The sequence below is a fragment of the Tympanuchus pallidicinctus genome, unplaced genomic scaffold (genome assembly GCF_026119805.1).
Source record: "Tympanuchus pallidicinctus isolate F22 unplaced genomic scaffold, pur_lepc_1.0 scaffold3, whole genome shotgun sequence".
NCBI lineage: Eukaryota > Metazoa > Chordata > Aves > Galliformes > Phasianidae > Tympanuchus > Tympanuchus pallidicinctus.
Window position 1 is genome coordinate 65,185,914 of NW_026294747.1, and position 110,144 is coordinate 65,296,057.

The window sequence follows — 110,144 nt, forward strand, 5'->3', positions numbered from 1 at the left end:
TATACTCAAATTCCCAGGTGCTGGACTGCACTAACTAACTAAGGGCCATTAAGAGGCCACCCCTCATGAAGAACTGGCACAGGGTTTCAGATAACAGCCTATGAAAGCACAGGAACAGTGGGTACTTGCAAAGAATTTAAATGATGGCTTCGCTGCCCAATCTGTTGGTTATACTGTCAGTTTCATGTGTATTGGTCAGGTCAGAGCCTGCACTAAATCATGTACATAAAATCCTCCAATTTCATTTCTACTAATTTCAATAGAAATCTATTGAAAGCTCTCCACTTCAGTAGGCGCTGAATCAGGCACTGTGGAATTGCTTCTGGTTTTATATACTCTAGTTTTACAGATGTCATTTCACTGACTTCAGTTATGTTACTAGTGATTACGAAGTGCAGAACAAATTCCTCATGAGATCTCTGCATGGAAATGAAGGATGTTTCTGACTGGCAAATCATTTTTTAAGGACACTTCCCTCCTCTGTACAGATTTCAAGTCCACATTCACTCCACAATAGTGGTAGCACTCACCATCCTCTTTGGAGGACTGTCTTTACCACAGTCATTTGCGAGGCTTATTCAATCTTACCCACCTGGCAGATTCCCTTCAAGAGGAATACTGAAGTGGCTTGTGTCCTAAAGCCCAAAAGCAAGATGTTGTCATCCTGATAAAACTTTTCATTAACAACAGATTAACCAGTTCTTTCGTGCTGTATCTGATTCTTATCACTCTTACAGATAAGTACATTTTATTGATTAAAAACAATCAAGGGTAAATTAATTCCTACTCAAACAATGCCTAAGTGGAAAAAAAATAAGAGCCAAGCCTTGCACTTCTTAGCACTATCCAGCAAGAAGGAAAAATTATTTTACAATCAAGAATAAATCAAATTAAGGTAGTTTACAAGTGGAAAAAATATCCAATCATTTTTAGATCTTATTTGAACTTGGAACGTCTCCATGAGTTCCTCCATGCAAGTGGTTTTTGTCTGTTGCAAGAACAAATAAATGTAAGTGGCTGGAGCCATTGTAACTCCATGGGCTGGAAACACTGAGAAACAGCTCATATAGAAAATATACTTACAGAGCAGTACCATAAAGATGAGCTCTGTTTATCAGTAACTGGAATTTAAGACATTCAAAAATCAAGGAAACTGCAGTGAATTTCCAAAATCCTCTCAAGGCCTATTTGTGGAGGCAGTTTACTTCCCTCTCGTCCACTTCTCATGGACAGTATTATAACGTTAATATCACAGAATGATAAAATCGTATGAGTTGGAAGGGAGCCTTAAAGGCCATATGGTCCAATTCCCCTGCAGCAAACAAGGACACCCACAGCAGCATAAGGTGCTCAGAGCCCCATCCAGCCTGACCTTGGCTACCTCCAAGACTAAAACTACCATTTTGTTTGTCATTCTGATTTAAGAAACCCTGTAACCAAGAAGAAAGGGAAACAGGAAGGAAAGATGGCAGGGTTCATTTGTTTGCGATGTCTAAAATGTAAATAACTTCACTTTCTTCTTTGACTTGCCTCTGCACATTGTCACTCACAAGAGGGCATCTGAGGAGTTCTCAGTGGGCAACCAAAACAAAACCACAAAATGAACAGCAAATCCTGACCTTACGTTTTGGATGCTGACTGTTCAAACAGAGAGAGAGAGATTCCAGTCCTACTCATGCAGACAACCAACAGAGTAAAGACAGCTAACAGTGCAAAGCTTGGCATTTTAAATTACTTTCCATAGCAGTTAACGTTCCAAAGGAAAGTTAATTAATCCTCAGCACCAATAGAGTGAAGTCAGAAGAACAGAGGTTTTTAAATGCTGCTTATGCCGGGCACAAAAAAAATACCCCACATGCAGGACATCTGCTGCATTTAACCCCTCACCATCACTGCAGTTTAATTTAATGTAGGTGAATCCATCTGAGCCAGGCTCTGATTCACTTGATCGAGCTGTAGGAGTCCCTGTTCACTGCAGGGGAGTTGGACCAGATAACCTTTAAAGGTCTCTTTCTACTCAAATGATTCGGTGATTCTATGAATCCAGTGATTTTGACCCTACTGCCTTTATCACCCACAAAAAGCAACCAAAAACCAAAACCCACAGTGACTGTGCAAAGGAATGGCATAGCACCAAGGTTTCAACACATGCAAAACCAGATATGAGAAGCAAAAGGTCAGCAGATAAAAGAAACATCTCGAGACCATTCTGAAATCTTGCACCATGGGCTTCTTCATGCCACTCTCATGATGTGCACAGAACACCAAAAAATGATCTTGCATCATTAGAGAGTGCTGTGCTCTGACTACTTAACCGGTCCCTAACTGCAGTGTGCCTGAAAGCTGTGCTCTGAGTAACAGAAAGATATGCGCTCTTGTAAAAAACCTCATTAAAAAGTAAATGATTACTATTGATTCTGCTAATATTGTCTGGAGCACCAATAAGGGCAGCTACCCTGTTTCCATGTTTCTTATTTGTTACTAAATTTTCTAACAATCTAATAGTTTCCAACAATTCAAACTATGTGTAAGTAATACATGTATGTCTATAGAAAGCTACAGAAGGGGGATTATCATAGAATTACAGAATCACAGAATGGCCTGGGTTGAAAAGGACCACAATGCTCATCAGTTCCAACCCCCACTATGTGCAAGGTCACCAACCAGCAGACCAGGCTGCCCAGAGCCACATCCAGCCTGGCCTTGAATGCCTGCAGGCATGGGGCATCCACAGCCTCCTTGGGCAACCTGTGCCAGTGCCTCACCACCCTCTGGGGGAAAAACTTCCTCCTAAAATGAAAAACCTAATAAAACCTAAACCTCCCCTGTCTTAGTTTAAAACCATTCCCCATTGTCCTATCATTATCCACCCTCGTAATCATCTAGATTAAATCTAGATATCTGTATTCTGTCTTTGTACCCCTCACAAACAGGCCACGTGCCTGTAATTCCCCACATGAGCAATGTGAATAACCATATATGCCTCCAGCCCCAGGTGTGCCATAAAACCCAGGGCTGCAGGAATTGCATTCAGTCATAGTTAACTGTTCTGAGCGTTTTTTTTTAAATTATCTTTAAATCAACAGTGATTCCTACAAGATCCTTCAAACATTTTTAGAATTAAAAATGATTTACTACTTACAAATTAATTAGTATGTGATAAAATTAGTTGCATCTTTTTAAATGAGATTTTGCAACCAAGGTCAATGGCAGTACGCATCTACGTCAAGTTCTGAAAACCATTGCTTTTGGACTGTAGTATACTCCCAAATTTATTTTGCCTCAAGGAAATGAAAAATTGCTTCCATTGTGTGATGGATGAACAGACTTAAGAGAAAATATAGCACTTCAGACTTCAGTGGATAATGAAATTGAAATCACTCATAGATGATTTTAAGAGTTTGTTCAATTAAAGACAAGGCTATTTTTTTTTTTTTAATTTTCTTTCAGAAACCTAATCATGACACTGAGTTTTCAGTACTGTTAAGAAATGCACGTAGCAATGCTAAAAAGCGGCTTGGCTGCTCGTATTCCTCAGAAACACGCAAAGGAAATTTGGGCCTCTGATGTTTTAGGACTAAGGCGAGCCTACAGTCACATCACTCCAATAGTGCCATCTGCTGCATATTTCAAAAGCACACAGCGGTCTGCAGATCTGAGTACCTCCATTTAAAGAGTGAGTGATGACTGGCTTAAACACAAATCATCATTTCCATTTTGTATGTATCAAAGACAGATTTTTTTTTTTTTCCTTTTACCTAAACAGGCTGGAGTACAAAGGAAGGTGTTCCACTGCAGTACAAGAACAGAAGCCTCAGGTAAGCAATTTGCAAGCTTATGTCAGTGGCGTAACAAAAATTAGTTGCATCAGCTCACTATACATCAAAATCACAACCCCATTTTCTCTGTGATCCCCAGGATATTGGATCTGCACCTCATTTTATGAATCATATCCTGACAGCAACTTATTCACAAAACACACGTATGTATGTGTATATACACGCCTTGATAGCAAGCAAAGTAAGCAGTGCCAAATGCATGCATGCACACAAACACACTCCACCTGAGGCAGAATCAGGATGCCATGCTCACAGCCGTTCCCTGTAAAGGAAACAAACCCAGTGTGTAAGGGATGGGCTGAGCAACACAAAAGCTAATCCTGTTCCTGGTTCCCCTGACCTGTTGTACCACCTGCACTCACTATTTCACTGGGCAGCTCTTTTCTTCCGTTCTGTTTCTGTTATTTACCCATGCAACTGTCTGGAAAGAGGCTGCCTTGTATAGCGCACGTGCAACTGAGCGTGATGGCTTTCCATGAGCCTGAGGCAATGCTACAGTACAAGCGATCAAAAATCATAACACTTCCTGATCAGATAAAAACTCCTACTTTCAATGCCCTTCTAATGGGAAGAGAGGTGGACATCTTTTAAGACAGAGTGTACATTCACGTTAAGGGATGGGATCACGGTAATTCTGTCTGCAGCACACGCTCAGGGTGTACAAGTCACTTTCTCAGGAGGTCAGAGAGCCACACAGCGTGACTGGAATTTTAAGAAGGTTGGGGAACTTTTATGGCCATTAATAATGTTTGTATTGAATACCAGCTCAAGCTGCAATGAGATTAATTAAATCTCCTGCCCCCAATGCAGAAACCCACTGCCTGAAGGTCCAAAGGAGGACTCCGTGTGCCAACAACTCAGAACAGCAGAAAAACAAGGCAGCCTTCTGCAGAGCACTAGTGTTTGTCACTACTGAAGGCAGAATATCAAAGCAGATACTCCAAAGCCATAGCACATCAGAACAACTCTTAACACAACACATACTTTTTCAGGGCTCAGGAGGGAGAAGATGACTTGACAAATAGTCAGCGTCTGATCAACTGTTGTGCTTACTTTTCTTTCTGGTAGGGCAGAATGGGACTGCAGCTGAGCTGGGGAACATGATTTGCAAGACACATGCATAATAGAAAGGCAAAAGCAATTAAGTGAATAAGTGAATTAAAGCAGATTTACACCTGTGAGCCAATTGAGCCTTACCAGAACCGTATGCATGTAACTCTGTAGCAAGACTTGTCACCATGTACACACAACTTCCAAACAGATTCCTAAGATCTGCATGTTTTTGAACCTGATTCAGTAAATCATTTAGAACGCAAATGAGAGCATAATTTCTCCCAGTAAGTGGAAAAATACAGCATGCAGGCATTCCTTCCACACACTGCCCTTTCACACTGTTTCTGTGCAATGCTTCTCACTGCAAGGAACCGAGCAGATGAACAATTAGATTGACACTGAACAGTGTTTCAGGCACACAACTCTCTTGGATCCTTGTAATAGCATCAAAAGGACCTGTTTCAGGGACAGAAATGTGCAGCTTATCATTCAGACACTCTCATACTTTAACTCATAGAAGAAAAAGACGTGTTTGGGTTGGTTTTTTTTTAATCTTTCCCTCACTGTTACATAAAGCTCTGTTTTGACTTTGCACCCAGGAATATCTTTACCAAGGTTATAAAGATTGTCAGTTCAGTCTTCACCCTACTGCCCAAGAGGCTGCAATAAGAATGACACTGGGTGAAAGTCAAGGAAGGAGAATGGGAAGGAAAAGACAAAAAAAAAAACAACTGAAAAGAAACCTGAAGATCTCCCTGATGGAATTACTGTCTTGGTCAGGTCACCATGACAGCACCCCTTTAAGAGTTAGCCTTGCTACATAAACCAGTATTATCCAGCCCTTTGAGCACCTGACCGTGTTCAATGAGGTTTTGAATTTCACTGTTTTTTTTGGCAAAGCCTCATGTGTTCACAACCTTAAGTCAACATTAAATCCAATCATAAATCCTGCTATCACCATGAAATCTGTATGCAGGAGCTCAAAGTGTGCTGCAGGAGAACAAGCTGCTTGAAATCCACAGCTTCAGAACAGACACTTCTGAAAGAAGTAACTTAGAAAAGAGAATTATTTCATCATTTAGGAAGATTTCAGATACTCTGATGTGCTTTTTTTGCCAACACAATGAAGGAAATGTCCTGCTTCTGCATGACTTTTTCTTCCTTGTGGGAACAGATGGTAAAGGCTTACAAATGCACGACTGGTATTTTTTCAGTGACTCATACCTCAGAGCTACGAGATTCAGATCATCATAAGCAGCCAACCAAGATGGATGTAAGCTTACTTGAGGAGCAGTATGACCACATAAAACAGAAGCAAAAGCTGCAATCACACATTATTGTATTTAAAACAGGTATGCCTGGATTTATAGGAAACGATGTAAATGTAGATGTAAAAACTTTATATACTGAATAACTTCTATCTTTGTTCTTTTAATGCTTGGCTTCAAGAGAGGGACAAAGTGTCTACTTTTCTGTCAGTTTAGGGTTTTTATTCATTTCACTAACAGGCAGTCTTTTGGCTCTATCAGTAAGTTTCACAGCGGAAAAACATCAATTTGAAATAGATGAATGCATTTGATTAAAGGTTTTACAGGTTTTAAGTTAGGAAAGTAAAATTCTTAACCTTGCTGTTTATTCTTACAGGAGCCATATACTTCACATCTATCATCAATCTATTTGTGAAATGTACTTTGTCAAATTCTTCCATCAGAACAATCAGTCGTGGATCTTCTGTCTCTTTTTCTCTTTATCTATGTAAAGAAATGCATCCTACAACACTATAGGAGGCAAAACCAAATAGCAAGCAAAAGTTGGGCATCTGCTTAGAAAATAACTTCTACTAAGTAACAGTGGATATCTAAGATATAATCTTGGAACAAAAGGTCCCTTTCTGAAAACATTTTCATTGCACAGTGCTTGGAAAATAGAAGAAGTGACAGTGTATCAATCATCTTTCTGCTATGCCAGACAGCTTTTATAAAACAAACATTCAACTGTTTTGAAGTTTTCAGTTAAACTACTGCTTGCAATACTGCACCGACATATTTCCAGTTACTTTCTAAGTTAAAGTGATACTGAGAATACTAAATCAATTAATGAAATTGTCTTTGAATGCAATACCAATATGCAAAAGGTGCTTAATTCACCTCTGGTGTTAGTAGTTAGCTGAACAAATAGAGAACTTAGGCTATCTTGTTCTTTACATTTTTCTCTACATTTTTCAGCAGTTCTGGATTTTGGCTGTATCTGACTAGGAGGGTCATCGAAACAATAGACAAAACACCTTATTATGAAGCAGAAAATATACCAGCTTCCTCAATATCATTTCACCCAAATGGCAAGAAATTCTAATGTTAAACAAACAACCAAAAAAGCTTATTTAAGGAAGAAAGGGATGTGAATGTGCGAGCTTATTTTATCAGGTATGGAAAGACAACTAACTTGAAGGCAAAGGAACAATATTAGCCAGTTAAAGAAAAGAAGCAGAGGTGTGTATTCTAATGAAATTCAGATGAAACTTCAAATGTAATACACATAATCAGAGCAATTTTTTTTTTCTTTTTGGCCAGGACACTAATTGAAGATTAAAGAAAAGACAAAGTAGGACCATACAGCTCTGAGAATTTAAAAATTTAGTAGGGCTGGAAGTTGATATGCATGTTTTCATATGCATGCACATAGCCCAAAACATTAACAAAAACACAGAACCTATGGCAATGAACTTCTGCCTTTAATCACCTTGTGTGGAAGGGGTTCATGTTGCTGTGAGAAACTGCTGAGTTCTCAGCACCACTAAAGCTAACCTTAAACATTCATGTGGTTTGGAAGTTGGAAAAACCTATTACGTAGCTCAGCACTTAGAAGCTGTTACGTGCATCAGTTTCCAAGAGGATGTCAGGATGCAATAACCACCACTATAATGAGATAGCATTGCTACTCCCCTTGAGTTACAAGCCTGAGCTATCCAGAAATTCCAGCTCATTCCACAAAGCAGTGTGCACTGCTTTTCTGTACTGACAGTTATCATTTCCTTGTACTGCCACCGTACTCAGAGGGTAAAATTGTTGCTGAAGGGCAACGACAACAATAAGACTACAGATGCACACAAACCTCCAAGGTCAGAGACATGACATTCCATGGTAGAAGGATGCCTTCATTCCTTCCATGGTCCCAAAAATTCCTGCAAAAATTTCTAACTAGGAAAACCTTGAATTGCTTCCTGCAGATAGGCCATCTGTCTTTCCGTGGTGCCACAGTGGTTTTGAGCATTGCAGGTTTACAGCACTGCAGTTGGAATGGTAACTTCAAGATTCCATAAGGACTTCCAGCTCTGCATCTCATTATCTGCCTGGTTTGCCAGAGAATGGAATTGTAAACCTTTAAACAGAATTTCAGACTCTTTAACTTTTCTAGGTTTTTGACTGGTGAGCTACTAAATGATAAGTCACCTTAAAACAACTTGCCTCTGGTTTGTCCCCAATACACACAGCCACATTCATATTTCTGCCAGTTCCTGATTCTTTGAGAAAAGGGATGACATGATTTGAAGATCTCCAGGTAGGGGATAACACGATAGTGTGTCTATTATTCATTGGCTAAGAAGAAGAAAAGCAGTATTTACTTTAGGAATTAAAATAGCATTCAGAGCATGCAGTAACAATGGAATTAACACTGGATCTCTGACTGCAGAAATCTCTTCCAAGACTTCAAAGATCAACTTCTGTTAATTCAGAATCTATGATGACAGCATATGAAAAAGGCCAAATGGTAGACAACCTTACTGCAAGGCTATTATGTGCAATTCAAAAGACCTGTCTTTTCTAAAAGAAAAAAAAGCTTGATCTTAATCAAGCTTTCTTCAGAAGTTCAGGGAGTGCTGAATGTGCATTAGCTCAACAGAGCATGGCTCAGGGCTCCAACATTTCTATTACAGCTCATTGCTCAACTTTGTGTGTTGCATTTGTAGCCAAGGAATCAAATCAAACCTGAACTGAAAACCAGTTTGGATTATTTGACTTGGACTGATGCATTACACTGAACTCTCTGATCAGCTCAAACCAGGCTGTAATTCTTCTGAAGACCAGTTCAGATGATTCGAGATAAAACCTGACATTACCTATAAACACAAGTTCATCTAAAAGTGCAGTGATATCTACAAGAATATGCAAAGCTGCACCCCTGAGAGTCTCTCAGTTCCTCCTTTCTCTTGTCTTTTCTCTCACATGTGAAGAACAAACCCTCCTTTGTAGCCTGGTGCTGTTGTGCTGACCATTGCTGTGCAAATGGACTTTCCTAGAAAAAGTCTGACCATAAGACTGGCCATAACTTTGATTCTCACTGTTTCATGATACAAAATTGTGCGTTCTCATCTCTAAGAATGGCTTCACACTAGGAAATTCTTCTAGTATATTTCACTGTATAGACATATGCACAGACACATGCTCTAAGCTTAGCGTGTGCTTTTGTCTCCTCTCTCCTGATAACACTGCACAAAAGCAGAAGATGCACGCGACTCTCACTTCCCAGCTCTTATCAGATCAACCTTCTGTGGCCAACTGAGGGGCAGAGAAAATTCTATGATACTGTACAGGTGTTGTTGCTTTAGTAGTGGGAGCCAAAGACAGCAGCAAAAGCCTGTCCTTAACTCAAGCCCCATTGTACAGGTTCATTTGCTGCCAGTAAATCAGCTGCATCTGATATCTTCAGATCGTTTCTCATAACAATGATATGAAAGACTGTTAAAAGGATTTTTGCATTAGCTTCTTTTTTATGGCAACATCCTACTCCAATTAGTTTCAGTTCAAATTCAAGGTTAGAATTCTCTTAAGTGGCTATTCAGATTTTGTGTTTCAAAATATAATCAACTCTCTATGTCTGTTCTTTTTCACATCAATATACTTCATCATTTGTACTGAAAAAAATTCAGTTCCCTTAACTCAACCCCATAAATAAGGTCAGCATTCTGCACAAGCTCCACTTTAAGCAATATTTATAGTAACTAAAGTGCATTTAATTAGTGCTTACAATGTCAACAGCACTGTTTGTTTATCTTTAGTACAATGGCTCAGATTCTATTCATTTTCAAGGCACAGAAGGCCAGTCATGTTCAGTAATTTAATAGCTGCTACATCTAATTAAGGTAGCATTAGCATTTCTATTTCTAATATCCTATGCATTTCCAGCAGTAACTTTCATAACACATTAGAAATTAAGCCACAGAGATGGGAAAAAATAATTAAGTAATAAATTCAAGCCTATACGTTAATGATTCTGCGTTGGAAAAAAGAGGAAAGAAATTCAGAATATTTTTGGGTTGTGAATACAAGCTTCAAACAGTATCATCTCGAACATCTGTGTCTCAAGTCCCAGTACCAGTCGACACAATAAGCAGGCCCCTGTTCACCTTAAGAATTTTTGCTTACAAGCAGTTAATTACTGAAAGTCAATTCTCAATCTGTGTTGTTAATGAGTCTTAGAGCAGCGCTTAGATCAATATTGACTTGATAAATTTCCATTATCGTTGAACTGACTCTGTGGTAGCATTCATGTCTTCAAATTGCAAAACTGAGTGAGGGATACTTCTCTGTAATCTGGGATCAAAAGAGTTTGAACTACTCTTGGTCACAGATGGAAGGAGTACAGGCACCACTCATCTGTTAAAGCTCTTCAGCTGAAGCAGACCCTTAATTTCTGCCATCCTACTCAAGTGCATACATGTGTTTCTCTTACAGGTGAGCATGAATCCGTTCTCCCGGAATCAATGGTCAATGCTGTTTTAATTAATAAAAAAGTTAAAAATTCAAAGTCATTTACGGAACGTGTCCCTGTCAGAAAGGTCAGGCTGGAGGTAACCAGCAACGGCACTGCACACGACAGCTCACCCTGGCGTACTCACCTGGGAATTCACCGCCTGGCACAAACTCCTTGTAAGAAAGCTCCCTGGGATCTTTCCCACTGCAGGAATGAATCGTGCAGTTCTGACAATCAGAGACTGGTTTCAAAGGAAGATGGCACACTGCAACACAAGGAATTAGAAGAAGCGAGTGAACTATCTGTGCTCAGTTCAACATTGAGCAGTTTCAGCAAAGAGAGTGGCAGCACCATCTCAGGAACTTGCCAAATGCCTGCTCTGAAGTCAGACACTTCAGCAGTCGGGACGCATCAGCACATTTCCTCTACAAAATATATGCCAGCTTGCCACAAGTTAGACTTTTATCCTTTCCCTAATAAAAAAGGACCCAGAATTTCAGAAGCAGCAAGGAGGCTTGGATTATATGTCTCACAGTGAAGACACTCAGCAGTAAATAAAGTTCACTCAAAAATTTGAGTAAAACTTAAAGCAGCAAAATAGCATTCCTAGTTACTGTGATCAACCTGCTGAAGGTCTCCTATTAGCCAAGGAAGATCTTCACAAAATAAATTGTTGCTGTACAGTACAATCCAAAGAGAGTTGTAAGGAAAATGTTGGACTGAAACAGAAGCTCACTTTTGTTATTCTAGATACTGGAGCAATTTTTCTGGGCTGTTTCCCCCCTATTTTCAGGTTACTTATTTAGGAAAAAGACTGCATCATAACAACATTTGAAATATCTGAGAGCTATAGCAAACATTAGCAAAACTGGTGATGAAGCAACAAGGCTGAACTTCAGTATGGTACGATTTGACTAGAAAATTAAAAAAAATGAGCAATGAAACAGTACTGAAGGTGATTCATACACTTAATATGATTTCATAAAAGCCTCTTCTCAAAAAAAAAAGATATTCATTATAATTTTAATGTATTTTTAAAAGCAATTAATAAAATCTTTGCTCATATCTGTTGTTGTTTTGATGGGACGCAGTAAATGGTACATTTTTCTTATATATAAATCCTGTAAAAATACATTCACAGAATCACAGAATTGTAGGGGTCGGAAGGGACCTCCAGAGATCATCGAGTCCAACCCCCCTGCCAAAGCAGGTTCCCTACAGCAGGTCGCACAGGTAGGCATCCAGGCAGGCCTTGAACATCTCCAGAGCAGGAGACTCCACCACCTCCCTGGGCAGCCTGTTCCAGTGCTCGTCACCTCACCATAAAGAAGTTCTTGCGCACATTTGTGCAGAACTTCCTATGCTGCAGCTGATGTCCATTTCCCCTTGTCCTGTCTCCATGTACCACTGAGAAGAGACTGGCCTCACCACTATGGCTGCTACACTTCAGATACTTATAAACCTGGATCAGGTCCCCTCTCAGTCTTCTTTTCTCAAGGCTGAACAGACCCAGTTCACTCAGCCTTTCTTCATAGAAGAGATGCTCCAGGCCCTTTACCATCTTTGTGGCCCTCTGCTGAACTTTTTCCAAGAGATCCCTGTCTTTTTTGTACTGGGGAGCCCAGAACTGGACGCAGTGCTCCAGATGAAGCCTCACCAGGGCAGAGTAGAGGGGGAGGATCGCCTCCCTCGACCTGCTGGCCACTCTCTTTTTAATGCACCCCAGGATGCCATTGGCCCTCTTGGCCACGAGGGCACACTGCTGGCTCATGGCCAACCTGTCGTTCACCAGGACACCCAGGTCCCTCTCTGCAGAGCTCCTCTCCAGCCTGTACTGGTGCATGCAATTATTCCTCCCTAGGTGTAAGACTCTACACTTGCTTTTGTAAGTACATTTGTGTACACTGTTGACTCCCTTCTACAGACTTCTATAGACACAGCTTAACCTCACATGATTGGCCTCAGCACAGACATCCAGCTTATCCAGATCCTTCTGTAGGGCCTTTCTACCCTCAGGCAAAGCAATGCTTCCTCCCAGCTTGGTGTCATCTGCAAACTTACTGAGTGTGCACTCAATCTCTCTGTCCAGATCATCAATAAAGATATTAAACAGGGCCAGCCCCAGCACTGCTGCCTGGAGAACACCGCTCCTGACCACTCCATTCACCACCATTCTCTGGACGTGGCCATAGGAGCCAATTCTTTCACAGGAGATTCACAGTGTTAGCGTTGAATCACAGAATGGTTTGGGTTGGAAGGGACCTTAAAGCCCACTCAGTTCCATGGGCAGGGACACCTCTCACCAGACCAGGAGCCCAAAGCCCCATCCAGCCCTGCACAGATGGGGCATCCACAGCTTCTCTGGGCCTCACCACCCTCTGAATAAAGAATGTCTTCTCTTTGTCCAATCTACTTTCTTTTTGTTTAAAACCATTACCTGCCCTTGTCCTATCTCTAAACAGCTTGGTAAAGAGTCCACAGCCAGTTTTTTTTTGCAAATCTCCTATGAAAGGCAACAATAATTTCACCCCGGAGCCTTTTCCAGACTGAACATCAACTCCCTCAGTCTTCCTTCATAACAGAGGTCCTCCAGCCCTTTGATCAGCTTTGTGGTCTCCTCTCCACCTGCTCAGGGCTCCAAGACAAATGCAGTGCTCCAGGTAGGAATATCATGTTACCATGGCACAGTATTTTGTAAGACCACAGAAAAGGAAAAACCACCATGGAATACAATGCTATTCTACTCCTCCTTGCCAAGTGCCATCTCCTCTGTGCCACTCAAAGTAGTTCCTAAATTCCATACTGTCACACAGTGACCCAGCCAGCACCAATAGACTGGCAGGCACTTCTCTTCTGTAAGTAACCATCCATAACCACAGAATGGCCAGGGATGGAAGGGACCTCAAGGATGATGAATCTCCAACCCCCTGCCACACGCAGGGCCGCCAATGTCCCCATTCAATACCAGACCAGGCTGCCCAGGGCCCCATCCAACCTGGCCTAGAACACCTCCAGGGACGGGGCATCCACAGCCTCTCTGGGCAGCTGTTCCAGCACCTCACCACTCTCTCTGTAAAGAATTTCCCCCTGACATCCAACCTTAATCTTCCCTCCCTCTACTTAAAACCATTTAAAACCATTGCACTTGATCACTTGCTGTGATTTTTCAATGTTTTCCTTTTATTTTTTTTTTTAATGTTTTCAATTAATTGATTCCTATTTCTGGATAGGCATGAAAAACTAATAAGCAATCACAACTAACTTATAAAAACAAACAGAACTTAAAACAACAACAAAAGAAATAAAATACAAACCAAAACCAAAAACACAGTACTAAGAGTACTAAAAAAAAGAACTGAAAAAAAGATAAATTACAATTATGGATAATAGGTAAAGGTATAATAGGGATAAAATACCAGATAACAACCAGCTACATGAAACAAGAAAGTACCTGGAGAGAAATATCAAAGGACAATGAGTTTTTTGAACTCTGTGGTGCACATTAGCTTTCTGTTTTCCTGTCATGCTGATTACAGAGTTTATTGATTTGTACTCCAGCCTTTCATTATACCAGAGTGTTGTTTTTGTTGTATCTACAAGTCTGGAGACCATAACAGAATCACATCAAGATAAAGGAACAACTGAAATTAAAAAAAAGTCATGTTGGCAAGGAGCCACTATAAAAAAAACTATTAAAAATTAAATTCAGGATCACTTTGACATGATAGTTGCAATGAAACACTTGAAAACATTTCAGTGAATGCAACTTAAATTTTTAAATCAGTATCACAGAAATTCTAAAATCTTATCTACCTTCTCTGTACACCCATTTGACTAAATTAGTGATATTATTTTCTGCAAATACTTCTAAATTGATTTTAAAGGGCTTTGAATTAGTTATCTTAACTAAACACAGACTTGAATACCTTGATTTAAAAGTCAGTGAAAGTTTATACACATACTAAATAGCTAAATCTTTGCAGGCACTTTCATAGAACCACTTTGTCCTTTCCTGAGGCTTCTCTAGCATGCTAGTGTGCTTTGTATGACGAGCTTAATCAGGAAGGGCGTTTTGCCTTTGGAAAAGTCCTATAGTTTAAATCCCAAGGACATAAGAGAAGGAACATTTCAGTACGTTTTCATCTGTTAATGGAGTATTGCTAATTATGAGAAAAGTGGCTGAATCTGCATTTCAAGAGATTAAAATATTATACAGGTGCATTGCCTGAAAATTATTATTTTTTCCCTAAAGCAGCCTTAGAAAAAGCAATGAAAAAGGGAACAATTTCATGAGAAAAATGGAAAACTTCAAATATTGTGAAGTCACAGTTCTCAAACTTACCTGATTTTCAAAGCACTTTGCTGTTTGCTGTTCATGTTTGGAACTCATGGGGAGTAACTGTCATTACTGGATTACTGTAGCTTTAGCAAAGCTTCAAGCACAGAATTCAAGAGTATCAGAAAAGTAAACTGAGTAACAATAACCTTATTTTAACAGTGGGCAAATGTGACTGATTTATGCACACAGCAGAGTTTGGAATCCTGAAATTCTAGTTCAGAGTTTGTGAGCAAGACACACAATACCTGCGGGGCCACATAACCGCCTAAGGAATATGCTTTACATGATGACTGACCTGCAGGGCCATCTAGTCCAAAATAAACAACATCCTTGGACAATGCTTTCCCTCACAATATCAGGGCAATTTGAACAAAAGTTTAGTCAGGCATTGGAACAGGCTGCATGGTGGTGGGGTCATCATTCCTGGAAGCGTTCAAGAAAGGTGTCCAGAAATGTGGTGCTGAGGGACATGGTTCACTGGGCATGGTGGCAATGGGTTGAAAGTTAGACTAGATGATTTCAGAGGTCTTTTCCAACATTGCTGATACCATAAAAATCCTTAGCTGCCTGGACAGTTTTGGGAGTACGTGGGACCTTTGGGGGTCCTACATACAAATATAACATCAAGTGTCTACTTTGTGCAGCCTACTGAGTCTCACCCCATTCCCAGCAGTGGGCCATTATGGGCACTGGAGCAGAAGGTATAATATATATTGTAAGGGAAATGGGGCTAAACCATCTGAGTACGGGAGGTCCGTACATTGCCCTGAAAGGCAGTTGTACCAAAGGTGGGCATTGGCCTCTTCCCCCAGGTAACAGCAGTAAGATGAGAAGCAATGGCCTGAAGCTGCACTATGGGAGATTCAGGTTGGATTTTATGAAAAAAAATTTCAGAAAGACAGGTGATGAAGTGGCACAGGGTGGTGGAGTCACCATCCCTGGAGATGCTCCAGAACTGTGGAGATGTGGCACTGAGGGACAGGGTCAATGGGCATGCTGGGACAGGTAGAGACTAGACCTTCGTTAGACCTTTTCCAACCTTAATGATTCTGTGAGTTATCCCCATGTACAGTGCCACACGTAATAGTTTTCCAGCCCAGCCTCTGAGTTCAGGTTAGTTTTGACACCCTTACAACAAACACAAACTTGTTCTCTAACCCCAGGCCCACACAGACACGCTTACCCTGCACACAGCAACCATCACACCCGGCTCTTCCCCGGCACCTCTCAGCCCTTGGAAAGGGCCCCCAGCACTGACAGGAACCTCTGCCCTTTTTGCTTCACAAGCAGAAAGGTTGCGGGTGAAAGGGTCTGACAGGTGAAAGGATAAAAAGGAGAAGCAGGTACCTAAGCACCAGCACCTCTCAAGGTGCAAAACAGACAAACGAAGAGCAGAATGCACAGCATGCCACCGAGCGACCAAACACCGCGCGAGAACACACACAAGTGAGGGCAAAGCCCTAAAATGGCGGGCGGGGCTTGGCTTCACCACGTGACCTCCCACTTCCCGTCTCAGCGCAGGAATCTCCCGGAAGCCGGCAGCAGCACGGGGCGTTACAGAACCCCGCCCCATTAACTGCCCTCCCTAAGGCCGCTGCCAGCGGGTGAGCTGCCGCCCAGCTGCCCCTCAGAGCGGGCTCTGGGTCCGTGGTGGGCTGGGACAGCTGTTGGTAGGGCTCGCTGTCCCCATCAGCCTGAGCGCCGAGGCCCGCGTTCGAGCGTAGGGCTCAGGTGGGTGCCTCCCCTCACGCTGAGGTACCGTACGGCCTCCCCGGGCCTCGCCCTTCTGTCAGCGTGGTGCTTTGGAGGCACCCAGCAGTGACAGCGCTGGGAATCGCCCCCTGCGGCATGGGGGTGGGGGTGTCGGTGCTGTCAGGGCAGGGGTGAGCCGGGTGTGTGCTGAGGGTGGCCCGGGGTTGCTGCTGGCTGCCCGTTCTGGCGCTTAGCTTCTCTATCGTCCCTGGAACCGTCAGTGAGCATTAAATCGGTGCTGTAGGGAGCCTTGCTTATGTTCTTTATCCAGTCTGTTTTATTACTAGGCTGCTCAGAATCCTTCCCTCAACAATTTGGCTTTCAAACCTGTGTTTGTTTTCCTGAGCCCAGCTGGCTCAAGTGACATCTGTGTGGCAAAAAGCTCAGTCTGGTATTCAGAGCAGCCTTTGGTAAATCCTCATCGGTTGTTTTGAGTTTTTGGAGAGTCCCTTTAAGCTCAGTGAAAGTGAAACCATCTCAGGGATGCTTGTGGGGATGTCACTCAGAAGTTCTTTATAAGGATTCTCTTGCCATTTACTTAAGGTGAAATGGTAATTCATTATGAATGTTAAAGTTTTTTAACAGCTATATCTGTGTTATTATTTGTGGAAAGGAAAATGTTCTTTTTATGGAGGCTTGATAAGGGTAAGTTTAATTGGAGACTTTGGTGTTGCTTCCTGGTTCTATAGATGAGCAGATTTACAAAACTGTGAAGTACCAATCTGATAAGAAGGTGAATGACCAGCTTCCAAGTGTCACCTGTATAATTTGTGGACTTAAAGTGTCTAGATGCCTTAAAATAAAGGATATTCTTTTGTTTCTGAAGTTATCGTTAAGTGGAAATATAGTGATGGTTTGGTTGTTCAGCACATCCTGAAAATTGCAAAAAAATGATTGTATTTCAGCCTGGAGAAAAGAAGGCTGCAAGGTGACCTCATTGCTGCCTTTCAGTACCTAAAGGGAGCCTACAAACAGGAGGGGAGTCAGCTCTTTGAAAGGGTAGATAACTGCAGGACAAGGGAAATGGTTTTAAGTTGAGGGAGGGGAGATTAGGTTGGATGTCGGGGGAGTTTCTTTACCGTGAGAATGGTGAGGTGCTGGAACAGCTGCCCAGAGAGGTTGTGGATGTCTCATCCCTAGAGGTGTTCAAGGCCAGGTGGGATGTGGCCCTGAGCAGCCTGGGCTGGTATTGAATGGGGACATTGGCAGCCCTGCCTGTGGAGTGGAGGGGTTGGGGGTTGAGGGGGGAAGGGTTGGAGCTTCATGATCCTTGAGGTCCCTTCCAACCCAGGTCATTCTGTGATATGGGGTTTATGTGATGTGTTTTGGGAAAAAAAATAGGAAAACTGCACTTGAATACCGTCTTTTGGAAACTGGATATGTTTGTTCCTTTCTGCTTGCAAATGCATGTTTTGTTTTGGCCCTGAAGTAATAACAGCATCTCAGTGAGAAGAAGAATGTGTGTTTTCCCACCTGGTTTGATCAGACACTATGTGAACTACAGGAAACAAACTGGAAGGGTTTTTGAAGCACCTGCTGCTCAGCTGTCCTGGCCTTTTGCTAGAAGAGTCTTTATGGCATTCAGAGATTCTTTGTATCTCACCAAAACTGCAGTTGAGATAAGATTAATTGATATGTTTAACTGACTTTTTTTTTTTAACCTACATTTTTTTGCTCATTAAGTGTGCCCTTCTGAACAAGGAACAGGCTTTGAATCTGGACACAAGGGCAGTGGTTTCTGATTCTTCTCTTTTTTCCCCCCATTTTCTTGAGAGCTCTGTGCTGATAAACAAGAACAAGAAAAAATGAACCCACTGTTAAAGAAAAGTGACAGTTTCATCAGTTTTCAATGCCCGCAACTTAAATGTCTTTCTATATAAATTAACAGACATCTCCCATATGATTCCTAGTGTGCAAGAGCCAAGTCATAAGTAAATAGATTTTCTTTGTGGTGTGTTTTTTTGTTTTTTTTTTTCCTTCCAAGATCATCTTATCCTCCTTTCCTTACCCTCTCTCTGCCTTCTCTATTCCTTGTCATAGAATCATAGAGGTTGGAATAGGTCCCTAAGGTCATTCAGTCCAATCAACCACATATCACCAGTATTTCCCACCAAACCACATCCCTCAGTACGACATCTAAACATTTCTTGAACACCATTTTTTATAATGGACTTTTTTTCATGGAAATGCTGATTTACTCGGAGGTAACTGCTTTTTCTCAACTGAATGTAACTTGTGATGAGTTCAGCCTAAATTGTCACCTGTGAGCCAGGGAATTGCTCTTTTCAGCACACTGCCAACTTGTCCCTAGTGATGGGTGCTTCATTGCCTGCTGCAGATCTACCGTGCACATCACATTTAATCTCAGTCTCTGTACTTTATGTTGCTTGTGCTCTTTGTGCTTTTTCTGCAGTGGGAGTGGGAAGAACGTATCGTGGACTATGGAAAGTGTGACAAGCTGCTATTTCATCACTGTGATAGCAAATGATTGAGATCTGAGAGGGGAGGCATGGATCTTGGCGCTGATTTCATTTGCTGGAGGGATGAGGACATTGTGTTATGGTCTTCTCATAGGGAACCTTGTGGGACTGAGATGTTTCTTCTTGACACCTCTTTTCTGTCTTCCAAAAGAGTCATAACTTGTGTTCAACCAGTGGCTGGTGGAGAAAAGCAGGAAGGCAGAGGCATAGCACAGACACGTTTTGCAGAGGGATTAGAATGAGCAGCTCTTTCCAGGGCAGGAAAGAATAGTTTTGTCATGGATTTTGAAGAATCAATGTGTTCTGCAATTGTAGCTTATAGGAGAGGTTAGGAAGAGATTTCCTGCCACAAAATACTAAATTGGGGGGGTTCCTGAATTGTCTGTGTTCCAATTTTTGATAGTAGTTTTGTTGTTAGGTTCCCTTCCCCACCAAAATGCGTTTCATACTCAATGGTATTTTTTGCTTGTTTGCTTTTCTTTAAAAGAATGGCACAAAAGAAGTATTTGATAGCAAAGCTGACAAGCTGCTTAAGAGAAGACAAAATTCAGCTGTGGAAACCACCGTATACAAATGATAAAAAAGAAGCTGGTGAAGAGATGAAGGTAAATATTCCATCTGAGCTGGTGTCATGTGTCCTCCAGTCGTATTACTGGTGCATTTCGCCAGATTTTTCTTGCTGTTTTCTTAGGAGCTTGTCCAAAAATATTCATCCAAGCTGAAAATCAATCAGAATGATGCAGAGAATATGCTGGAAGAAATACGGTGTAAAGCAATTGAGCGTGGAACAGGAAATGAAAATTATAAAATGACTGGGATTGCAAGACTTGATATACATCTGCCTCGGAGGAAAGTAAGCGATGTTGGAGAAAAGCTGGGAGAAGTAACTTTGCTTTATGGCCTTCTGAGTTCTAGTTATACAACCAGTGCAAACGTGTTCTTCCTCAACTTCTTTGGGTGCTTTGCATGATGAATCTGTGTTTGATATTAAAAAAATAATAATGCTGGAGGTGGGGAGGGAGAAGAAGTTATGTAGATAGTTTTAGTTCCTCAGATATATGGGAATATCATGAAGAGGGGATATAGTGTTGGGTGACTAGTAATTGTCTTCCTTGTAGGATTTAATGAGAAATGATCTTTCAATTAAGAAAAGTAAATTAGATTTGAGTCTGTCTAGTTCAATTTAATTTCTTCTGACTTAACTGTTCATGTTAGTAATAAAGAGCAGATATTTTTTTTCAGTTGTAAAATACCTAAAGTTGCATTAGCAAATGAATATCACTTTATTACCACAGCTCTTGTTTCAATGACAGCTTTAATTTTTTAAGAAGTCCCCTTTCTTTTTAATTGCAATGACCAAATTGAATGCTCTGTCATCTTAAGTGGTGTATGGCTGACAATATAAAATAGTCCTCCTGTAGCTTTTAACCATGGCACGTGGCAGTGCTCTTACAGTGATTTATATTTAACTGTTCTAGACCTGGCAGCTAACTAAACCTCCAGTGTCTGAACTTGGAAAGGTGTTTCCAAGGATTTTCTGTTATAATGGTACTCATCTATTTTAAGTGAGGTTCCAAACAATTTGCCCCTTGCATCCAGGCTTCAGCCTTTAGTTTCCTTCATAAAACATACAGGAATGTTTTTTAGTTTCCTGCATAAAACATACCACAGTAATGAAATTGGTGTCGCTCTGATTGCTGTGCTGGATTCTGAGGCTGCATCTACCCTGCTCAGCTAAACTTTAGTCAGCTAAAGCCCACTGGCTGTTCCACAGTCACAGTTGTTTGCATCCTTTCTGAAGCAGCTCTGCCCAGTCCACCTGCTGTTCTGCCAAGCAATGGTCAGGCACAAGGTGAGGGACTGATCTCCATCAGTGGTTTGGATACAGCTGTGCTGTTCTGATGGCTGAGAGCATTCAGTTCTATGGATGTGAGCTGCTTTACAGGACAGAGAACAGTTCTTGGTTAGGTTCTTAGTAGTACAGACAAAGCCAGTGTCTGGCAAACACAATTGCCATCTCAGATCACTTTCTAGTTTTGGTTCTGCTGAGTGGGAGTAGCATCTTCCCCAAAGCTGTGTATCTTGATCTGCTCAGATAACAGTAGAATTTCTTTGCTTAGGGACACTTAAAGGTAGCATTCATCTTTGCAGCAGCAGCAGTGAGTGGTGACTGTGGAAAAGAATAATATTTTTCTGCTGAAGATGGTGATCTTCAGAGATAACCTGTACTTCAGAAGGTTTCTTTTTCCACTGAACGCTTGAAAAAACACAATCATAGTAGTTCTCTCTCCTGCAGTGAAAATTAATTAGCAGGGAATGTGACAGGCTAAAGGCAGCAGTTGTTAAGTATTTGCCATGCAGTTAAAACAAACAAATAGTCTGCTAATTCCTTTCTTCTATGCTGCTGGGCACGAGGGAATTAATTCATTTAAAATCCTAGTTTATCTAATCTGGGAACAGGCACAGTAATAGGAATTAATCATAACTTCACCAGTCACAGGTGAGTGGCATAATTCCAGAGCAGAGTTAAGATTGGAAGCACATAATTAAATTAGTTTAAATTGTTTGGGTCTGAATTTGGATTTATCTAACTATCAATCTTGTGCAGTAGTAATGCTTATTTTTAGCAGTGGATAGCAGTGTATGCTCCCTGCCTGGAAATTAATAGTATGTATGCCAAGTAGTAACCCTGTTAACATGATTCTTATTTGAAAAAGAAACTGCAGTTGTTAGAAAACAGTTAATTTTAAAAAATGCCCCAAGTGCTATGATACATTCTTTTCCTTTCTTCCTCCATTCTTCCATCCAATATAATTACTACAGAGCAGAAAAGTCCCGCTGGAAACTAGCCTGTTCATCACTGGCAAGGAGCTCAGATCACAGTAAGTGTAATCACCTTTGGTTCTTGTCTCAGTACTGTATGACAGTGTGCTATTCACAGAAATGCAGGCAGTGCACTACTGTTGGGTTCTCTTAAGTTTTTCTTACTGTTTGTTGTGTCTGAGTAGGCTGTACAGCATTCCTGGATAGGGCAGTTCTTCATTTAAAAAGTGGCAGCTCAACACATCAAAAAGGAAAGTTAGTAGTGGAAATGACTCCTTTGTAAGTCATCAGCAAGTACCAGAGGAGGCAGCAGTGATCAACACTGTTTGTAGTGAGGCAGGTCCTCTAAATAGTGAACCAGCTTCTCTTTTGTGGTTTGGTGTGTTGTTTGTTTCTTTGTTTGTTTTTAACCCAACTAAAATCAGATTCTTTTCTGCCTATTTTGCTTTTCCCTTTCTGTATCCCATCTTTTTCCTGTATGGCATAGAAAGCTTTCTGATGATGTTATTTTAACTTTTAGCAGCCTTTCATAGTCAAATGTTAAGCCAGTTATTAACATAGTTGTTTTCAAGTTTTACCACTGTTCTATTAGAAATGCAGTTTGTCCTTGTAAGTTTGTATTCATAAATGCAATGATTTATTTCACAGGATAGCACAAGAGCATGCATTACAAGAAAATGCTATCAAAATAATCATAAATAAGAAGCAGCTCGACCTGGGTATGTATTTCTAGTCAAGTAAACTGTCTCCACTTGAGTGTACTTCTGTGTTTGTTTTTCAGTTTATTGCTTCTCAGAAGCAAACTTGTTTGCAATTTTTTTTTAATGTGAAAAATCTCCAAGGAATTGCAGTTCTGTTTGCCAGTCTCTGCTCTAAGGTGAAGGTAATAAATAGTAATGATCAAAGTACTCAGAACTATTGATTATAGGAATCCCTTAATAAATGCTGAAAACCTATTTTCTGAAGCGTTGAAATACCCAGAATGGATTTTAACAAAAATAAATAAATTTCCCCAAACCACACTACATAGCTGCACATTCAGAAATTTGTTTGTAATGTGTTACACATGCCAATTCCCACAATGTGTTTGAAACACTGAACAACAACTACTTTCTTTTTTTGTTGATTACCTGAGCAGCTGACATATTTCTTCCCTTGGAAGAAGTCAGAGCTACTTAGAGCCATGAAATTGATAAGAACTTGGATTTAATTTCCATTTCCTCTGTCCTGGTATTGTGATGTGTGATTCTGGATGCCTTGTTTAACCCCACATTATTCTAGTTTTTGCCTGGAGATCAAATAATTTAAATAGAAACACTTGTGTTTCTTGAGTGCTTAGGGGAAAAACCCATACCAGTCATTTTAAAAGCATTTCTTAAATGCAAATGTGCTTCTGATTTGAGTTTCTGTGGAAGATGTCAGTAATTTACAATGATCATGACTGAATACTTGCATCTGGTACTGATTGTAGTTCACCAGTATAATGCAAGCAAGGTAAGAGGCTGTTGAGATTGTTGTTTTGTTTTTTTTTTTCCAGTAGCACTCCAATGTAAAATGGTTTCTTCACAAATAAAGTATGAGAAATGTGATCCTAATACTGTGTTTTGCAGGAAAAACCCTTGAAGATCAAGGTGTAACACACAATGCAAAAGTGATGGTACTTCAACTGGAACAGAGTGATGAGGAAACTAAAAGAAAAGTTCACGAAGAAGAACTTCAGCGCAAGAAAGAAAAAGACATCAGTGAGAAGATGCAAAGAACTAAGAAGGGTTTGGAAATCCTAGCAGAGAGAGGTAGGGCAGGGTTGGTGTGGGAGTGGGGAGCTGGGCATCTTGCAGATCATCTCTGTAGCATTTCAGCATGCAGAATGCCTGCACTGTCACTTCAGTTTATACTCTTGTAGCCAACTTGAAAACTGAGTTGATTAAGACTTCCTCTTCTAATTATTACACAAGTGGAATGCTAAAAAATATTTTACACTTGCTGAAGGATATAATATGAATCAATTATTATGTAATTGGCACTTGACAGCTAAGGAACTGACAACTCTGAGAGCAGGCTTTAAACTTATTGTTCACATAAGCACAGTGGAATAATGTATGATATGTCTTACACACTTTTTTGTAGTTTACCTCAGATATGACTACGTGTAACCATAGTTACATTGTGCAGAACAGCTCACTTGTCATTCTAATCTATAGTGTGGTTGTTCTCATTGTGTCTGATGTCAGCTGCCTGCAACTGTGGATTAAGTCAAAGGGATATGGTCAATTTAACAGTAATTTTTCAAAATGAGATTAAGCGTGTCTGTGAATTGCACTGCTAGATGATGAACTTAAATCACTTCTATTTTACTGTTTCAAAAATCCACAAACAAGAAACTGAGTATGCAATGAATTCCTGCCAAATGCATAAATAGTATGTGAACAAAGCTGCTTTCAGCCTACTGTAATACCAGATTTTGAACAAATAAAGGAAGTGAGTCTTTTTATTGACTTAAGGGGTAATTTAGACCCCAGCCTTTGAATCCTGCATAGGGCCTCTTTAAGATACTACTAGCTGTCATTTATAGCAAAATGCCAGAGTATGACAGAGTCTTTATATAGTGTCCTCAAAGGCTCGAGGCTCTGTGTGAAGCAACATGAAATACAGAAAGAATCTACCAAACCTTTTGTTTCACCTGAAGAAAATTGCAGGGCAGAAGCTTTTAGCCTCTGTAAACTCCTTCTTAATTGTCTTTTGTTTGTAAGAAAAGCATCCTTTTTAAATCTAATTTAAGTGAAAACAAAAAATTAATAGAACAGTCATAAACTTCAAAGACATTGGGAAAGGATAGAATCATAGAATCACTGAGGTTGGAAAAGACCTCCAAGGTCATCTTGTCCAACCATGCACTTATCACCAGTATGTCCCCACTAAACTGTGTCCTGAGTACCTCCAGGGATGGTGACTCCATCTCCCTGGGCAGCCTCTGCCAGTGCCTGACCACTCTCTTAAAGAAGAAATTTTTCTTAATGCCCAGCCTGAATCTCCTGTGGAGATTCAAAAAAATGGGCCCTAAAATGCTTCATGCTTGGCCAGCTGAGGCTGGTGGTGGTAGGTCTGTCTAAAAACAGACTTCATGTAATAGTATCATAGAATAGCTTAGAGTGGAAGGGACCTTGAAGGTCATCCAGTTCAGCCCCTGCCATGGACAGGGCTGCTGGGGCCCCATCCTACCTGGCCTTGAGCAACTCCTGGGACGGGCTGTCTGCAGCCTCCCTGGGCAGCAGTGCCAGTGCATCCCCACTCTCTGAGTACAAAATTTCTTCCTATCATCTGAGCTAAATTTCCCCTTTCAGTTTAAAGCCATTCCCCCTTGTTCTATCACTCCCAGACCATGTAAAAAGTTGGTCCCCTTCCTGCTTGTAAGCTCTCAGCAAGTTCTGGAAGGCTGCAAGGCGATCTCCCCGGAGCTTTCTCTTCTCCAGGCTGAACCAACTCCCTCAGCCTTTCTTCATGGGTGAGGTGCTCCAGCCCTTTTGTAATTCACGTTTTTTGTTGTTGTTTGCTTTGTTGTTTGACTGTGTACTTAATGACATAATCTTATGGCAACAACGGTGTTCTTTTAGGAGGTGGTACTTACAACTAAGACTTGCTTTTTCTTATGTTTCAGAGGAGTACTTGGATGCAGATACTGCTCCATATCTAGATATAGCTAATCAGACTGGGAGGTCAATCGAGATTCCTCCTCAAGCCAAAAAAGTAGGTAAAATTTATCTTACTGAGCTAATAAGACACTTGACAAATCAGGCTTTAAGAAGCTATTTCAAATATAGCATTGAAATACACTAGGGCTTTCTGGGAATGTTAGCTAGATATTTGCTTAATAAAAATGATTTTGAAATGGAAATGAAGTATAACTCTGCAGTTGAGATACTTTAGCCATCTGAAGACGGCCCCCTAACTGCTGATCTAATTGCAGATTTAATCTTGCATAGGCTCCAGTGTTGTCAATGTCTTTTTTTTTTTTCTTCAGTTTGTTTTTAAGATGGGTTTTAACTTTGTTTCCTAGCACCTGAATTTTGATTGCTGTAGGACCACATGGAATGAACTTGTTCATTAGGCTCAGTCAACTTTAGCTGGAGGCAAAATGAATCTTGCAAAGTCAGACTTCTTAAAAAGTAGTTTTGAGATCTTCTGCACTGTGACCCATCTCAGATTTAAATTTGCTCCCTGTTCAAACCTCACGTTCCCAACTGAAAGTCTTTGGCCAGGTGCATGCAGTCATTACAGTAGGAGTGACACACCTGATGTTGGCTGCTGAAGCAGAAGAATGGCTGTAACTGTCTTTTTGAAGATAAGAAATGTTTACAAATGTAACAATAGAAAAAAAATATAGGGGAGGGGAAGCAACAAGCAGACCCCCAACACATTAACTGCTGCTCTCGCATCTGCTGAGGCACACTGTTTTCTGACTCATCTGGAGTTTCTGGATGATTGGAAAAAAATAGCCGTCCTTTCTCAGAATGCAGATTGTTCTGATGAGAGCTAAAGAGCCTAAAAGTTAAAGCATCAGATGTATGGAACTTGGGTGAGAAGAACTATTGCAGGTTGTGACTGTCATTATTGCAGTTGCCATCCTGCAGGAACTAGAGAGTTTTCCTGCCACGATCAAGATATAATTATCAGTTCTGAGGCTTTACAGGAAGTGAATCACAAGAGTTATACAAGATATTTCTAATAGTAAAGCAAAACAAGCTTGGTACTGTTAGAATGTGTGGGACTTGCAAAATGCTTAGCTTGTTATCTCTTGTTACTGAGAATCAATCTGTGGTTTTAGTTTTAGAATAAATTTGGTGCTTCACTTCATGTGTCAGTAACATTTGTTGCTTTTTTTTCCTAGACAATATATTATTAAATGAGATAAAAATATCAAGCAGTGTGAAATGATGACTCTTACTGAACTGATACAACAGTATTTTTCTAGGAAGAACAAGGAGTCTAATGGATTACCTACATCATTATTTTTAGTCATAAAAGAGAGCTGAGGGGAGTACAGAAATGACTTGATATATCTTTTTCTAGGCACTTCTGCTGGCAATGGGTTATCATGAAAAGGGCAGAGCATTAATGAAAAAGAAGGAATATGAAATAGCTCTGCCATATTTGTTGGATGCTGATAAACATTTCTGGTAAGAACCTTTTGAAGTATTTATATCTGGCTTTCCTGTACTGTCAGCCAAATATAGGAACACCATTAGACCTGGCTACGTGTGTAAATCAGGGCCTCTTTTGCTCAGGATTACTTCTCACCCTCTCTGCAGTTGGAAAATAGCAGGAGAAGCCTCTGACTTTTGGTGACAGGTGGCTTCGTGTAGAACAGCTGAAACAGATACAGCCACTGGGCCATTTAGTCTGTCATATTACATAAACAGAAACTGTCATTAATGTACGAGGCTATAAATTGCTGTAGCTTGAGAGGCAGATGCACGTACTCTTTTGCAATCACTCCTGTAAGGAATAATTTCCGAGCAGAACACAGAGGTCAGTAACCATATTGGAGTTTCTGCTGGTAATCTAATTTGCTGTCAGCAGTCAGAACCCTAAGGTGCTAATGTTGAGGAACCCCCTCCCCAAAGTAATGCCCCTTTCTGCTTCTTGTCTGCACTCACAAATAAGGAGACTCACACAGATCCTAGTGTATTCACTTGCAGTGAAGCAGATGATTGATCTCTGTGGTCTTAAAGGTTATAGAGTGCTTAATTCTATCCTGCTTTTATATGGATGCTGTCTTTAAATAGTTTTAAAAAAAAATATTGTGGCTATCATAGTTTTTTGGGAAGAAGTGTTATCAAGAATGTCCTACGTATTAATGAAAGTGATGGACATCAGTGTTCTCTTAAAGTGCCACTGGCTTCAGTTTGCTGCCTCAAATATGAAGCACATGCTTCCTCAATGAATTGAGTGTATGTGAGTGTATGCATTTGAGTACATATGAGTATGTGTACTCCTAGCCTGTTATTTTGTTAGTGTTAAAAGGCAAACAACCACTCCCCTAAAAAAACCAAATGTTTTGTTTTCCCAGTGAGTGCAGCACGGAGCTGCTGAACACAGTTGATAACTATGCAGTCCTGCAGCTGGATATAGTGTGGTGCTACTTCCGCCTGGAGCAGCTGGATTGCCTGGATGATGCAGAGAAAAAGCTGACCACAGCCCACAGGTGCTTCCAGAGGTGCTATGGGGAGAACCATGAAAGACTTATTGATATCAAGGTATGCTGCTGGTTCTATTAAACTAGGGTGGTTTTGTTGTGGTGTTTTGGTTTATTTCTTGCATTGCTTCACTTACTGTTCAAATATTCCAAGGCTCTCTTCTAGTTTAAAGCTTTCTTGTGCTTCCTTAGCTGGTTATGTCATTGTGAAAGCAATGGGTTTGACAACAAGGTCACAGCAAATATGTTTATATGTGTAGATTTTGCTGTGGCACTTCATTTACATACTGAGCTTTGCATATTAGTGACTAAAATTTCATTAAAGATGTATAATGTTCTGTTGATAATGAATGGGTGTTCTAACATATGCTTATCCCCCTGTCCCCTTTTTAACAATCCTTTAGGGAAGCTATGGCCGTGAGAAGGTTTTATTTCTACGGCTTTACCTTCTTCAGGGAATAGGACACTATCACAGTGGCAGAGAAAAGGAGGCTGCTGAGTACATCCAGAAGGTGAGGCACCATTAGGGAGAGCTTTCAAGTTGTTTGCACTAGGAACTTACTGAAGGAAATATGTTCCTGTGTTTGGACTGTGCCTTCTGCCTGTTCACTGCTTACTCAGGAAAATGGGGAGATTTTGTTTTCCATTTGTATGTTAGCAACAGTGTTAGTGATGTCACGTTGTTCACTTTACACACAGGCATCTCATTTGTATGAAGAACTGTACATAGATCCAGAAAAGGTTTATCAACTGTCATTCCTGGGCTTTTCTGAACAGGAAGCTCGCCTTGCCCTGCGAGCGTGCCATGGGAATGTGGAGCATGCTGCCAACCTTATTACCAACAGGAGAGAGGTATGGGGCAGTAAAAGCATTAAACCAAGGATTCTGTTTGTTGGGGTGTCCCTAAGATCATGTTTTGCATAACTAGTACATCATAATGCTAAATTAAGGACTTAAATTATCATGCTTTGGCACTGTTAGTGTGACTAACAGCTTGACATCTGCTGCCACAAGTTTGAAGCCACAACTTAATAGAAGTGTTTGGACTTGGAAAATTCAAGAGGGGAGAAGGCTGTGTTGTGCTGAAGTATAAGTAGCCAACAGTGTTGGCCATACTTGAAGTGCCTGAAATTACATTTGGTAAGTAGAGGTGGTATTTTAAGACTTCAGACAGTGAAATGTGGATAGAAAAGTCAAATGGCTGTGAGATCTTGTTGGCTACATGCCCAGCCCTGACTGTGTGTCCTTGGCAGGTCTTGTCCACAGACCCATCTGCCAAGCTGGTTTATCGCTTACTACAAGGGCCTATAATAGCTGTGATAGTGTAGGATTAGATCTGCTGAGACTTCAGAACAGAAGCATGGCTGCAGTGCTTGCTCATGGGAATACAAATCACTTTAGTGATCACTGTCTGGCAGTGAAATCTGTATTTAAAATACTAAGTTCTTTTTCCTCAAGAAATCCAAGTTCAAAAGAAGTAAATCCAAGAAACCCCTCATGTGCAGGGGAAGGTGGAAGCAATCCCATGCACAGTTAGCTTTGTAATGGCTGTGTTCTTGCAGGAAAAGGCACAGATAAGGAGGGAGGAGAGAGCTAAAAGAAGGCAGCGACTGGAAGACATAAACACCTTGAAAAGTATGGGCTACTCAGAGCGAGCTGCTCAAGTAGCCCTTCATCATGCACAAGGAAACCTGGACCAAGCTTTTAAGGTAAGATTTCCAGGAGTAGTGCTTTTATACAAAAAAAAAGTATTCTTTTAGAATTGCTTAGCAGATTCTTATTTTCTGTTTTCTGTATTGGTGAGTTTGTACCCTTCTTTTGAACTGTAATGACCAAACTTCTACTTCCTGACCCGGTGAATCAGACACTAAGATGGTTGAGGTTTTGTATGCACTTCTCCACATTGAGGACTAATGTAACTGTGTTGCTCTGTTCTGATCCCTCTCCATTTTGCTACAGTTTATTCTGGACAATCCAGAGTTACTGTTGGAAAACGATGATGATGATTCTGCAGCCTCAGACCAGTTTCAGGTTTCCCAAGAAAGTATTGACCAAGTAAGTCAAATCTTTTTCTTTCTGAGGAGTTGGTAGCCTTGTTTCTGAATTACACCTTCAACCACGCTGGATCTTAAGCAGAGCTGTGGAAATTGTCTTTGTCCCATGTGCCTCATATGCTGTCACATTTCCATCGTCTTGCATCTGCTCTTCACAGCGAAGTCACACTTGGGCTGAAGTAGTAATTCCTGTCTACTTCCTGCCCTTCACACCAATGTGTGGTGCACAGGTTCTGAAGGAAGTACAGGCATTCTAGTGCTCTTACTCTAAAAAAGACATCAGAGAAGAAATGTATTCAAGTATTTAAACATATTGCAGTGCACTTGGGAAAGAGTTGGCATCTGTCTTTCTCATCATGGGCCATCTGAAAAGCTCTTCAGTAGCTAGTGTGGCTCGATAGTTTAATGTCAGGCAGGAAAACTGCATTGCATAGAAAAGATAAATAATAAATGCACACTCCTGGAATGCTGGAGTGCTTTGAAGTTCCCTTTGAAAACTGAAGAGCTGGCCTGATGTTAAACAAGAGGCTCTTGATTTTGCTCAGCGTTCCCATTCCTGTAATAGGTCACTGCCCTGTTGTTAGCTATTCCAGTAAACCACACTCAGTGTCCTGGAATTCCTGGTATGCAATGCTTTCCACTGTGCAAGGGGAATGACTGTCAGATTCCTGTCAGTCACTGATGCTGACTGAGCTTGAATTTCTTTATTTCTGCCCCTTGTAGCTGATGTACATGGGATTCAGCCAGGAGTCAGCAAAGCAAGCTTTAAAGGTCTTTAAAGGCAACATCCACTTAGCTTCCCAGACGCTGGCTCATTATGGGGGAGTTCTGCCAGATTCACTTCAGCTATCTCCAGAGGGGTCCAGTCTGTCAGAGGAATCAACTTCATCTAAAGACTCACCCACAGAGTCTGCAAGTAAGAAATGCTGCATGCAACAACTAAGAGAGACCAGGAGGCTATTCTGCTTTTTGTACAAATGGATGATCTGATTTCTGCTTACGCTGTTTGTAGAGGGCTTTGAGTCAGGCCTCAGACTGATTTCCTTGGTACTGTAGTTACTGACAAGGCAGACATTAGCCCCAGATAAGCTACAGTCCCTACAATCAGTCCTGGCCATTTATGATCTATAAGGGGTGTAGTGTCAGCTGAAGGCACACAAGACAGATGTAGCCCAGGAGGAAAGGATAACCTTCAGAGGCGTCCTGGGAGAAGCTGAAAGGAGTGGCTGCTGACTTAGCCATGCCTTTAGCATGCACGGCTGGAGGCCTTGGGTATCTCCATCATATCACTGAGGAGGAACACACTGCCCTTTGTAGCCCACAGATAATTCTAGCTTTTCCCATCTAACTGAATTCACTCATACTAATTAAGTCTAAAAATGAATCAGCCTCTCCCTGCATGTAGTCTCAGAGAGTCTTAAGATTCTCTGGCTTCCTGGACTTAGTGCTGAAAATTTTTGGCTTGTTAATGCCTGATTTTTTTATTTTTTTATTTTTTATTGCCAAGAAATTTTATTCCAAATGTGTGATACAGAAGCTGATCTGACCACATGCCCTTTATCTTGATAGAGCTGTAACTGATACTTGCATTAGCAAAGAGGAAACTCATACTTTGTCTCGTATTAGCTGCCAGAGCTCAAGCAATCCCTGTTGTACAACTAAGGGCTTTCCTGCAGCTTTAAGTAGAGGGAAAATTGGCCATCCTGCAATAACTGGTAGAGCAATTTTAAAATAAGAGGTAGTTTGTAGTAATTGGCTCTTGCAGAGAAATTCATGCTGCTGAAAGAGGGGAAGTATAAACTTCTTTCAGCAATGAAACCACTGCTGACTTTATTTCTTTTCTAATTGAAGGTTCTTCTAGTTCACCAACAGATGAAGACATGGAGACTGATGCAGTCAATGAAATCCTGGAGGATATTCCTGAACATGAGGAGGATTATCTGGATTTAACACTGGAGGAGGAGGAACAGATCATTCATGAATACTTATCCTACATAGAAGTACCACAGCATTAAATCTCATTATCTTGACTTCAGTTACACATTTTTTCCCTTGACAAATTGAGTTTGGATTCTAAATGCATCTTCAGCTTATTTCTTACTAAACGCCTTGAAGTCAGTTAAGCTGTAGGTGAAACACATAATTCCTGCTTATTTATAAATCTGCTTAAAGCCTACATCTGTGGTACACTGTAATTTATTGTCCTAGCAAAAAGATAGAAACATTTATTTTCAGAAGAAAATTTAATAGAACTTAACTATATTTTTATTGTGAAAAAGTGATTCACTTAGTATACAGGCAAATAAGCATTTCTGCATCACTTAAAGATGTCAACTTTGATGCAATCTGTGTAAAGGAGAGACCTGGCTAATGAGGTTAGAGAGGTATCCACCTATGTACTGGTTTTTTTTCCATCTGGAAGATTGCTGAGAGTCATTTATGTGTCTGTTATGCATGGATTTATACTGCATTCTGCTTCTTGCTTCATGCAGATGTTACACAGGCAATAAAGATAACCATGTGCTGCTTCAGCTTTTAGTAAGAAGTCTTCTGTCCTTTGCTCTTAAAAAGCAGTAGGAACTGCCACATCCCATAGCGTTCTGGAGAAATACCTGTGTGGAAATAGCCGGTGCAACATCCAGCTTCCTGCGACAAGAGACTCCTCTCTGCCTGGCATGTGAGTTTCACCCGGCGTTGTTTTTCCATTTGCATTCAATACCTTCAGACTCACGGTAGAGGGAGCTCAAGCCCTACCTGCTGCAGGGCCGGGGGGAAGGCAGCAGGGAGCGGGGATCTTTGCTGCTGGTGGCCCTGACAGGAGCTGCTCTGGAACGAGCCGTGTATGCGGTGACCATTTCTTCTTACCCAGCATTTATCGGGGGAAATGAAGGCTTGCACTTCTGCAGTACTGGGAGAATACACAATACTGGAAGTAGGACTATAGCCTGCAAAGTGACTGCAATAATCCTAAAGCTAATAGTTGGTAAGTGTTGGTGTGGTTTTTACTCTGGCTACCTTAGCCTGGGGCAGCAAAAGACAGGGAATAATTATATATATCACTAATGAGTTACTTGCTGTTTATTTCATGCTTGTGTGTCAAGACAAGCATTACAAAAACAGGGTATTTTAGAAATATGTTGGTCAATGGGGATAAAGCTAGAACTGCAAACTTGAGGCAAAAAGAAACCCAGCAACTGCTCTATCCCCACTGTCTCTCTGCAGGAGAGCACAGAGCACTGAACAACAGACAAACCAAAAAATAGCTAGACAATGGAAACAACCAACCAAGCCAGAAGCTGTACATAGCTTTAACAAGGAGTAGGTGGGACTGCAGTGGCATTACCTTGGGGTAGTGCATGAGCATGCACAGAAGGCAGCAGCTCTCTGCTTTGGCACAGTTTACATAGCCAAGTAGCAGTGACGACTCAAAAAGTCAACTCCTCAGGGTTTGTAAAATTAGCATCTTGACATGCAAAGCTTATAGGAGAAGCTGTTCCTCTGTGATGTAATTCTGCCAGTACTGCCCCCAGGAACTGTGTGTGCAGTTTTAAGTGATCAGCAGGGTGGGAGGATTTGCTGAAGGATTTAGTTAATTTCGGAACATGCATTTGAAGACGCTGATATCTTTAGCGACAGGCACAAACAGTAATGACTCATTAATTCCCCTCTATGAGCTCTGTCCCTCTGAAATCCATTTGCAAACTTCAGGTGCAGCTGCCCTGTGCTGAGCTCTCACTCATTGTGGGCCGTTAGTCCAGAGTTTTAACCCAGCAGTCTCCTATGCTGCCTGTAACAACTCTTCCATCTCTGCTGCTGGCTTCCTACAGGCATTGCCATCGTATGCAAAACACAGCAGTAGAGGAAAGGGGCACACAGAACCAACACCAGCAGCAAGGCAAATAGTTCCCAAAGTGTGTATATTGTTTTTCCCTATTCCATTCATCCTCTGCTGCTATGCACCTGCAGGCAAATTCCCTCTACCTGATAAGTAGATAAAAGCAAGACAGGCAGTTGTAGATGCCACATGTTTATTGGTCCATTCTAAGAAAGAATTACAGCGTTGCTATCTTGCTGTAGTACAGAATAAATAAAGCCATAAAAATAAAAACATGTGGTTAGATATTTTCGTACTGGTTCTACAAAGGGTTATATCTGCAAATAGAAAAATAGAAGAACCTTCATTTACTCAGGGCTCAGTGGTTATCAGAAAGGGATGAACCTGGAAAAAGATGGGGAGAAATACTCTTGAATTCAACTGCTTAGCCATTGCTGCTAGCAAGCCAAGGCCAGGCATAACCACATAAGGAAGAGACAACACCTTTCCAGCAACTCTTCCCCTATAATTTACACCCACCCCCTCTGAAGCACAACTGGAACTCCCACATGGATACAAGGACCAGGCAGAACCGAGCACTGAGCCCAGAGGCATTGCATAGCCACTATCCCAGATGTGGTGCCACAGCCTCCTTGCTGCTGCCACGCTCAGGCATTCAACCAAACTCAGGGCCTGTGAGAGGGCAGTGGGGATAGGCAGAAACAGTCCTTGTCAGATTCCAGCCAAGTACAAGTGTGCAACACCTTGATGCCAGGGAGAACTGAAAAAAAGCAGCTGTAAATGAAGTTCTTAATGACAGCCACACCACTGATACATCACCCCAGCACACTCAGTCCCTCCTGCCCCCAGTATGGCTCAGCTGAGTCATCCTGAGCAGCAACATGACTGGAGTCCATCTTACTGCCACAGAGAGCTTGGGCTCTTTAAACAGAGTTTCAAGCGAAGCCATCTCCCATTTCTTTCCAAGTTCTGGCTTGCATGAAGACAGTGGTGCAGAAAACAGAAGGTTCAGCTTTGGTCACTCACAGAAAGCCTGTTGTGGTCAGTCACATTAGTTCAACAGTCTCATGTTCCCCATTTTCTTGCTGTACCATACAGCCGACCTTATTGTTGAAGAGACGAGACAGACTTCCCTTCTGAGAGCTCCTGCCCTGCACACACCTCTCCTTCTTCAAACGCCGCTTATTTCTCTTGCATATTCCCCGGATGTCCCAAATCCTCAGTGTTCCATCGTGGGAGGCTGTGTACAGCAGCTCGTTGTGGATCTGGAACAACAGGGTCACACAATGCCAAGCCACAGCTCAGAACGTGCATAATCAAACTCCAGAATCAGAGCAAACACAGCTTGGATCGACACCTAGGACCTGATAGCGCATACCAAAAGCTGCTATAAATTATCACAAAAGCTGCTCAAGTGTGATGAGACGTTCCAAAGTCAGGCCTCATTTCTTAGCCATTTCACGGAGCCATAAAATATACACAGCAAGGGTTATTTATAATTTACATCCACCAGAAAAGCAATGGGGAACTAATTCCTAAGTGTCATAGCAGGCTGTAGCCAGGCATTTCTGTGCCAGCTTCAGACTCCTGGTTTTGAAGACAAAGACTGAGGCACCGTCAAAATGTGTATCACTGAGCAGTGGATGGGGACAGGAATGCTCTCCTTACCCCTTCCCTTCCCTTTCTCCCTTTTTAGCATTAAACATCAGTGCCCATTGAGTCAAGACAATGAACAAGTCCTTTTTAAGGACCTGGATTAGTTTTCAGAAAAATGTTAACCCTGTAGCAGAGACTCTTCCATTTGTCTGGTGGGAGGTACAGCAGACAGCAAGATAGAGCTTCTCTGGCATCGTTACAGCTACAGAAAAAATTGTATGCTGGAGGCAACACTTCATAGAGTAGTTTAAATAAAGGGTAGAACATGGTAATCAGCATTAGCACCTCACTAAGATTGGAAAGGACAGTAAACAGTTGCTAGACTCTCTGTGAAGGGATGCCATATCTGGGGGACAGGGGCTGAATGCTGTATTTGTTCTGTTTGGATAAGGAAGAAACTTGCATTCTGCACAAAGTACTGCAAATCCTTGCATCGTGAAGCCTCCTGCTGGAAGGGCTCTCTGAGTCCATCCCCTGCCCCTACATGTCTCTGTCATTGCATTTCTTATGAATGCTTGTCTAATGTGACCTGAAAAGCCTCCCCTCGCTGACACAGGACTGCCTCTGGGGGTTCATTCTGTGGCTTTGCTTACCCTTCTCAGTGGGGATACTTGCATCTATTACATTTCATCTTATCCCACAACAGCACTCAACTGCTGTACGGTTCCCATGAAACACAAGAGAGCGAGCACAAGTGACAAATTCCCCACCTGGATGCAATTGATGATGAACTTGTGTCCTCGGAAGATCTTCTGCAGGACACCACTCCTGGAATTGAAGGCTCGTGCGCAGGCATCACCACTCCCAGTGAACACTGCAAGACAAGCACACAGCTCAGCACGCAGCCTGACAGGAGCAGCCACAAAAGAACAGCTCATGCCAAGTCAGAAACACGCCAAGAATGGTCTTAAACTGAGACAGGAGAGGTTTAGGTTGGATATTAGGAGGAAGTTTTTCACTCAGAGGGTGGTGAGGCACTGGAACAGGTTGCCCAAGGAGGCTGTGGATGCCCCATGCCTGCAGGCATTCAAGGCACATAGCAGGGGGATTAAAACTAGATGAGCACTGTGATCCTTTTCAATCCAGGCCATTCTATGACTCTCCCCTATGATTCAGGCCATACCTTTGCAGTGTTCCCCCAAAGGGGAACAGCCGTGTTCTTTAAGGGTTAGAAACTGCTTCCAGGAACACCCACTTTCTTTCACGTGCCTCAAATTCCTCAAGTTTATCTACAGATAAAAATGTCAGAACAGCACAAAGCATTCACTGCTTCGTATTTACTGCTCTCTGCACTTCATGTCTTTGCAGAAAGGCAGCTACAAAACTGCAGTGCCTGAAAACAACAGATCCCTCATCTTCTGGGAGAAACAGGGCACTGGATTCCTGAACAGATGTAAAGAAAAGTACACAGTAGCAAATGGAGGGCTACAAGAAGAGACAAGAACAGGCTGCCTTCTGCTACCAGCTTTCCATCCCCAAGTTAAAGAGCAGGAGGCTGGCTGCCTCCTGGGTACACCTTTAAGGAACACCTGGATATGGACAAACCAGACTCATTTTACATGGGCCTGCATGCACTCTGTGGCCAACACAATTCTGAAAAAGCACTCGTCCCATTCTGCAGACCAGTACCAATAACACAAAGCACAGCACAGTCTTTTCCAGTTAACAGAAGTACCTTCCTATATCACACGCATGCAGAGAATAAGCAATTAAGAGCTGCTTTCACCATGCTGCCGTCAGTTCATTCCAGCTATCAGGATTTTGCTCTTGACAGACATCTCCTCCACCTTTTGAACTGTCACTCCAGATTTAGGAAGCCCCCCTGCAGCCCTGAGTTGTAAGGGAGAGCTGCTGACATAACCCAGATTCAGCATTTAGATTATATAGACACCTCTCTGAAGCAAACAAGCAAATATGTCAGCAATTCTTTTTATTATTATTATTATTTTATTTTTTTTTTTTTACTTAAATTTCACAGCATCTTGGCAGAGTGGGCTGGTTTGGAATGTTCCCTTGGAGATTTGGAACAGGAAAAAAAATATATATATATGTGCTAAATGAGCATTGTGGTCCTTTTCAACCCAGGCCGTTCTGATGATTCTATGACCAACATGTAACACCAAATGAATGGTTGCTATTGGGGCCTTAACATCTCTTGTGGTAGATGATGGGTATAATGGTGATAAATGGCTGACAAATGTGGGATAACACTCATTAGAAAGATACAAAACCAAACATTGTCATCAAGCAAGATGACATAAATATATTAAATATATATAAATATATTAAATATAAACTAAATTAAATGACCACGTATGTATAGGAGGAGAGAAATAACCATGATAAGACCATTAAGTAAATGGAACTGAGAACAGCTGTAACATTCCCCATGCTTGTAGTTACACACACATACTGAGCAAGGCCAACAGAAACACATTCTGATCATTTGATGGCTCAGTTAGAATCAGAATATATCTAAATTATGTTCAGACACATCCCTAGCATTCTTCCATGACATGTATCCTACTCTTTAAGTGCAATAAATTCTCCTTGTTTGACACACTTAGCATTTTTGCTTTAGATTGAAAAGTGAGATCTTAAATAACACCATGAGCACTTCTATCACACTATCAGGATGTTGCAGATCTGACTAAATGCAGTAATACTAAATGCATTTTAAGAAAGAGAACTATGAAAAAGTAATGCATCTGCATGGCAGAGACATTGCAGAGGGATGAAGGGGAGGGAAATGGCGTCAAATAATGAAACTTCTGTTTGAGCCTAACCTTCTTCACAGTGATTTTAGAGACTCTGGTCAAGCCTGTACAAACAGCCTGAAAAGAAGCTCTGAGCATCTCATTAATGAAGGACGCAGCCTGCTGTCTGCTCAGCACAGATTCCTCACTGGATCAGGCCAGCATTTGCTTAGCACAGTCATCTTGCTTGATGACAATGTTTGGTTTTGTATCTTTCTAATGAGTGTTATCCCACATTTGTCAGCCATTTATCACCATTATACCCATCATCTACCACAAGAGATGTTAAGGCCCAGTAGCAACCATTCATTTGGTGTTACATGTTGGTCATAGAATCATCAGAACGGCCTGGGTTGAAAAGGACCACAATGCTCATCCAGTTCCAACCCCCTGCTGTGTGCAGGGTCACCAACCAGCTGACCAGGCTGCCCAGAGCCACATCCAGCCTGGCCTTGAATGCCTGCAGGGATGGGGCATCCACAGCCTCCTTGGGCAACCTGTTCCAGTGCCTCACCACCCAGCCAAAAGTACAGAAACTGAGATCAGAAAAGCGCTGCAGCTTTCTAGATTAGTTTAAGACTATCCACCCCAGTTACCCAGAGGAGAGAAATACTTGGTTGGGAAGTGAATGAAGGCACATCGAGTCTAACAATAGTGTCAGAATGAGACAGAGTTGATGCACTGAGAGGTTTGGACTGACTAAAGCAGAGATGCAGCCTTGCAACCCAAATGTGGAAGAGCAGAGATTGACATGTGGAAGGAAAGCCAGCCAAGAGGGGGATTTAAAAAGCAGTTCCTTGGCTGAAATATGTTATGTCAACAAGAGAGAGCTATGCAAAGATAACTCTATTAATAGGAGTATTGGCAGCAGTGAAGCTGAGTCCCAAGCTTTTGTAAGTAATGCTCAGCCGCAGCAGAAAGGTGGTTTTGGGAACAACTAGATGCAGAAAGACAGAAAAAAGGAAAAGAATTTGTGCAAAATGAGTCTTTGAGACAGTCAGAGTCCAAACAGAAACCCCGTTGGAAAGAGCAGCGAGGATTTGAGAAGTGATTCTGGTTTGGGACAGTCTGTTAACAGTACAGACAAGGCAGCAGAGGGTGGCACGGGGCAGCATATCGAGCAGCAGCACTTGCTGTCAGCAAGAGCAGCAGGCTGACAGACATTAGGCTGTTGAGGCTAAACCATGTCTGTGCAAACAACGCACAGACAGCTCTGGATTTCAGCCACTTCCCCTCGTAACATAAATAAAGCAAGTAATACAAAGCTAGAAGAAGGAGGTCAAAATGGAGGAAAGATCTGAGCTTCTCACACAGAACAGTGCAGCAAATTTGATACTGAACATAAAAAAAAAAGCTGGAGCTGAATAAAGTGACACGTTTTCAAGCCTTGTAATTACAGCATTCTCTATTACCAATCTTCGATCAGAGACAAACATCCAAAAGGAGACAAGGTATTGCTGAACATAGGAAAGGCAACTCACAGATCCCAGCGTGGTATTTCAAAGTGCTAACGCTGTGTTTGTGAGCCTTGTACGTTTGGATTCGCTCCCCAGTGTCCACTAACCAGCACTTCACTGTCCTGTCCGCGCTTCCTGAATACAAGTGCCGATTCACCAGCTGAAGGGAAGAGAAAAAAAAGCATTAGCAACAGTCTCTTAGGCGTGTTGGTGTGAGCTCTGCACTGAGCTGACTCATCTGAAGTCGCAGTTTCTGTCTGAACGGCCTCAAAAAAGCCCAACAAGTGGTAGCTCTGCGAGGTACAGACTGGGTTTTAACCAGTGGTTGGAACTCCGCTGTGGCAGAGGGTTGGAACCTGATGATCCTTGAGGTCCCTTCCAACCCAAGCCATTCTGTGATAAGCAGAGTATTACTCTGCTTGAGGTCACTATGTGGAAACACTAGCTCTTCATCAATGGTAGAGGGGGGTTTTTCTTTCCACACAGACACAGCGAAGAATTGCAAAGGGAATGATTGCAGAAGGGAAAGAGAGACAGGGAGAATGTAACAGACCTGCGTAGTACTATAAAACTTGCCAGGATACAGCAATAGACTATCTGAAGTGCACAAAGCCTGGCAGCTTTGCAGGGGAAACCCTCCACAGTGCAAAGAAATCCTGCATTCATGCTCATCTAGGGCAAGCAATTATGGTCTCTGAGCAGGCACCATTCTGCACTGCTCTGTATACTTCTCCAAGCAGAGAGCTGGCCTGGCAGATGCCATTTGAAGGCAGTATGATGTCAGCCAGTGAAGCGCACACCCTCACAGCAATCATGAATCAGCTGGACCTGGGCATTGCTCTTGGGTCACTTTCAGGGGACACCTTGCACTATAAACCCCCAATCCCTCCTCCTGGCACTCTGTTTCTGTAAGCTTTAAATGTTTTTTCCATTCTTTCCCATCTCCACTCCACTTTGAGAAGGTGTCATTTGTGAAAGGCATCATAAACGAGCAGAACTTGGCCCACGGGGCAGTTTTCACAGCTGAACGTCAAGAGGTTGTAAAACACATCAGCTGCTAAAAGTCAGCAGTACTTTGAAATGTCACATCCCATTACTTTTAAGCTGCATTAGCCATGGCATTAATACTACATCTCTTTGAGGAAAGAGAAGGAATGGCCAGCAGCACTAACAAAAAGCGAGAGCCGTAACAGTCAGCCTGAGGAAGGAAACCTGACCTTTCATTTCCGGGCTCAACTTGAACGGGCACGACAAACATTGTCACATGGCCCCTGCTCAATGCAAGAGTTGTTTTGAATTGAGAGCCTGCTGGGCTTTTCCTGGCCAAGTCATCACATTTCTGGTTCAGACATCTCACACCGGCACACTGAGCAAAGAAGGGGAAAACATGGAGTTATAACCTCCTGCAGGTAGGTGCCACTCAGCATTACTGGAACGTTAGGTTAAACTGCTTGAGTTCCACATCTAAGTGGGTGTGCAGACGCTGAAATGGAACAGAACAGCAGCACTTGCCTGGATTTTCTTCCTTGCTAGATTTAAAAATATGTTAAATGACCTGGGCTACACAGATAATTTATGCCACAGGAAGCATAAGTACCATAAAACCTTTCAATGCACGGAGACCTGCAGAGTCAGCAGCGTGGCAGCTCTCTTCATTAAGCCCCAAGCTGTGCCACCCAAGCTGCCCTCTAATACACCTGTTTATTTCCCCTCCTCCCACTCCCCAGTTTAAGCAGGGGAGCAAAGGATTCTCAGCAATGCTTAGAAACAGAAACATGAGCATGTTAAACCATCTATTGGATGTCACAGACTAAGCTTGCAGCAAAGTCAATAGCAAAGTCTGCTACGTGTTCACACTGTCACACTGTCTCTCATTTCCATGGGATTTTTAAAATGCAGAACACAGAATAGCTATTAGCAGGGAAATCCAATGAAAGCCATCAGATCAAGTGGAAGCTGCAAATCAGATCTACCGCTGGTGGTACGATGCAGGCATCGCCTCATCTGAATTGCTGTAACTATCTACATCTAAAATAGCCCCTTACAGCCACTGAGGTCTGCCCCTAAAGGAGATGTCCGAAGCCAGTCACACCTTAAAAGTGGCTCTTTGTTCCTCAGACAAGGGTGGCTGTCTCAGCTGCAGCCATTGCTATCAGTTTTGATGAACTGCTTTTTGATCCCGCTTCATTTGATCAGATCTTAACAGATCTAGGTTACAGCTGCAACCTAAGCTACAGCACTTCAGATACCTATTATTTAGTCAAAATCATCGTCATAACAGGCAGTGCCCCCAGCCCAAGCACCCGATGCGCAGGCACTCACATTGTATGGCATAAAATAAAATATAAATAAATGCCTTCCCTGATTCACAGGTGGGGAACTGTGATACAGTGCGTCTCAAGTCCCTGCTTAAAAAAAAATGTCCTGAAATTTGCAGCACTGTAACTTCTGACTGCCAGGATCTCAGAGCACAGGATGCATTACATGCCTCAGGGAAGCTGTGATGAGCACCAGTGCACTGAGCCCAGGAGGGTATATGAAAACCAATGGGGATTCTTACTGACAAGAGCAAGACAGAGGCACCAATCCAATCCAACCCACGTCAAATCAGCAGTTTGACTCCAGAGCTTTCTGCCAGCATTGGCATCCAAAAGATGCATTTACCTCCCAGTGCAGACACAGCAGGCCTGGATCTCAACTCCCCAGGGCTGCACGCAGTGCACAGATACCCCATGCTGGCTGGGTACAGCAGGTTGCCAAAGCCCCATCCAGCCTGGCCCTGAGCACCTCCAAGGAGGGGGCAACCACAGCTCTGGGCAGAAGTGCCAGTGCCTCACCAGGAAGAACTTGCTTCTAATACTCAATCCAAACCTACCCTTTCTTAATTTAAATCCACTTCTCTTCGTCCTATCACTAGGAAGCATCCACAGTTGCTGTTCCTTGGCTTAAATACCCCTGCTAACACATTAGGCTCAGCAGATCAGCTCCTAGGACAACTTCTTCAGCAGAATGCAAGACCAAGCTTTACCTTTGGTGGGAGCAAGGCATCCCCAGTGCAGAGACCAGCACCCATTTTTGTGCATGGGCATTCAGATGCAGTCATTTTCAGCCAATACTTGTGTGCTTACAAACTCTCCATCCCTAACTACCAGGCCTTTTTTCCCCTTCCAAAGCTCCAAAACCCATACTCAATTCTCTAACCCCAGTCCTAATCTTATTATTTAACTTCCATATAATTTAGAAGGAAAATGGTGAAATTTCACCCAACAGATTTTCCAAATATACCCAAGCCTGTCAAATCCTGGTTTAAAAACCATCAGTAGAAACAGTTACATATTCTAATCTGCAAATGCCTGGAGAACTGGTGGTATTTCCAGAACTGTATTTTCCTTGGCTGGCTCCTGAGTGCTTTGTTCACTTTGGATCACTGCCCAACAAAGTTCCTGACAAGGAAAAGCATGGCAGTGCAAGGACACCTGGAGCAGGGCAGACAACACACAACAGATCTGCAGCTTGGGAACTAATGAGCTGTGCGGATACTTCAAACCCAAGGAGCTTCAAAAGAATAAAGAAAGCTGATGACAATCAGATGCCCAGTTTTAAAGCCTCAGCCAGATGGGGGGAAAGAAATCACCGCATTGATAGCTTTAATTCTGGACTATTTGTTTTTCTTATTGTGCTGAGGGACTTTGCTTTTTACCAGATGAAACGCTGAGACATGAGAATGAGGCACATTTGTCTCAGATGCTCCAGCAATGTCCTGAAAAATGTAGTATTCCACGACAAAGTTTGGTCAGACTGGCTTTTAACAGCTGAGTTACAGCACCGGGAAAACAAAAGTTGCAGACACTGAAGTAGTTACAAGTTTCACCATAAAAAAATTGCCTGTTTTATTTAATCCTGATGTTGGTCACAGCCCCTAGACATGCCACAGTTCACATAAAGAAGCATAGCTAGCGTTGGTTTCTCCTGACAGTCACAACCCTACTGCTCTGTGAGCTTGGCTGAGCTGAACACATGCAGCAGCTTAAGACAATTTCCACCTGCATGAATGCCAAAAAAGCCAGCAAAAGAGTTGTGTAGCAGGTTATTCAACCTGCAGTTTATAGAAGTGGACTTTGCTCTCCAATTAACCTTTGCTATAAGGCAATTTAACTTTCTTCCAAGGAGAGGCCACTGGCTCAGCAATCGGAACAGGCACGTCATCTTGCTGCAGATCACTGTGCTCAAGCAGGCTCTCAAGCAGGCAAGTTCCCATCAGCACACTTCCAATTGCCAGCTTTCTCTCTACAAGGGGTCAGTGCTCCTGCAACCTGTCAGCTGGGTCTTCTGTTCACAGCTGCTCCCAAACTAGAAATCACCAACTTGGAGCAATCTCAAGTTACATCCATGCGAGCCTTCCGCTGAGTTAGACCTTCAGGATCCCATTCAAACCACAGTCATTTTAGCAAGCTAAATAACTCCCTGTGAGCAAGAAATTGTTTTGTTTTTTGGTTTTGTTTTTTTTTTTTTTTTTTTAAACTGAGAATCCATCTAGAGTGCTCTGGCTGCTAGAGAACATTTTTCAGCTTCTTCACTGCAGTGTAATGGCCCTAAAACACGCTCCTTTTCTAAAGGCGCTGAACACGTTCACATTTCCCCAACTCATCCTGTGATGAACGATGCAACAAACAAATTGCCCAAAAGTGCACACAATTTCATTGGTGCCATGAGAAAAAAAAATCCGTCCCCACGATCACAATAGCTAAGTGGATAAATGGAGCTCAAGCAGCGGATTTGCTCAAAGCATTCTTTTCTTCCAGCCAGCTTTAAAAGACAACGAAGAGGAATGTTCCCAACAAAGGATCTTTTGCAGGAAAACCAGAAGCAAGTCCTTGCCCACTCATGTTCATTTAAAACTCATTTTGCAATTCTCATCCTTGTAAGAATGTTCGCTATAGAATCCAAGCTAAATACCAGACTGGATCATTTCTTTCTGCCAGCCTTTGGCAGCACAAGTTCGATAAATACTCGGTTTGAACAATCAGCAAAGGACAAAGCAATCCTTGTAAACAGTTTGCAAAACCACTTTGGAGACGTTTAGAATAACACACACTAGTAAACATTTGGGCCAGGGTTATTCAGCCTGGTGCAGGCAGTGGTGTTCAGGGGAATCGTGGGTCTGATTACAAATTACAAACCTTGGTCTTTAGCTGGGCTTGAAATGTTTTAGCAGAAGAAATAGAATGAGCTGTGTGATTACATTCAGCCCACCCTTGCTTTTTTCCCATTGCTTCCTGTAAAATCACATCATTGGCTCTTACATGAAGAGAGCATTCAGAGCAGCTGCTGGCCCTCGCTTGCCAAGCTAGCAACGCAGTGCAGAAGAAGCATGGGAGAAGAGTTCTGGCTGCTGCACCAATGGTTACCTTGCCTGACAACTTGAGGGAAGGAGTCAAGGCTGCCAAGGCACCTCGCATGCAGAAAGTCTACTGGCAAAGCTTCTGTCAGCTGAATTGGGATGGTGGAAGAGGAATGGCGTTACAAAAAGCAGGCACCTGCAGCTGTTGTGAGAGCAGGCCACACGCCGTGCTTCAGCCCTGGGACAGCAGGACACATCACACAGATCAGAACTGCTCACTCTCCTCGCTGTTGTCTGTGATCACCAAGGACAGGGGAAAAGGGAAAGCAAAAGCCCAACAGTGTTTCTTGGCCTTCTGTGCCAGATTAGAGTATTCTGGCTCCTCTAATGTATGCTGGATGGCAACAGTACCTAGAAGCTCTTGGAGCAAATGAGGAGCATTCCAAGTCAGAACATGACTGTGCCATCATCTCTTTGCTCTCCATTCACCAGCCATGCAGGAAGGGAAATCACGGGTGCATCTATGGATATCTACCCTGAAAGGCTCTCCTAAGCTCCATTCACTGCTACAGAAATGCTATTGGTATTTACTGGAAAGTCACGGAAGCTGGCCAGACCAGCCCAGACCTTATCTGCAGCAGTTCAGAACATCCTGAGGCACTCCTGCTAATACAGTACATTTTAAAGCTGGGGAAGATACAGTCTTAGTAGTCACACTTTTTGTGTCCTGTCTGGGAAAAGATACCAAGTTGAAATCCATTTCTCGAATGTTCTGAAAGGCCAACCTCCCTTAGGAACCTTTATTTGCATACATACACTAGAAATTAGTACTTCTTTTTGTACCCCTTTAGTCTCTCCACATAAGCAGTACAGCAGCTAGTGAATGGTAACAACTACCTTTAAATGCTGGTACCAGCTCAGCTCCTCCAGGACAAGGGAGTAAAAATGTGGTGTAATTAGAAGCTCACTCTCACGCTCTGAAAAAACTGAGCTACTGCCAACAATTAAAGCTGTCTGCTGGCTACTGTTAGTGACTCACAACCACCTCCAAGTCCTCCCGGACACAGGGTTTGAAAAATACTACACCAAACTCACTGACACGGATTGCAACACTGCCACAAAGGAGCCCTGGGCAAAGAAGGCTCCAAAGGTTCCTGGAGAGAGGAGGAAAAAAAAAAAAAAAAAAAAAAAAAAATTAAAGTCAAAAGCAAAATAAAGGAACATAAAGCAAAAAAATAAAAATAAAAAATAAAAATAAAGACAGCAACCAAGCAAATAAAAACCAAAACACAAGAAAACTGCACACACCTCAGCTCAGGAAGTTTCCCTTCTGCTGCAACATCTTTGTATGGATTCTTGTGATTGACCCCTTTCTAGAAGAACGAAAATACCATGTGGGCTGTGCTGAGAGGCAGCCAAGAGGAACAGAAGGGCTAGTGTTGAACCAATAAGGAAGAGCTAGGAATTAGGAAAGACTGACAGGCTAAAGCTATTCAACAGCATTACAGCAAGTGATTAAGCTGGGGTAAGTTTTAGGGCAGCGTGTACCCAGCTGGACTCCTCTAGCTTCAGCCATCAACTGATGACTGGAGAAGCAAATGGCTACCAGTTACTCACAGCTACGGGCTGAGGGTTTGGCCAGGATCATTGCCAGCACAGCCTTGGCAGCAGCAGACTTGTCTACTTTGAATTGTTCAGATTTTCCAAAGAGACGTGTTGGTTTTGCTTTTCTTCTCTCCTACAAGAAGTTCTGTTTGTTTAAAACCATTGTTTAATGCTGTGCTCGCAAGGAGGGAAGCATTGCTCATTCTGGAGCATTCAAAGAGTGTAATTGAATTTCCCAGGCTTCTGGGAGAGGGTCAAGCCATTTTTGTGTAACAATTTTAGCAAGAACCCAATTAAATTAAAGCAAGCTCTGTTGTTGCCAATCTGTGTCTTAAGAAAAGGTTACAATTAAACTGTAAGACATAGCGTGACACTAAGAACAACAACATATTTACTTGAGCATCCTCAAAATGCATTACCACGATCTGAGCATGTACCCAGGCAAGACAAACATTACTCCAGGGAAACACAACTTAGTTCTTTTTCCTTTCTAAAAGGGAAGGAAAATAGAATTCCTTCAGTACTATTGGGTCTTCAGCCTGCTACTGTCAGCTATGTCTATCTTCTTTAGAAACCTCTGCAAAGGAAGTTACATAAACAAGAATAGTGGGAAAAAAAAAATAAAACAAACACAACTTGTGTAAGTTAATACAACACATCTAATTAGAAGCACTTAGGTTTACTGACCTGAAATTAACTTACACAGCATCACACAGCTTCTTTACATATTCCATTAATATTGTCTGGTGAATGGACAAGTACTCATGCCATAGTTCCCTTTTGTCTTCTTCATCTCCCCAAATCCATTTCCTCCCTTGCAATGTTAATAAACTTGGCAACGTTCACCAGAAAAATACCACAAACAGAAAAACAAGGTACAGTTCTTCAAGTCACATTAAATTTTTTCCCCTCTCCTTCACTGTTTCCCAATTCTCTCCCCCAGGCTCTATTTCTCTTTTCCTTTTTCCTTGCCCGTTCTCTCATTTGGCCGTCTCTTTCTCCCTTTCTTTCCTCATCTTATGTCTGTGCATGTGGTTTTAACAGCAGGATTTCTTCCAGCTTTATGCTATCATCTCTTGTTCACAATTTTGCATTGGATATCTGATTTACTCTGAATTTTACTCCTCTCATTTTAACATACTCATCCCTATGTCAGCTTTGTTGCACCAACAGCTCAGGTTAATTCTCTTCAAAGTCTGGTGGGTCATCGTGCACAATCCTACTCAGAAGAAGAGCGTGCCAACACACCCCACACATAAACTTCAAGACCAAGGGGTACCTAAATAAATACTGAGCTAGAAGTTAGACCAGGACAGCCACTGGAATCCAAGAGGATACCATGACATATTTTAGAGAAAGGTTGTTCTGAGATCATAGGGCACAATTATTCTGTTATTATAAATGGTTAAGAATATCATTTACAACACATCTCAAAAGAGCATCTCTGTGAGTGAAAAGACAGTTGAGACTCACACAGATTAGAAGACAGATACCTCCTTAGAATGGCTCTTGGTTGCACCAGTGAAGATTTAGGCTGGAATCAGGGAAAACTTCCTTACAGAAAGGGTAGTTAAGCACTGGAAAAGGCACCCCAGGGAGGCGGTTGAGCCACCATCCCTGGATGTGTCCGAAAGCCATTCAGATGTGCTGCCCAGGGACACGATTTAGGGTCGTCAGAGTTAGGGTAGTTTGGTTGGGTCGCGGTTAGACTTGATCTTTGAGGTCTTTTCCAACTTGAGCAATCCTATGTTCTTACCTCTAGGCAAATTATTGATCCTTGATGCTCTTTGAACACTTTCAGCTGCTCGCCAGTAACAATGTTCCATGTTCGAATGGTATAGTCCGTGCTGCCAGAAAACAGCTCCCTGTTCGGTGCGTCAAGTATAAGGCATAAGACAGCCCCAGTGTGTCCCAGCAGAGTCTGGTAACAGCGCCCGCTGGACACCCACCAGACCTTTACAGTGCAGTCCGTGCTACCTGTCACCAGGAGGTCTCTGCTTACTCTCTCCTCCTCCTCCTCTTCCTCCTCCTCCTCCTCCAGGACGTCCTTGGAGGAATAGTGAGCTAGAGTCAGGACGCAGTTCCGATGGCCCCGGAATTCCTGGATTTGTTTCTCCTTGTCCACACTCCAGCAGCGGGCTGTCCTGTCATAGGAGCCACTAAAGAGATAGTCTTTGGCAACCAGGATCCTGCAGAAAAATAAAGAAAGAATTATATATTAACAGTACCATTCTTTTTACCTTTTATTTTTGTAATGATTTCAGTGCTAAGCACACTGAAGCTAGAAACAGTAGCATGAACTCAACATACACACCTCTGATTCAGCCCCTCTGTTTAAAACATTATTTATAACCACACTTTTTTCTTTTTCCCCACACTAAACACATCTCTGTTTCACTTTTGAAAAGTAAGACTCTTTATTCAGGTACACCAGTGTGGATATTTTAGCACTGCAGCTTTGAGCACTGCAAAGGTACAGTGTAAATCATAGGAGATAATAAAATGGCCTGGGTGGAAAAGGACCACAATGCTCATCTAGTTTCAACCCCCTGCTATGTGCAGGGTCGCCAACCACCACACCAGGCTGCCCAGATGCCTCCAGGGATGGGGCATCTACAGCCTCCTTGGGCAACCTGTTCCACTGAGTGAAAAACTTTGTGAAAAGCTTCCTCCTAATATCTAACCCTATTACAGAATCAAAAAGCAAATCAGAGACTATAGCTCAAGAATCCAGCTTGCTGGGCCTCCGTAATAATGAAGTGTAGCTGCACAAACACTTAAGAGATAACAGCACAGTCTCTGTGGACTGTGTTTCTAAACTGGAAATAGGGAACATCATAACCTTTATACACTGAGTTTGGCCCTTTGGAACCTTTCAAACTGGCAACAAAGACAGATGAATAGGGAACACATTTCCAACTTGCTGATTCAAGCAAAATCAGGCCAGTGCCAGAACACAGGCAGAGCCAGCCTTCCTAACTATTTACAGCATCCAGCTACACACCGTTTGTGCTCCGAGTTTGGTGATGAGCAACAACAAAAAAATATTAAAATAAATCTTTGACTGATTGCTCCATTAAGTAAAGCCATGCCAGCTATTAAGAGGCACTTCAAAAAATCAACAAGCCAATCAGTTATGAACAATCAGATTAAGACAAACTTCGTTTGCACAAGGAGGAATTGTGATTCCAGAAACAGCCCTGACTTCACCCCCCTCAGTGACTCAAAGGTTTGACGTGATGTTTTTACATCCATTTATCAAAAGCATCTGTTATCAATTGAACAGTTTCTTCTGGAATGTCATGGCTGGTGCTGGATTCAATTCCCCTGCCATGTGCCTTTCAGCCCTCTCCTATCTGCCGTCTATGGATATGTCAGCACTGTTGCTAGGAAAACCAATCATTACAGCACAGAACACGTGGAGCATGCACCCAAAGGCTTACACAACCCATTTTGTTAGCGTAGTCACGGAAAATTGCAGCAAGATGACAACCTGTGTGATAAGAGATTACAGGCACACCACGGAACTCCATGGAACCGACCTGTTCACAATGGATGTGTGCCCTCGGTAAATGGCCAGGCACTGGCCTGTCACCACGTCCCACTTTCGGATGGTATGATCTGCACTGCATGTGAAGGCAGCCTCGTTTTCTAAGTGGCAGAAGGTGATGTAACTCTCGTGTCCTAGGAACAAGAGCAGAAATAACAGCTCAAGCATCGTGCCTGCAAGCAGGGAGGACTGGGTGAGCTCTTCAGCTGGACTAAGTGCACAGAAAACAGGCAGACTAGTCTTAAATTTACAATCCCATTCTTCACACTGAAGGATTTGTGCAAAACAGCATTTTTAATTACCAGGAGAAAATTCCACTTCATTGTCACACAGATTCAATGGAAGAGTACAACAGTACTGCTTCTCTAATCAGGCAGCTCAGCTGTATCCAAACATGATGAGCTGAACTATTGTCAGTGTAACAACATCTGCACTACTGCAAAACTGGTAACAAGGGGAAGAAAAAAAAAAAGGTTTGTTAATCCATTTTGTATACAGAAATGCGTTTGCTTCCTTCTAAAGTCAGAAAAAAGGCTGCATTTCAATACAGCCCACTGACTGTCAGGATACAAACAGTCCTAAGCTGAAGCACGTAACTATGAAACAAGGAGGAGACGTGAACCTCACCAGCAAGCTTAGTTTCATTGTCCAAGCAGAATGAAATGCAAACAAAAAAAGCATAATTGGTAAAAAGTCAGCCAGCGTTTTCCCCATTGTGCCTAATAACATGAGTGAAAAGTTTTCAGGATATCAGTATACCTTTAGGAAACGACCCAGAAAGAAGGAGTAAGATTCATTTATACAGTCACCCATCAAGGTAACAGATGAGACAGAACGTTCTTACACTCCTTTGGATTTGGATATCTAGACTTAAAGATTTCAAGACCAAAACTGATTCTTCTGAAGTGTCCCAAGAGACTCTGGCTGAAGCCAGTAGGCTTGAATGTGATTTAAATGCTTGCATATAGAAAGGACAAATGTTGTTAAAAAGAGAGAGAAACAGTGATGCTAGGAAAACAGAATGTTGTACAACAGAGATATTAAAGTACTGAGGGAAAGCAGGCTGCCCAGTAAACTACTTATATGACATCAAAAAAGTGATTTTATTGCAACTCTTATAATTGAAAACCCTTTCAGTGTTCAGCAAATCAGAATCCACGCTCCAAACACACACGACCTTCATTTTTCTTTTAATTAAACTCATCAGATATAAAAAAAAAATAGGCTGTATGTAAACTCTACCCAGCCTCACACGTTTGTGACAACGTTTTTCAAAGCAGCTTATCTAGGGGCAGGTTTCAACCTCCAGCTTTTCTCTTGCAGCAGCATCCAACCCCACTCTTGCAAGACCAAAAAAGCACTTTGGTCACTGCAGCACAGCCTGTCAGAGTTTAACCATTGGTAACAGTTACACAGAGCTTGTCCAAATCCCTCATGGCAGGTAAGGTGCAGCTGATGGTCTAGTGATGGTCTGCCACCACACAAGTCTGCTGGTTATGCTGTGGTACAAGCTGGAAACTGTTTTAGGTAAGGGCTTATCGGTAATTACAGCTTTTCAGTGTGAATTTACACAAGACTAGCATAAGAACATAAACATAATATACACAGAGTTAGCTGATGGGATTCACAAACCATCCAGCCAACCTTCTTTAAAGCTTCCCCCAAACACCAGCAGTTCATAAGCCACGTACTGAATACTATCCAGCACACTTATCTTCCCAGTTTAAAGCTAATTGTTGCTTTGAGTGGATTTCTAATCCCTAAGCAAACACAGCGAATCTTCCAGGAGACACAGGATGTGGGGGCACAGACAATACAAAGTAAATAAATAATAATAAAAAGACAAACTAACAAAAAAAATCCCAACAGTGTTAATCTCTGAAAGAAGAAAGGATGAGAAATTCCAAATGTAACAGTGGGGTGGTTGGTTTTCTGCTTTACTAAGAGAGAAAGAACACGAGTGAATGAGAATACAACCAATCTTTGGCCCCCAGCGTGGTTCCTGCACGGCTGTGCTTTCTGCAAAGCTTTTCTCTCAGGTATACAAACGTTAGCCTAAGGACATCAGATTCTGTTACAAATACAAAACCAATTTAGAAGTCAAAACTCCAGCGACTGACACATCCGTGTGTCAGAGCTCTGAGGAAAAAAGAAAAGGTTCTATTCAACAAGGTTTCCTCCCAGAGCTCTGGGCCAAGAGGTTCTGTGTAAAAACCACCTGGAAAGCGAGACGATTAACGGGACACAAGTAACGTGGGGAGCGAGAGAGGCGATAAGGAGGAGGTCAGGATGCCTACCCTGGAAGTGGCCGTGGCACTGGCTGTCGGCCGTGCTCCAGAGCCGCGCCGTGCCGTCCTCGCTGCCCGTCAGCAGTCGCTGCCCGTCGGGGCTGAGGCTCAGCCAGTTGATGCCTCCCTGGTGATCGGCGCACACTTTCACGGCCGAGCCGCCGTTCCCCATTGCCGGCGCTGCCCACGAAGGCTGCGGGTCAGCAGGTCGCCTCGCGGCCCCTCGCTCCGGGCCTCATCTCCCACCGACCGCCTTCAGCCACGCACCTCACAGAGCGAAAGGCGGCTGGGGAACACAGAGCAGGGGACGGGGTCTCGTTGAGTCATTGCGCCTCCTCGGCGGACACACCGCTTTTCTCAGTGGGGACGCGTGCGTGCTCCGGAGCGCTTCTTTCACCGCATAAAAGCCTTACGGCGGAAGACCGCGGGGCCTCCCGTCGCCTTCCATCGCACCGCCAGCACAAGGGCACGTCCGATCGCCAGGACGGCACCGAGCCCTCCCCGGCCACCCGCCGCCCCGCACTGCGGCACTCGGGCACGCTCCTTCTCCTTCAGCTCCTCGACTCCGAGCAGCTCAGGCACCCCCTGCTCCCGCCCGCGCCCCCCGCGGTCAGCCCGCAGCGCCCCGCAGCCCCCCGGCCCCGCCGCCATCCCTCGTCCTCCCGCCCGGCCCGCGGCATCCCCGCCCTCGCCGCTCGCTCACCGCCCCGGACGCGGCTCCGGGCTGCGGCGGGACGGAGGAGCCGCCCCCAGCCGGGGCTGCGCGGGGAGGGCCGAGGCGGACGCCGCGCTCCCCTCGGGCCACCCCGGGGTGGGTCCCCGACGCCGGCTCTCCTCCCTCCATGTTAGAGCCGCTTCCCCGGGGCGGGACGCCGCGGCCTCCCCTCTCCCCAAGCCGTGCCGCTCCCTCGCTTTGTGCCCCCTCGCCTCTCCTTTTTTTTTTTCTTTTCAGGGAAGAGGCGCCCCCCGCCCGCCTGCCTCCCTTACCGCCGTTCAGTTCCCCGGCTTTCCTTCCTCGGGGAGGCTCCAGCCCTCGGCTGTCTCAGCCCCGTGCTCCCCGGGAGAGGAGGGAGGGGGCGAGCTGGGGGCTGGCTTTGAGGGAAGCCATCGCCTTTTGTTCCTCCTCTCGCCCTCATCCCTGAGGATGAGCTGCGGCTGAGCTGCTCCTCAGGAGGACGCCAAAAATTCTGCTCGTTGCCAAAACGTTGAAGGCTGTTGCTCGTTAGTGCGATCCCTCGCTCCCGTGGGCAAGCCAGACTGGCAGCAGAGCCCCTCCTTCCATAACATCACAGAATGATCAATGTTGAAAAAGACCGCTAAGATCATCAGGTCCGACCCATCCCACAGCGCCCACTGACCGTGTGCCACATCTCAGGTCTGAAACACCTTCAGGGACGGTGACTGCACCACCTCCCTGGGCAGCCTGTGCCGGTGCGGCACCACTCCTTCTGAGAAGAAGCTTTTCCACCCTGAACCTTCCCTGGCACAGCTCTCTCAGGCCATTCTCTCTCATCCTGTTGCTATTATGTGGAAGCAAAAGTCAACCCCCACCTCACCACAACCTCCTCTCAGGCATTTATAGAGAGCACTGAGGTCTCCCCTGAGCCTTCTCCTCTCCACACTGAACAACCCCAGCTCCCTCAGCTGCTCCCCATCATGCTTGTTCTCCAGACCTCTCACAGCTCGGTTGCCCTTGTCTGCACATCCTCATGTCTTCTTATAGTGAGGGGTCCAACACTGAACACTGTATTCAGGATGTGTCCTCACCAGGGCTAAGTATTGAGGGATGATACCTCCCTACTCTTGCCAGCTACACTTAGTCAGGCCACAAATCCACACTTTGTCTGGCTGTAGTCATGCAAGCCCTGGGCTATGGGGTGATGGCATGCTGCTTCTCCAAAATGAGGCTCTGCTGTTCTAGGAGCAGAATGAAACACAAGTGGGATGAATCCTGTCCCAGCACGTGTAATTCATCATACAAAAGATAACCTGGCAGACAGAGAACCCACAGCAAGCCCATGGCAGGGTCTGATGCAGATCCCATTGCCCTAAGTTGACAACTAACAAATGGGCAGCACCTGTACTGCTAAAAACACACCTGCTGAGTAGGGTACATGGCAAAACCCACTTTCCCTATTCGCCACTCAATTTAATCAGAGAAGCGCCTTTTTGCATCAAGTCCTTGGGCCTGCTGGCTCCGTTTCAGGCTGTCACATTCAGCCCTGAGGTTTAGTAAACACTGAACAAGGCAGCAGGCTCATTCCTGGATGATGTATTTCAGTGTGTGGGTAGTACAGAAATGCAGCCTTTAAATGTATGCTTAATGGGATACTTTATTTTGCACTGCGCATTCTGGCAGACGTGGAACTGAGCTGCTACATCCCAGCCAACACCACCACCACGAGATGGTCCTGGTTCTGCTGCCTGCTGTAAGCACACGTCCTGCATGGCACGTTGTCTCCAGCCAGCTCTTTTCTGAAGGGAAGCATATCTGCATTTCTGCACCATCCCCAGCCTTGACACTGCGTGCTCCATGACTTTCAATGTGAGACACGAGCACTGGATTTCTTTCCTCTGAAAATCACATTATCCGTGGAAAGACATTCTTTTGAACGTGTTGGACTGGGAATCAGCTGTGCTCAAGGAGTGTCCTTCACCATCTTCTCGTACATCTGTCAAATCCACTCACAAACCACTGCACAGAGTGAGGGAAACTGGAGGATAGATAAGCACTCCTTATTTGTCCTGCGCTGCAGTGATGTGAACACGGGGGAAATTTGGATTTCATCTTCTATTCTAGTTAGCAAGGTGAGGCAAATGCCACCCAAATAAAGGATTTGGAGTTCAGATAGTTTGTATTGTCTTTTGGAAGGGGAGGGTTACCTCCGTCCTTCACCTGGAGTCTGACATTTGCAGGTTCTTTTCCACTGACAGAGAGGCTGTGGATGCTCCATCCCTAGAGGTGTTCAAGGCCAGGTTGGATGGGGTCCTGGGCAGCCTGCTCTAGTATTAAACGTGGAGATTGGCAGCCCTGCATGCAGTAGGGGGGTTGGAGCTTAAGAATCCCTGAGGTCCCTTCCAACCCAAGCCATTCTGTGGTTCTATGGTTCTATGAAGTGAGTGAAGTGGGACCTTTGTCTTTAAAACACACTTTCTTTGCACTATAGCTTGTTCTCACAGCTCTGATCCACTAACAAGACAGTATGGGGAGACTCCTCAAATCACTCCAAGACACGGTCAGGTAGAAAAGTCTCTATCAGGCAACTTCATCCAAATTATTGGTGTTCAGGGTCCCCTTCAGGGAGGTCCTCAGGGTCCCCTTCAGACATATTGCGTTGGCTGCATTTTATGTGTGGCTGCACAATGAGAATGCTGAAGATCCTGACCCTCGGTAACATTTGAGTAACGATGCAAATGATTTCAAAATGTTATGGATGTCATTTGTGGCAGAGGAAGCGCAGGCAGCTCTGCCAGCTCCCCATTCCCAGGCTTTGGTGATGTGGATGGAATTGCAATGGCGTTCAGTAGACTACAGAGGCACTTTGTTGTGTCAAAGAAGTGGGGCCCATAGTGCCCCAAAGAAGTCAGCACCAGAGCTCCACTCACTGCAAAAACAAAAGAATGAAGTGTACAACAATGCAATCTCCCTTAGAGAATTCACTCCTCCCAGCATCCAAACCCCTCCACATTCCCACAGAAGGACTGCCATGGCTGCTAGCCTGTTTCACCAAACTCTATATGGCTTTGCTTCAGGCTATCAACCCCAATCGCCATCAGATTTGCTGATAATTAAGTATTGCTTCCTCTTTCTTTACCTCAGAAAATCACAGAAGCCAACTAACTCTCCTGGAACTACTGTCAGGGTCCGGAAAATTGATACTGGCATATCCTGCACTGCTTTTTCATTTTAACATCAACCACATCATTAGAATGAATGAGAACTGTTGACCTCAAAGGGCTGTGTGGTATCTCCAGTAGCACAGTTCCCCACAGAGGAAACCTAATCTGTGCTAAGAATATTTCTCTACTAGGGTTCAATTTGATTTAAAATTGATCTAGTTACACAAGTACAGTGTAAATAAAATCCAACCTTAAGTAGATTCCAATGTAGCTTCTACTGATTTGATTTAATTCAAAATGTTCTCAATGTCTGAACAGCTTTGCTTTCATGAAGAGCTGGCGTTGGTGAAGGCAGATTGATTTTTACATGGATTTAATTATCAGAGCTTGTGCAGATGTAGCTTTACTCTGAAGTGAGGATGGGGGAGTAGGTCAGCATGGCTTCTTCATTAGTCCAAGGCCACATATTGCTCCACAGCCCCATCCAGTGCTACTGTTGGAAGGGAAGGGTGAGCTACGCTCTCCTTCTCTGCCCTTCATCCTTTAGAAGGTCCAATAACAGCAACATTCAACTTTTCCTGGCAGAGCTACTCTGCAGCTTAAAGACGGGCACAGAGCTCAGTGTTAGAATGCAGCAGCATAGCACCGTCGGATAAAATGTCTTCATTTCCCAGCCCGATGCCACAAGTATGGGGGCAAGTCAATGGAAGCTGGACGGTTCACAATTCTGAAAGGAAATGCCTTTTAGGCAACATGCAATCAGTCTGCGGAACTCATTGCCACAGGATGCTGTTATGGCCAAGAGAGAAAAGAAATTCCCGAGCAGTTCATAGCAGTAGGACCCTGCCAGGCCTCAGGATTTATCCTAGACCACCACGTAGCTCTCGATCCACGGGAGGCCTTGTGCCCGGGTCACAGCACGGGGAAGGCTGTGATCATGCATTACATCTGGGCCATGCGTGACATTGCTCAGGGCCTCTTGGAAAGCAAGGGTTGGTTTGATCCCCAGACCATCAGCAGTCTTCTTGCCATGGTGATGTCTACATGTGGGACTCTTTGGAGCACTCCTCTTACCACTCAGATTGGAAGTGCTGTTGGAGTGGGCTCTCTTCCCATGCAGGGAGCATAGAGGGGATGCTGTGAGCCTGCAGCTCTCACCTAACGGTTTGCAGGTAAAGCGCAGAGCCAGGCTTTACAGTGCAAAGCACCGGTGGTGTGTGAGGTATGGTTTGGGAAAAGGAGTGAAGAAACTCATGTGGAGGTACATAGATAACTACAGCATTGGCAAACTGTATTAAGAAACACCAAAAAACATTTTGGAAAGTACATTGACCCTCCCCATTCTCCTGCTCTGGAATTCCTTGCATTTTCCCAGGGTCATCCAAAGGCCTTTGGAGGCTCTGGGCACAGAACTTGTATGTGCAGTTCTGCACACAGGCTGAATCTATCCTTTCAGACTCAGCGTTTGCCTCCTTCTGAATCCTCTGCAATTGGCCTCTGTGACAGGCAATGCTGTACATGCCTTTGAAAGTCCTCCCTTTCCCCATGTAAGTGCAGGTCCCTTGCAGTTAAAAGTGTCCCACAGTGCTCAGAAGTTTTGCATGGGTGTAAAGACTTAGCGAGTTGTCCCTACAGAATAAAAGATGGTTTCAAACTGTCACGTAGCCCAGGATTTCCTGTAAACATCTACAAAGTTCTTTCACTTTTTAATCAGATCTGAAGCAGTGGTTTCAAAACAGTTCTTTCAAAAAATGCTTGGTTTTCTAGGTTTTCTGTTACTGCTGTCTCATAAATGCCTGCCTGCTAAACTCGATGCAGCTCTGCTGTCCCCTGCTACTTTACCCAGGTGGGTGCATTACCCCTTATCAATGTTGAAAACCTGAGAGCTGGAAAATGAAGAGGTATTCAGAAATGGTGATGCTGCCTGATACAAGTGGGTTCTTGGTAGCTCACCTCTGTCAGCAATGGGAGGTTAGCCATGAACTCTGAAGGGGGTTGAATTAACTTTTTGCTGTGATGAACTGATAGCTTAAAAACTGCTGCTGTGAAGGAATCTTATCTCTCTGGCTAGGAAAGCAGAAGTCATTTCCTAGACGTTTTTAAGATGCTGCATGCCAGGGGATGCAAGATCTTTACTGTAAACAGCCTTACTCTAAGCAGCTTTCCCCTCACATAGTCTATGGATGGCAAAGACCTTCCATCACGTCACTGTATAGTGGGAACGTTACAAATATTTACAGAATTACAAAATAATAGCAAGAAGCTCATTTTCCCCTGCTCCCTACTTTGATGGGAGCCCTGCTGTTCCTTCCAGACAGTAAGCTGGCCTCTTGCCTAGACCGTATATCTCTTCTGACAGGCTCCTTAAGGACCACATCTCAATGGAAGCCAAAAGAAATATATCTTACTAAGTGACACGAGAGTAACTTTCTGAGCCTTATTCTGAAGCCATTTTAACTGATTTTGCTCCGAAATAGCTCTGCTGGCTTTGACTGCACTAATCCAGAGTTGTACTAATGCAGGCAGAGACCCAGTGCCCCTGACATGGGTGCAGAAACGAGATTTAAAAAATGCAGAAGTTACAAGTAGTGACCCAGGCAGAATTACAGCAATTGCATTCTCATCTGGACTCTGAGAGACTGCTCAGTGTTTTTTTCTGCCTGGTTGTGAGCAGAGCCAAATTGCTGTGCTACCTTAGGTAAGGACATCTCACATACCTCGTTGCTGTGAAGATCTGTACTAACAGCTGATACAAAAAGGAGGTTTAAGAGGGGCAGGAAATGGCTTAGCTGCATGTTGCTGTTGGTGGATGAAAACAGTACCATCCCAGGGGATGCCAAAGCTTCACGGAATCACAGAATGTGTGAGGTTGGAAGGACCTCTGGTCCCTCCGATCCCACCCTTGCTCCAGCAGGGCCACCCAGAGCAGGGTGGGTGCCCAGGCCCACGTCCATGTGGATTTAGATCTCCAAGGAGGAGACGCCACAGCCCCTCTGGGCCTGTGCCAGAGCTCTGTTCTGTCTCTCTGCCTGTGCTTGTTTAGAGCCAACACTGCTTTTCACTGTTTCTCCTCACCAAATAACCCAGCAACCCTTGGTAGAGAGAAGGATACCAGGGTAATGCTGGTAATCCTACCATAAGAATTACTAGCATAAATGAAGCGTGAGAAGCTTGGATTCAGCATCTCGGGTTGGCTGTGTAGAGAATCTCCCTGATGAGGAAAGGCTGAGAGTCCTGGGGCTGTTCAGCCGGGAGAAGGGAGGACTGAGAGGGGATCTTGTCAGTGGAGGACTGGATGGTGACTGATGTTCTGCTGGGGAGACACAAAATGGCAGCTGTAGTGTAGTGCAAGGAAGCTCGATGCCGTGCACTGATAGCAGTGTGACAGACAGGGCAGTGGGACATCAGTCTGCCTTCACTTCCAGCACGTACTCCATGGCTTGTTTGGTGAACAAATCTTTCCTCATCACTGTTCTCCTTTTTCCTTCCCCCACCAAGTCTGCACAGGGGTTCATCCCAGCCCTCTTTTAAGAAGGCACCCCGCTGGAGTCCACTTCTGTCAGCAGGAGAGAGTGTAATTTAGCTGGTCTGCAACCGTCTGTTTCCATTCATTCCTGAGGTTTTCCAGCTGCCCACGAAAACAATGCACTGATACACTCTGTGTGGACTTGAACCACATCCAGCACAAAGGGCGAGGTGGGGCTGGGAGATTTGGGGAGCATTCTTTGTCCTGTAAAACAGAGCGGATAGGGGCACGACATGGTCAGAAAGAGATGGCGGAGCTGCAGCCCACATGGCCCACAGCCCAGGTAACACAGCCAGCATCTTCCCAGGAAAATGTCAGCAGTCCCAAACTTGAGCATCTAAGGGCTGGGAGGAAAAATAAACTGAATTTCAAGGGTGGTTGGTGTTGCTCGCACTTTCAAAGAGGTAAGGGAGACAGATTGCTTCAGAAAGGATGTCGTATTCAGCTGTTTATTTCTGCTGAATTCCCTCTCTCATTTTATCATCCCTCTTTCACATGGAGAGGCACAAAGTGCGTGATCAAAAATGCTAACAGCACAACTTCTTGATTTATACCGCCAGCAGATCTCAGGCAGAGCTCCCTGTTGAGTTTGAGGGAGCAGCCTGATTAAAAATTGATGCCACAATATGGTCTGTCTTAGCAACAGCACTTGCAAGTGCAATTCATCTCGGATATAAACCGTGGCATTTAAAATGCCGGTTGGGTGAAACTCGACCAACAGATAAATAAATAAGTGAAACCATTGCATGCAGAGCTGTGGAATTAAGGCAATCTCTGTGCTGCTTCATGGAACATTGCGCGTGGCTTATTGAAGCCGTTAAGTTTTCTGCTGCCTCCTTCCTGGCCTCGTGGGAGTAACATCTTCCCTGAGCCATACACTGACGTGGGAGATTAAAACCGAGTCCATGTGCACAAGTGGGTACGGGGTGATCAGGGCTTCGTGTTGTCTGCCTGAGAGGTCCCACGGAGGGAATAATCAAGGGGTTCAAGAGGGGAATGTCCTTTCTGTCAGAAGTGGTCTTTTAACCAGGCTTTTGCTTATTTGCTGGGGGAGATTACTCACAGGGTCACCTGGCAAAAGTGACTGAAAGTTATGAAAGAAAAGGCCTTCTGCCAACTACTCAAGAGAAAGAGGGAGAAAAGTGGAGAAGAAACAGGGGAAAGAGCAGTGAGTTGGCTGCAGGGCGAGGGACATTTTGTGATTTAGAGAAGAAGCCAAGAACCAAGGCTGTAAAGGGAGGGAGAGGACCCCAGGCTCCTTAGGAGGCTCTGTGCTATGTTCTGGTGTCATTCAAGCACAAATGGAAAGCTGAGGCAAAAGGAAAAAAGCACAGCCCTTATAGATGCCTTGAGGAGTCCCTATGGGAACTCTGCATGGACTGAAGGTGGAGCTCTTGGAAGGGGTGATCCCAAGAACGTGGGTTGCCCAAGGGCTGGGTGCTGGTTCTCCTCATCACACAGTCATGCAGTCATAGAATGGCTGGGCTTGGAATAGACCTCAAAGATCATCCAGTTCCAACCCTAGGCTGCAGGCAGGGTTGGCAGCCACTAAGTCAGGTTGCACAGGGCCTCATTCATCCTGGTCCACAGGATGCAAGGACAACCAGGTCATTGGCAGGTTGCCCCTCATCACTGTGCCCAAAAAAGCTGCTTTGGAGAGTGCTGCTGTTACATTCTCATAGCTCTCATCCCATGGCACTGTCAGTCCAGCAAGAATCAAGGTGAGGAGGGCAGCCGGAGAACCCAGACTTGGGCATCACAAGGATTGCTGTCACAAGGCAGCAGCTATGCACCCACTACAGTCCAAGGACAATGGGCTCAGCAAAGTCTCCCTGCAGCTTGCACCACATTGATGCAACATCTGCTTTGTCTGAAACAAAATCCCTCTCTTATTCTTAGCAGATTCCGCTCCCCCTGCAAGCAATAGGAGCTGCTGCATCTGCTCACACCATGGCCAGGCTCCGGCCCCAGGAGGGTGAGGCCTTAGTTAAATCAGAGCTGCCTGCTCTAGCTGAATCTCTCCTGTGAATAACTTTTCCTATGACACCTCTCAGCTCAGGCGCCAAACCCCAAACAGGCAGGAAAGCCTTCCAAGATTCAGAAGAATTATGACAGGGGCTCAAGCATCACGGGGCTCTGGAAAGGTTATTCATTTAGCAAAGAAGCAAATGTGCAAATCAAGCTCTCTGGCAGTGTTTGTGTGTTGATAATCATGCTGATTAAGTGTTTGAGCCTGAGGATAAGCTGGGAACGGCGCTAGGACCCAGCAAACAACCGCTGCACGCTTTTGGAAGACAGCTGCAGGCTCTTCCTGTTCTGCTCTGTAAGTGATCCATCTCCTTTCACAGATCTGTTCATTTTGGATGCAATTGCTCAAAATATGCATTGCTTATGGCCATAAGGATAAATACAAAGGAGACCAGCAGTCGTGCTGTTAACCCTTCGGATCCCTGTTAGTCCTGGAAGCTGAAGAGTGAGAGCCCAGTTCTACCTTAGATAAAACCAAGCCAGTTACATTAGCTAAGGGTATTAACCCTAGGGAACATACCCTGCTTCTCTCCTCTCTGAATTTGGCTGTGGTTTCCATGACCTTTTGCTAATGGGGGAGGTGCTCATTCTCTGGATTTCCATGGTGGTGAAGGAAAGAAGAAACTGAACAAACCACTGTCCTTGATTCACTTTCAACCTTCATACTGATGTAGCATTTTCATCAAATCAGAACTCTGCATGGGTGTAAATGGATGTTTGCAGCATGGAGCTGGTTTCCCAGGGACTTGCAGTGGCATAGGATTGGCAGGAGGACAGGATGAAGATGGAGGAGATGCTGGTTGGCATGGCATGGTTACTTTGTTTGGCTGCTCCGGGACTTTCCTCCCCCCTCCTCAAGCATGGATTTCACAAGCAAACCACTGAAATAAAAGAAACAATAAGTACTTTTCAGTGGCACTGCAGAGCTATGCAGCCTTGGAGCTCTTGACAGGAATGGAAATGTGAAGAATGATCTTTAACCATATAGGAAGAGATACAGAGCGCAGGCCAGCTATTTGGCAGCAGTAGATCAGTGCAGTTGAGCAAAGCAAACTCAGCTGAGGTACTTGGCTTGCTTGATGAGCTGCTCTGCACCAGAACCCTATGGCAGCCTGTGTCTCTCTGGGAGCAGCACACAGCTCCAAGGCAGCCCTAACTCATGTTCGTTGGCACTGCTGGCCTTCAGCATAGAGTGATCACACTTTGTGACTGGGAAAGGAGGGCTTCCCCACCATCCCTACACCCAGCAGAAGTCAAGCTTCAGAAATCTGGTAAGCTGCACCCTTCCCCTTGATCTTCCATCATCTTGACAGCAAGTTTGTCTTGAAGGTTCAAATGCCGATTTAAAAGAAAAAAAAAGGAGGAAAATAATAGTCCAAGAGCTGAACGAGGAAAACACTGTCTGGTACTTCATTCCAACCAAAGAGCTCTTTAATAGCAAACTATTAGACAAATCCCAGGCCTGGGGGTCTGTTACAGAGGTTTTGGATTCCTACCAGAATGTTTTGTTTCCAAACCTAAGTTGCCTGAGTGCAGCTGAAAAGAAGAATCATTCCATGCAGGCAGAAGGCTCTGCAGCATCATGGAACTCTATTTCTGCTGGGGAGTGTGATCCTTTGTTGTCAAAGGATCTGACTGTTACGTATCATTTACTAATAAACGATAGGGAAAGAGGTCTGAAGCCTTTGAAATGCAGATTGTCAGCTCTGTAAGAAGATCCGAACTGAAATGATAAACTCCAGAAGTCGGAATGATGTTTGCCTGCTTTTATTTCCTCTCTCTCTTTTAAATAGGTGGAAGACAAATGAAGCTGACCGCAGCCCCCAGTCCAAAAAAGAAGCTCTATTATTCCCAGAAAAATAATTTCAAAGGGCAAGTCAATAATAGCAGGATACACACAAAATAAAACCTTTGGAATCCTGTTATTATTATTATTACTATTGTAGCTTCGGATGACTCAAGTGTTATTATTCTCTGCTCGCATTACCAGCCAAGAAAACCAATGACAACCACATAAAGCTCTGCAAATCTCAGCAGTTTTGGTTCCCACTTACATTGCTGGAACAGCTGTTGCTCTCACAGAGTTGAGCAGGTCAGCCCTGCGTGCAGACCGGACCACACGGTGCTTTCTCACCATAAAGCCTGAGCGTGATTTACGAACGGGGCTCATGAGCTCCTACCCTGCAAAGCAGAGCTAAGCCTACAGAATTGTGTCATAGAATTACAGAATCATAGAATGGCCTGGGTTGAAAAGGACCACAGTGATCATCTAATTTCAACCCCCCTGCTGTGTGCAGGGTCGCCAACCAGCAGACCAGGCTGCCCAGAGCCACATCCAGCCTGGCCTTGAATGCCTGCAGGGATGGGGCATCCACAGCCTCCTTGGGCATTGACTTGCTGTGGTGTCGGAAGGGCTCAGCTGTGTGCTAGCACTTTATGGCACATATAGCACGTAGCACTGGTTCTTGTGAAGAGAAAAGACTCGTTTTGGTGGTGGCTCCACCAGCTGCTCTCCCTAAGCCGTTGCTTTTCATCAGAACAAAGCAAGCGATGGACAGCCAGCTAAAACCACTGAGTCTTGCCCATCTATGAGTCAGGATCATTCACCAGCCTTCCCAACACCCTGACCATGGGGCAGCAGCATCAAAGCTTGGGAGCACCTCTCCCCAGACATGAACAAACCTGTGCTGACCGCAGGTGATTGCCTTGCCTGGGTCGGCTTGTGGGGAAGGAGCTGTGCAGCTCGTGCAGCTCTCATGCCCCATCCCAGCCCATGAGCAACACTAAGAGCTGCTCGCATGAGAAAGCATTTATCTCAGTGTCTGTCATCGGGCTAAACAAAGCGACTAGCAGCATTGCACAGCAGCTGCAAGGAGTTAAACTACATGGAAAAAAAATGCAGTATTCCCATGAAACAGCAGAGGCTGATCCTGCACTAAGCCAACTCCTGCGCTCCCCTAGCAGGAGTGCATAAAGCTCTTCCTTGGAGGGGAAGCCTGGGAGGAAGCTCTCAGTGCATTTTGGACTGTGTGAGCACAGGTGTGAGTGCCTACACAAAGTGCAGGCTTACTGCAACCCACTGGAGACCATCGTATGGAGAGAAGGAATTTACATTAACAATTACAATAAGATTTTGCGTTTGCTTCCTGCACAATTTGACTGCAAACACTGCTACATTCCTCTGTGCTGAAGCTGGGGCAGCCTGATTTGATTATAAACAGGGCTATAAAAACCACATAAAGATGGTCAGGTGTCCCCAGAAAGCACCACGTATCCATTTGCTCCTCAGTGTTTCTGTTGCTTCATGGAAAATTAAAACAATTCTGTCCTTTCCCACTTTCTTCCATGCAAGCACCTTTGATTTCCTTCATTGTCACCAGTAAGTATGAGAACAGTTCAAAACAGGTGATATGTTTGTTATTGCACCTCCTTTGCTGATTGAGTGGGTACTTCTGGAACAGGAGGCCATCAGACAACAAACCCTACGTGAGCCCCTATCACTGGATAGGAATCACTTGATTTAACCTCTCCAAACAGACTGGATGGCTGAAAATGAAAAATCAAGGCAAAGTGCCATTTGTGATGCTGAGGATGCTGAGCACACCAGGCAGATGGATGTCCTCTGATTCAAGGACTTCACAGCTCATCTGTCACCATCCATGGGGGTGTTCCACAACTGTGGAGATGTGGCACTTGGGGACGTGGTCAGTGGACATGGTGGGATGGCTGGGGTTGGACCTGGTGATCTGAAGTTTTTTCTGACCTTAATGATTCTCTGATTCTTCCATTGGAGTTGGACAAGCAGCTCAAAAACCCCATTCAAAGACCCAATAAAACAGCTCCAGCAGGCGTGGGGGAGTGAATTCACTGTTACCTGGTCCAGATGGGCTGCTCTGGAGAAAGAAAGAAAGAAGAAAGCACAGGAGGGTTTCTGCGTGTACTGGGTAATGGAGCACAGCAAAAGTACTGTAGCTGTGCAGATGTTTTCCAAGGATTCGTTTGCAAGACATATTCCATCAAATTCCCATATTATCCAGCCAGAGAGAAAGGACATTTATGTATGCAGCCATTCTGGCAGGAGCTATTTGCTTTGGGGCCAGAGGTAATTCAAAGTTATTCTGAATATTACACTGCAGCAGCCTGGCCAAGCCCAGTAATGCTGATTATTAGGGCTTTCCTGGCTTTCCAGATGGAGCTGATTTCATTTAGTTCTCTCTCCTGTAATTAATAACTACATATAACTACAACAACTTTTTGAATCTTTGTTTTATCTCCAGCATTTTGCAGAGCAGTTTCCAATTTGGTGCACAGAGCAGAGCTCGTTCAGCCATAACATGGTGCAGTGCAGATCTCTGCTGCACCATCTCACATTCACTTCCCACCAAGCTGGCATTTTTGTCATTTATATTTTCTACACTGCAAACTCCATTTAGGAGTTCTGAGCCATTTAGGCTCAGATCAAGAAAACAGAGAGATGGGATTTCATTCCCCACCCCCAGTTTGTAGTGATATCAGACTTCAGTATCCAGAGGGTTTCTTTAAAGAAAGCGTTCATGAGATCAGCTCCTTGTCTTGGGAGTGTGCTTGTAAATGGGATAGCATGTGTTAATGGTGGGTTTGTGGTCTGGGAGTCTGAGACAGGCGTGTGTAAGATGTGCTGTAGGTAGCCAAGTGCTGCCTGCTTGCAGACGGGCTCCCATGCAACCACACTGCTCACCAGGCTGTGGCTGCTGAGCATGGGGAATCCAGGTGTGGGATTTCTGGTCTTGCACTGCTGCTCCTGGGGGACTCAGGATGCATGGTTCCTTCCCTTCCCTTCCCTTCCCTTCCCTTCCCTTCCCTTCCCTTCCCTTCCCTTCCCTTCCCTTCCCTTCCCTTCCCTTCCCTTCCCTTCCCTTCCCTTCCCTTCCCTTCCCTTCCCTTCCCTTCCCTTCCCTTCCCTTCCGGTTTATTTTGAGCCCTTTGTTCCTTCATCCTTCATACTGTACTGACATTGAATGTGCTTTAAATGAATGAAACTCCTCCTTTAAAGCTACTCACAGCTCAATGCCTGCCTTTCTTTGGGACTACATTTGTGCTTATTTTTAACAGATTACTGTCCAGAAGGTCACAGCAGAGAGCAGTGCACGTGGCTGAATATTAACTTTATAGAGTGCATTGAATTCAGGAGCAGATCAGAGTCTCCGTGAAGCAAAAGCAATGCTAATCCTGGAAGAACTCTTAAAATCTTTCATAAGCTGCATTTAATTAAAAGAAAATGAACTACGCAAGAGTTGATGCATGAATTGTACATTTGTGCATCCCACTCAATGAATGAATAATTTCCCTGCCTTCTTTCCTGACCCAGAAATGCTTTGCAATCCATTAAGGATGCTTAAATATTGTTACAACTCCAGCAGACCACGTATCACCAGGAGCTACCCAGGGCATGGCCATTGAAGGGAACCTACACCCAGGAGGGGAGTAAACTCTTCAGAAGGGCTGACAATAGCAGGACTAGGGGAAATGGATCCAAGTTGAAGGAGGGAAGATTTAGGTTGGATGTTAGGGGAAGTTCTTCACAAGGAGAGTAGTTAGGCCCTGGAATGGGCTGCCCAGGGAGGTTGTGGATGCCCCGTCCTTGGACGTGTTTAAGGCCAGGTTGGATGGGGTCCTGGGCAACCTGATCTAAATGTGGATGTTTGGTGGCCCTGCTAGGCAGGGGGGTTGGAACTACATGATCCTTGAGGTCCCTTCCAACCCGGATGATTCTGTGATTGTGTGATTGCAGCCCACAGGGCTTCAGAGTCAGCCAAAGGGCTTTTGAGTCATAGGATCTCCGTAGAATCACAGCATGGTTTGGTTGGAAGGGACTTTAAAGGTCATCCAGTTCCATCCCCCTGCCATGGGCTGGCTGCCCTCCACCAGCTCAGGCTTCCCAGGGCTCCAACCCGGCCCTGAGCACCTCCAGGGATGGGGCACCTACAGCTCTCTGGGCAGCAGTGCCAGTGCATCCCTACCTGCAATGAGAAGAATTCCTTCCTAATGCCCATCTCAGGCTGGGAGGGCTGTTGGGAGCTTTCCCAGGTCTTTTTCTCACCATCAGCTACGGGAGAAGATGTGTCCCATCACTCCCTATGAATCATTGCACCATAGAAAAGCAAAATCACAGCACATAACCTTAGAAACACTGAGCATATCCATTCCCTCCTGAACTCATGCAATCGACGGAAACAAATTTACTCAGAGCCAAAATTTGATGTTGAACAGTTTATTCCACGGGTCAGTGAGTTGAAGGAGTGACGCCCAGCCCAGCAGCCCAGCAGCCCAGCAGCCCAGCAGCCCAGCAGCCCAGCAGCCCAGCTCCAATGGGCTGGTCTCAGCTAGAAGTAGTTGATGACCCTCCGGACGGACTGGACGTTTGCACTGAAGCCCTGCCATGCTCGGAAGTTGCTGAACTCGCCCCGCTCCACCACATACATGCGGCCACGATAGTTGGGCTCCTCGTAAAGCACCCACCTGAGCAAGAAGGAAAGATTAATGGTGTTCCCACGGCTGGGTGATGCCAGCCCCAAAGCCCAGAGCAGAGGCTTCCCCTTTCATGTCGCTGTAAGGATGGTGTGGTTATGGTGGGACGTGACCTTGCTGATCTTCACAACACGCAACAAAACAAATCCACAGCACTGGTGGCAGAGCAGTGGAACAGACTGCCCAGGAAAGCTGTGGAGTCTCCATCTCTGGAGATATTCAAGACCTGCCTGAGATGCTTTCCTGTGTAACCTACTGTAGGAAACCTGCTTTAGTGAGGAGTTGGACAGGAGGATCTGCAGAGGTCCCTTCCAACCCCTATGATTCTGTGGCTCTGTGATTCTATGATTTGGTAGCACTACAGAGGGATCTGAGTCCCCTCAGCCCCATTCTGGACTAAAAGCAGAACTGTCCTTGCTGCAACACATGAAACGCATTTTACCTCCTAGAAGTGAGTCTTTAGTCAGGAGGGGAACCATACCTTTATCTGCAGTTAATACATCCTCTTTTTTCCAGCAATTCTCAGCAACCCTTCTGATATTTCCTAGCAGGCACAGATTTGGGTTCTGTTTTATTCCCCTTATCTCTTATCTCAGCAGCTCATGTTGTTGCTCTTCTCTCTCTTCACCTTAATATGCACTGTGCCATGGTCTCAGTGCAGCAACAGCCATCAGCTCTGTCCTCTGTTCACATCTCACCAGGCTTTGCCATTGCTCTGACACTTTCACATTCAGGTTTCACTGCTGAACTTTTCATCTCTGCCTTGTTCTTCTCTCCTCAAATCAGAGATCACAGTTACTCGCCCCACCTATGGGCTTAGCAATGACAGCAGAGCACGACTTTAATCTCCCAAATTATCCCAAATCAGTTGGTTTTTGTGGCCCATCTCTCACCCGACATCCAGCAGTGACAATTTGGTTAGGACCTACTGCTTGTGGGAGGAATTCCTTTAAGCACAGCACGGGGCAGTGACTGCTGCAGGGTCAGCCAACAGCTGGCGAGTTCAGAGCAGCCTGACCCAGAGCAAAAAGCTGCATCTGTAGGAAAAACATTCATTTGTAAAGCCAACCACTGTAATACAAAAGCTGGGAGCATTCAGCCGAGCCACCCCAAGGACTGCTGGGTGTGTTTGGGCTGATGTGCACTATTGGGATGCCTCCAGGTGGATCTCAGCTCCATCTGTCTGCACAGCACCGGCTGCCTGCCTGATCCCACTGCGCTGCTGGCACCGCTGCGGTCTGCAAGCATGCAGCATTGCCAAAGAGTGCTTGGCCAAACAGCTGGCTCTGGGGTGTTTCCTACAAATGAACAAGCTCGTCCTCCAGTACTTTTTGCAGCCAGTTTCTGTCCAAAAGGAGATGACAAAGCCATGCGCAGGCTTTCCTCCAGGCTCGCTTCACGGCGCTGCTCACACAGCTGTAGGGCAGGGTGCCCCAGATCTCCGTGCCCTCGTCGTGTATCCCAATGTGCGCTCTTGGAGAGGTTGCTGAGCTCTTCACGTTAATTAAGAGTGATGTATAACATCATTATCCTCCTCTGAACACACCCCAGCCTTGTGCATAATGCACACATGGATTTCTTCGTTTTCTACCCCATCCCATCAACTCATTTCTCTGCGTATGGAACGGAATCATAGGCCAAGTTCGAAGGGACCCGTCAGGATCGCTTGTTCCTCCACCCAGGGGAAGGCTGTGAAAAAAAGGGAGCACAAAGAACACCAGAAAGATGGGACTGAGGCATATTGGTCACACAAGGTGACGAGTGAGGACTTGTGTGCTTACTTAGCCCTTCCTTTATTTCATAGCATCGCAGAATCATTCGAGTTGGAAGGGATCTTTCAAGGTCATCTGCTCCAGCTCCCCTGCAATGAACAAGGACAGCACCAGCCCTTCTGCTGCAGAAGGGCCATCATCATGGTGGGATGTGCTGTGTTGGTTCATCTGGTGACGGATCCTGAGGAAAGCTGGATGGCCAAAGACAGTTCCCATTGAGCAGGTGCAGCTAAAGGGACAGGGACACCTCAGAACTGCCCCACAACAGCACTTCCATTTGAGAACTGCTTCCACGGCTTCATCAGCACCATTTCTGTCTGCTTGTCCTCAATCCCAAAAGAAAAGCCCTATGACATGCAATGCCAAAGGCATAGAAAGCCTTCAAAAAGTCCCATCACGTGAACATAAGCAGGCAAACACCTACACTCACATGCGAAGGAAAGAAAGCTTTGTGGCCCTTATTGGAAGGAGGGGGAAATCAATCTGAAAAATTCAAGCGCTTGAAAGTTTCTGGGCTGCATCCCAATTTCTCCGACTCCGGTCTCTGCTACAGGGACATGAATGGTGAATCATTGGTCCCAAAGCTCTCATGGGCTCTTGGCTTTATGGCACCGGTCCTCCACATGGTGCAGGGCCCCTGCTGGGCTCTGGCTGCTCTTCCCTCCAGAGCTCCTGGTGGTAACAAACCAACGCTGTGAGTGGGCAATGAAGACATCTGCTGTTCCAGAACCGTGGAACTGTGGCCCTGAGGGACCTGTGGTTATCGGGCATGGTGGGATGGAGTGGGAGTTGGTGATCTCAGGGTCTTTTCCAGCCATAAGGATTCTGTGATTCTATGATTCTAAGCGTGGTTGGTTGGTTTTTTTCTTTTTCTTCTTTTTATGAAATGGAAAGGTCTTCTGTTGAATCAAAACAAGCTCCACAGCACACCCAGTGTCAGGATGTTGCAGTCTTGGAGTGCAGCACAGTTCTTCCTGTTCTGCAATGCCCAGCATCACGTGAGATGTGCAAATACAGCAAGACAGGCGAAATGTAACGGCACTGGGGCACTCTGCCACCCAACAGCTGGAGCAAGGCAGAGCTGCTGCCCTGCAGAAGTATTTGGGAATTCCGTGGGGCAGAAGGATGGGGCAATACATCCACAACGCAGCTTCACAAGGCACCAAAGTCTCCACAGGGGGATCCCAGCATCCCACCTCCTCACCACAGCAGCTGCTGTTGTCTTTAAGAAAAAGGATTTAACGTGAGGGCGAGGTGTTGCTGCCTCACATTTGCTGTCCAAGGAGGAGGTTTCTGGTGTCACGGGAAGCCCTGGGGAAGCCACTTAGAAAGCGAAAGCCCTGACTGCAGTGCCCAGCAGGTTTCACATGGGTTTTAAAGAGGTGTTTGGAAAACAAACACAAGGAAATGTGAAAGGAAAAGAGAAAAAGGGAAAGGATGGGCCGAGTGTTGGGTTGCAAGCCCCTTGGATGCATCCCCAAGTTCGTGCAGCTTGTGCTTAGCTTCTACCCTCCTGAAATCATACCCTATGATTTCATACCCATACTAGAGCTGCTCTCATTCCGCCCTCAGCATCAGAAGCACCAAAATCCCCGGTGCTTCTGACCACAGCCTTGACCAAGCTTGTAGGCTCCCCAGTTCCCATTAGCTGTAGCACACTGTGGGTACTCACGCGCCATCACCGTACACCCTGACGGCGTTGACGTGGGGCTGCTCCCAGCCCCGGCCCTGCAGACAAGAGCAGTCCTCAGTGAGCTCCATGCTGCGGCCTCCAAAGCAGCTCCCTTCAAACAGCTGGATGCGGTAGTGCTGCCCGTGCTGGGGACAACGGCGCCGAGTCAGTAACAACACCAAAAATAAAAGCCACAGAGAATTACACCCCCCAGAGCACTCGCTGATATCCCCTGGGGAAATGAGAAGGCGTGAGGAGCTGCAGGCTGAGCGCTCGGGGCGCATCCCATAGCAGAGGGATCAGCACCAGGAGACCTGTGTGCTGCAACCCAGCTGAACAGCCCTCAATCCAACCCTGGCACCCCCTGGGATGCACGCTCCCGTCCCCCCACGAGCAACCCCTGCCTCTAAAAAACCACTGCAATAACCCCGTTCCCATCAGTGCCGTTGTGTTTTACGCCCGGATTCGTATCTCCACCCCCTGGGGCAATCAGAGCTGCTCACCATGCCCACAGGTCTGCAGGAGCCCATGCGGTCGCCGCGGCCGTTCCAGCGCTGCCAGTGCGGGTACTCGCCGTGCTCCAGCACGAACTGCTGCCCGTGCAGCTCAGGGTGGTCAAAGCAGACCCAGGCCCCGCTCTGCACGCGGATGGAGTTGACACGGTTGGGGAAACCTCGCTGCTGGAAGCTGCTGCAGGTGCTGCACACCTCCAGCTTCCTGCCTGAGAAGCATTTCCCTTCGTAGAAAGTGATCTGGGGTGGGGAGGAGAGGGGGATGGAGGTGAGGATCTCAGTTGCAAGCCAACGGGAACCTCTCACCACTGCCTCATTTTGGGGTCAGCTTGGTTTTCGGTCTCTTTCCTAGCATGCAACCATCCTCTCACAAGCATTCTGGTGAGGCATTGGCACAGGTTGCACAGAGAGGTGGTGGGTGCCCCATCCTTGGAGACACTCGAGGTCAGGCTGGACGGGACTCTGAACACCTGATGGAGCTGTGGGTGTCCGTGTTCACTACAGGGGGGTTTGACCAAATGGCCTTTAAGAGTCCCCTCCAACTCAAATCATTCTATGGTTTCCAACACGAAGATTCAAACACAAAGCCCTGCTCCCAAATGCACTCCCATCCCCACACCCTCCCCATCCCTGCTGTACTGAATCTGCACCTGAGTGGAACATCACCCAACCCTCACCCCACTGCAGCCCGTCCCAGCCTGAGGCCATACTTACTTTTCCTGAGTACTGAGACATTTCCTGATGGCTGCTCTCCAGGACTGTAAATCAGAAGCTGACCCAACCCCACAGCACGCGAGGCTGCCCCGCTATATATGGGCCAGGCAGTGGGGCTGCTGCCACGGGGCTTTTGGGACAAAGCAGTGGGAGCTGGGGCTTTGCACAGCTGTGCTTAGTTGGCAGAATGGAGCCCAGGGCTGCTGAGCACAGGGTTTTGACTGGGGACAGGCAGTGAAACAATAGATTTGCTTGGCAGGGTTTTGGATGATTAGTGGTGCACATTTGCTGCTTCTTTTGGAAGGATTTCTTTTTAACATCATTATTTGGAACAGAGACAGCAATAAGAAGGCAGACTGGCAGCCTCAAAGCCCACCCAGTTACCATCCCTGCCGTGGGCTGCCTGCCCATCACCACCTCGGGCTGCCCAGGGCCCCATCCAACCTGGCCCTGAGCACCTCCAGGGATGGGGCACCCACAGCTCTCTGGGCAGCAATGCCAGCATTGCTGATGCTCAGTCGTGTGTTCCATTCCATTCTCATGGATTGAAGACACCTCTGCAAGGGTCTCTGCCTCTCCCCAGCTGTGAGAGAGAGAGATGCTGACCTCATTAAGAAGAGGTTGTGAGGTTTACCCAGCATTAGCAGCACGCTCAGAGGATGAGCAGTGCTGATTGCATAAGGACTAATTAGACCCTGCTGATTTCTCCTTGCAAAGCCAGAGCCCAGTGGCATTAATTAGCAGCATGAGCCCAGCAGGTCCTCGTGGATCAGTGCCTGCAGCACCTGCACGGGGCACAGTGACACAGGTGGGATCTCAGCCAACCCAGAGAACTTGCCATTTCCTTCCTGATTTCCCTTACAAGCTGTGCATCACTTAGCACAGCTCTTGGGAACCCCTGGTGGGATGAAGGCAGCTGCCACACAGTGCTCCCTGAATTCCAGGCAAGCTAGACAGAGTTCTTGCTTCTATATACATAACACTGGGCTACCAAGAGCACCAACCCATTTAGGGCTCTCATATTGAAGAGCCAAACCCACGGAACACTCAGTAAGCACAGAGGAGTGAGGCTATCCAGGATCCTCACTGCTGGAAGGTGCCTTCCACACACCTTGGGTTCCACTGAAGGTCAGGTTCTGAATCCTGAAAGTAAAGTTTTTCTACAAACGCTAATTGTTCAGACAATTAACAGCCTGAGGACAACCCACAGAGATGAGCCTTGTCACATCTGCAGCATTTAGCACAGACTGAAAACCGAAAGCCAAGTCTAGCTGCAGAACCACTGCAAGTATCCCTTCTATTTTATTCCTGCCAAGAATTAAAACTTTTCAATGGACTCAAATGTATGAGAAAACATTTAATAAACAATTAATAAAATAAAGTATAATATAAATAAAAAACAATTTAATAAACCTCTCCCTAAATCAGCATCTTCTACACAAAGTAGGCCAACTGCACTTGTTTTTCCTCAAATACCAAGTTCAAGTAGCTTGCCTCCAGACTGAAGAAGCTGCCCAAGACAGCTGGGAACAGGCCTTGGTGAAAGGCCAGGTGCTGGGAGTCCACATTCGCTGGATGCATGAGTACAGAAATGCATGATAAGCAACTCACATCTATTTGTTCGACGTGCAATTTATTTTAAACAACAGTTTTGTTTTCTTAGCAAGTTTAACTTGGCCAAATCCATTCCAACCTGAGTGCACAGCTGCATGTCAGCCTGTTCCTTGGAACAGATGCGTGCCCTCCAGCCTGCAGCTCTCACGGTCACACAGAGGAACAAGCAGTGCTGTTTGACAAAATCCAGCTGCTCCTTCCACACCTTGCCCTGACACCCTCACAAAGGTGTCCCTTGCATCTCCTTTCTATAACCAGCACAAAATCCAGCTGAGTTATCCAGGCACCTTGGAATTCCAGCAGTACAAGTGGTTGGGATTTCCTCCTAAGCCACTGCACGCTCCTCTTAAGGCCAACAGGTGAACACCTCACACAGAAACTGGCATGGGGCAACCACCACAAAGTTAAGGAGAACACGAAGGTTTGCAGCTATTTTATTTACAAGTATACATTTAACACAAAGAAACACTGATATCCAAGCCTAGTTAATAGTAGTGTAACAATATGCATCATTTTGATGATTATTCTAACCAACAAACTACACTGAAAAATTAATGCCAGTAAAATTCTTGGTCATAATATTAAGAAATACAATATATAAATTGAAAATATGATTGCTTAAAATTTGAAAATGGAAGTGAAGCCATTTGCACAGGAGTCAGAGTTTAACATAATCTGAAGGGAAAGGCTCCAAACCAACTGTGTATCTCTCAGGTTAACAGAAGAAAAAAAAAACCCACAAAATTAAAAAATTAAAAAAAAAAAAGAAAAAAAAAAAAAAAGAAGCATAGTTTATCCTTGAAGATAAAGGGCAGTTTTGCTTCTTCAGGTAGAATGTATTCCCATTGTTTTCAGGCTTTGCAGTGGAATTACATTACTGAGCATGAAGACTTCCCTTGTGAAGCTGCCCCATCGATTTTTTCTGCCTCCAAAATTATCCTCTTAAAAACATCAACGGCGGTCTGCAAAGAGAGAGCACACGGTGAGCAGCAGGCAGGGCCAACAGGCAGCAGCACTCAGCACTTTCACCCCCTGCACCAACACAGAATGCACCCCTGCACAGGAAGCAGCAGGTGCTGTTAGGCTCGGAGTCGCCTGCTGACGACGGCCCTCCACAATCCAAACAGGACCTGCAGGACGAGGCTCATCTGCCCTGTGCAGCACAGTGCAAATGGGCAAATGAGATGGAAGGCAAAGCATGGGCAGGACCACAGCTGCCAGCAAACTGCTTCCACTAATGAAGAGTCGCCCTTAGTCACAAATAGGTGGTATGCTGATTGACAAATAGGTGATGTACTGATTTACAAGTACGCTGTACTGATATTTCATTGCTTACAGCTGACATTTTAATGCACCAAGTCTTTCTATTCCTGCTTGAAAGCACCTACTATAAAAACCCACGCTTTATTCCAACAACCAAGCAGCTATATATTCACTGTCAAAGCCACGCTGCTGGGAACACTGAGATGTAGGAGTTCACAGGGCTGCTAATTCATTTCACAGAGAACATACATTCAGTGAGAAGCTTTAATCAGTGCCCTGCAGTTAACCCGTAGGAACTTGTAATTCAGCCCAAATATGCTGAAGGATTTTAGAATGAGCTTTTAAGCGACGCAGGAAACTGTTTTGCAACAAGGAATAAAGAACGCAGCCAGACTTTGTATGCATCTGTCTGCATATGGTGCAGTTACAGGATGTGGGTCACATCTAGCCTACAGAAAGCCATCTGCCTCCCTTCTACCTCCTTCCCTTGAGGAAGTGAAAGAGATGCCAGGCAAGGCAATGGGTGCTGCTGTGTGCGAGGCACCAGGAGGCTCAGTGCTCCTGCACACACACCCGCGGATGCCGAAGGAACAGAGCCCAGGAGGTGCACAAATGGGAAGGTCTGAAGCCCTAAACCCAGCCCACAGCTGCTGCTCAGCTCCGTGCTGCTTTCCAAGCACAACTGCTTGGTGATTTTGGAGAGGAAATTCTCTGCTGCTGCTACTGGTTGTTCTTGGCACAGAGCTGGGCAAAGGAACTCGAACAATAGTCAGGTAAGGAAGAGCATTTTCCCTCCCCCCAAATGCTCTCCCAGGGAAATCACTCCCAAATCCCTGAGGGAGGAGAGGGGGGGGAAGACTCTGAGCCCCTCTCAGCATCCTCACTCACTGCACCTTTCAGGCTTGGATATGAAACTACTCTTGAAAAAGCAGCAACGTCCCAGAACTCATTTTCAGGAGAGTTGTTTTGGTGAGCAGTGGATTTTTTAAATTGTTTTTTTATTTTTACTACTTCCTTCCCCCTTCTAAAATAAACCCTTCTAATGAATTCTGTGTAAGTGGATGGGCACATGAATGCTCATTACTCTCTGCCTTCAAGCAGGTTTAGGGACCAATCTGGGTTCTGGCTGTATTTCACACCATTAGCAATTTACTGTGCTGGGATTAAAGACAAAGCACTGCGCTGTGGCTTAGGGGAACGAAGCAACAAATTCCCCAAGAAAAGCCTGAATGAAGCTCCTGAAGTTAACCTCATAGATACACAGCACCTCAACACATCCAGAAATCAAGCAGCTTGAAAAAACACAACAAGCACATCTAGGGCCCAGAGAAGGGATTTAATACCTGAACTCAGCTCCAGGTCAGAGCTCAGAAAGATGCGATCCTGCGTGCCTCGCATTTTGCTTACAAGATACACGATGTCCTTAAACACTTCCAGCTTGAAGTTGACTTTTAGAATGAACCCAAAAAAGCCCCGAAATACCCCAAATTCTTCTTGTAGGAAGCATTCACCCAATCTGGCCGATGATCTCCAACCAAGACTTAGTTTAACCTGCATCTTTTCCTGGGCCCAGAATTGCCCTCTCAAAGTCCCAGGTGCCCAGTATGATGCACAAGCTCCAAAGCCTTAGCAGGCCACCAAAATCTAGAAGAGAGGACACAAAGCCTAAAGGAGATCAGACACGAGGTACCCTTACCAGCCTCTACCACTTACCCTCATGTCAGCTTAGATCTCCTAATAGATGGGAAGTAGGAGAGCCAAAGCCATGCCATTTCATCAGTATGGTGTCTTCTGACAACTCCCAGCAGAACAGGCCTGGTTGGATTAAGTTCATCTGCACAACCATTTGAGCTGCCTGCTGCAGCAGGGATTTGTTCCTAGGACTCCTACAGATGCTCCAAATAGTTTTTGGGTTTTTTTGGGCAAAGCAGGAAGGGAGATGAGTCAATGCTTTCCCACCTCCTTTCACAGAGAGAGAGAGAAGCCTCTGCTAGAACTTCTAACAGGGAATGCCTCCTCTCCTTTTAGAGTTTAATTGAATTCCTTGCTAAGAGCTGCTATAAAGGACAGACCAAGTAGGTCAAACTGGAATCAGCCTACAGTCTCTCTGTAGGCTGCCCCACGTACCAAACCAATTTCAGACCAGCACACCACAGACTGTCATACTCCAGCTCCACATCTACCAAAAGCAGATTGATTTCAGAGACGAGACTTCTTTTATCCCTAGAACCTCACAGCTTCAGGCCTTATACCTTATACAAGCTCAATCATCCACCTCCTTCAGCAACTGTCTGCAGGAACATGAAGAGAGCTGCCCCCCTCTGGGCTCCATTATGCTTTCTCACATACATCCCACACATCCATGGAGCCCATCAGATGCCCACAAAGCAACACACCACCTCCTGAACATCTCAGGTCAGCCAGTTTCCAGGTGCATTACACACAAGACATGACCATACTGCTGTACTGTAATGTCCACAGCAAGGAGGAGTTCTACCCCAGCACCAGTTGCCCATACGAATTTCAGCTAGCAGCTAACTTAATGCAGATACTCTGAGACCAAGGGACAGACACAAATACATGGCAGTCAATGGGACTTTGTTAACACAGCAATTTAATATGCAAGGCATGCCAAGCATCATATAAAGCTTGTAGCTTCTTTGCATAAATATACACAGCTTTCCTTTTTTTCTTTGAACCAAGACAATACACAATACAAACTTCACAAGAGTTATTAGTAAGATATTCTCTAAGATATGAATTACTACACTGTTACACACTGTGAACCACGTCCAAAAAAAGGACAAACAATGGCTCTGCCTATTCCAGAAGTACTGAGTTGTTTGAAAATAGCTAATCTCATTCTTTTAACTGCTTTATTCCTCAGGCTGGCAGTTTAGTTTCTGCAGGTAGGTATGCATCTGAGGCTCTCCAGAAGTAAAGATACTAAGAAACTGCATGCTTTCATCACAGCCCGTTCTGACACGGTTAGTGCAACTCTTAGCCAGAAACAGAAGTACTTAGAAACTAATTCCATACGTGGAGAAAAAAAACTGCAAGTTTCCCTCCAGGGAAAATCCAACCTTACCCAAGTGTCTGCTACCAGCAGAGCCACAAGTTATCAGTCAGCAGCTGCTTGCTTCACAGCTGAAAAGTGGGAAAAGAAAGGCTGCTCATGCAGGTGCTGCCCTAGCTATGGGACTGCCCTTCTGACTGCTGCTGAGAACACCTAAGGATGTATTAGATTAAATAGGAGGTAATGTAAGCACTTGTGCATAAGGACAGATTTCTTAAACACAGCCTGCCAGTGCCCCTGTGATCCCACCATACATCCACATCTGCAAGAAGCAACAGTACTGACTTTGGCAAGACCAACAACAATAAAAAAGCAACACAAAATAAGTTAGAGAGGCTGGCACCTTCAACCTATAGTAGCTTTTAATTACTTCAAGCTCAAACCAGTAGGTTCTTGTAGCTTAAATACTCAAGTGTAGGGCATCAAATCAGTGACAAAGCGTTATGATAAGTCACAAGGACAAGTTCAAATGCCAGAATATATTGAGAAGGTGTTTTGAAGGAAGTTAAAGCAACTTCACTACATCTGTAACACATCAGTATCTGCCTGCCTCTGCTCTGGTCAAACATTTTTCTCCTTAGTTCTGTGCCCATACAACTATCATTCCCCCCACCAGACAGACCAGCTCCTGCCTAAAACATGAGGTTCATTCCCTTACACCAACTCACCCCCATGAAGCAGCAAAGATCTCTATTCAAGGTCACTACAGCAGATCACAGGCCCTGCTCCACACACAGCAGAGGTGCAAGTTTGAGTTTGCCACCAACTGTTTTGTTTTGTTCAGCAAAGCTCAACTTTCAGTTCTCCATTCCTGTTAACTTATGGTTGCATCAAAAAGCACATACATGTAAACCTGAATGCAGACACCCAGTTTGTTTCCAGCCATCTACACAAGCTATCTGGACAGGACGTGCAGATATTTAGCTTCCTTTATTAAGTGAAACTACGAGACATTCCACAGCACTGCTATTCAAATAAGTGAATCTTAAATCTGTTACCTGATTTTCTTTAGCAGAAGATTCCAAGAAAGCTGCATTCCAGGATTCTGCTAAAGCTTTCCCTTCTTCATAGCTGATCACCCTGGCAAAAGAGAGGAAAGCATGTTTCTTTGTAATTCACATAAGGACTGAAGCTTCAGGAACGTCCCCACAGTACTGAAGCACTGAAGGCAGTTATGACATTTTGAAAGGCCAAACAATTGCTATTCCTTGCTGTCAAACTCACTGCTGGGCCAGGCACAACTTCTGTGTGACCCAGAAGAAAGCAATTGTCCCAAACACTGACTTGTCTGCCTAAGCTGCAGCATCATCTCACGTCTTAAAGTGGTAAAAAAGACACTTCCTTACTTGTCTTGAAAGAAATGTTCAGCTACTTTTTTTGGAAGCTTTTAGCAAGAATCAACATTACAACAGAAGCTGCTAGCACACATTCTGGACAAAATTCCCTGCTGGTACCTTTGTTGTAATCTATATTTTGATTTTAGCGATGGAAAGCCAAGAACAAAACTGGCCATGGCAGCCACAGGAATGCTGGCTGCTGCCCTGCATTTCCCACATACTGGAGTTCACATACCGTTCCATATGCAGGTCTTTTTTATTTCCAACCAGCATAATGGGTATTCTGTGAAAGAAAGTTCAGAACTTCAGAATAGTTATAGTATACTGAACAAAGTATTAGCAACATGCCTGCAGTGAAATGAGATGAAAGTGTCACTACTTACTGGACTTTTCCCACCATATCCAATAACTTGCCATGGATAACTTTTATCACTTCAAAACTGCAAAATAAAGGGATGAAGTCACACGTGCACTCCAATGCTTATCCTTAATACCCAATCAATACACAAGCAATTAAATGCATATGTAGATTGCTGTGTTAAAAATTACGTATAGTGACAGAACTACAAAGATGCTGAAGTGTTACTGGTTTGCGTACAACAGACAAAACGGTCCCAGAGGCAGCAGCAAACAGGACTTTGCACATCCTTCCAGCCCACCCAGTTCTGATGCTTGCAGAAATAAACAACGTTACCCAGGACAGGTGCAGCTAACACACAAAAAGCCCCCTTCTCCCCCCCCCGCCCCCCGAATCTGGTTTGCATTCACAGTAAGAGATTCAGCTACTAGAGCCCGACACACCTGGATGGACATGTCAAATTGAAGCAGAATTTCAAAGGAACAGCATTCAATTAAGCACAATCCAACAAGAAGGAATACATAACTTTTAATAGATCTTGACTCATACAGAATTCTTTGAATTTTGTTTTGGCATTTTGTGAAAACCAAGAGAAGGCCGAGTTCTAATTTCTTTACGATAGTGAGGAACCTGATGTGCAAGACAGCAGCAAAGCAGTGGTTGTTGAGGCACCTGACAGCTCACCTGCTGCCCACGTGATGTCTGCATGACTGGAGATAAGGAAAAGCACTGCACAACACTGTGAGGCCTGAAACCCCACGTCTGACACTTACCACTAGAGAACAAGCTATCAACAGAGTGAAAGAGCAGATGCTGTGCTCTTCTGATTACACTGGAAAAAAGATGCAGGTGCATGAAGTGCACACCTGAGCTTTAAGAGAGGTGAAGGTTCACAGACCCAACACACGGCTACACAAGAAAGGGGTTCTCACTTCTGTGCTTAAATTAGAATTGAAGCTCTCACAAATGGGGCAGCACTCCAATGTACATCCAAGCTCTGGTTCTCAAGGAACTGGTGTCTGAAAGCACTACTCAGGCTGTTGGGACTCCTTAGAGCTTCTCACTTCTGAGCAACAAACAGTACTGTGGTTCAGAAGGATTTTGTGTCAAGGAGGTCTGTTTGCATTACTTCAGCAACAGTTTTACAGACTGAGCAAAACTCAACTTCCATGCAGAGCTAACAGATTTAGTATATCCTGTATAGTATATCCAGAAATTAATTGTGTACAAAAAGAACTCAGTCCAGCACATCTTGCTGTTACTGATTCAAATACAATAGTACAGAATACAGTAAATGTGGAATCAATGGAAGGAATTAAGGGCTATGAAAAACTTATGCTGAAAAGGTGTAAGAGAAATTCTGGGCTTGAGAACTGGTCTTGGACTTTCAGCAGACTATCTCAGAAGTAAGAGTCAAATGGTGTTGAGCTGTGACCAAGTGCAGAGGCAACACTACAGAGATATTCAGATGACCCTGAAAACTGAAGGAGAAATCATTCGAAGTAATTCTGGTACAGACCACAGGACTGTTTCTCAGCCTGAAGCAAGAGGAGAGATGTAGCATATTAGCCACAGGATGACTGAGTCACCAATGTAACACAATCACTTTGTTTCTGCTACTCGGTAAGCTGCTGCCAGTGTAGCCAGAAAAACACTGCACCACTGCACAGCACAGTGCATGCCCTCACCTGTGGTTCCATCTTGTGCTGCTCAGTTCTCAGTTTCTGCTCATCTAGAGCTCAATTTTTAGCAAAATAGACCAAGGATTAACAGCTGATCTTTATTAATAGATCAAGGTGAAAACCAAAGGGAAGGCTATTTGAATTCCCACGATTCTGGCACAGAAACAAGTTGGCAAGAACTATCCAGAATGAAACTGGACTGACTGGATCAATTTAATTAATTTGGAAAGCTTTCTCAAACTGGAAGGAGCAAAGGCACAAATCAGAACCCTTATCAACAAATCCCACCCCCCTCCAAAAAAGAAAACAAAACACCAAACCAACGTCACACCAAGTCATGAAACACCAAGAGGTCTGCAGACCACAAGAGGTCCTTTCCAGTTCTGTTAAGCAAACAGGGTTACAGGAAAGCAGTGTGAAACACAACCTGAAGGATTACCAGCTGTGCTATACAAGATCATGGAACATAGCATGATACAAATTTGGAATTTAATTAAGCTGAACTAGAGCAAAAGCCTTCCAGTAACCTTGCAGCTGAGAGTCTGGGAATATTACAAATGTAGGGCATCAGCTTTCACTCGAGCCCCATTATAAACTTCCCAGTGGAGATCAGCAGGGAAGAAAATAATTTTAAGAGGACATTTCTATTTAGTTTGATGTCAAAGCTCCCACTCAGTTGGATCAGCACTGCGATCGATACCACGCTTCCACAGAAACTGAGACACGTGCTTCCTGGGAAAGACATCTGAGTTACCAGAGCACAGTGGAAGATCTTTACTGCTGCCTTAACACCATCTTGATACTGAACTTAGATAAGAAACTGAACAAGAAAGGATCATCAATAGTCTGAAATTTCAAACAAAAAAAAGCAAGAATTGGGATTAAGTTGATCAAGATTCAAATATTGAACAACGTGAATTTCTTCTTAGGACTGGGAATACTACTCCAACTTTATACAGGTCACTCAGCACCAACAACAGATCTCTGATTAAGGGAAGGAGAAAAAAAGAAGGAAAAAAAAGTAGTTTCTTAAGACACACATGAAAGCCTCACATCTGCTGCAGTTCCCCCAAAACACACGTGCTTTCTGTTCACTACTTCAAAACTACTGACAAAAACCAAGAATGAAGAACTCCAAGAATGAAGAACTGAAAATCTGCTCAACATTGAAGAGCTCAGAAGCAGCTAAAATTGACGACCAGATCACATCCACTTTCTGAGAAGTACAGAAGAGCCAACAAGAAAGCTGTTTCACCTGCAGTTTGTGAAGTTTACTGAAAGACACTCAAGATGACTTTTTCCTGCTTTAGAGGAAAAGACATGGAGCGCTTCAGCGCTTGCCAAAAGCTGGTCAGCTTGCAAGTGAAGCAGTGCTTTTCTTCTATCTGAAGTGAAAGGCTTCAGGTCTTAACATCATTTTCAACAAATGAGAAAATAAAAGAGGATTATTTTGGCTGAAGATGCTGTACAGTATTAGGAAACTAAGAGTGATTCAAAGTTAACCTGCACTTAAATCAAGTAGACCAAAGTGAAAGGATAAAATAACAGAAGTTGACAATACCTTAAAAAAGGTTGAGACACTTCTAAGTGCTTCTCCAGCTATGATGGAGCCTGTCCTCATGTGACAACTGACTATAGTTAGCAGTGAGGACTAGACAGAAACCCTGGAAAAATCTCAAAGAAGAGATTTGCTGTAGCATAGCAAGACTGAACCTACAGGCCAGAAGTCTCATATTGCTGCTTATGTCAAAGTTTTTGATGGTTAACCAGAGTGAGTCAGGATGGGAAACCAAAGGAGTCTCAGTACTGCAACAAGCTGCTAGGCTGAGGGAAGATGAACACCTAGCTTGGCTCTTCACACAAACATGCAGTGCCCTTGTGGTTCGTGCTGGACTCCATCTTTGCCTCTTATGCTACAGCACAAAGCCTGCTTGTTCCTGGGACCAGTCTGTGTGCTTTCACTTACACTCAATCACTGGAGCTCAGCACTGCCCCATTTCTCACACAAGTACCTCCTGCTTCGGTCTGCAAAGTGCTAGGGCCATTTGGATGCGAGGGGAAAATTCTAAAAAAGCCATTCTTTTGTATTTCAATTACATTTCTAAAGCTAAGAGACTGAAGGGATTACACATACGTAAAGAAAAATAAAGCAGAGGCAGGAGCTGAGCTGAGATGTATATGGCTAAAACGTGAAGCAGGAGAACACAACAGACTTTGTTACCTTTTTATTGACGTGACTGAATAAACAAGAATGTAGCCATTGATGTCTATGGAGTATGTCTGAGGAAATATGGAGTATTCATCCTGTAGAAGGAATATTGCAATTGCATTATTTATTGCCAATGCTGAGAGCTGGATACTAGCACATCAGCAGCAGCCATTGGTTACATCTGTAGAATATTTTTGTGTAATTCTAAGAATTAGGTTCATCATAATGCCTGGTGTGGAATCTTTACCCAATTAAGAGAAAGCAAAGCAAGCTTGGGGCACCAGCTAAGTTAGCCTGTTAGTCTGTATACTCTACAACTTAATCTACAGCTTTTTCTCTTTATTCCCTCTAAGACTGCAGATCAGCTAAAGCTATCCCCAATCCTCTTACACTGCTCAGTTATCAGTTTACCCTAGCACAAAGCATCCACTCTGTCCTACCACTAATCAGCAGTTACACCTCTTACCTTGCTAGTGATACATTTCCATCAAATCCCAAATTTCAGCAGCTGCAGACAGGATCTAGCAGTTCCACATTTCAAAAGGCACTGACCACAACTAACTTACTTACGGGGTCTGTTAGGCAGCTGTGGCACACCAAACTAACTAATGCTCATCACAGATGCAAGAACTGTAGGCATTAGCTGCTTTATGGCTACCAGAAGTTTGCATTGTATGGCAGTTGTTTAATAAAAAATAAAAAAGCACCAAAGCAATACCACCACCAGCACTGAGCAATGTGAAAAACAAACCCAGGCAATAAATCTCTAAATTTACAATGCCTGTAAAAATGCAAATGAACAACTCAGTAACTGAAACAGATTGACAGAATGCAGAAAACACAATGCTCATACTAAGAATTTCATGTTAAACACTGAAATAGAAACATTCTAATAGAAGTTCCCAGGTAACATTTGCATTTTGACAAGAGCCATACCTCTTACTGTACGAGCTCTCCATTTTTCAAGCTTGTGTTTCTTAGGATGTTAATTTTAGCTGAAGATTCATAACCTCCCTGTATATTGTCATGACTGAACAGATGGAGCGGTGCAATCATGCAGCTTAAATCTAGACAGCTAACAGAAAGCAACTTCCTTAATAGGCAAATGCCAAAAAAACCCCACAACCTTTCATAAATCAACTTCCCAGATTCTGCCAAAAAAGTTTGAAAGAACGACACTTGCACACGATGCCCTTATTTGCCTTTAATGCTACACACTGAGGGCAGCCCTCCCCCACCTCTGCTTAAATGCCAAGCTGCCCTCTCTGCTGGCTGTGTAATCCCAGTGTCAACACAGAGAGATGTGAGCTGGCCTGCAAGTAAAACAGGTGAAAGTGCAGCTCTGCAGTTATTTGCCTTGATCTGCAATTACTGAGGATTGCCACAGTTTGAATTCAGGCTCAGATAAGATTTGTTGTTGCATCCTGTCCTGAGGTCCCACAGTGAGCCTCCTCTTAACTCCACCATGTAAACCTGAACATGTAACTGTGAGAGGTAGAGGCACAAGACAGAAAACAAGTACCAAGAAAACTATTTTTTAGCTTGTCAGGAAAGGAAAAAAAAAAAAAGACCATTAAGCTTCCTGGAACTCGGGGATCAAATTGAGAGCTTTGCTAAGTGACAAAATGAGCAGAGCTGTAATTTTTCACACTATAGCCAAGTTTTCAAGTGCACGACATAAATCTGCAATATAATCTTTGCTATACTGCATACGCAAGGATGCTCTATGAATCATTAAGCAAGGCTGAACTGAGAGAAATTTATTCAAACCACACCTTCCATAACCCAACATTATCTCTCCCTCTAACCCATGTGAGCCACAACTCAAAGTTCAAGTCATTCACAGAAGAATCAAGGCTGGAAATGACCAGACTGGGAAAAATACTAGCTGTGCAATTCTATTTAATTTCAATTTCCCAAGCAACGTATTTATGACCCCAGTATGTGTGGTCAATGCTGTTACTAAACTCTCTGACTGATCACTTGTGGATCTAGTGCTGCTGATTAGCACCACAAGCTGACAGCATGTAATTATGGCACACAGTTATTCTTACATCATGTAGCTCTCTTTGAAAGTGATCAAACAGTCCTAGAAGGTCACAGCCCTGAATACTCTTCCAGCTATGAGCAAATGTCCTGCAGCTTTCATGCCTAAAGCATTGCCTGTGTACTGTACTGGCTGCTTAACACTAACAGTTTGGGAAAACCCAAAGGCACGATACCAGAAGTCACTCGGAAAGTAAGAGCATGCAAACAGGAAGATGGTAAGGGACTTAGCAGTCCCTTTTTTAATCATAGCCCTTCAAGAGACAGAGCACTCCTGTGTATGGAGCACACACTCACCTGCAGGTCCTGCCAAGCATCCCTGTGTAATTAGCACCTCTATTTTATGAAGCCACTGATCATGCCACAGACATTTGTTTACCATCTCCTTCTGCATTCCCCCTCATTACACTCAGAAGCATGCATGAACCTTCACTTACTTAGCAATGTAAACAAACTGCAGGAGTTTCTTTGCAGCCTGCTGAGCGCTGCCCATGCGTGCTGCTGTCTACTCTGCCTGACTATTGCATGAACACAAACCAAGGTGCTGGAGCACAGAAACTAAAGAAAGGCAAGAAAAACTTCTGCGCGGCTTACTGAATTGGCATTTTCCAATTAATGAAGACTACCAGACCATAAGTATCACGCAGATTACTTAAGAACTTTGATACACTGAAGGGAGCTCTTTCTTTGCTTTTTTAGGCATGTGTACTTTAAGCACTAGCTACTGTTTCAATTTCAATAGAAAAAGTTACACAAACACTACATAAACACTGTTGGGGGAACAAAATAAAGTGGAATCATTGAAATTGAGCTTCAGCTTTGAAGACATGGTCACAATCAGGGTAGCTCTTCCCAAGCTCCAACGTCTGTTGTGTTAACTCCAAAGATGCAAAGGGAGAAAGGTACTTACCTGGCCAGCAGTGTCAACCAGCTGAAGGTGATATTCTTGGCCATTTACAGTGATCAGTTTCGTAAAAGCTAGAATAAAAAACAGCAGGTACACATTTCAGAATGATGAACAAAGAAAAGACCAGAAGTCACTCATCTCTGCCACTGCTAGCTGACGGGTTAAGAACACATCAGTTACAGGCTTTAAACTAGAAGGCTGCATCAGGTTGCTGTGCTTTTAACTCAGTTGCTGTAGGTATTGAAACTTAGAAATTGACTTTAAAATCTCAAATTTCAGAAGATTCTTACAAAATGTTTTGGTTTTTTTTCCTTTAGAGCTGCTTAGAAACAAAGAGTAGAAAGGCTCTACTGCTACACATCATTTCAAAGAGACTTGCAGGCATCTGTAATTTGTGGTTAACATGAGACACAAATGCAATTAACATTAAAGCTAACTCTGAACTTCACACAGGTTATTTCCCCCAGTTTCCAAGCAGTTTAGCGAGATCGATTTCCTGGATACCAATACCACGAGGTGAATGATCTGGATTTACAAAAACCTCTTTGGGGCTAAGATACACACACAAGCTAACTGAAGAACATGCTAAACCTAAATAATGAGAATTTAGCTGAAGCTCCCCACAGTACTTGCACATTCGCCGCAGCTACCAGTCTGTTCAGTCCTTAGTCAGGAAGTACATTTGGTTCCTACGAGATGAGAACTGCTGCTCTTCCCAGGGTTTATGAAATGCCAACACACTGCAAGCTGAGGAACCTTTCTCAGTGTCTGCATTATGCAACTGCAAAAGCAAACTGTGTCAGAGCTCGTGGAGCACAACGTGCTGCTGAGTACCACGCATACCAACCAGAGCACGCAAGCTGAGCTCCAGGGCTTCATGTTGCCCTCAGCCTGACATCACGGGGCAGCACACACATATTGGTTACGTGTGCGTTGTATACAGGTGAAGGCAGTTTTCCCAGCTGCTAATGGTCAGAGGAAGTCATTTCGTTCCTCACGATGATTACTGGGGAAACAGCCAGCAGTGCAGTGCTGTGCTGACCACAGAATGTTCATCCTCAAGCTGCAGCAGAGCTGACTCCTCTCCATCCAGCTGTGCAGTCCTCCTCCATCCAGCTGTGCCAGCTAGCTTCTGCTCACACCTCCTGACTCTTGCACAGCGTCTCCTTGAAGCTGAGCTCCACCAGCTTTCCTCCTGCCCCCAGTGCTTGCTGCTCTGTCACACCTCCACAACATATTACCTCAAGTCACTGGGCTAGCCCCACATTGAAGACAGCCAAAACTCTTGGATTCAGCCTGCCTAAGTCACTCAAAGCATGCTCATGAAAAGGAGCAACTGAAACACAACAAAGCCACATTTTGCTGTTTGGAACAGGCTGCCCAGGGAGGTGGGGGAGTCGCTGTCCTTGAAGGTATTCCAAAACCATGGAGATGTGGCACTGTGGGCACAGGCCAGCAGTTGAACATGGTGATCTTAGCATGTCTTTTCCAACCTTAATGATTTTAATGATTCTGTAAGGCAAGTGTCTACACGCACAGCACAGAGCAGCCACGCAGCTTCCATTACAGTAGCAACACGAGCAGTGCGAATGAAGCTTCACAGAGAGCTCCTACCAACCATACCCCACCTGTCCCAGCACTGCAGCTGTGTTAGCACCTGTGCCTGCACACTGCAGTCAGCGAGCTGCTGGCACCACGGCACAAGGTTGCAGGGTGATGAAGCAAGAAAGCACAATAGCTTTTTGACTGATTTTTTGTTGAACAGATGTTAACATGCAGGGCTGCTGTATCAGTGCTTCAAACATGAAGAAGACACAGTGCATTACAGGTGCCAGGGCACAGCACCCTCCAGACTCCCAACAACTCCCATCCACATCAAAGCACTCTGCAATCAAAGTAGGTACAAGAGCATCATGAAGTTAATATTTAAAAAGGGACAGGGACAGATGGCAGCTCTTCTAGAAGCCCAGAATAGACCAAGCAGAAACACCATCACCATTGGTACCATGCAATGGGTGGCACAGCAGGGAAGGGAAGCTGTGGGGCAGTTACTGCAGGCTGGGCAAGGAGCTGCCAGCTCAAAGCAGGGACTCCCAGCACCACGAAAGCCTCCTCCTTTGGCACAAACCCACTGTGATGCAGTTGTAATTGCACAGCACAGCCCCAGCAGCTGCTACAGCCAAGAAGCAGTGTGACTTGCACAGCAACTCCATGGGCTGCTGACTACTGCTTGCCTAAGATCAGTTATTTCACTGACACAAACATGAATGAGAAGATTTGCAAATGCTGCTCAAATGGCAGCTGTTGTGAAAACAAGCCACTGTGCTAAGGACTCAGAGCCAGGCACACAAACACAGACCTTCAGATCAACAGCGCTGTTGAACAGAGATAGGGGAGCAGTATAAAACCTTTCCCAGAGCTACTGAATGGTAAATATAACCTCCTCATAAGGGCACATCAGTTACTACCTTCTGCAACCCTTTCTGACTGTCTTCAGTCCAAGTCAATGCCTATCACCAGGACAGCTTTTGCAGCAGGTGTGTAACACAGCAGAGCTACAGCCCCTTGCCCAGCCCTGGAGAACACTGCTCAGCAGCAGCTTCCAAGCACAATGCTGTCACCCTTGCAAGGCTTCATGCACATGGCAGCTGAGCCTTAAGGATGCCTTTAGGCTACCACGTGAGCCTACATGCATTGCCTTCACAACCACTGGCATGCCTTCAGCCTCCTTCCTTTTCTAACACCCTTTTAACGACAACTGTACCAAAAAATACTGGAGCTGTGTGCACATTCTTGTTTTCTATTCCTTCTGACTTGAGTTCCAAATTAAGATTCTTGGCTGATCCCAGTTTAAGAGTTCCAAATTCCTCTGTTTTTCCACAAAGAGCTGAGAAAGTCTGTGTCCATCCAGCTCAGTGTCCATACAGGCTCCTTCCATGCGCTCCTGCTCTGCAATGGCTTTGCTTCTCTTGCCACCATTTCCCAAGTGATTGTCCCACTGGTTTCTCCACCCTGCTGCCTCGCTAACAGCCACCCATCACAGCGTCACTCTTGTTAGGACATTAGGAAGAGGAAATTCTACTTTGTTAAGCAATTAACTCACCATCACTGCTGCCACAAAATGCTATGAGTTACCCTTCCTGATGCACAAGTTTACTGGAAGCAACTGAATTCAACGTGCTTATTAGCTTAGATAAACTAACTTTTCTGGTTCTAATGTAATGGAAGCAAAGGAAAATGCAGCACTGAAGAAGTGCTGACTTTTCTGTACATTGAGTGAAACCTGATGCAGCTCATTTTCCCTGTGCCCCTTCCAAAGAAGGTAGAGGTTTTTTCCACTGGAAAACAAAGCCACTAGAATACTCAGTCACATCCTTTTAGTTCAAGACTTACATTTTACACTTGTTCCTAAGAAAAAGCTTAGCTATAGTTTCCTTCCTATGCAATTTAAATTTAATTTTAAACTCCATTTTTCATGCAAGTTACAATATTTGAAGACAAAAACTGCAGACTAAGTTACCATTGGTACTGCAGTTTTCCAGCCATTTATCAGTGCTGATAATATTTTGATGATTTGTCAGTTGCAATTTTCTGGAGATAAAACAGAGCTTACACAGGCCAGGCCATCCTTTAGCCTATACTTAAAAAATAAGTGCTGTACCACTAGAGCACACCCAATCCCTACATGGAAGTTAGAAGTATGACAGCCCACTTTAAACCACTGCAGAAAGTCCTGGATGCCCAGGATGTGGCTCTGGTCTGGTGGTTGGTGACCCTGCACACAGGGGGCTGAAACCAGATGATCTTCGAGGTCCCTTTCAACCCAGGCCATTCTATCATTCTATGAAAAATGCAGCATTCTCAACAGACTCTTCTACAGGAACCTGGATTCTTGAACCCCCTTTGGCATCATTAACCAGATTCAAAATCACAAGTGAGTAAAACACTAAAAGTTGGTTACACTGATTGTGTCTCACAACTCTGGACAGGCTCAAAAGCATATAGCTGGAGATGTCAAAAGACTTGACCCATCAAGAGTCTGCATTCATAAAAAGCACATAAAAGAAATGAAGAAAGACCATTCAGAAGAATGGTTTTTTACTAGGCTTCCTGCTATTTTGATCCCCAGGGCATATCTTCTAGGTCTCACCCCTACTCCCCAGCAACAAATCTCCTGATAGAAGAAGGGCCCTTCAGTTCTACCTTTCAGAAAGCAACTTTCTCCAGCTATGCCACAGATCACAAGGCTTCCAGCAAAATAATAATGCTGCTTGTTTTCCATACAAAGGAGTCACACAAAATGATGACATTTTCAAGATGCCCCCTGCTCAGTTTTCATGGCCACAACACACTTCATATTAAGTGAGCAGTGCCAAGTAAGAGCCAAATACGTGCAGAATTCACCTACAAATGAATCATCCATCCACACATAATGAAACCCAGTGGAAAAACATAGACTAACCAAAACCAGGTAGAAAGTAAATCTGTATGAGGCATTTTAACATGAGTACACGTAGTTAAATGCTGCCAGTGACAGATGCACAGCTGGAGAGCACCAATTACAGCCAATATATTTCTGTGGATAAGAGTTTGTAAGGAGTCAGTCTCGTACCATTGTGCCAAAATCCTAAACCAAGACATGCAGGCACTCTCCACACTTTAGAGACAGCCTCTGACCCCCTGTCTCTTAAGTCACTCCCATATATCTACAGACATCTACAAGTTTACTTTAAATACTTTGCATTTGTAAAGTGCAGACAATGAAAAGTTACCTGACCCAAGAGATGTTAAAATGGTGGCCCTGCATGTGGCAGAGGGGCTGGAGCTTGATGGCCCTTGAGGTCCCTTCCAACCCAAGCCATTCTATGATTCTATGGTAAGATTTAAAATAATGAAATCTAATGCATGCGACACCTTGTTTGATGCATCTCAAAACAAGCCTTGTTTACAATTCTAATAAAACACCTCATCATAATAGTGTTTGAACATTCATACATAGACAATCAGATCATTTAGGTCAAAGGAACACATTAACCAGTTTGATTTGCTAAAGCAAAGCAAGAGATTCTTCAAAAAGTAGTATCTGAGGTTCAGTTCTATCCAGTAAAACAATCCTGAGTAAAATGTGCTGATGGCCACTGACTGCTAATTATTATGGTATAAATCAAAAACCTCGTTCTGCTGATTACTTTATTCCAACTTCCAGACAGGGGCTCAACATTCAGTGCATTTACCTGTTAAAGTAATGAGCTGGTATTATCACTGACATAGCAACATTACAACAAAGACTTCTGATACAGTTAGTTACAGAAGAGCAGCTTATCAGTTATGTACTTACTGTTCTCTATGGTTGGATCATAGGAATCAACAAACTGTCCTTCCACAAACTGAATCGTCAGTGAAGATTTTCCTGCAAAGCAAGGAAAAGACAATTGGTACTAAAATAAGCCTTCAAGCTGTCACCCCCTTATACCTGGTAGCAGGCAGAGCAACACTTCTAGATGAGCCAATATGAGCAGTGTGGTACATGTAAACTGCAGATGACAAGTGACCTATTTTAGAATTACATCCCTAAATTTAGCAACTGGGTCTCCTAAACTTTTATCAGAAATAGTGCAAAAGCTACTCAGAGTGTGTTCTGCTTTGGTTCTAATGCTGATCCAACAGCACTATTTAAATGCCTCCTCCAGTTTAAAACTAATTAAAAGCTGCAGAGCCAAACCCTCACAGAACTAAATTCAGTGAGTTGTTCTGCTCGGAAGGTTTGTCCACCCAGAAGCAAGGAAAACCAGACATCATTTTCAGTCACTGCACGGCAAACAAGGCCTTCAGACAGAACCAAATCAGTCTTGAAAGATTTTACAAGATGGTAAACGAAAGTGAGTCACATACATTGACTGTAAGAAGCAACTTGAAAGCTCTGGAAAGAAAAGACTTTTCGAAGCTTTACCATAACCTTAACACGATTTCCATTACAGCACATCTTCCACATTCGGGAACCTACCAGATCCGATTACATGCTGTTTACTGGATAAATATACCCTTATAAAGATTGCCAAGTGTGTTAGCTGCTTTTGGATGTGACATGCTCTGTACTCCTTCATACTCCCATCAGCAAGAAACATAAACAAAGTATGACCTCAAGTTAGAATTTAGAATCATGACCATCCTGCTCAGAAGGAGTACTTCAATGACATCATGAAGAACAGATATTTGGGACAAACTGGTTTATGGTAAAACTGCTTTCCCATATTTAACTGCTTTCGATACCACTGTCCACTGGCAGTGCTCTGACAGTGCTCCGTTAATACACTGCAATGGAAAAAGTTCATTCAAAAAACCAGCACACAACATTCTGAAAGTTGCTTTATTTAAAATCGAGTTCCTAGATACCTGGATATCTACTACCTTAGATATATAGAACAGAAAAGCACAAGCTGACTGCCCAACACTTCTCCCCCTAAGAGAGATCCTGAACTGAAAGCCGTCGTCTGCTGCTGCGTGTGCTAAGTTTGGAAACAGAGCCCTAGGAAGGAGTCAGAGCCAACAGACAGTGCTGCATTTAACATCCAGCTGTATTAATTACTGCTTTCCTCCTAGCAGTGAAAAAGAAGGAAGCAAACAAACAAACAAGACTACAGCAATATTCCACCGCTCTCTTCCTACATCCCCAAGCTTTGTACCAAGGCTCCCCGTAACCCATCCACGTGTACCCAGAATGCGTACCCTGCTGTCCTGCAGGAGCCACAGCTCCCCAGGAGCTCCCCAGACTTGGGGTCAGTCAAACCACATGGGTAAGAGCAGCAGCAGTGTCCTGCTAAGCCAGGGCTCCCTAAGTGGGCACCAGAAACATGAAACCCAGCTCAGTGCCGGTGCCATGTCTCAGCCCATGTCCAAGAAACACACAGGCCAATGTCAACAACAGCTTGGCTTGAACTTTGTCCCACAGGTTTTATTCCAAGCCTTTGAACTACAGAAAGAGAGGAGAATTAAGGTCACCACTGAACTCTTATCTCCTCTTTCCCCAGAAAGATCAGGCAACATTTTCAGAGAATTACAACATAAACACACGGTCTGCCAGGCATGGGCCAAGGAACTGCACGCAGCCGCGTTCTTACAGAAGGGTTGACTGCATCCCCGAGCTGCCGTGCAGGGAGGAGGGCACGGGCAGATGCTGCAATCCCACTGCACCAACACCGTAAGCATACTTCAGCATAGTATGGGCTTCTGATGTCAGGCTGCTCACACCAGCAGCAATGGCTCCATCGCTCACAGGTGCATGTCTCAAAAAAACCTCCACTCAAATATGCCCTCATTTGGAATAGACAGCAAATACTTTTCAGTTTGCTAAGCTTTTCCTCATATTATCCTCCACAATACTACCTTTCCTGTCTTCGGGTTTTAGGGAAATAAACATCCGCTGAAACCAAAAGAAGTGCATTGAGCAGGAGCAAGGCAAAGTCCCCTGGGAGCAGCTCAAACTGACAGAGCTGTGATGTCCAGGTGAAAAAGCACTTGCTAAAATCTTACTGGAGGAAGGTTGTGGTTTAATCTTTTGAATCTCTGTTCAACACAAGAGAGTTTAAGCTTACTATGAAGAAATAAATGACAGAACTGTTAAGGTTGGAAAAGACCACTAAGACCACTAATCCAACAGTCAACCCACCGCCACCATGCCCACGGACCTCAGTGCCACATCTCCAAGGTTCTGGAGCACCTCCAGGGATGGTGACCCCACCACCTCCATGGGCAGCCTGTGCCACTGCAGCACCACTCTTTCCAAGAAGAAATTTTTTTTGTAATATCCAACCTGAACCTACATTGGTGCAACTAAAGACCATTACCTCCATCTCTGCACTGCATCAAGCCAAGGCAACAGGGTGACTCTTCCAGCCACACTTGGTTACTGTAACTCAAAGCACTGGCTAGTCTGTGGCAAATAAGCGTAAGCAAAACCCTCCACACTTCCCATTCCTCTCATCCCTGAAGAAACAGGAGAAAAGAATTTGAACTAATGGAGTTATGTTACCTGGAATACGAGTCCCAGGGGACTCATAGCTGGTCCAGAATTATGGGAAGGGCTATCTACATAGCTGATTCATTATTTATGATTTTATGTTAGAGTGGTAAAGAAAGGCGCTTTCTACTGTCAAAACAGAAAAGCAGCAGTGTCCAGACAGAACACCATTTCAGAGAACAACCTGTCCTACTTCTGTTCACACACCAGACCACTGGCTGAATAAAGTGAAGCACACCATGGACGCTCTGATCAGTGCTGTCAGAGCAAACAGCTACAAAAACCATGGAATGGAATCACAGAATGGTCTGGATTGAAAAGGACCACAATGCTCATCCAGTTTCAATCCCCTGCTGTGTGCAGGGTCACCAACCAGCAGACCAGGCTGCCCAGAGCCACATCCAGCCTGGCCTTGAATGCCTGCAGGCATGGGGCATCCACAGCCTCCTTGGGCAACCTGTTCCAGTGCCTCACCACCCTCTGGGGGAAAAACTTCCTCCTAATATCTACTCTAAACCTCCCCTGTCTCAGTTTAAAGCCATTCCCCCTTGTCCTATCACTATCCACCCCCATAAAAAGCTGTAACCATTGTAATTGTCAAGGCAAAACGACTGCCAAACAGAGTTTTTCACTCACCCTTTTACTCCTTGGACAAGAACCGGGCTGTTGGGCCCACCCATAAAATCTGAGCTTTCTAACACCAGGCAATTCACCCAGAACGTGAACAACTGAGTACATGTGGGCACTCAAAACGGGACGCACCACCTCTGGGGTGCCTGCCCTCCCCTCCCCACATCCTCCTCTATAAGACAGAAGGAAAGCCCAGCTGAAATCCTCCCAAGTGCCAACTTCCCCCAGGAGACAGATGACGCGAGCGGCCCACCAGCAAGGCACGCAGCAGCTCCACAAGCAGGGCATTGTGCAAGCTGCAGCTGTCCCAAACTCAGCATCTCTGTGATGATGGCCATGGCGCACTCCTATCTCAGCAGGGTTTCTCAATGCAAGCATGGGCTGCACAAGCAGTCAGAAAACAGCTGCTAGGGTTAAGAGCTGCCAACTAGCAAGGAGTTGTACTTCCCTGTTCTGGTGGGTTTTCAGATGTTTTCAGATGCAGATGGTGTTTTTAACCCATCTTTTTCCACAGAAGAGCCCTACTTACTTTGCTTCATTCTGAAAGACCCAGCAGCTGGCAGCACCTAATGCATCCATGCCACAAACCCAGCGATTTATGCAAGTTTGTCTCTGTGCAGAACTGCTCCTACCCACAGAGCAACCACTTGAGGTTTGATCAAAAAAAGGTTCAGTGAATTTCAGAATAAAATGCTGTCAGCCCTATCAAATTAGATAAACCCCACTACATCCCGGAATTGTAGCATCTCCTGCACATTTACACTCAACTTTCTGAGCATGAGAAAGTCTTTGTGAAGCACAGGGAGGTGTTCAATTTAACTGTGAGAATTGGGATCTTTGTCTTTTTTCGAATTTGGAACACCAGTGCACAAAATGGAGGCAGCAGCACGTCCCAGCTCAGCTCACAGACTTCTCAGAGAAGAGTGAGGTGCAACCAGGCAGCAACAGGCACAGCAGCATTGCTCTTGGACAGAAGTCTTTTCACAAGATAGGAAGGATTGCAGAATTCATCACTAGCTCATCACTCATCTCAGACTCCATCATTAGCAGCTTTCTATGTTAATTAACATTTTATCCCCCCAGGTACTAATTATGCATAGCTGCTATTTTGCTGACCACGTCCACGCAGCTCAGTGAATCATTCTAATGACTACAGGAATGATACACCTGGGCCAGTGAAGAAGTTTCTAAACTTCTGGAGATGATACCACAAGCTGTGTTTTACTGAGACACAACTTAATTCTACTATTACTACCTTTAATCGCAAAGGATTATCACTTAAACATAGCATATACATCTGCTTTGAGACACAGTTTCATTCACTTCATCATTATTTCCTTGTGACACCAACATTACAGTGGGATTTTAAAATGACCCTCAGATGCTTGCAGAGAAGGATCCTGCTGGCACACTGTCTCCACTGAAGTCAGGAACCTCAGGAAACATTTGTCACAAGATACAGTTTGGGTATTTTAGTGCAGTCTGGTTACCTCTGCTCCTTGCCTTCGCAGGCAGAAAAGCTGAGTGACAAATCAGGCCCAACTGTTTCAGTTTATGACACACTTAGAGGAGAAGACTCAACTTCATACTGATTTTTTTTCTTCCCCCACAAAATAAAGCTCAACTCACAGTGCTGGGCAGAAGCCAAGCCCTCCCCCTGCACACACAGCTCAGACAGGTAATTAGGTAGCTGAATGAAGCTGGCCTTTCCTTGGATCACTGGGTACGTGTAATATGAAATGTCTTTCAAAGACACTTCCAGTACCTGTCATTGTTTCGTCATTAAATCAGCTTTAAAATTCTGTCATTAGAAATAAAGACGTGTGTATCTTGCTGTAGTGCACTCTGTGCATTCCTTTTTTTTCCCAGCTTCAAAGTTGCAGCTTCAACACGAAGCAACTCTCAGCTCCCAGCCAGCTCTTCCTTAAAGCTCGAGGTCAGTATACTACTTCAATTACCTTTCCATACATCAGAACCATCAGGCTTAGCACTTATTAAAGTGGAGCTCTAAGTCACAGCACCAGCTCTCCATCCACTGCACAGGCACCGCAGAGGCAATGACAGCACCTGTAACACAGCTGAATTCCATCAGAAGAGGGGTGGCCAGCAGGGACAGGGAGGTGATTGTCCCCCCTCCACTCTGCTCTTGTGAGGCCCCATCTGCAGTACTGTGTCCAGGCCTGGAGCCCCCAGTACAAGAAAGACAGGGAGCTGTTGGAAAGGATCCAGAGGAGAGCCATGAAGATGATCAGGGGGCTGGAGCACCTCCCCTATGAGGACAGGCTGAGGGAGCTGGGCTTGTTCAGCCTGGAGAAAAGAAGGCTGCGGGGTGACCTCATGGCAGCCTTTCAGTACTTAAAGGGAGCCTACAAACAGGAGGGGAATCAACTCTTTGAAAGGATAGATAACAGCAGGACAAGGGAAATGGTTTTAAGTTGAGGGAGGGGAGATTTAGATTGGATGTCAGGGGGAAATTCTTTACTATGAGAGATGGTGAGGTGCTGGAACAGCTGCCCAGAGAGGCTGTGGATGCCCCGTCCCTGGAGGTGTTCAAGGCCAGGTTGGATGGGGCCCTGGGCAGCCTGGTTTAATATTAAATGTGGAGGTTGGTGGCCCTGCATGTGGCAGGGGGATGGAGATTCATGATCCTTGAGGTCCCTTCCAACCCAGGTCGTTCTGTGATTCTGTGAATTCAGATGGAGCAGCAATGTGCTACGTTCCATCCTTCACACCTATACAATATACCCTACCCCATAAAATATACAAAGTTGAATGAGAAAGGACTTTGTCTAGAAGGTCAACATAACAGAGCAGCCTCTATAAGCAAAGGAAAACCTGTTAACAGCAAGGAATGGTCAAGTAATATTAGATGTTGATATCCAGCACAGCCCCACAGGCCAGTGGGGTCACCCTGCAGCACTCCAGGACCAAGGCCACCTTCAGAGCAGAGGAGCACACACGTCCTCCTTGTCAAGTCTTGCATCCCTACACAAATAACATTCTCAAAGCATGGTGCTGGCTATTACTCCGCTATTAGCCAGTTAAATCTTAAGTTAATCCAGTTAATCATAAATTCAAGTCTAGTCTAAACAGTATCTAAGGAGCTAAGTACATGACATCCACTTGGCAGAAACGGGTAAAATCTGAACTGCTGCAGGCCAATGGGTCAAGGGCTGAGATTTCCTGTAGGTACAGCAAAGCCTCTCAGAAGCAGCTTACACCCTCAGCCTGCGTATTTGGAAAACAACCCGTCTTCACTGTTGGTTTCCACATCCTGAAAGAAGCTCCAAGTTCTCCCACGGCAGGCTGCCCTTAAAAGCCAGCTCCACACACACTCATCCTGTGCTTTTCTCTATTCACCACCCTCCAGCTCGTACAGCCCACGCCCCAGTAAGCAGCTGAATTCCATAGCAGGATGCTCACATGATCATCTTCAGATTAAACAGAGGTATATCCAACAGTACCATCACTGTCTAAAATTATAAATGAGATAATGGCTTTTTCAGATCACAGTCTTTTTGCCTGGAAATCCTAAGAGAGAAGGCATCATCTAAGTTTTCTATAGGAACATTAAGTTGCACTTGTTCAAAGTGGTTTGCATTGACCGAAGTGAAGCCAGCACGACATGCAGGAGCACCAGCAGCCAGCTGCACTTGCACTGCCCCACCACCACACAACTGCAGCTGAGGGAGGGCGAGCAGGAAAACACTTCATGTGTGAGACAAGCTGTATAAAGAACATGGTTCTGAGACGGTCAGAGAGCTCAGCCTCTCTGCTCAGAGAAACAAATTTGCTTGTCTTGCATTTAAGCCATTTCTAGATTCAAGTTTACCAACCAACAACAGATTGACTAACTCCTTCCTCCAAACGCAACACCTCTCTTTAGGATTCCTTCACCATGCTAAGCCACGTGGACGAAGCAAAGCACCATCACAAACACTCATCTCCCAAGGAAGCCGTGCAGAGAACAGCAGTGCCAAAAATGAAGAAGCAGTGTCAGCTGACATTCAAGCTTCCAAGCAGAAACTTCCAGACCTAATTCAAAACAATAATTCTGAAACACTATTTAGAACACCAAAACATTTTTTACTGACGGTAGACTTAAAGCAAAACATACCCCACTGCATTCACATCAAGAGCTGGACTGCTCTGTCAGTTTGCAGGACAGATTTCCTGGCATTCTCCTACACACTGTGCATCCCAGCTCTTCTGCATGTAGCAGGAGTACCTTTAGAGGAGGTCGGACATCTTGAAGGAAGTTCTGGCAATGCAATCTGACAAGCTGTTGAAGCCAGACAGATGTATCCCACTAACTCAGGAGACAATGTTGTCAAGGGACACATTAATAGCATCATTTCGTTTTGCACTGGCACATGTAGGCACCCACACACTGCAGACCACTCATGCATTCCCGCTTTCTCCAAATTAACTTAAGGACAGTGATATAACCATTCCAGAAATATTAACCCCTCATGCATCAATGTTAGATTATAAAGATCTCACTGTTTAAAGCATTCCATAACGGGGATGAAGCATTTCTTCAGTTATCATCTATTTAAGATACGAGCACTGCAGCTCTTCTGGACGAGGCTTTTGAGCATCACACGGTAGGGTGTTCTGCTCTTTAAAAGGCCTTCAGAAATCATTTATCTAGTCCTATGCCTTAAAAAAAGATTCATCTTTGGCCTTTAGCCACAAATTGTTAAGGATTTCATTCAAATTAAATAACAATAAATTTCCTCATCATGTTTAATTCACGTAGGAATTCCCAGAAGTCCCAGCTTTCCCTGCTGCAGGACCTCCCAGGACCCACAAGCTGCTCTTCGCTTGTCCTCTCCTGGTCTTGATTGGCACTTTATGCTTAATAATCCACCACCTGCTCTGAGGAACTCACAACATCCATTTATCTACCCTTTTTCACCACCCTCACGCCACATCCTCCATGTGGCATCTACCACTTGCGTGTACACTGATGGAATTCCATATGGCGAGCTGAGGAAGAACCTGTGCATCCAAACAGGTTAAGGACTTCTGAATCACTCCTATGCTGCCGGAGTGCTGAGCAACACCTACACCTAAATGGGGAGTCAATGGACATTTGGCAATGGATATTCTGTAAAATACCCAAAGGTTTCTCTGCAAAGCAATAGAGCCTGTGGATTAGTTTCTGCAGGTTTTCAAATCAGAGAGGGAAGCGGTGATCCTGATTCCCTGGCACAGTCTGCACTTTCACCCTTGATCCACTGAGCATTTCCACAACTTCCAAGCAGACTGTATATCACTTGTAATCCTCAAATGTAGGAGATGCTTCCAGACTGAACGCAACTACGAATTTTATTTTAACTGAAGGCAGCACTTGAGGTGTGGCCTCACCAGGGCTGAGTACAGAGGATGCTCACTTTCTGCTCCTGCTGGCTGCACTGTCTCTGACACAAGCCAGGACGCCATTGGTCTTCTTGGCCACCCGGGCACTGCTGGCTCATACTTGGTCAAGCATCAGCCAACACCTCCAGGTCCATTTCTTCCACACAGTCCAGCCACTCTGCCCCCAGTGTTGCTTGGGGTTGTTGTGGCCAAAGTGCAGGACCCAGAACTTGGACATGATGAACTCTATCCCACTGGTCTCAGCCCAGCAAGCCAGCCTGTCCAGAAAGCCTGTCCCCATGCTTTACCTTAAGTCCTATATAAAGCATCCTTTGTTCAAACAACAATTCAGCATCCACTGTACTTCAGAGGTCTGAAAATGAGAATTCAGTTTCAAACATCCCACATTCCAGTGGGGGTCTTACAATCCAGTAAGATTAATAACCTGAGGCCCCATGCAGAGATCTGTTAGGTGACACAATGTGGGCATCCTCCACATTCCTCCCATGTGCAGGACCTGCTCTATCTCTGAGAGCACAGTAACCAAAAGCCCATTTCCTGATCAGGATTGGAAGAGCAGCCACCCTTCCTCCTCCCCGCCCCCAGCTCAGGAGAGACCTTTCAGTTTCTCATGCTAGCACACTCACAACAAACTTGCTGCTCACTTCAATTACAGGCCCCAGAAAACCCAAAGTCCTCAAGCAGACAGATTTACGGCCAACAAGGGCAGCTCCGTGTTCCTACATACCACACTGCAAGCTTGCAGCTTCTGATTTATAGTAATTTAGGCTGACAGCTGGACGGGTTCACTGGGACTCATGCAGCATTCACAACATTGGATGAAGATCCCACAGAGAAGCTCTTGAGATTTTGGACCAAACACAGTTAAATCGAACAGATTCTGTAATAAATCCCTGAATGTCACCTTCAGGAGCAGCAGGAGGTTGACCACAGCCATTGGGTCACCCTGCTTTAGGCTGCTCTCCTCATTCTGGGTGTATGGTCACATCAGGCAGCACATACCACAGAGGTGCCTGTCTCCCCAGAGCCTGTGCTTAGGGCAGTGTAAGGGATCTGAAGGCAGGGCTTCGGCTTTTCATAGCTTAGAAATGGCAGGATCTATGTTTCTGTTTGGTTTCCCCTGCCAACTCTAAGTCTCAGTTGAGTAATCAAGTGACAGAACGCTCCAATTGCCCAGCAAAGCCTGTGAGCATTGCCATTACAAGAAAGCAAAGCAGGCAAGCAAAGAGTTAAGGCCGGAGCAGCGTCCTCACATAACCCCCGCTGCTGCCGTTACTGCCGCTGCCATCAGATCACCGCAGAGTGCAGCAGCGCCCTGGAATGCAATGAGAGCTGCCGTGCCTGCTCCAGCCAGCAATGCCGTGCAGCTGTAAGGAGGGAAGCACTGGGAAGGTCTTCTGGCTGCTTGCTGCCTACGGCTCAGCACAAACTGCCACCACCGGCTGCATCCCAACCCGCTCCATTTTCCTGCTCAGCCTCAACGATTCCCCACATCGCAGACATTGCTGATCCTGTAAACTCAACTGCACTGAGCCACAGTGCCCATTTCTTCGTTCCTTCTCACCTAACAGCTGTGTGCTGCCTCCCAGATCACCTCCTCCCTCTGTCCAGGAACAGAGGGACCCTCACAGGGCACCATGCTAAGAGGCCATCTTCCACAGGAGACAGCAAAGCTTCAGCCCCATTTGACAATACAAGCCCAATATTCAAGTAACTCTTGCTCTCAAAGCCAGGAATTACTGTCAATGATTACGGCAGGTGATTCGGTTCAGCTCCAGTTTTTCTGCTACCTGCCTACTGCAAACACAGACCACGACTATTTCTGTCTGAGAAATGCAGCACGGACCGCTTTTCACCTACACAACAGAGGAAGCTGAAAGTCACAAAGCGCTGCTTTGCAGCAGAAAAGATGAAAGGCACGCAGCAGCCACAAGGAACCTGACTCCAAACTGAGCAGGGAGCACTCCCAGCTCACCTGTCTGCACCTATACAATGCAGGCTGCCAAACACCAGCAGCAATAGTCCTATCAGCTGCAAAAACACAAACGATAGCAGCCTGGCACTGAAGCAGATGATCCCAGCAGCGCCTCCCTGCTCACCTTACATCACAGAACGGTTGGGTTGGAAGGGACCTCAAAGCCCATCCAATCTCAACATCCCACCATGGGCAGAGCTGCCCCCACTGGCTCAGGCTGTCCAGGGCCCCATCCAACCTGGTCCTGAGCCCTCAAGGATGTGGCACCCACACTTCAGCACAACACAGAGAATTCCAGCAATAAGCTCTAGTACAAAATGACCCAGGAAACCTCACTGACGCAGACAGAATGCATCTTTTTCTTTCTATGAGCAAAAAGAACCAATGTGACTACAAAGCATTTTGGACAATTCCGTACTGCTTTTCAGAGTGGACACTGCTCTAAAGAAACAGTGACCATCCAGACATCAGTACCTCAGTCTCGGCTGAATCACTTCCACAGACCCCAAACATAAATAGAAATAACAAATTATGAGCAGGACACAATGAGGGCAACATGACGATTCCCTTTAGTGAAGGCTTTGTTTTATAACTTTATGAAATCATATGCTCCATCACACACAGGACAGCCTTCTTCTGGAATCAGATCTCAAGTAGCTGGTCCGCTCTGGTCACTTCACTGACAGCAGCACTCAAAGGCAAACTCTTCCTATTAGCAAACAATCGAATTTTAAGCTAAAAATCCATCTTCTATCAGAACCTTATACAGGACAAGCATGCTTACATAATGCAATGTAACTTTCTTTTTAGATCCATTCAAGCACCCAAAGATAATATTCCTGTAAGATTTCTGTCTAGCTTCATGCCACAACCAGTATGCTATGTGCAAACAGTTGGCCTTCCCCACCAACAGGTCCTGAAGTTCCTGGCAATGCTCCTCTGCATCTCCCTGCCCCAGGATGTAGGCTGCTGGGATCACTCCCACAGCAGAACATGCTGCTTTCACACAGGAAAGGCTGATGGCAGTGTTGAAAGATAAGGGAGTGGATTGGAACAAGCAGGCTCCTGAACCTTCTATACCAACAGCCATCAGAACAGCAGTCCCAACCTGCGCCGTTTGGCATAGCTGGGATAAGAGGATGGTTTCATACAAGGGAAAACCAAGGGCTCAGCATGAAGCCAGCGAACACTCAGAGTCGTGTCTCACAAAGCCTCGTGGGGCACGTGCCTGCCTGATGCCATGTGTGCTGCTCAGAGCCGGAGAGAGCTGCAAAGCTGTCGAATCATCAGCTGCAGGGAACAGCTCACGGCCTGAAACGTGTCAGCTCGGTTATTTCAGCACAGAACTGAACAGGGAGAAAAGGTCGCCATTTTCTAATCGTTCTCATCTCGTGCTCTATATGCAAATTACGACATCACCCAACCCCACAGCCCAGCTCACCTCAGCTTCACTCAAGCCATAGAGCTGGAAAGGTTGCACAGCGTAACAGAGCAGCCTCCCAGGCTGCAGGGTCAAAGCTAAGGTTAAGGTTAATGGCAGTTCCCTATTTATAAAAGGAAGCTCAGAAGCCTTCAGCAGCCCTTCGGATCTTGGAATTATTCCCCATCCTGATGAAAACTAGCTCTGTTCAAAGGGTGATGTTTCTCCACAAGTAATGGCCCTCATTTCCTCTTCTCTTAAAAAGAGATGGGATCCTCTCTTTTATGCAGAGCTCAAGTGATATTCCTGCCGTACCAGGTTGAATGTCTATCTGAAGCCAAACCATGCCTTTACTCTCCTGGACTTTACAAGGCATTCTCGGGTGGACAAAGGACCCAACCTTCATCTCACAGTCTGTTTCTTGTTTTTCTGCCAGCCCTACATGATGGTACAACCAACAGCTCGTGTCTACTGCTGGAACATTTACGTAAATATTTGCCTAGAAATGTAATGCTCCCATACTTAAGAGGAGTAACTCTGTGGCTTTAACATGTAAGATTTGTACCTAAGACCAAGCAAGGCAACAGACTTGTCAAGGTTGATAAAAGGCAAACTACTACTTCTCTTTTCTTCCATGTGTCTACAACGACCAGCTGTCCTAATGGAACAGACCACGTCCCACAAGACCCCAAACCACACCAGTCTCAGGAAGCTGCAGGTGAAAGAGCACAGCAGTGCATCCTAACGGGCAGGAGGTAACTTTCTGCCCACCTCCATCCACACGAGCACTATCACCCAAAGCATTCTGGGTCACACCAACAATGACATTAACAGTGTCTATATGCTGTGCTGTCAGTCTCAATGGTTTATCCGCCCCAGGACCATCCAATCTTCTGACAGCTGAAAGCCCAAAGCGCCAAATTTACAGCATTCCTCCCACCGACTCACACTGCCCATCGCTTTTCATCAGTGATCAAAGAAGAAAAGAGGAAAACGTAACAAGACAAACTCTGAGGCTGACTGTGACATGTCAGCCGCTCCGTGCAAACTACAAACCTCCTGCTGGCTGCTCCCTTCCAGCACCGTACAGACACAGCACCGTTTTTCCACCACCTCACCCTGAAGCCAGGCTGCCGCTATGCACACGGCATCTAAGAAACGCCGGCGCTCAGGTAACCTTTTTTGATCTCGGGAAAAGAAAACGGCGTCGTTACAGGTCCTTCGTGCCGAGTGCGTGACTGCAGACAAATCACTCACAGCCAAAACCCTCCTGCAGCTGAGCAGCATCTCCCTACAGCGGCTTCTTTTCCAGCCGCGCATTATCCTTAACATCGACCTACGCTTTTAAGCCCGATCGATGCCGAGAGCCGCACTACGCGGCCGCTCCGCTTCTGCCCCACGAGGCTGCAGCCGGCGGGGCCGTTCGGCAGCGCAGACTGCAGGAGGAAGGCCGGCCGCTGCGGGATGCCGCAACGCTCCCGGCTTCGGACGGCACCGGGAAGTTCTCTCCTTCTCTGAGGAGAGCCGTACGCTCATCCTCCATCGCCGTACGTCTACAGAGAGCGGAAAAGGGCAGAAATCGGAGCGAAGTGCACGCGGTGCGCCCTGGGCCGGGCCGTGACTGAGGGGACGCGGAACTTCACCCGCAGCCCGGAGCCCCGAGGGCGCCCGGCAGCGCCGAGCCAGCTCCCCGCCCCCGTCCTACCGCCTGCAGCCCCTCGCACCCCGCTCCCCCCGGCCCGTGCCGCCCCCTGGCCAATTAAGGGCAGAGGCGCACGGCGGCGCGGCCCCGGGCCCGCAGCGCTCTGCGGCGCCGCCATGGCGCCTCCCGGCCGCCTCCCGCCCGCAGCCCGGACCGCCCCGGCCCCGCACCTGCCACCGCCGCCGCCCGCTCCCCTCGGAGCCCCGCGCTCACCTACGCTCCTGTAGCCCAGGATCGCGATCTTGCGGGACTTGGACGGCGGCATCTTGTCCCCCGCCCGGCCCCGAACCACATCAAGGGCGGCGGCGGCGGATGAGGAGGAGGCGGCGGGCGGGCGGCTGTGGGAGCGCCGTCAGCCTCATGCGGCGAGGGGGAAGGGCGGCGGCGGCGACGGGCCGAGCGCGCGGGACCCGCGGCGCCTGGCGGCAACAGCGGCGGCAGCGCCCGCCCCACGTGACCGCCGGGCTCGCCGGCCCCTCACGTACCTGTGCGTCACGCGTCACAGGCCAGAGCGGCGACCTCGCCGCCGCCGCGCCGAGAGCCGGCGCCAAGCGCCGCGAGGAAAAACTCGCTGCGTCATGCCTGCCCCCTCCGCCCCGTCCCTCCGCGGCGCCGGCCGCCGATTGGGCCGCTCAGCGCGGTTAGGCTGCGGGGGTTGGCTGAGATCGGCGTTCAAAGGGAGGGGGCGGGGCTAGGGAGCAGCGCGGGAGGGGATTGGCTAGACGGGGCTTGAAAACCGCGCGTGCGTAGTAGTGCTCTTTCAGAGGGCGGTTGGGAGCGGCGCGGGGTGCGGAGCGCTGCGCGGTCTTGAGGGGCTCGGCGCACCTCTCGGGGCGGCGGGATGAGGATTTCAGCTCTCTGGGTAGCCTGTACCACTGCTTGACTGCCCTCCCCGTGAAGAAGTTTTTCCTAACGTTCAACCTGAACCTCTCCAGGTGCAACTTGAGCCCGTCTCATAGAATCACAGAATCCCTTGGGTTGGAAGGCACCTGTGAGATCACCCAGCTGCGATGCCCTGCTGTGGGCGGTGTTGCCAATTGCTAATTCAGCCATTAGATCAGGCTGCCCACAGCCCCATCCAACCTGGCCTGTAATCCTATGGATTGCAGGATCTCCATGGCTAAGTACTGGTGACCTGGGAAACGTCACATAAGCATTGGAGAGAATGGTAGTTGGTCAGGGTACTTTGAGCCGTGGGGTTGGATATCGTTCCCTGATTATACAGCCAACCTGTTCCATTTCCACGCATCACAGAATAGGTTACCACTTGCTTTTTCATCACCCTAGAGTATTCCCTTTAGGGAGAATGGTCAGGCTGAGGAAGGAAAATAGCACGTAGAAATCCTATCTTTGCGTGCAGACAGGTTGTTCTGAGCTCTCTGGGAGGTGTGGAGGGACAGTTCTGCCCAGGGCAGGTCACAGGATTCCCTCTGGCATGGTGTGATATGTTGTGGTGCAGTAGCATCCACTGAATCTCTCTGCAGCTTTGCTGTCATCTTTGCATCTTCGCTCTGTAAACTGTGGCACTGCCCAATGTTTGTGCCATCTACCAAGCCAGCGGACTGGAAAGGCTGAGGGAAGAGCTGCAACAACGTAAATGGGTCAGGAAACATACATGAAGTTCATGGTAGCTGCACTTTCAACTTCATTATCCTTTCATATTACTTGTCTGTAGTATTCAGGTATTCTGGCAAGCACCAATTTTTATTTTTTTTATTTCTCTGATTGTTTTTGCTTCTTCCTTGACACCCTACTTCTGTTGATTAGGCCTTTCCCCTTATTCTGTTCTCTTATCTCACTTTTTGGACCTTCGTGTATTCGTCTCATTCCTGTTAACTTCCACTTGTTCACTGTCTATGAGGAGAGCTCACTACTGCAGATTTTCTGCTCCCAACCAGCTGCTTTACTTATTGCTTCTAACTGCAATGGAGATGTTCCATCCTAGGATAGTGTCCATGCTTGCTCAGCGAGTGGGGCAGGAGCCCACGGCTCATCCCTCCTGGCATGTTTTAAAATTAGGAAAAACCTACACCTTTCTTTTCTTCCACTGGTTCTTTGGAAGGAAGTGGCTATTCCCTATGCCATCAGGAAAAACTCTGTCTTGTCTGGGCCACTTGAAATGGGCAAATGAGAAACTCTCAGACCAGCTCTGTCCTTTCTCCATGCACCGAGACTTGGTGCTATCACCAACTGGCCTTTGGGAGCAATCTGGGATGCTGCTGCTCAATCAGTAGCTAAAGCAGAGATGTTCTGGATCTGAGGAGGTATTGTTGCATTTCTCCTACTGGGAGATAAGCTGAAATGCTTCCTGTACTGCTCAGGTTGTGTCTTCCCTGCAGGAGGCTGGAGCAGCAGCATTAGCAGTAGGGCTTTTCCTTTGCCCTTCCCTAGCACTACTCCAGCATCTTCGTTCCTAGAGTGTTTGCAGGTTGTCCTGCGAACTACAAAGGAGTTCACAGAACACTGGAATGAGTTACTGACACCAGGCACCTATGCTCAGGGTGTGTTCCAAGCCAGTTCTGTACCAGATGCTCCTTCAAATTAAATGGTTGTACTGGTTATACAAAGAATACAATCGTTGATAAGTTATATTCATTTTATTGTAAACATGTTACCAACAGACATGGTCAACAAATGCAACACATCAGGCATGGTCTAGGTTCCAAAACAAAAAGTGCCGGCACAAATAGAGCATGTATATGCAGTGAGATCAGGAACAGATGTTGAGGCTGAGAAACTGGAAAGCGTCTGTCTTTTGTTGCCTGTGTCTGCTTTGCTGTGATGGAGAAAAAGCTGCGATGAATTTCCTCTAGGAAACATAACCCAGCAGTTAAGTGTTTTTATGGCAATCCAGCACATACAAACCCACGAACACAGTGCTACTCAGGTTCCAAATGCAAAACACATCTGACTTGTACATTCAGTTCCTATAACAGCAATTACCAATTTAATTACCTGCTCAATCCTCTGGCAAATCAGCAGCTTCCCGAGGAGTTATTGGAACTGCACCCAATGTTAGCACTGGGTGTGCTCCTACATGTATGCCATACGCTTTGCTGCCCACTGAAGTTAGGAAGTACACTCAGTTCCATCCTGCACTTGTTCCTGGCCCCTCATGGATTTTGATAGAGATCAAATTCTCCAACATTTGTATAGAAATGCTGACAGAATAATAGTAGA

The 110,144-nt window shown here is 45.1% G+C and overlaps 5 protein-coding genes across 11 annotated transcripts; 2 read left to right on the forward strand and 3 right to left on the reverse strand.

Annotated features, from left to right (window-relative positions):
- The first annotated feature begins 5,838 nt into the window (after window positions 1-5,838).
- On the forward strand, window positions 5,839-11,708 carry CUNH9orf152 (chromosome unknown C9orf152 homolog). Its single transcript, XM_052693179.1, has 2 exons — window positions 5,839-6,244; window positions 10,625-11,708. Exons 1-2 carry the CDS (start codon window positions 6,016-6,018, stop codon window positions 11,179-11,181), a joined length of 786 nt encoding a protein of 261 aa, XP_052549139.1. The 5' UTR covers window positions 5,839-6,015; the 3' UTR covers window positions 11,182-11,708.
- Window positions 11,709-16,570: 4,862 nt separating this feature from the next.
- NUB1 (negative regulator of ubiquitin like proteins 1) lies at window positions 16,571-32,815 on the forward strand. 4 transcript variants are annotated; one of them, XM_052693163.1, is made up of 16 exons: window positions 16,571-16,713; window positions 17,640-17,733; window positions 19,702-19,819; window positions 19,906-20,067; window positions 22,038-22,096; window positions 22,686-22,756; window positions 23,648-23,830; window positions 25,693-25,781; window positions 27,105-27,211; window positions 28,105-28,291; window positions 28,635-28,742; window positions 28,930-29,082; window positions 29,793-29,939; window positions 30,190-30,285; window positions 31,008-31,200; window positions 32,136-32,815. In XM_052693163.1, the coding sequence occupies exons 3-16, from the start codon at window positions 19,703-19,705 to the stop codon at window positions 32,297-32,299; spliced, it is 1,836 nt and encodes a 611-aa protein (XP_052549123.1). In that variant the 5' UTR covers window positions 16,571-16,713; window positions 17,640-17,733; window position 19,702; the 3' UTR covers window positions 32,300-32,815. The 4 variants fall into 4 exon arrangements, with proteins under 4 accessions (XP_052549123.1, XP_052549122.1, XP_052549125.1 ...); XM_052693162.1 differs by lacking the exon at window positions 17,640-17,733; XM_052693164.1 differs by lacking the exon at window positions 17,640-17,733 and having other exon boundaries at window positions 16,578-16,586.
- A 1,480-nt stretch (window positions 32,816-34,295) lies between these two features.
- WDR86 (WD repeat domain 86) lies at window positions 34,296-53,854 on the reverse strand. Of its 3 annotated transcripts, none has more exons than XM_052693176.1 (7): window positions 53,760-53,854; window positions 52,782-53,058; window positions 50,477-50,618; window positions 48,691-49,123; window positions 40,013-40,148; window positions 36,486-36,589; window positions 34,296-35,384 (listed from the first exon to the last, which is right to left on the reverse strand). In XM_052693176.1, exons 2-7 carry the CDS (start codon window positions 52,942-52,944, stop codon window positions 35,166-35,168), a joined length of 1,197 nt encoding a protein of 398 aa, XP_052549136.1. In that variant the 5' UTR covers window positions 52,945-53,058; window positions 53,760-53,854; the 3' UTR covers window positions 34,296-35,165. The 3 variants fall into 3 exon arrangements, with proteins under 3 accessions (XP_052549136.1, XP_052549137.1, XP_052549135.1); XM_052693177.1 differs by lacking the exon at window positions 53,760-53,854 and adding an exon at window positions 53,476-53,545; XM_052693175.1 differs by lacking the exon at window positions 53,760-53,854 and having other exon boundaries at window positions 52,782-53,335.
- A 14,580-nt stretch (window positions 53,855-68,434) lies between these two features.
- Window positions 68,435-75,273, reverse strand: CRYGN (crystallin gamma N). Its single transcript, XM_052693182.1, has 4 exons — window positions 73,802-75,273; window positions 72,621-72,869; window positions 72,118-72,263; window positions 68,435-68,664 (listed from the first exon to the last, which is right to left on the reverse strand). The coding sequence occupies exons 1-4, from the start codon at window positions 74,075-74,077 to the stop codon at window positions 68,529-68,531; spliced, it is 807 nt and encodes a 268-aa protein (XP_052549142.1). The 5' UTR covers window positions 74,078-75,273; the 3' UTR covers window positions 68,435-68,528.
- A 101-nt stretch (window positions 75,274-75,374) lies between these two features.
- On the reverse strand, window positions 75,375-107,389 carry RHEB (Ras homolog, mTORC1 binding). 2 transcript variants are annotated; one of them, XR_008209012.1, is made up of 9 exons: window positions 107,178-107,389; window positions 93,174-93,245; window positions 87,839-87,906; window positions 84,895-84,977; window positions 81,017-81,073; window positions 80,869-80,916; window positions 80,295-80,376; window positions 77,564-77,864; window positions 75,375-75,919 (listed from the first exon to the last, which is right to left on the reverse strand). XR_008209012.1 is itself a non-coding variant. In XM_052693181.1 (8 exons), the coding sequence occupies exons 1-8, from the start codon at window positions 107,227-107,229 to the stop codon at window positions 75,827-75,829; spliced, it is 555 nt and encodes a 184-aa protein (XP_052549141.1). In that variant the 5' UTR covers window positions 107,230-107,381; the 3' UTR covers window positions 75,375-75,826. The 2 variants fall into 2 exon arrangements, 1 of the variants encoding a protein (XP_052549141.1); XM_052693181.1 differs by lacking the exon at window positions 77,564-77,864 and having other exon boundaries at window positions 107,178-107,381.
- Between the last annotated feature and the right edge of the window lie 2,755 nt (window positions 107,390-110,144).

Bases quoted from the DNA above. Each gene is read 5' to 3' on its own strand.
- CRYGN (XM_052693182.1), bottom strand. From the start codon at position 74,077: ATGCCACTGGGCTCTGGCTTTGCAAGGAGAAATCAGCAGGGTCTAATT. The intron at 72,264-72,620 runs GTGAGCAGCTCT...CGTTGTCCCCAG, and splicing joins CCTGCAGACCTGTGGGCATG to CACGGGCAGCACTACCGCAT. The intron at 68,665-72,117 runs GTGAGTACCCAC...CTTCTTGCTCAG, and splicing joins AGGGTGTACGGTGATGGCGC to GTGGGTGCTTTACGAGGAGC.
- NUB1 (XM_052693163.1), top strand. From the start codon at position 19,703: ATGGCACAAAAGAAGTATTTGATAGCAAAGCTGACAAGCTGCTTAAGA. The intron at 25,782-27,104 runs GTAGGTAAAATT...ATCTTTTTCTAG, and splicing joins TTCCTCCTCAAGCCAAAAAA to GCACTTCTGCTGGCAATGGG. The intron at 30,286-31,007 runs GTAAGTCAAATC...TGCCCCTTGTAG, and splicing joins CCCAAGAAAGTATTGACCAA to CTGATGTACATGGGATTCAG.
- WDR86 (XM_052693176.1), bottom strand. From the start codon at position 52,944: ATGGGGAACGGCGGCTCGGCCGTGAAAGTGTGCGCCGATCACCAGGGA. The intron at 49,124-50,476 runs GTCGGTTCCATG...ATTTTTCTGCAG, and splicing joins CACACATCCATTGTGAACAG to GATCCTGGTTGCCAAAGACT. The intron at 36,590-40,012 runs GTGAGTTGCCTT...CTTGTCTTGCAG, and splicing joins GAAATACCACGCTGGGATCT to TGTTCACTGGGAGTGGTGAT.
- RHEB (XM_052693181.1), bottom strand. From the start codon at position 107,229: ATGCCGCCGTCCAAGTCCCGCAAGATCGCGATCCTGGGCTACAGGAGC. The intron at 84,978-87,838 runs GTAAGTACCTTT...TTCCTTCTACAG, and splicing joins TGGTTGACACTGCTGGCCAG to GATGAATACTCCATATTTCC. The intron at 75,920-80,294 runs GTAACAGATTTA...CTCTCTTTGCAG, and splicing joins CTTCTGCTAAAGAAAATCAG to ACCGCCGTTGATGTTTTTAA.
- CUNH9orf152 (XM_052693179.1), top strand. From the start codon at position 6,016: ATGAAGGAAATGTCCTGCTTCTGCATGACTTTTTCTTCCTTGTGGGAA. The intron at 6,245-10,624 runs GTATGCCTGGAT...TTTCTCTTACAG, and splicing joins CATTATTGTATTTAAAACAG to GTGAGCATGAATCCGTTCTC.